At 39.8% G+C, this 144,179-nt stretch overlaps 5 protein-coding genes across 6 annotated transcripts; 2 read left to right on the top strand and 3 right to left on the bottom strand.

Moving 5' to 3' along the window:
* The first annotated feature begins 2,233 nt into the window (after positions 1-2,233).
* LOC140236890 (uncharacterized) lies at positions 2,234-19,346 on the top strand. The gene is made up of 8 exons (XM_072316861.1): positions 2,234-2,314; positions 2,785-2,874; positions 3,349-3,520; positions 4,405-4,526; positions 9,310-9,494; positions 11,199-11,305; positions 15,561-15,705; positions 16,428-19,346. The coding sequence occupies exons 1-8, from the start codon at positions 2,234-2,236 to the stop codon at positions 19,027-19,029; spliced, it is 3,504 nt and encodes a 1,167-aa protein (XP_072172962.1). The 3' UTR covers positions 19,030-19,346.
* An 8,555-nt stretch (positions 19,347-27,901) lies between these two features.
* On the bottom strand, positions 27,902-70,095 carry LOC140236138 (ATP-dependent RNA helicase TDRD9-like). Its single transcript, XM_072316112.1, has 35 exons — positions 69,779-70,095; positions 60,794-60,936; positions 59,457-59,602; positions 58,518-58,739; positions 57,402-57,524; positions 56,736-56,816; positions 55,229-55,387; positions 54,764-54,870; positions 54,313-54,426; positions 52,900-53,042; positions 51,891-51,995; positions 50,875-50,972; positions 50,134-50,265; positions 49,209-49,371; positions 48,693-48,756; positions 48,219-48,330; positions 47,435-47,488; positions 46,492-46,611; positions 45,646-45,753; positions 44,634-44,734; positions 43,877-43,951; positions 43,150-43,254; positions 42,281-42,368; positions 41,792-41,899; positions 40,724-40,849; positions 40,085-40,189; positions 39,148-39,267; positions 37,682-37,972; positions 36,724-36,794; positions 35,899-36,105; positions 35,345-35,483; positions 34,600-34,715; positions 33,732-33,798; positions 31,652-31,830; positions 27,902-30,640 (listed from the first exon to the last, which is right to left on the bottom strand). Exons 1-35 carry the CDS (start codon positions 69,955-69,957, stop codon positions 30,499-30,501), a joined length of 4,413 nt encoding a protein of 1,470 aa, XP_072172213.1. The 5' UTR covers positions 69,958-70,095; the 3' UTR covers positions 27,902-30,498.
* Positions 70,096-76,619: 6,524 nt separating this feature from the next.
* On the top strand, positions 76,620-107,461 carry LOC140230574 (RRP15-like protein). 2 transcript variants are annotated; one of them, XM_072310719.1, is made up of 7 exons: positions 76,620-76,867; positions 80,350-80,433; positions 80,645-80,695; positions 80,840-80,869; positions 81,605-81,655; positions 82,151-82,239; positions 82,725-83,243. In XM_072310719.1, the coding sequence occupies exons 1-7, from the start codon at positions 76,753-76,755 to the stop codon at positions 83,241-83,243; spliced, it is 939 nt and encodes a 312-aa protein (XP_072166820.1). In that variant the 5' UTR covers positions 76,620-76,752. The 2 variants fall into 2 exon arrangements, with proteins under 2 accessions (XP_072166820.1, XP_072166827.1); XM_072310726.1 differs by lacking the exons at positions 80,350-80,433; positions 80,645-80,695; positions 80,840-80,869; ... (1 more) ...; positions 82,151-82,239; positions 82,725-83,243 and adding exons at positions 100,359-100,636; positions 101,017-101,111; positions 105,444-105,651; positions 105,958-107,461.
* A 26,287-nt stretch (positions 107,462-133,748) lies between these two features.
* On the bottom strand, positions 133,749-135,807 carry LOC140236787 (uncharacterized). Its single transcript, XM_072316758.1, has 3 exons — positions 135,540-135,807; positions 134,603-134,937; positions 133,749-134,447 (listed from the first exon to the last, which is right to left on the bottom strand). Exons 1-3 carry the CDS (start codon positions 135,805-135,807, stop codon positions 134,412-134,414), a joined length of 639 nt encoding a protein of 212 aa, XP_072172859.1. The 3' UTR covers positions 133,749-134,411.
* Positions 135,808-142,534: 6,727 nt separating this feature from the next.
* On the bottom strand, positions 142,535-143,782 carry LOC140230564 (uncharacterized). The gene is made up of 3 exons (XM_072310709.1): positions 143,641-143,782; positions 143,054-143,388; positions 142,535-142,900 (listed from the first exon to the last, which is right to left on the bottom strand). The coding sequence occupies exons 1-3, from the start codon at positions 143,771-143,773 to the stop codon at positions 142,865-142,867; spliced, it is 504 nt and encodes a 167-aa protein (XP_072166810.1). The 5' UTR covers positions 143,774-143,782; the 3' UTR covers positions 142,535-142,864.
* Positions 143,783-144,179: the final 397 nt, after the last annotated feature.

Raw genomic sequence — 144,179 nt, 5'->3', positions numbered from 1 at the left:
CCCTCAAGCTGACATGAAAGACAGGTACCTTTGCTGTCCATTGTTTGTTTGTTTATTTGTTTGTTTGTATGACAGCAAGGTAATCTCTGCATAAGTATTTGTTTCGTCATTGTTTGACTTCACTTTAATGGCCTTGTGAGGGAGATTGAATGCAACAGTGACTGCTACATGCTCATGTACATTTCCAGCAAGTTTCTAGAATTCTTGAATCCCACCGCTGTATGTCGCCATCAGTGTGTCACTGCGTACAATGATGTTCCAAACCCCACTCTCCCGTGACAAAAGCTTTGGAATTTTTTGATCACGCACACGCATCTGTCTGTCAGATTCGTGATTTGGGCCTCGACATTCACTCGGGTGGTTCATTCGTGCGAAGACAACGAGAAGAGACAGAAATGCGTTCTCTCTATTGAAACCATCTGAATGGGAGCCCGTAGGTGTTAATGGCTATCCATGAAATGGCTTCCAGTATCACATACATGATAACTGCCAATTGCACTGAAATTTGTTAGGGAGAAGCTTATCCCCGATTTGGCTTTAATTGTTCTTTCTGGCCACTCCCTCCCTGCCTTCCTAATTGATTGCTTGTCACAACACCTTATTAGCATAATGTTCTATGAAAACTGGAGAGAGGGTATGAATGTTGCTCGTTAACATTCATTGTATTGTCTCATGAACCATAGAAACTTTATAATGCGTGTCAAACATGGAACACTTTTGACTATCGTCCATGTCACCTCAATAAAAATTGGGCTTTTGTACTTCTGTGTTTGTTTTCTGGTAAATTAATTTTAAAGTGTTTCCCTTAACAAATGCCCCAATGTTTGCATTCACACATTTTTTTTTTTAACGCAATGTCAACCTGTCCTTTTTATGTATTTTTCAGGTTAATACGTGATTTATTATTTCCCTAGAAAACTGAGTGACAGCTAAATGAAATGAGTAAAACAGGTTTATTCACTGTGACTGAATGTGTTTTGCAGCATGAAAGAATAATGTGAACATTTGAATGAATACATTTAAATTTTATGCTTACTTTTCCAGACTTTTCTTTTTTCTCCTTAATATCTAATTATATGCAAGTGATATAAACTCTTATTTGAGAACATTTAATAGAAAAAAAGTAAAATATTCAGATTTGTTGTTTTCGTTGTTGATGTATGGATCACAATTCCATGCATTATATTTCTAAAGTCTTGATTCAAAAGCCATGACTAGTGCTTCCATAAAAATGTTTGTTTGTTTGTTTGTTTGTTTTAATTTATGCATTCATACATTATGTATGAGTAAGGTTTGTATTTTACTCATACTTTTATAAGTTGGTAATTGCATAACATAGCATATTTGATCACAAAAAATTTTCCTCCTTCCTTTTCTTCTTTCAAGCAAATTATGGTTATGGGCACATTGTCAGCGGACCCATTGCCACTCACATGCACTACTAGTCTCACTTTATGCAAGATGTTAGCTCAGTTAAACTCTGGTCAAATACAAAATGGCAACACAATTGATGATTTGTTATGTTTTGTTTTTTTCTTTTCTTGTTTGCAGAAGGGACAGCTCTGCTGGATGAATTAAAGAAGAAGGCAATTACAGCTGGTCCGGAAAAAGACGCTCAGCAGCCACAGGTCAACGAAGGCGCTTTGATGCTTCAAGTGAGTGTGTGGTCCGCCACTTCTTCATATTTTCTCTTCTCCACAATCCCCTCCCCTCCCCCTATTTCATCTCAACTCCCCCTTTACCTACTACCCCCAGTGGTGGATTCAAAGGGGGCGTGCCCCTACTTTATTTTTTGTTAAACAAAAGAAACAAAAAGAAAAAAATGTGGGGGGGGGGCATGCGCCCCCTTTAATTTTGTAAAGGCACCACCCCTTTACGGAATTCCTGGATCCACCCCTGCACCCCTTCCTTGTCCTTCCCATTTTATTTCTGTATATGATGAGTTACTGCTATTCTTTTCTTCAGTGCAAGATGTCCTGAGTTGTTGTTTTTTTTTTAATCGGGTGATTTTTCAGCATGTTTACCTATGGGTGGAAATCACTGATTATGCAAGAGCCCGAAGAGCTTTTTCCCAGTGGTGGAGAGGAGAAAAATGTCTTTGGGAAGAGCAAGATCATCGGTGGAAAGTAGCTGCTTGGCGGAGGTCTGCACTCTCAGAATGCTTTTCTGGTTGATAAATATGTTGATGATATTGTTGATAAGTATGTTGGTGACAATGATGACATTCATAATAATGACTGATGGTCATGACGGTGATGTTGATGACTTCAGTGGTGCTGAAGTAGCCGATGATGACGTCTTTCAAACTGATGACGTAAGTATGATGACATCAGAGATATCGATTGTCAAATATCAAGTCTGGATCTTCAGGGGAAGCATAGCCAGTGTTTTCTCTTATAAAATGTGCAGTTCTTAGATGGGTGAAATGTAGTCAGTATTCATGAAGTGTAGCACATGAAAGATGCACCCTTTTGCTCTCTCCGTTGCATTGTTAGAAGCTCCACTACAAACATGCCCGAACACTTTATGGAGATGAATAACATTCCAACAAAGTATATTATCGTTGTGAAATTCTTTAGTGGCATTTGCAGAGAGTTCATGTTCCCTGGTTTCACCTTATGTGCCGCATCATTGTTGACAACTCCCAGGGGCATTCAATGTTCAAAAATTTGTCTCGTTGGGGTAACATTTACTTTGGAGGTTAGGAAATTGCAGCATGTCCAGACATGAAATGTTCTGATAGAATGTTAAAGTACGTGTTTTGTATATTTTCTGTCCTTTCAGGCGCTGAATGGATTCATCATCTTTGTTTCGAGGAAAGGCAACATTCTGTACGTAGCGGAGAATGTGGGGAAACAGATTGGAATTCATCAGGTAAAACGAAGGAGTCTTAAATAAGGCACCATGATGCTGGGATTTTCACACACAATTTTTGTCAAATTTCATATTTAAAAAAAAGAAGCATTTAAGATCAATGATTTTGAAGATAACTGAGGAAGATTCACCATGTTACATATCATCGGCAGTCATCTGAACTGCTTTGTCTATGCGAGTTTTGTGTCAGAATGATATTTCGAGATAATTGCATATGAAGTTAACCCATTTTTCAATCATGATTGCTGCACATTTGTTTCTGGCATTCCAGTTCTTTTTGTAATATGTCAGACTTTAATTCTTACTCTAACCATTGTATGTAGCATCATGTTTCACAGTGTAATGAATCATCATATGAGTGCATATCAATGGACCGACAGTCAAATTTTGGCACTTTCTAAATTCCATTTCACCTGTTGCCTCCTATGCTGTCCTCACACCCCCCCCCCCCACCCCACCCCTTCCTCCCTCCAGTACGACATGATCGGTCACAGCATCATGGACTTCATCCACCCGGATGACCAGAAGGAGCTGGCCAAGCAGTTTGTGGTCCAGTTTCCCGGTCACCAGACCTTCAAGGGCTACGGCATGGAGAAGCTGGACGACTCGCCCACGGCCATGAACATCAACTTCTTCGACGAAGCAAGTAAGGATTTTTTGGGGGAGTCCCAAGTTGATAGAGAATGAATATCTGTCTTTGCCTGTTTGATTGGCAAGTTGAGTTCTTCATGAGCCCTCTGCAACTGAGACCCTGTCCTTCCTTCTTATCCCCTTCTGTAGGCAGTAGTCTCTACTGCAGACTCTTGGCAGAGATTTAGTCTGCCTTAGATACCCTGTAATCTTTGGAATGAGTCCCCCCCCCCCCCAGTCCATTTCATGGAATCCAAATGAGCATTTTTTCAGAATGTGTTGTGAAGGTATAAGACTTCTCTTTGGATGTGTCATACTTCCTCGAAAATGATCCCTTAAACTCCGGGGATTGCGGTCCTCAACAAATCACCAACAAGGAGGGACCTGGAGAGTGCTTACCATTACATTGAATGTCAATATTTGATCCATCTCTACATTTTGATTATGGTCCAGTTATGACACAAAATGTCACATTTTTTGAGAACAAAGAAGTAACCCGCCTATAACATCATATTCCATTGCACATGCCGTGTTAAGTTGCATTAATTTTTGTTATATTATGTTTTGTTGTTTGGCTCTGTTTTTACATTGCACAATAATGTTGGTTGATGTTGGTATGTTGGTGTGTGTATTCTGGATATTATGGAAGTGTCTTTGTCTTAAAGCTAGTCTCTACTGCAGACACAATTTTGATAACATTGCCCTTCCATAGTCTTTACTCCAAAAGAGATTTCCATGTTGGTATTTCCGGAAGGAATGAGAATTTGTCACGCCATTTGAGCGTTTGATGAGATTAGATCCTAAACTCACTGCCATGACATGGCAACAAGTTTATTCATGGTTAATATTGAGAATTTAAGATCACAGACACTGTTTCGATGGAACTTCACTTTCTGACAGAAATTAAGGACGAGAGTCCGGGCGTCACTGATTATATCCAGGACCGAAACTTCTTCCTGCGTATGAAGTCTGTCGTGTCTCGAAGATCCATCGGCGGCAAAGGAAAAGTCATCGGTTACAGGGTACGTATAAATTTTGGTTTTCATGGGGGTGGGGTGGGGGGAGGAGGGGGGCAGATAAGCCTGCCAAGAAACTGTGAAGGAGGAAAGTAGGAATCAATTTATAGGTTGGTTTATCAATCTGTCCATTGAAAAGCCTCCTGGAGTAAACTGCTTCACATTATTGTTTTTATATTTTCATTATATGCGGTCATCTTTGGGAATATGATATTTGTGTTTCTGACAATTTGTTACCACAGAAATCACAGTTACAAAATAGTCAAGTGCGCTACCTGGAAACTTTAAATACAAAAACAGGTTGATATTTTCCTTTTCTTGCTGGAGTATGTGTACTTCTTACCTCATTTTCCTTTCCTCTCCTAGAAAGGTGTCTGCCAGGGATATGTAAAAATTAGGTAATGATCCTGATTCTTTGTTTGTTTATTTGGTTGAGCAGCATTCAAATTAATCTCATTTTCCTGAAATGTAGGAGGTATCAGTCTTTGGTAAGATAGGACAATATGCATAGTCCTTTAGACAATTTTAGGGTGGCAATGATTATCTTCATGGTAGCTGCCATTAAGTGTCACTCACAGGAGAACTTTTAGAGCATTTTTACTGTTTCCAAACTATCAGTTTGATGAGCAGTGTGGACAGTCTCCCCAGTGTTTGCCTTTATGCAAGCTCCATCACATTTCTTGTGTTTCCTGGCCACAATAACATCATAATCTGTAAATTGTCTTCCAGTGCATTCATTATATAAAGGCAAGAAGGAATGTAAGATATAAACACAGAAAATTGGTGATAGTCAGAAAAAAGACATTTGTTTCAAAGGGAAAGTTTTATGTTATATAGATACATAGATTAATAGCATGTGTTATGCTCTTGCTGTCACCATTCAGAGGTGAATTCTTGTGGGGAGTAGTCATGTTTAATGGTAATTATCAAAGCAGTGTCCATCAACACTCCTGCTGTTGCTGTTTTTTCTGACTACCCTCGTCAAGGAATTGCCAGTGGCTACTGGCTCATTGATTTGTCGGAGGAAATTATCACTTTCCACCGATGTGGATAGAGGGAGAGATAGAGATAGAAGTATATAAAAGTGAGGAGAGAGAGAGAGAGTTGATATATGCCTGGAAATACACACACACACACACACACACACACACACACACACACACACACACACACACACACACACTTACACGCACACTTACACACACACACAGAATTTATCGAACACAAACACATACTGACTTAGTGTGAGAGAGATATGTTGAAGATTATAAAAGAGGAGAAATATATTCATGTTCAGATAGCAAGAAATATATTTGTGGGTTTTTTTTGTGTATATATATATATATATATATATATATTCAGCGCATCAGCAGGGCAATTACCCCCGAGGACAGTTACTTACAGTTAAGGTTAGGTTTAAGGTTAGAGTTTGGGTTAGGGTTAGGATAAGGTTCAGGATTAGGATTAGGGCTGGGGTCAGGGGAAGGGTCTGGGGTAATTTCCCAGGGGGTAATTGCCCTAGACCCATATTCAGATATGAATATGTAGTTATATTTTCTGAAGAGCAGGACAAATTTATGAGAGAAAGCAAAAATATTAGAAATGTGGAGGGCTGGGCATTGAAACAAGGATTTCGGAGGAAGTGTATAGGGAATGATGTTTGAAGATCTATGTCATTCAAGAAACTCAAGAGTACTCCTTGATTGGCCTGTGGCCATTGAATGTGTCTGTGTTAGACATCAGCAAAATGATCGTTGATCAAGGCTCCCGCAATGCCAGCTGATCCTTGCGCTGGTTTTGCTCCCTCCTGGGCTCTGAAGTTGACCATTGACGAGTGACAGAATAGCAGAAAATATTTTCCTATGTCAGTTTTTCCCCATTAGTTTTTTATTTATTTTTTTATTTTTATTTTTCGGGTGGGGGGGGGGGTGGCATTTTTTTCACTCGTCAGTTGATAAGTATGCTCTTCATGGAAGCCAGTTCATGGAGATCTGAAGTTACGTCAACCAAAAGAGAAACTGATGAAAGTGAAGGTTCTGTTTACAACTGATGCTAGAAAGTGTTTAAAGGGATGGGATAATTAGGGACTTTTGATTGGCTAAGGTTGAACCCATCTAGCCCTATGGCAACAGTGATACACATGGAATCGTCTTCATCTGTCACCGTTCTCATTAGAATGAAGAATGAGATGTAAAAGAGAGAGATATGGAAAGATACTTTTTTGATGTTTTCATTAACACACATTTTTTTTTTTCAGAGAGATACTTGCATCGTTTGTAAAAACACATATTACATTCATGAGATATACCATCAGAAAAGTAAAACCTGTCCTATAGAGGAATAAAGAGGTGTGCACAAGTCCTGTAATCTGCAAAAATTCTTACCATTTGATTAGTATCAAAAGTTGACTCTTTTACACATATAGTATACAGATATCTCTTTTTGTTCTGATCTCTATCCCTCTTGTTATAATGCACACACACATATTTATATGTGTGCGTGTGTGTGTTTGAGTGAGAATATATATATATATATATATATACATACGTACATACATACATACGTGTATGCTTGTCTGTGTCAGTTTTGTTGCTTTAATAGACGTATATGCATATACTGCATATATTACTTAACCAGGTAGAAAAATTCTCTGCTATATGTCAACGTCAATTATGAGGGGGGTCAGGACTTGTTCATTCGGTTTCATTTGAGAGCTAAATTAAGGGTTTCCCCTCCATCCCACTGGAACTTGGTCTAATTACACCATAAATGAATGGTCGGGAATCGGGAAGCACCAGGGGTCATGCCATGCACTTTGGTAAAGCTCGTAACAAGAAGTTGCCAAGAGAGAGAGAGCGCGAGCTAGGGAGAGAGAGAAAGAATATAAAAGGGAGCGTAAGAGAAGAGAGAAAAGCACTGTATTGGAATGAAAAAAAAAAATGTGATCTATGATTTGTGCAGTGTTGTTGACGAGATTTTTAGACAAACAACAGGAAGACGAAAGGAAATAGGTCCTGCAGCCCCAATCAGGCTGGTTTCGTCGCTACCGACAGTATATACCTCCCCCTTCCTTCTAGCTCTGCAGCCCCATTTAGGATCGAATGCGCATATCCAAATGTGTGAAAGATTCGATTAGATTTTAGTCACCAGAAAAAGGCGTAAGCACCAGGTTGTCTTTGTGTTCTTTTGCCTCTGTTTAATCCCAGTTGCATGTATGACCAGGTTTCTCCTTGCCAACGAGCCAAAGGTCATGGTCATTTATTTAATGATAAACAAGGAAATATTTGTCTCACAAGCAGCAGTATGGAACTTTTGTGGTAAATTGTCATTATTGTGCCTCATGATCACACTCATTCATGTACAGAGTAATTTGTATATATTCTAAAAGACAGTGCTTTTAGAGTGCCATAAATTCCTTGTTGCAGGAATGGAATGCACATTTCAAAATCATGTGAATGTTTCAAAATAAAATTTGCAGACGTCAGAAGCAAAATGATGAATTGCAAACCATAGCATGTTACAAGAGGAATACTTTTGTCCGAGATACTTCCTTGTTCCCCATTTTTTTTCCTTCAAAATTTCTTCTTCAAACGCAGTATTAGATATTAAAACATGATGACATACTATCATGCCATCAACGTTTTGCTGTGTGCTGATGCTGGAAGCTGCTTTAAGATGAATATATTGGTTCTAAACAATCTTTGTAAAGATAAAATGAAACAGCTGATATTTAGGCATCTTTTTGTCATTTCCAGCTGCCAGGGCTCCCTGAATAAAAGTGAGGAAGCGCTGCTTTATCTTTATTTCTCCTCCCCCTCCCCCCCCCCCCCAAAAAAAAAAAAAAAATCAGGGCTGTTGCTAGGTGCTAACGTAAGTCTCATGCTCTTATCATTTTTTTCTCCTCTCAAAGATTCTACATTCTTGGTTGTCTTGGGACACTCTGTGTTTATTATTGGGCCAAGCATAAAAAGCATATAAAGTGGCCATCCTGCCCTGCTGAGAAATATATCACCTTGGTCATTATTTAACTTTTTTTCTCTCCCCCCCCCCCCCCACATTCTCAGGCCGATGGTAGCAGGAGTCGATCTAGAAATGCATACACAGTCGGGGGATTTAGGCGTATAGGTCATTTTATTGAAAGCATTGTGTGTGTATGCATGGGTGAATGTGTAACTGTGTGTGTGTGTCTGTGTGTGTTTGTGTGTGTACACTTTCCTTGCTGAGAGGGTTATCGCTGCAATGTGCTCACCGAAGATCCCTGTCAACTCATGGTCATGTTGCCAATTTGAGGCTTTTTGACAGATGGCTGGTTGTAGGCATGTGTTCACATTATGTGTGGGAGATTCTTCACCACATAATCGTTGACAAAAAAAGGGAAGTCAAAACATATATGAAAGGTCAACAAATAAGGTCTACATGTGGCTCACTCCCCTCTCAATTTAAGAAAAAAAAAGAGCGTAAAATTCCCTAGAGGAATATGTGTAATTTCTGGTAAGTTTGCAATGTAGTTCAGGTTGCAAGGATGAACGAATAATGAAAGGTGAAATTGTGGAAGTAGGAGTACACTTTGACTCATATGTGTTCATCATTGGAGCTATTTGAGGCAGCTTCTTTGGTGAGTTACTCATTCTAAAGTGAAGATTGCACTGACTCTATAGTTTGCGTGCTTTGTTTTGCATATTTTATGTATTGAGTATAGCCCCTCAAACAGCTGATTCTGAAGTTTGTTGTGGTTTCTCCCGTAATATCCTCCCTTCCCGCTTGATCAACGCTGTTGCGTCGAGAGCAGGTGGTGAACTTCACCGGTCGTCTCAAGCTGAAGGGATCGAACAACAGCAAGGGGTACTGCGTGGAGGGGCTGATCTGTCTCTGCCGACCCATCCAGCCGCAGCCCATCCTGGAGATCCGCATGGACGGCAACATGTTCATGAGCCGGCACGCTCTCGACATGAGCTTCACCTTCTGCGATCCAAGGTACCGCAAATCTCCCAAGAATGCCTCCTCTCTCCAGAGGACCCACGTACTCTGGCAGCCAGTAACCATGGCAACTTGCAGTGATAGCAGCATATCTGTGTAGCAGCTCATCAACCTATCAAAATCCATTGTGTTTGTCATTTCGTGGCTTAGCTGAACCAAGACAACCAATGTTGTGTTTTGCGTTGTGTAATTCTCAGTCCTTGGTTGTACAGGTGCACAAATTATCAATTGTGTCTTGAAGAAGTAGTACAAAGTCTTTTGGAAAAATCTCTTCATGGAATAAGAAACAAATTAACATTAAAATCAAAATCTCTTTCATTTAAATTTATTCATCATCATAATATGTTAAATCTAGATTACCAGTGTGTCGCTCCTCAAAACAGATACAATGTAATTCCACTGCCTGGCAAAGTAGGAAAAGAGTGTAAGGTCTTTATTTTCTCTTTGCATATATTAGATATAGGTAAAGATGTAATTTGCAAATGAATACAAAAATAAGAATATATATATATATATAATTTTTCGTTTACATGTACAACTATATCTTTACCTATAATTACTTTATTTCAAAGACATATACATTTATGTGCTTATTTACATCTACAACTTTATCTATATTATAAATTTACATTTATTTGTATATATGTATAATTATATATATATGTATATACCCGCACACACACACTTGCATGATTATACGCATGTGCGTGTATAATTGCCTTAAAACACACACATCAAATTGCGCATTGATTACAAATAGCAGTGGCCTTCCCACGGAAACTTTTCTCACCCCTAACTAACATGGACAGCCTGTGTAGCGCAGATTGAGATAACAGAGTGTTCTGACAGTTCCCTAAGCCTCTGATTTCGAGAAGCGCAATGACTCAGCTGCCCCAAAAATCATGTGGCCCATCGTGTGTGCGTGTTTATATGTGTTGTGTGGGTGGGGGGGTGGGGGAAGGAGTTTTTTAGGTACATCCTGATGTTCGGATTAAGTGACGGAAACACTAACAAGGGCTTGTTTCTATGCGCTCCACCACACTTGTGTCGTGGGATTAAAGCCAATCCACCACAATCAGGGGAAAAAAAGATGGCATGGAAAGTTGTTTTTTTTTTCCCCCTTGCTGTCAAAACCCTGTGGGAAAAGTGACTAACATCTTATGTAGATAGCAAATCCCTCTCCTAACCAACATCTTTTCTCCTGATCCCATGCATACCCACTACCTTTTCTTCCCTTAAGGTAGCCAAGCCAAGCCAGAATAAACGTAAGACAAACAGAAGCTAACATACAGTTGGCAGGCAGTGGTCCTTAGCACAAAACATGGAGGGTTTTTTTTTTTTTTTTTGGGGGGGGGGGGGCAGGGGAGAGGGAGACAGGCATCAAACGTAAATCAATCATTATATTGTAGAGATGGAGATGTCATGGGAAAAACTCATGAAAATATTATATATATGAAAATAAAATCCTGTGACAATCCTCATCACTGAGGGCCAGAAAGTCATTAACAATGCACAGAGTGTATGTCAATAGTGACCCTCTGGCTGTCAAGTGATAGAATGGCCTTATAAGTGCATTTATGCATAGTCTTGCCAGAATTCTCCTAATTTTCTGGTATTTCTTTATCTTTATGCAAAAAAAAAAAAAAATTGATGGAATGTTTGCAGCCAGCGCTAACCTTCATATTGAATCTTTTTGATCAGAATCATCACTCTAGTCGGCTACGAACCACACGAGGTGATTGGCAAGACAGCCTACCAATTCCACAACCCCATGGACGCCAGGAAAGTTAGCGACTGCCACAGCAAACGTGAGTATGAATTAATCCTCTTCAAGTGCAACTGCAGAAGTCGAGGCATCTTTCTGGCACTCAATAAATGTTATCTCTACTGTGCTAGGAGAACAGAGTGTCATCAGGTGACAGCAAGAAGGGCGTTTCTCACTGCTATGCCAAAAAAAAAAAATTGAAGTTATGCCTTTCTGCTCTTAAAGGGGGACACCTCCCCCACTTCTCTCCCAGCTTGTTTTCAATCTGTGCCAAGGACAAATTGGATACTAGACAATAGGTACGACGGAGTTGATGCATGTGGATCTGAATTGAGAAAGATGATATTTCGTAAGATCAACATGGGGGTGGTATAAAATCAGAATGTTTTGGATGAAATAGGATTTCAAAGAATGTGAATAGGGAATTAGATGGACGAAAGGGATCACCATGGAATGAAGTAGGAAAAACAAAAAATCACAATCTAAAAGGATAGAAATTTTGTGATTTTTTTTTTAAAGTGACTGCCATGATGCTGTTGGGTGGGAAAGAACTAGAGACTTGATCAAATGAAAGTAAATAAATTGACATCTTCCTCCAAGAATTTTTGAGACAATTTGAGTGAAGGTGGTATGCATAAATTTGCATTTCCTATTTGTAATATCCTGTGCACGGCAGGCTAAGTTTAGCCCGCCAGACCCCTTCATTTGTCCGCTAAAATTATCCTTCGGCGCACTCACAAAATGCGTCACCGATTTTGTGAGGATGTGATAGCACTACAATACTATAACAAGAGGAATTAATGTGCTACAATGCTACATTGTGTCTGTTTTTTTTTATATGATCCAACACCATACAAATTTTAGGAAAGTTTCTTGGAGCCCCCCCCCCCCCACTTGCTCATGTTAACTCTTTCACTGCCTGTTATCTCAAGTATTGGTATTTAAAGGGATGTACGGTACAGTCACTGGCATATGGCCATCATTATGACCTCATCATGAAGGCCTCATAAACCTTTATTCCCCCACTTTATAGGCTCATTTCTTTCAGTCAAGGCTAGGAAAGCAAAAGAAAAAAAAATAATAATGATAGATAAATAGATAAAGGGGGGGGGGGATTCTGTATGATGAGAAGTATAATCATCTAGTACTCAGTTGGAGTGGATATTAGCTCTGACTCGCAGCAGGCCCCATAGCAGCCGATTTCGATCTCCTGATGTAAACATGAATGGGAAAACAGTTCCTAAAAAAAAAAAAAAAAAAAAAAAAAATTACATCATCGCTCTGTTATACAGCCTTGCAACACACAGGTGATTCAGTTTATGACCTTCTTAAAGGGGGCAGTCTCAATGAGCTTTGTTACAATTGATTTTTCCAACTAATGCTATAGTCTTTCTTTTGCCTCAACACAGATCCTGAAAAAGGAGTAATTTGACTACCACAAGCTAAAAATTATTGTGGCTGAAAGCCTGAGAATAAAAGATTGTCAGTTTGTCACTCCGTTTTCAGGATTTGTCCCCATGAATTCACAAAAATGTAAGGGAGGAAAGAAAAAAGACCTTTTGATTAGGATACAGTGAAGATAGTCATGAGGAGAGGCAGGGGGAAGAGAATGATGGAGGAAACTGGCTGTGAGGTCTTCTGTGGAGCCCCAGTGGTCTCCTAGCAACCATGGGATATGTAAGATGTAGGAACATAGTCTTACAATTCTAGGTCCAAGTGTCATCGTTATGTAGACTGGGATTAGGGAAGAGAAGATGTTAGTCTGTGAGAGTGTACGTGGTTGACGCCGTGTGCTAGCTGGCTTGAATCGTGCAACAAAAGTCGTTAATTGGCTGTATGATGAGCAGGTAAAAAACATGATTGTGTTTTTCCTGCTACACGCCAAATGGGCTGGCTCGTTGGAAAGGGCGACCTTGCTCTTTAATAACGCTATCATCATTTACGTGCGTATCAAGCCTCTCCGCATTAGCATTACCCAAATATTTCGGCTCTGGAAATAGTTTGCGCTCATGCTGCATAAAGGTAGCATGCAACAGGGGACAATGTCCTTTTTCATAGAATATCACTTTGAAATGAAAAATGCAACCCTTTGTTGAAACAATGTACAGGAGTGGTTCATTCAGAAGTGGTAACTGTGGTGAAAGAGCAAGCAAGCTGCATTTATTTCGAGGTCACGCTGCACCCTTTCGCTTAGATAATAAAAAAAAAAATGAGAGAAATTTATTATTCTTACTGGGAAGGCACAGTCGGAAAAACCATATCCTCTTATGTTCCACGAAAATAAGAGGAAGATTGATGAGCATACTGTCATTACTTTGCTGCAGTGTTCAAAGAGGTAACACATGAATGTTTGGCATTGAGTGTGCTACTGCACAGAAATTGGTCAGGAAGCATCTTCCAGAGTCTTTAAAACAAGTGCATGGCGGTTTGGTTCTAAATTTGTTTTAAGTGGGTCAGGGCTGGCAGTGCAGGGGTGAATAATCATGTATCAAGTCTTCGGTATAGGAGCCAGGTGGGGGTTGTCACATACAAAATTGGGCAGCCTTGTGTCTTTTGATAGCTGGCACAATAAAAACACCATGAGGGGACAATGTCAGGAAAGCCACTTGATTATTCCACAGACTTTTGGGAGAAGGGGGGGGGGGGGGGGGAGGGGTGGGAGGTGAGGAAGAGATAGAAAATAATGATGCTACCTGTTTAGATATCAAGGTCGGTTTTTCCCTGCTACCGTGAATCATGTGGGAGACGAGTGGAGGATTGTTTCTCTGTCAAGTTTCTGCCTGTGTCTGTCAGATTTTCTCATAGGGGCGATCGTCGCTGAATGATTGATGACAATTGAGTGGGAAACGACCTAATCGCTTAATTGCCGCAGCCTGATCTTGATTGATCCTAACTGGCCTTGCCTTTGACCCCCCCTTCTCCCATTCAGTCACTGCCCCCTTCAATTCTCTCCCTCCCCACTCCCCCTCCCTCCGTCCTTCCCCCACACCTTATCCCTATCTTCAATCTCCTTCCACCACACCTCTTATGATAAACCTCTTATGAAATATGAAAGAACAAACAGTTTTGGAGGAATTCAAAGATGATTTGATGAGAAAGAGTGTATGAATTTAGTGCATTCAAATGTCTATGTTATTCATGAATTATACGAGGTGAGATTCAAATACTATGATGTAAGTGATTGCATAATGAGCTGCACAGCAGGGGTTCAGTGATGCAATGATTATTTGCTCTGAACACAAAAAGACCAAAAACTATGATTTTCCTCAAACAAAGCTGGATGATGACAGCAACTTTCTCTGTTCAGGATATGTTGTATGAAGAACAAAATACTCTTCATAAGACCTGAGCAGATTTAAAAAGAAAGTTTTCCCCCTTTTTTTTTCAGTAGAATGTGAAATTTGTAAGATTTTATGGGCAAACTACTAGAGATCAGGGTATGATAAAACGTGCCCACTTGAGCTCTCAAATAGTTACCCACCATCCATTCAGTGGTAATAATAATATCAGTATTTGCTCAGAATTTCATTTGCTATTTGCTGCCGTATGCCCATGCATTAATGAGTCTTGTCACAGAGATAAAAACTTATCACAAACTGAAGTTGTTTTAACAGCATGTTCTCTCATTAATTTGCCTGATTGATTTTTGGACTGCATATCCTATCTTGCTTTGTTTATTTTTTTTACCCATGTGTCAAGGGCACCAGATACATAATAGATCAATGCAAACAGGTTTTGTTCCGTATGTTATGCAAGTTTGAACAAAATGCCAGAGTAGGTATCTTGTAAGGGGATTTCCCCCAATGGACCAATGAAATTGGTTAACAGCTGCTCAGAGGAGTGTACAAATTACATACTGAAAAACAACTAGATAAAGTGTGAGACAAATTAAATTTTTTAAAAACATTTTCAAACCTAATCTATGACAATTAAAATCTCAATTTGTTAAAACTGTGGGACTATGTGAAGGAGTTGCATTTAATGATTTTGGTATATTGACAGATTTGGACACATTAATACCCAGGTATGGTTTTGTTTTTTGTTCATTTCACTCCAGATAGATGTCAAAGGAAATCGAGCAGATGATATTGATATATTCAGTGAAATCACTGTTGCTTTCTTCTCTTTGTGACTGTGACAATGGTAGTTTCATCTTTGTCAATGCAATGTTTATATTTTGCTCTTTATTGATTTTACATAGTTTGCCATGTTACATTTACACTCTGCTTTTTCATCAATGTTACAATTTTAACAATGTTTTCCTCTCTCCTTCCCATGCCCACCTTCTTTTGGAGCAGTGATTGTCAAGGGCAGTAGCATGAGCAAGTACTACCGCTTTCTTGGCAAACTGGGAGAGTGGGTGTGGATGCAAACCAAGGCCACCATCATCTACAACACCAACAATGTGGCGCAGTATGTCGTCTGCATGAACTACGTCATCGGGTAAGTCACAGTTTTAGCCCGCTTTGTGCTACTCCTGTGTCGATTGGCACAGAAAACCCCATAGCTTTGTACACACTGTCAAAAGTCTCCTGGCACAGAGAGGGTTAAAGGACGGTTGTGGGTGAGAAATGGTAGCACCAATAATCAGAGGAGCACTTCTCATTAACTGGCTATTAACTGTATGTATATCTTTGTTCTCCCTTCTGTAATTTGCTAGGTATGATGCCTCGGTATGAGATGATAGCAATGACTAGCAGGACAGCATAATCCATTGTTCAGCTTTCTTTCTTAACCATTTATGTAGCTTGACACTTACCTCAAGCTGCCAAGCATTTCCATCAGCATTCAATAAAAGATCCAGACTTGAGCTAGTTGTAGATTTGCAAGCCCACTTTTGTTTTTGTGTAGCAATGTGCCTTCAGTGCAACAGGCAGCCAAGGGATTGGGGGGGGGGGGTGGGCAGTCTCTATTCATTGATAGCTGTCTTCCAAGTATCTGTGCCAATCAGCAACCAAAGCACAGTAAGGGTTAACAGTCTTTGAAAAAAAAATTGAAAGGGGAGAATTCAAGCCATGGCAGACATATTTGACTTATACAAGGAGAATATGTTGCTTGTCCACTTGTTTACTCCCAATGACTGATTGTAAAGCTGATTATCTCATGTGATCACTGTGTTGAATTGCTCTAGTCTACAATGAGTTTTGATTCCTTCCCCTTTGTAGGAAGGATGAGGGAGAGAGGCACCTTCTGATGGAGCAGATGCAGCAGAGCTTTGAGGGATCCCTGAGCGACTCTGACTGCGGATCGCCCCACACACCAGGAACACCCAGCTCTTTGGGCATCGGATCCTGCTCGGATTCTGAGGATCTGTCCTCCCCCAAGATTGTGGAGCTGCGGGAGGAGGACCTGGCCAAGCTCGTGCCGCAGCCAGTGAGGGAGAACCAGGTGATCCTTAAGCCAGAGGATGAATCCAGCAAGGTCTCCTTCAAGGATCTTGTGCGCGAGTCAAAGGCGGCCAAGGAAAACAAGGAGGCCACTGTTCCCATGGATGTGTGCGTGAAAGCAGAGGGTGAGGAGGAGGAGAAGGAAAGCGAAATGCAGTGTGATGACAACATGGTGAATGTGGGGGCAAGTTGTTCGACAGCTGTTGACCACGGTGACCCGGTGCTTCCCCAGAATGTGCCATGCTCACAAGGGATGAAGGCTGACTCTCCCGCGAGCGACGTGGATTCCATGACAAGCAGCGGGTCGGGCTCTGTGTGCTCGCCGCCGTCACAGGATCGCAAAAGTGTCAGCAGCTTTGGGGAGGTGGAGGAGCGCGAGTTATTGAATTTGTTGGAGATCACTGGTGAAAAGGACTTGCCTTCAGCGGAGGAAGCAAATTTCAACATTTCGGCATTGTCATTTACTGTGCCTAGTCCGGACAATTTGAGCCAGATCTTGAACAGCCCTGGCACAACGTCTAGCTTATGTCCTGACGCGGAGGTGCATAGTCCCAATATGTCGTGGTTAGAGGATGACGTGTTTTGCCCCGACAAACTGAAAAGTCCCGCGAACAACATCCTCTTGAATTTGCTCAACGAGCCACCAATTACGGACAAGTTGTTAAAGCAGGAGAGCAATCAAACTATTAAACAATATTTGCTTTCATCAGTGGTAGGGTCAGACACAAGGACTGGTAGTGCTTTGCCAGCTGATCTGGCCGATTTCTCATTAGAGTATGCGTCACCAGCTGGCTGTCCACAGGCTGGTAAAAGTTCAGACACTCTTGGGGACATGTCCCTCTGTGATGGTGTACAAAGTCAGAACTCTGGAGGAGCAACCATTTGCGAGGTCGTGGGGCCTCAAGTGACGGCTGCCCTCAACAATGCTACCTTGAGCCCCTCCGTCTCAGCGGCCCAACCCACCGCCACTCCTCAGTATTCAGATGCGACTGCTGCGGCGCCCTCTTTTGTCACGCCCACATGCAATGGACAGTCTATCCCACCCGTCAGCAATGGTACTCAAGCACAGACGCAGCCCTGTGATTCACATGGGGTAACAGAGGGCATGTCCAAACTAGACATTCAGGACCTAGCCAATCAAAGCCAAAAGAGTATGCATTCAATGCTGAAGGCCCTCCTCACAGGGGCAGAGATCAACCCACTCTCGCTAAACCAGCTCTCCGCGATCCCAGATCAGTTACGCCTCCCGATCAGCAACGGTGTTGAAAACGTTTCTGACCTATTGGGACCAATCACACCGTCCACTAGAACCGCCGTCGAAACAGTAGAGTCACTGATGCAGGACCACATGGGTGTTGGCAGGGACTTGTCCATCAACAATAACCGCATCAACCATGACGACTTAACTCTCCTGCAACGGCAGCAGCAGCAAAAGAAGATTCTGCAGGAGGACTTCCTCCGGAAGCAGCAGCTTCTCCTTGAGAGCCACCGGCAGCAGCAGCAGATCTTGGAGGAGGAGCATCGGCGACAGCTCCTGCAACGCCACACCATGCAGCAACAGATGATTGCCAAAAAGCAGATGCAGCTCAAAATGGCAAATGGTGCCGTACAGCCCAATGGACTGCAGCAGAATGGCATGCCACATAATGGCCTGTCGCAGGGTGGCATCCTTCCGAATGGGATGGCTCAGAATGGTATGCAACAAAATGGACTGCAACAGCAGCAACAACAGAATGGGTCTGTGCTGCAGCCAAATGAGAACCATGTTGACATTGCCGACTTGGGAAACCTGGACTTTCAGCAGCAATTGAATGCTGTTATCGGCAATCCGCAGCAACAACAGCAGCAACATTTCCAAACCAACGGTGCATACAGTCCGCAGCAGAACTACCAGCATATCCCCACGCAGCATCAGAATGGGTTCTCCCGGCAACCGGCTCCCTTCCAGCAGGGCAGCCCACCGCTGGGGATGCCCCACGCGACTCAGCAGCAGAGCACCAACAGTTTTCCCACCCAAGCCGGCCAGAGCTCACTGCTGGCTGCGTGTCTGATGGGACAGACGACCACCGTAACTCCAGCCCAGCAACTGCAGCAGCAACAGCAGCAACAACAACAGCAGCAGCAGCAGGCACAACCCATCCAACAATCGCTTCCACCGTCCTTCCACCCCGCCGTGGCACCAATGCCTGGGTTCAGTCAGCAGTCCAACCCCATCTCCTGTACCAGTACCACACTCACGGCCTCCGACTGGCAGGCCGAGCAGTTCTCCTCACCCATGGGAGCCCCCGGGAGGGGCTTTGTCAATGGACAAACAGGCCCCATCACGGGCCTCAACAACTTTCCAGAAACTTGTGCACTCCAGCAGCCATTACAATTCTAGGAGGATCAAAGCACCTCCACCAGTCTCACTAGTGAAGAATTCTCAACAGAGACTAAGTAGTTGACATTCTTCCGCCTTTCTCTATATCATCTTTTTTTTTTAATACCCCATCACATTACTGCCATCAAAGATTACCCCTTGGGATTAAAAACAATCGAAAGTTGTTTGTCCAATAAGAAGTGAGGAGAGCTGTTTAATATGGGCTGCATGTTTCATTATTATGTGTTTTGTTTTTTTCCAAACAAATAAGCAAAGATGGTGTCAATGTTGACAGACTAAAGTGGCAAGGCTTGTAAATATTGTATACCATGTTCATAGAGCACCAATCAAGGTTATTTCCTTTCTTAAAAAAAAAAACACAAAACAAATAAACAATCGTAACAAATCAAGACAAAAGTGTGTCTGCAGATGCTTCGTTGGTAACAATCGATAAATACTCATGGTATGCTGTCTTGGATGTCCACCTGAGACAAAAAAACAAAACATCAATTGTGTCAAACACCTGTCATGTCTGCGAAGTTGCCCTTTTAAATGTGTCGAGCTGCACAGTTTTTGGTTGGTTTGTTTGTTTGTTTTTTTCTATTTGGACTGCCTGTTTGTCCATTCTGTGGAAATCCGCCAACTTCCAACAAACTAGCAGGGTAGGCTATGATGTCGTTTATGTTAAGTAGAACATAACAGAAGTTGCGTGTTGGAAACCAGTCAGATCATGCCAGGATTGCACACTCTTCTTCACATCAAATCAATTTGTGGGTGGGAAAAAAAAAGGATCAACATAGCAAAGCAACAAGAAAACAGCCTGTTCAAAGGTTCATTGTCATGTAAATGTATTACGACGTGAAGGTATGCTTTAAGTCCTTGATGAGTTTCTGTTTAGTGTCTTCAAGTTCATGGACATCTTGCCCCCGGTCTCTGTTTACAGCAAGCACATTCACCTCCAGTGATCTATGCAATGTTAAAGTCAGCAGAGAACGGCAAAGGGAGTCCATTGAATGTATGGCCAGGTGTGGCAACAGACTCGTGTCTTCTTTTGCTCCTCGTGGTATTTTTTTTTTTGGGGGGGGGGGGAGGGGGTCATGGCTGTGGTTTGACATCTTTTAGTAGTGGTTACTGCTGGAGCAGGAGATTAGGAATTAGTGAGTTGCAAAATGTGCATCGAATATGATGCCAACTGGTGGGTCATTGGGATTGTAAACTTTAACTGTGATTCAAGGACCTAAAAGGCATTCAAAGGACATATTGTGACAATACAACAAGTACATATGATTACAAATGATTATGTGCTTTCATACTATGATATTGTCTAATTTCCAGTTTTGCTGCATGTTAGGGGGAGAGAGAGAACTTGTTGATTTTGCTTGCAATTTGCTCATTTTAAGAAAGCCAAGATAAGACATGTTGTAGAACCATGGTGTAAGTGTGAAGTTTTTAAGATAAAGAGAATGTGTAGCTTATGTAATGCAGCTTCTGAGTACAGTGACCTTGTGATTCATATATTGCACAGGAATGAAACAAAATAAGGTTGGAGAATATGGAATCGCATAGGCTATTTGCAAAGAGATTACAAAGGCAACTGACTGACCATAAAGTACCAGTAATGCTAGAAAAAAATAAGAGGTGTCCAAATGCTGTAGAATCAGTGTGTCTTTCTTTTATTTATTTATTTTTTTGTTTTTCTTAGGAAGTACCGGTACTGAATATAAATTATTTTGCCCAAACATGTTTATATTCGGGTAAATCCATTCTGTTTGATTGTTGAGGTGTGAAAGCCATCTGGAATATCACTGGGGTCATTACCCACATCATATGTGGCAGTACCAATAGCGCATCATGTTGTACCCTGAACGTGCCATTCCGGTGTGTACTTGCGTCTCGTGTGCACTCGCGTGCCAAGTGCACGTTTTTCCACCACGCGCCCAACGTGCCAGGTTCGTAGTTGCTCGCTGTCTTGACAGATTGTGTTGTATGCATGACTGATTCTATTGCTTTAGGTATATTCTTGCAGCAATTCTTGGCAGTTGACCAAGCACAATAAGGGTGTAGATATTTCACAGTCAAGGTTTACTACGTAGACATTTTCCCACATCGACATTCATTTTGGCTGCAATGCCATACCAAGACAGTAGTGGTTTTATTTTTTTTTTCCTTCCATTGGTAAGACAATTTAATTATGTCACACTGCAAGCTTTACAATGAAATTTAAGCTGTAGAGACTGACTTAATATCACAGATTTAACTAGAAATTGAACATCATCTAGTGACAGAGAGACTACAAGAGTAACCAACATTACTGCAAATCAACAGATTTTGATACAAGAGTGATATGCATTTGTTTTTTTCAAAGGTTAGAAAATGAGAGTATGTTCTGAAGACAAGATTGTCCACAATTTGGGGTTTTGGACAGTTTCCTCAATCACATCGGGCCCTAGGTTTATGTCACGTCTTCTGCCATGTGATTATCAAAACAAAAGAAAACGCAGTGTTTCAATATGCAGGCAAATAATTGTTATATAGATTGACTGGATTGGTGTAAAAATGCTACAAAGTGTCATTTAATAGCATGCTGAGTGCATGGCACAACTTTGCATTCTTGTGTTTGGCTTTTATATTCTTAGTTCCATAAGATCACATAGAGTTAGAGTCGAGATACATGGTGCCCTCTCTCTCTGTTTCTAGATCTTATCTTTTCAGTGTGGATTTCTCTCATCCGAGTAAGGTTACAAGCCATCCTGGTTCGTGTTGATTAATTATGCTGCAGTTCATTTTGAAGAAAAAAAAAAGTGCCTTGTGCTACAGTATATGTGACATGGATAAATATACCTTTAAAAAGGCAAACTGTAAGTTAGTAGAAGTGCTTGCAGATGTAGCATTGCAAAATGTAAGGCAAAAACATTATTCAGTTCTGTTGTGATGTTTCAATATTTCTGAGCACTCTATACTATAGAAATCATGCCTCTTGCATTGCTTTTCTTTTCTTACAGATGATACAGAAGTGTGTAAAAAAGACAACAAACAGCTGGACGAATTGACAAATTGACAGCTTAGCACTCATTCAGCTACACAAATTATGATGCAGCTTTCTATGACTGTCTCCCAACAATATACATACATATATTCACAGAGAGATATATACTTTGTAGAAGTGTCTAATGCGCTTGCACCTGTTCTGTGCGTGTCTGTGGCCAAGTTGCCGAGCCTTATGCAGAAAACGTGTCGACGAAAAAAAAAACATACAAAGATAACACTACATAGGGCTGCAGTTGTAAAGTAGATAGATAGCGATTGCATTCACATCATTAGTTTCTACCACATTTGCAAAATGCAGGTGTGAACAGGGTCACTTATGTTGGGAGGGTAAGGGGGGAGGGAGAGGGAAGATAATGTATGGTAGACACCTTACTGCAGCTGCTGCCAAAGTTATCTCCTCTGTTGCCGGTTGAGAGCCAGGATTGAGAAAAAGATGACGATGATGAAGATGATAACTAGAGGCGTGTGTAGAAATTTCTTGAGCTAGATTGACCTATTGAGAACCCCCCAGAGGGTGGAGTAGAGTTTTATCTTTTAGAGCAGTAAATGTCATCATCAATGAGATCACCATTTGATGACAGTCAGTGTTATGTTTTTCCGTGGTACAGAAGATATTGAAAGGCAGTGTCATTTTTCTACAACGTGAATATGCACATCCTATTGATGAACTTCACTTCATCTAAAAAATGCAGCCCACACCTTTAAACATGATATGCACTTGATTTTATTATTTCTACTTGTACTCGCATACTGATGCAAGAGTGAATGATATTCTTGTTCTAAATCTTTTGTCTCTCCAGGAAAATTTTTTAGTTTGTCTCTTTGATAAACAAACGTAGTAGATCATGAGGGTATCATGAAATATTTGTTTATCATCTTCACGCCAGACAAAGACAGGAGTTGTACAAGAACAAATGAGCAATTTTGATTTTTCATAGGCCTTCAATACCGTGTTTGGAAGGGGAGCCCCTTAATTTTGCAATTTTCTTATGGTGAAATGAGTAAAAGCAAAATTTGGTATCAAATGGCTGAAATGGATATTCAATTCATGATACTCAATTCATGATACTCCTCAAGTGATCTGCATTGTGACAGACTTCCTTCAGAGTGAGATACAGGTGTAAACATAAAAATCAACAAAACATTCAGCCAATTAGTAGGTGCAGAAAGATTGTTGAAAAAAGGACATGAAAGGTTACTTAGGCAATAATGTGTGTTAGAATGGGAATGGCAAAGTACATGTATGTGGATATGTTTTTCTTCAATTTCATGTATATTTATAGTCATAAATGTTCATGGATTTTGAGACACAAGACTTGTTTGACCCCTTTCACACTGTGACTCCTCGTCTGTCCCGACTCCCTACTCTCTGACTTATGTGCATGTATGTTATTGGGAATCTGAGAACACACATGGCTTCCCCCCATCCTCATTTGCAGGAAAAATAGAAGAGGGGTTTTGTGAGATTATTATTTCTAATCCACAGCTTCTTGTTGCTGCAGGTGACACGATGCATGCACGTTTGCTGTGACACCATGCGATTTAGAGAGGATGGAAACTTTTCATTACTGGCTGGCGATCTGCCAGAGCTGACCATTCTGCAATGCGGCCATCTCTCCCTCCCCTCTACCCCTCCCCCCCATCCCATTACAAATTCTCCCTACCCCAACCAGCAAAAACCTTCATAACAACAAACAAACACAAAAAACCCCATAGAATTCAGTCCTGCCTTCGACCCTTTGTATTACCCCCAGTATGTAGTTGTCTCCTGCGATTCCTCACCCTCTGTGAATTCCATGTGGGTTTCTCGTCTTGAGAGCTTTGATAGCTAGATTCTCCCTGCTCTCTGGACAGTCTCATGTCTGTCTCAAAGACTTTTGTTAAAGACTTATTTCCCCCTCCTTTCTCTCTCTCTGTCTCCTCAATTGTTGCCGCATCACAGTCAAGAGCAAAATGAAAAAAAAAACCGAGTCAATGCAAAGATGTAAAATACGCAGTCGTACATCGCATCAGATACACAAACTAGATATTACAGAAAAGTTCTATATAAATAAATCTATATATATATAAATATATATATATTATAAGGTAAATGTGTATATGTTTCTATGTGAATAACTATTATAATCAACATAGATCTGTACAAGCCAATGTTATGTTCATAGTTTGTGTGAATTTTGGAGTGATGGGGAAAAATGTATTTTCCTTGTACTTTTTTTGTACAAACAACAGGAAATGCCGGATGGAAAAAAAAAAAGAACATGTATATGTTTACACGAAACAAGTATTCTTGCGCACAAATACAAAATGCACGGGGCTAATGGAAGTAAAGAAAGAAAAGAGTTGGTTATTTTGTGTACTTGACAATATACGATAAACAAGAAAAATGAAAGCATATAATAGTGTGATTATTGACTTTGTTATCAGTATGATCTTCATGCAGAAACCATGTAGTAGATACAATGGGACTTGAGTCTCTGTCTCAATATGAGGTCCAACGCAGCCCGTTTTGCACTCTTCCTATACAATGCCTGCCTGGTGTGTAACATGTCCCTTTAATTCTTTTCATCCCATGAGCTAAGACCTCGAGATGTACAATTTTCAAAGTCGTATCTTTGTGCTTTGCTGGCAAAAGTACTAATTTTTATTTTCTAGGTATTTGGTTCGCCGTGTGTGGGCCAGTGTACAGTTAATGTTTACCTCAAGTAGAAGTTAGAGTCATTGACAAAAAATAATGGAAAAAAAAAAGCAAAAAAAAAATGTTGAGTTTTAAATGTGATGTGTGTTCCTTCAAAAGCACAAAATTGATTGTAATTGTGATCCTACGGCCAAGTCCAGTGTATTATTTCTCTGTGTTCATGCTTAAATTATTTGCAATGTGTACAATATTTTTCCTTTTTTTTTAAAATGACGAAGACACCACCTTTTCCTTCCGATGTGTATACCATATCACTGATGAGAAGTTCCTTGTCGAAATACCCCTCTACACCCCAAAGTTCGCCAGACATCATATGGAAAATAAAAATTATATATAGTACTGTCAACTTCAGGCTTAATAGGCAAATACTTTGGTACGTGATACCAAGCATTAATTTGATTTGCAGCGGAAATATGGGGATCCTTTGTGATGTCATTCATAAGGTACTAACAACAGCAATGAAGATTGCATTCTTATATACTCTCTGTTCGGGCCCTTTTGTTGGTATTCATTGTCTTTTTCTTTATTCTTATCATTATTATTAATATTTTAACCAGATGTGGTTAGAAAATTACAATTTAAATGGGTCATACGTGTCTTTGGTTATCTCCTTTCATTGATATCACAACAAGTTCATGTATGTGAAGAAAAAGTATGCAACTTCTGGGCCTATTAAAGAATGCTTGTCAGTCTTGATAAAATCTCTGTGGTATTTCAACTGAAAGACCCCACCTTTTCAAATGCAAAGTTCCATCAACTTTCACTTCCCATAAAGAGGAGTGAAAGTAACTTCTAACACTCGTTTTTTTTAATGTTTACTTTTTTGTACAGTGCGTGCTGCATGATATTTTTAGTTGTCGTTGTTTTCACTCGTTGATTTTATAATAAATGTACAGAGCATTGAAAAAACAAAATATTGTGTTTATAATTATCCATACAAAATGTGTTGATAGTAATGCTTCTTTTTGTTGCATGTTATACAAGAAAAAAAAAAACTGTGTGTTTTTGCTTCTTCAATTTTTGTCTCTGCATTGTCTTTTTCCTGATCTTGTACAAGGTATATCCGTGTAAATAATGAGTTTGTATACATGCACACGAGATGGTTGAAATAAAATTGTGAGTATGAAATCAAGCTCTGTCGATTTCAAAGCATACCTTTGTTTGTCTCCCATTATGTCGCCCTTCTGTCAAAAAACCGTGGGACAGTGAGAATGTCCCCAGTCAATATCCAAGTATATGGCCCGAATTCACAAAGGTGGTACAATTGAATCACGGACAATTTGTACGGAGCGCCAAGTGTCGCATGGCCTATTTCATTACAAAATCAGTCATTTCGTTACAAAATGATCATTTCGTCGACGAAATGGCTGACTTTGTAATGAAATAGGCCATGCAACACTTTGCGCTCCATACAGATTGTCCATGGTTTAATCTATAGTTTCATTTGTCCATGGTTTAATCCATGGTTTCAATTGTACCACCTTCGTGAATTCGGGCATATGTGTCTGGTTATACTTGCCTGGCTACAAGGCTGCTAAGTACAGATGGAGACCCTGTTGTAACGAGGTCACTGGAACCAACTATTATACCTCATTACAACCAGTACCTCATTGTGAATGTACTAAAAAGAGCATGGCTAAATACAGTAATGGAAAATCAGGCCCGCCGAATTCACCTTGTTAAAAGTGGCACCTTGTTGTAAGCGAGCTTGTTTTAACATGGTTTACTTCCACATATGTTTTTACAATATCTCTTATGCTTTAGCTTCTTTCTGCACCAGTTAAAAGTTAGTCTGAAAACAAAAGAATAAGGTTCTACAAGCTCTGTCAGTGAAAATGCTATCAAAGTCATATTAATAGTAAAGAAGTTCTGAAATTCTAAAGACTTGCTCATTTTTCGCTTAACAGTTCTCAAACAGTTGATATGAATATGCAAATGAGTGAGCTGATGTCACTGCCTTACAATTTCCACTGATTGTGTTATTACAAAGAAAAAATCTTCTGCTATAAAAGTGTAATATATTTTCACTGACTGAATGACTTCAAAATAATGATCAGTTTTAAATAGCTATACAGTTCGACCTCGATTATCCGGCCATGTCGGGACCGGCACTCATCCGGATAAGCGAATTGGCTGGATATGGGAGACACAATGTTAATGTATATAGCTGCCGTCCAAGCTGCCGTCCCAGTGCACTAGCGGCTCATAGGCAGGTAGCGTACCCGGCAACGGTAGTGTAATCTATGCTAACCTGCGCAAAATTGTAGTCCCTTCTTCACAGAAATAAAGTATATCTTTATGTGAAAATCATACATGTTTTACCTCATTAGATATTGAGAAACCTATCATGCACATCTTATGAAGCTAGTGAAATAGATCCATGAAAGTCACTGTTTTTTCTCAATTTTTGGATGAAAAAAAAGTCCTTCACTGCGTGAACGCGTCCGGATAATAGAGATTTCCGGATAAAAGGAGGCCGGATAATCGAGGTCGAACTGTAGTAGTATTTGAAACTTGGGCATAATTGTGTTTGAATGCAAAAGTAGAAATTTAAACATTTCATATACAAACTATATGGCAAATTGTAAGGTGATGACATCATCAACTCACTATTTGCATCATATTGACTGTTCATGAACTATTTTGTGATAATTAGCAAAACTTTACAATATCACAACTTCCTATATTTTAGTCCTATTTTGATCAAATGTTCACTGTGGTGCTTGTAAAATTTCACTTTTTTTGTTGAAATGACTTTGAACTGATCTGTAATTCTCCTATAAGGAATACAATATGTTTACCAGGTGAAAAATGGAAAGTGTCTTTTTTTTCCCCTGAAACTAAATCTGGCATGCATAGTACGTGCATCAGCGTATTCTAAATCTACAGACATTAGCATTCCTGGTATTATATATTCCTGGTTGGACGCAGTGGCACCAGAACGTACCCAGGAGACAGTGCTAACCATATTGTAATCATCAAACCTCACAAGAGATTGATTTGCACAAGTCCTAATCTTTCTGGAGAGAAACAAATCACACTAAATAAACTCGGCGATCTTGCTGTAGCTATATCGTACAAATCAATGACATCTTGTGATTGGGGAAAAAAGAAGAAGAAATGACCAATGAAAAAGACGAAAGCGGCTTTGTAAATTTAAATGTAAAACAATATATTTCTGTACATCAACTTATTTGTGTTCTTTCTAACACAATTCACTATGAAGAAAAAAAAAATATGCCTAAGTACAAGTATCAAAAGTAACTTCAAAAGCATTTTGTTCTAGATGACTGTTCTACCTCCCTTGCATATACACATTTGCCTGTTAAATGTCTGTTAACATTGATATCCAACCTTGCAAGAAACGACTGCTTCTCTGATTGATAATGCCATGATTCAGATACGGAGAGCAGATGACAGAAATTATTTGACATTCAAGCATGCAAGTACGTAGTGGTTACTCCCTCGTGCACACCATATGGAAGATAGTAAAATTCAAAAAGTTTGCCACTTCTTTCTACATAAAGGAGCTGGCTCTTAACATGCCTTATGGCTTGCAAGAAAAAAAAAAGTTAACATTGGCTGCGTGCCTCAAATTTCTCGTTCAAACCCATTCTAAACACACTGCCAAGTGGCAACAACTTTGCACTAAACCAGCGAATTTACTAATCACACTTTAACATCCTACTAATCAGCTCCTGATTTTGGTCATCACCAGAATACAAATGAAAAGCTGATGCATTAGGCAGTGGCACAGGCTGTCACAAGGCAGCAGTGAGAATGCAATCCAGAGCATTTCCATAATTACGAACCTGTCGAGTCAACCACACCCAGACTTTAAGAGTGAACCACATATTGCGAACGGATAAAAACTATACTGTGTGAGAAGACCTGGACGGAATGGTGAATACGGCATCGTCAAAAGATGCGGACATCGCTGGTTTTCTACTCTCCATTAGTCTTGTTTGACATTGTTATTGTACAGAAGCTTTGTACAGTTTTCAATCATTAGGAATGGCAAGAAACACAAAAAAACAAATAGCACGTAATAATCCTCTATCAGGTTGGCTCGGAAAGTATTTTATCGCTAACTGGCCAGCTACAGACACAAACATTATAAAAGACTGACATAATTTATGCAGCAGTTATCGGGAAAGACTTCCTACAGAACAAGTTGCTTTGCTGCGCTTTTGATTTTTGGACATACACATGAAAAGGTTGGTGTACCCCTTAATCAAAATCTTGCAAAATGCCACAACATGGCATATGCTTTCCCTCCAGTTCAAACTCCAACTCATGTAAATACTGTATGAGCTGAAATTTTCGCGTACAGATATTTTCGCGAATTGCTACTTGGCGGACATTTTCGCGTGTTGTTAATTTCGCGGTTGCGAGGGTCTAACCGAACTTACTTATTTGCGCACTGTTATTTTCGCGTGTTGTTATTTTCGCGGTTCCAAGGCGATTCGCGAAATTCGCGAAAATAAAACCACTGCGAAAATTTCAGCTCGTACAGTACCAGATCTAATGGGCAATATTTATATGCCCCATCTGACAGAATCTTGTCCAATCAATGGCAATATTTTCCCTGTCTGATCAACAAGCAAATTTCTTACTGTCATGTTCCCTGACACTTAACATCTGATCAATTCTATTTTCAAACAAAACAAGGGAATGAAAATTCAATAGCGAAAGCAAAATCCGGTCTTCCCGACAAATGCCAAACCTCACAAAACATGGACGGTCCCTGATGGCCAGAAAGCGGCATATACGAAGGAGTGAAGAAAAAGATTGTCAGCCTACAATATGTACATGACATGTTTTTGTATATACACATATACAATCATCACAATGTTGTCCCAACTTCAGTATGAGAATCTCATCACAAATAGTAGAAAACTTTACCTCCTACCGGCCCTCCTTCTGTATAACTGGCGTGGACTTTTTTTGTTTTTCCTTTTTCTTCTTTTTTCCTGCTGGTTGATTCACCCTTCATGATCATTTCAAAGTGTAAAAGTAGAGTAAAAAAAAAAAATGCTTGTTTTTTTAGTTTTATTTTGTCAGCACCAAATTGGCCATGAATGTGACGATGGACCAATTCCTGCTTTCATCCTCCAAAGTTTACTTCCTCCTTGGCCGTTTGCTGCTCCTGACTCTTTCTCACTTAATCGCTTCCACATTCATGATAAACGAGCAAACAAAACAAAAACTGTTTAGTTTCTCTTTCTCCTCATTGAAGGAACAGAACGCAAGGAATGCGATAGTGAAATGTTTACCACAAGTCCACCACGGGGGAGCTCTCCTTTCTCTTCTCCTTCCTTGTCCCTATCTTCCTTGAAAATCTGCACCTCATCAATTCACTCAAACTTATATCCCTAAAAATGCTTGAGTTGTCAACATTGACTTTCTTTTTTTTTCCATTGTTTGTTCACACACATCAGAGAGAGGGACAGAGAGAGAAACAAATTTGATGTAGTGTTGCTCCTCTCGAGAAACAGTTTCTCCTAGAAGTCTCAATTTGCAGCATCTACCGTAAATGCAACTCTTGATGAACTCTTTCAAAGGACCTTGATGTTAAATTTATCTCTCGGTTACACCTCCTTTCTCATCTTGCCCCCACCCCAAGGCAGGGGAGTGGTACATCTTTGGTATAAAAGTCTCTGAAGGAAGTCCAAACATGATCAAGACCAGGACCTACACACATAGAGAGAGGTCCCCTGGTCTGGACTGGACTGGGCTTACGGTCAGACCAGCGGGGGCGGTTCCAGGTTCTGCTCCTCACTGATGTGCTTGGTGTTGCGGAGATGGTAGAAGAGGTCTCTGGGAGAGAAACACAGCACGTCACAGAGTAGACACTTCACCGGCTTCTCAAACTGGACGTTGGATCTGAAACAAAACACACAAAGATACAAAATAAAAACCATATCACGTACAGTGTAAACTCTGAAGAAGTCACTCCTCGGACTGTAAAATGTGCTCTAAGTTAAAGGATATTCCACTCAAATATAATACATATAGGAACTTGCTTCTTGGATATTCAACTAAAATGTTTATGCACAGGAGTGTGCTTAACCCTATTGTAACTACATTCTATTACACATACCCCACCTCCAGGACCACTATAAACTCATAAAAAGAAAATCATAAATGTGAGCTAAACCGATTGACCGGTTACACTGCCTGCAGAACCTGTAACATACACATACAAACAACAAGGAAAGTGCCCTGACATTGTGCAGAGCTCAATGTCAGTTTGCATTTGTGAAATAGGGAGACTCAGCCACTCGCCCCAATGGTTGTCTCTTAAATGCTGAGTATTGTATAGCTTCAATAGCTCCCTCTCTCATCACCATAATTTGGCGGCAAACATTATTCCAGAATGGATCCAGAAAATTTTGCCACGTCATTGATCACGAGTTGTGTGTTGATTTTTTTATGGGTGATGTGTTTGGTATCAAGTAATTAGCATGATCACTGGCGATGCTATCAAGCACTTGTAGCAAGAGTTTGCACACTTGTGGCAAGAGTTTGCACACTTGTGGCAAGAGTTTGCGCAATGTAATAGCAAGGGATGGCTAGCCATTTGTCAAGAATATCTGCCATGTGTTGGTCATTACTGGATGCATAATCAAATGAACTGATTTTGGGCAAACATTTGTCCATCACTCTATAAAACATATAATGCAGGTCTTTTTGTGCAACAGTATAAGTAGTGTATATGCAACAACTATGGAATCGAGTCTGAAGCCACACAAGTTGAAGCCAAGTGGGCTACCTTCCATAGTAACATTGTGCACATTGACACACTCGGACCTGTGCATCATTTGTATACTGTTGAACTATCCTCCTCCCATGTCACTGTGCATGGACTCTCTCAAGATGCGAGAGTCTACCAACCTGCTTGCCCTGTCGTAGAGCTCGGCGAGATGCTCCTTCAGTCTGGTGATGTTGTCCTCCTCCTCATTCGTGTCCTCGTCGACCTCTAGGAAGACGCCGTTGTGGAACTGGTACAGCATGGGGAAGTCGGATTCCGTCAGCTCTTCCCGCTGCGTGGACATGATGGTACCCTCCTCCAGCTGGGTGTGGTTAGGAGGAGAGGCGCATGGAAGGGGTAAAGGGGGTATAAAGGGATGGACAAAGGGTGGAGATGGGCAGGTCAGTGGACAGATGGGTGACCCAACAGGTTGATTACGGTAGAGCAAGGGGTATGGTAATAGGAGAGTGTGTGGTGGAATGGAATTCGGGAGGGGGTGTGCAACAGGTGAAAATGGGTGCGTTTGGATTGGATTGTGGGTGGAGAAGGGGTGGGCGTGGTGGTTAAAGGGGGTAGGACAGGAGGTGAGCACGAGTTGGGCGGGAAAAAGGCAAGATGCATAAAAGGGGCATAAAGGAATGGATTTGAAGTTGTGAGGAGAAGGCAGGAAGGGGTATGGGGGTGGGGTGGAGAAGTTGGAGCAGACACCAAAGGAATGGCAAGAGGATGATCACAGGATAGTGCAAGGAAACAGTGGAGGAAGGAAGAAAAGGAAAGTGTTGGATAACAAGGGAAAAGGCAAATGGAATCAATTTTGATTTTGGTTGTTGTTGCTGTTGTTGTTTCCACTTTTGGGTTTTACAATTTAACTTGCTCCTGAAATGGAGGTGTTTATATAAAATTATGCTTCTAGTATCTCAAGAGCTGCAGAGGTGCAATGTAGCATATGGAGCTGCACACATGTTTCTGTAACACATATGAGTGCTAAATGATATCTTCAAGAAATCATCCCTCTAAAAAGAAATGAATAAGAAAGTGTCCAAACACAGCTTCTTCCTAAAAATGTTCCATAAATACACTGCAAATAATTTTGTTCCACTGTTGACTGGTGCATCACGTATCAATTGTAGCACATAGGCAGAGGTAACTCTGGTGGTCGTAATGCACAAGACTGGCTCCACCTAGTATCATGGTGAGATAAATCAGTATGAGTAGCATGTGGCTGATGAGTATCAATGATTCCATGCTATACTGTCACTGACACCTGGGACTACAATCGGATCCCTCTGTTATCTGGATGTTGATTGGCTTATATTTTTTTTTTAAATAATGTCTTCATGATTTCTCAGTGCCAAATCTCAGTCAAACAAACACACATTCAACCACTATTGTGCACATGGACATATTCCAGTCAATGCAGCAGACTGTAACGTAATTCCGCTGCAACGCTGTAGCTGAAAGACTAGTATGATGATTGTTTGATTTTAGACCTACAAGGAAATGAAAAAGACCCAACGAAATGGACATAAAACAATCAACAATTTGCTTTTGAAGCAGAGATTGTTGAGATTTGTAGTTAACTGCTAGTATTTGAGACTCATTTATCAGCAGTATTATCATACATTTGGACAGCTGCTAGGTATCAAGCCAAATTGGTAATAACATGTGTATATCCCTCGCATGTTAGTGATGTATTTGAGCATGTTTCTCTTATCTGGCCAAATCACTTATCCACACGCCTACCGGTCCCAATGTGGCTGGTTAATCAGGGTCACACTGTATGTATGATTAGCAATCTACTGATGTTGTGGATTCACATGCCCTTACAACATTCTGTTTACTGCCTGAAAACAAAACAAAAGGAAACAAGCAAACACAGTTGCTGCTCCAAAGAAAAGAAATGAAGGACTCCCAGCTTCTTTTTTTCTTTTTCACCCAAGGTCCCAAAGTTCTATGTATGGCTTCAGGGATCATGACTTTACTTTTATGGCTGCAATCATGCACACATTCACCACCCAGAACGTCACGTTTATCATTTCTCACCGTGAACCAGTCAGAAAACCATGACAGGAAATAAGATTTATAGGGAAATCAAGTGACATGAATCTTTTGAAATTTTTCTTGTTTGTGGAGTTTTAATAAATGAATGAGATGCAAAACAATGTGCAGAAATCATTTAGAGATTTCAAATTGAACGCAAAGCACTGCCTTGGCGCAAATTACCTGGTCCCATTCGTATGGTGCCCGGGCAGTGACGACTTTCGTCTGTGGTCTCTTTGTGGTGAATAACCTGCCGAAACAAGCAGATGGCAAATGGCGTTGAAGATAAGGATTCGATGGAGCACAAGATATACAGTGGACTCCCGTTATAACGAAATTCTGGTTACAACGAAGAAAAAATTCAGGCCGCAACATTATCCGCTTCATATTTTTTATTGTTTATTTGTTCAGCTAAGACAAAACTTTGAAATAACGAAAGAAAACTGCCGGTCCCGAGGACTTCGTTATAATGGGAGTCCACTGTACTTTGACATTGCTATATCTTAAGCATCACTGTGTACCAGTCTCTATCGATTTTCATGCACTTGTTTTGATGCGCCTGGTTTATTTCATTAATCTCCCTGCTACTGGTGGCCAGTGACTACATAACTGAAATGTGTTTCACCTTGTCTTTCAGACACATGCATTCAGAGGCAGAAATTCTAAAACCTATTGATCAGTAGCACACCTAAATCTCAATGAATGGGAATAACTGGGAGAAAATATTGCTAAAATAAGAATTTCCAACTACCATGCTTGAAAGGCACCCTTCTCTTCTATGATGACACAACTCCAACTGATGGCATAGAGATTTCTTTTTGTACAATGAATCTAAAAGAAATATTCCTATTATACATCTCTGCTATTTAAGGACAATAATCCCACAACTTATTAGTACTTTTAATAGGTAAACTCCATTTAAATTATCTAGTGATTTGCAACACTAGTTCAGGCCAATGCGAAATGAGTACATTTCTCTCTTTTTTTTTTCAAACTCTACATCCTTAATTTCATGGTAAACTTCACTTTGAACCTCCTCAACAATTCTTACTCTATCAATGCTGCCCTCGCCTGACTCTGAATCTTGAAGGTCGCATTGGCCCCCCACGTTGCTATGTAGTCCTTGGAGGCCAGGGCGAGGTCAATGGCGTAGCGCAGACCATTGATCTGGAGGGGGAAAACAGAGAACGAAAGAATGATGGTGATTTATCACTTGGTCTACTCCCACTTTGTCTAATAGCCATTTAGTCTCAACCCACATGGTCTAATCCCGTTTCGTCTACAACCCTTTAGTCTAATGACCATTTACTCAGATTGCCACTTAGCCTCATTACCAGTGGGTCTACTTCCAGATGGGCCATGCCCATTTCATCTTATACCCACGGTTTATTAGGCAAAATGGAAAAAAAAATCCAAGGACTTAAAATTGCAATAAGACCACCTGGTCATTAGACAAAAACATAATTAGCCAAACTGGGCATTAGACCAAGTGAGGATTAGACCAAACGGACATAAAACAAAATTGGCAGCAGACCAAATGAATTTAGCCATAGTGGTGTTAGACAAACTGGGAAATAGACCATCTGATACTAGACCAAGTGGCAATAAACAAAATGATAACAGTCTCTCCCTCAATAAGATGCTGACATCCCTGCCATCAAATTGAAGAAATATATTTTCTAATTTTTGGAGACAAAATATACTTATACTGAATATTGTAGAAAAATAATAGACAGTAGGTCTGGATCTCTGGGTTTAGTTTCCATGCACATTCTGTGATTCACATGATGTCATACCTTTGAGATGTCTTGGTTCTTGATCTTGGTATGGAAGACAATTTCGATGTCGTTGTCAGGCAGCATGGGCATCCCCGCCTCCGGATCCCATCCCAGGCCACAGAGGGCGCCAGTGAGGCGAGTCAACTTGCGGTCAGTCCTGGGAGGGGGGTTGGGAATCAAGATAATGTTTAACAGCCTGTTGGCTTTTACCTTGCTATGGTGATGTAAGTATCTGAATGCTGATTGCACACATTCACAATCTTATACCATGATCTGCCTGCTGGTATGTTTGCACACTAGCACTTGTAAGCTACCCAGCGTACTTAGTGGGATAGGAGAGTTGCTTGGGTTAATCAAGGATTAATGTCAATAAGAGAGAACAGGACTAGCATTTCTACGATGGCGCTCTATCCCTTGAAGCAGTGAATTCCTTTTCATTTTGAAAAACAAACCACCAAGCAAATAAAAACACACACACACAAAAAAAAACCCAAATAAAAACTTAGTAAACATCTTTAAAAAAAAAAACACACACAACACAATAACAAAATTTGAAGCACCATGGAGCATACCGGAGTTCTATGGTGGGGGCAAAGAGCATGCACACCAGGGCAGGGAGGTCCTGGATGTTGGGCATCAGGGTCGTGTTCCGGGCCTGGAAGACGCTACCCGAGGGGTTGAGACCGACATGGGCTGCAATCATCATCTTGTCGTACTGGTCCTCCGGCTCCATGCTCAGGGCCACCGAGTTGACGCTGTTGCGGTCCACGCGAGATGCTCTTTAAAAGTAACGCCAAATAATAAATGGAAGTGGCGATTGGGTTAGAAGAACCAGTATAGAGTATGGAAGTGATGATGTTACAGTCTTTTGTTATAGCTTGGGTTGGAACCAGTTACGTGCATAAACACTCTGGCCAGGTGAGGTTATTTAGAACTAGTTTCCATGGTGATGAATGGCTATAACATCACACTTTGGTACTTAACTTCAACATTTGATTTCAGGGCGAATAGGATACCTCTGCTAAACATTACCTTGTGACTATCACAGCCCATTAAAGCCCATTTTAACATATCATGATGATGTCATTGCAATCCCAATAACACAGCTATAACACGGGCTGGACTCAAACCAATGACCTCTTGATTGCTAGACAGGCATTAGTCCACTACAGTACTAAGCTTCCCTTATTAGCCAGTCATGGTTCTAATCCCTTACAGCAGCTGGTACTCCATATTTACCCAAGTGGTTACTCAAACTCATTGGTACAGTAGTCTCCACTTAATTGGGTAATGTCAGGCAGTGCAATTTTTACCCGATTAAGAGGAGAACCTGATTATGTGGTACCCAATTATGCAGAGACTACTGTACTTAGATGCCGTTCTTACGATACACTCACTTGAGTCTGCCAATCTTGGTCATGCTGGCAAAGTTGATCTCATATGGACTGAATGGTCCACGGAGGTAAACCTACGAAAGAAGTGCATGCAAAATATTACCGAGTTGTTGAAAGGGAATATGAGACTGTGCCCACTAGTTTGTACATGCTGTTGAACTGAAAAAGTTCACATTAGACGGCAAGTAAAATTCAAGAATGAGAGTTTAAAGGTGTGCATGTAGGCATATAGAAGTGCCAATCAGAAACGCTTGGATCAGAATCAGCTCCCAATGTGATCATTGTTTTTACAGCATTAATTTTGTCTTGTATTTTATTCCATTTCCACACTGTAATTACGAAACATGCAAATATTTTGATCATAGTTACAACAAATTTATGATGCCTTGCTTGTGTAATATGCCCCCAACACAACTTACCAGAAAGTGTTGTGCTGGAGCATATCCTTGCTTATCCAGCAATATCACTCACATATCTGGAAGGTTGTATACTAGATAACAACGGTTAGGCTATGTATCATGTGTACATGTGCATACATCTTCTTTTTTTTCATAACTATATACTGTATATGCCGAATATTTCGTGAGGTTTTTATTTTTGTGAATTTCGCGAGTCTGGTGCTACTAGTGAATTTAGAAACACGCCAAAATATTAACTCTGAACATTTATCTGTTCATTACTGTACTCCACAGTCGCGAATTTAACCACTCGGAAAATTGTCGGGAAGTCCCAATTCGTGAAGAGGTTGACTCGCTGAAAATATGGCGTATATAAAGTATTTAACATTTGAATTAAACTATTGAATTGGACTGAATAATGCTCTGCTATATTTGGCCACTCAAGAAGCAGTGAATGCTTGTAAGCAAGCAACCACCGGAACACTGTTTTTACACGTATATAAATTATGCAAGTAGAAAAGAAACTGTGGAAGAGCTTTTCTTGTACATCATTACAATTGTACCTTTCCCGTCCTCCTCCTCCTATTGTCACCTTCTCCTCCTCCGCTACCCAGTCTTGTGCTCGACCACGCCTCCTGGTCTCCTGAGGCCCAGGTCGGCCCCGCAGTGAGCCCCCGGGTCCGCTTCTCCGTCTGGTGCATCTCCCGCTTCATGTGGTTGACCTTCGACTGGTACGGCTCTGCCGCCGCCTCTGCGATGTCCTCCTGGATCAACAGCTCCTGGATGTGGACCTCTGGCTCCACGCTGGTGTCGTAGAGGTCCACACGGACCACGCCCTCTACCACTGAGTAGATCTAGAGGGAGAGAGAAGGTGATAGGAAGAGAGAAAGATAAGGGAGATAGAGAGATACAGATGTAAAGGGTGGTGATTTGTCTCAATCGGTAAGCGCATCTGCCTCCCAATCCAAAAGACTCAGTTTGATTCCAGAGTCTAGCAGAGCAATGTTGGGTGCAATCATACCATCCCCTCTACTCAGAGGCAAAAACACCCTGTTCCTCGGATAGGACATTAAATGGAGGTCCTGTCATATAAGAGATCCCACTTCATTCATTCATCATACTGATCAGGGTGCTAACCTGGTATAGTGGCCCACCTACCTACCCACACAAGATCATCTTCATGATAAGATGCAGATATAGCCCTTGGAAGATTTAGAAAAGAAGAAGAAGTGGAAGAATAAAGGTATGAGTGAAGTGGAGAAGAAAGGAATAGAGTTTTGGAAAGAAGGAGTTATGGATGGAGAGATGGAGAGAGAGGGGGAGTGGTGCTGAGGGATAGTGGGAGAGTGACAGTATGAGTGAGAAGTGCATTACAATTTATTGTCAAACATCTTTTGAAGCAGAATGTCAAGGACATAATAGAAGCCTTTGTTTTGATTACCTCCCTGTGTTTAATCCCTTCAAAATAACTCCAGGGATAATCAGGCTAACAGCATGATAGAATCGAGTGTAAGGATTATTTCGAGTTCATCTTTGTGGTAATACACAAATAGCTCCAAAGTGACATGAACTGTCTTGCTGAAGGAAGACACACTATCATCGAAAGTCCTTGTTTGACAAGCTTACTACAAAAAAAGAAAGAGAGGAGAGAGCAGTAGGAAAAATGGGCAACACAGGCATATTCCATGCTCCTGGGGGAAGTTTCACAAAGAATTGAAGTCAATCTTAAAAGTTAAGATCAATTTAAGCTAATGACATATCACTGGTTTCCCTGTTTCCCTGTTTGGTTTTATTCAATGTTTTCAGAATCAACTTCACATTGTTATCAAAATTTACTGACAAATTCCATTATCACTTATCATATTTTGCATATGAATGGCTTTCACCAGAAAGCTACACTACCATTAAAGAAACACACTGCGTACCATTATTTTAAGTTTGATCATAAATTGTAAGACCACTTCAAAATTCTTTGTGAAACTTCCCACAGGTTTCCTCCATTCTGGTATGTCGAGGAAAGTTCATTTACCTTTGCCATGACCTGCTTGTTGAGAATCAGCTCCTCCAGGCGCTGCTTCGCCTTTGGCAGCCACTGGTTGTGGGGCAGCTTGTAGAAAGGCTTGATGTTGGCCAGCACGCACTCAAACGCCTTCAGGAGTGGAGGGGGAGAGGGGGAAGTTTGGGAGAATTGGGAAGGTCAAGACAGTCAGTAGTGACAGATACTCTTGATATACAATCATTTTGCAAATGCCTATATAAATACTGATCACACAACTGTGTATGTTCTTAGAAAATAAACCTGCATTCATGATTTCCTGCATATAAAGACCTCTTGTCTGTAAAGACCACTATCTTATGAGTTTCTTCAGAGTGGTCCATGGATGGATGGATGAACAGGTGCATGATGACTACTTGTCCACTTAAGGTCAGTGATGTCCCCTGCTCGTCCTTTCTAGATTGGGGCAATTATGTGTAAGTGTGTAAAAACTGCACACTGATGTGAAACTTCATTCCAAATCAGACTATGACTGTGTCACTGTAATTCAAAAGTTTGGATGCCAGTGTCTCAATTGGTTTGTCAGGATAAAAAAGAAAAAGTCTCACACTGACTTACTCACATGAGCAATGATATTATGATGATTTAACTATCATAGTCATCATAATCACACATTATCATATTCTACTCTATGTTTATCATGATACAAAATAATACAGTGCATTCCTATGTTAGAAAACTACATATCAAATGAAGGCACACGTACATAAACCACACACACAAGCTCACTTACTCCTAAATATACAGTACATATCATAATGTCACTAAATGCATTCCATGCTCCACAGGGTGAAATCTTTTAGATTAGTCTTGAAGGTGGAACCCTCCTCCAGCCCTTGCCTTTCTACTGTCCCCTAACAAATAATGGACTGGCCCATCCCTATTGCATAGTATCATAATACCCCCTCACCTGAAAGGGATGCTCCATTAGCTTCCTGGGGATGTACTTGAGGTGCTTGTCCGGGACGAGTGCCCTGTTGCCGTAGTCTACAAAGAACACCTCTACCTGAGATTCCTATATATAACAAAACAAGAACTTAAATGACTTACAGTGAACACAGTGAAATAAAATCATCATATCAGTGCATACTCAGCCAATGTATTTTCTTTGCTGTTATCCATCAACATCACTGGAAGGCATGTTGCATGAAGACTGGAGGGAAAATAGCTTCAAATCTTGCCACTGAAGTATTGTAAATAACCCTTTCAATACTTTGAGTGCCGACGGGTACAGAAAAGCCATGGTGCTGTACACACTGTCCAGACTCCATGGCACAAAAAGGGTTAACTACAGGGCTAATACTGTAAAAGCAGAAATTAGCAGAAAAGCATACCACTTTTTATGAAATCAGCTTGCATTAAAGATTATATTGGTTTCAAGACTTCATAAGAAAAAACAAAGCAAAACAAAAACAGCAGGAACTGACACAACATCTATGCAAAAAGACCTATATTACAAATCATACCAAAGAAGCATCAAGATGAGACTGATTATATATTAAGCTTTCAAACCAACTTGAATGAATGAGGAAGTTGGAGCAAGACTTACGTGCATCGAGGGTCGTTTGGTGTTGATGAAGCGGAGGATGCGAGCCCGGTACAGGAGGGTGTCGTAGCCGTCGTAGTAGGGGGCCAAGACAACGTCTCCCTCTCGCACCTCACTGGGCTTGATGGACTATCATTCAAGGAGGGGAAAGGGGGGGGGGGGGAAGGAACTGAATCATGGCATGTTATCCATATTTCGACCACTATAAGTGGCTGTAACAGCATTCATACAACAGCCAACACACTCTCTAACTTCACTATGTGTAACAGACTGCGGGGAATGGGAAGAAACAAATTCATGCCATGAAATCTAATCTCCTGACTGGTAAAAGTGTATTCTATAATTGCTCCTACTTCTCTCACTTTGCGAGTTTACCAGAAATTGTGGGGGAAATTTATGTCATGGAGTCCAGTTTTTGCCAAGAACAAAGAAAAACCCATAACTGTCCTTCTGCAGCTCACCTACTATCTATCTCTCACACTGGGCTGAAGGTTGATGGACTGTTTTGGGAGCAAAAACTTTACTAGTGGCATAGAAGTTCTCTACTTGATCCGTTAAACTTTCACCCTGGTCTCCGTTCATCCATATTCAAACCTGACCTATATCTTCCAGAGATCCATTTGCAGTGTAAAGTTGGCGATCTTATCCAATAGCTGTAAAAAGCTATTTGTCTTTGAGGCAAGTTCAACTGACCTTACAACCTTTGACCTTAGTCCCATACTACCTCCCAAAGCATAAACTGAACAATATTTGCCGAGAACCATGCCCAGTATATTGAACATTAGAAATGTAAAAATGCAGCAGTGGTGGCAGTGTAATTCTGCAGAATCTGCAAAGCAAAATTGTCATACCTATGTATAAAATGACAATATCAGCAGGGATGCCAGTAAGAATGAAAGTCAGGGTCTGAAGTACATCTACACCTGTACATGAAGATACTTTGTACACGAAAGGGCCTGAACTTTAATACTATCAGGGCCCAAATTCAGGCTTTTGCTCAAAACTGGCATTCCTGTTTTAAGTGTTGTCATCAACCTCATCATTATCTTTGCTGTCACCCTAATCATTTACCTCTACTTCCCTGATTCCGACATCATTGGCGCCCTCCATGATTTCTCTCAGCGTGTCCTGCAATTCCCTGGAGAAGTGGCGGGCCCAAAATCGGTTGCCATCGATGATCTGACGTGCAGAAATGGTAAATGAATTAGCTCAACACAAACTGTCTTAGTCGGTCTTCGTAGTATATCTTTTACAACAATTTCATACAGTGAAGGCCTTTTGTGGCACTCGCACATGGGAATTCAAATTTGTACATCCAGAGGATATAATTCCAGACTTGTGACCGCCTCATTTCAGAGTTGGGTCTAAATTTTTGTCATGCTATCATGACGTCAATCTTCACAACTTACAGTTCAAACTTTGTGAGCATTAGGAACAAGGGTTCTCACTAGTAGTTACTACTTACATATTGTAATACTAGCTACAGAAAGGAAAATGTAAGTACATGTATATACAGTACATAAGCCATATCTATATGTATGCAAATGTCAATATATATACCTCAGTTGGAACAATACAAATCCAGTCATCCATCAAACCTGGCAGTGGAACTTGCTGTGGCTGACTGGAGTCCATGCTCACAGATTTCCTGTTAGATTAAGAAAGACAGAAAAAGAGAAAGGAAGATGACACAAATTGAGCAACACAGAACACAATTAGTGCAGCCGTGATTTAAAATACCAACAACACAGATAAGCGGCATTGCATTTGTAACATTTAAAGGGGATGGCTAGTAACTGATAAGTGGGAATCAGTGGGAATGCTGGAGGATGATTGTTCCAATCCTTGTGGGATTCATTTAAGAGTACATTATATATCTATTGTTGTGTGAAAATTATTTGCTTCAGAATGATCTCATATTCAAGTAATGGGCAGTTTAATGTTTCCAGGTTAGCCTGCCTGGTCAGTGACAGGGCATTAATCTGCACATTACTTGAATATGAGACCATTCTGAAGCAAATAATTTTCACACAACAGTAGATATATAATGTACTCTTAAATGAATCCCACAAGGATTGGAACAATCATCCCTCAGCATTCCCACTGATTCCCACTGATCAGTTACAAGCCATCCCCTTTAAAACAGGGACTGGATGAAAACAAAAAACTTATTTACCATGAATTAAACTGAATGCAACATTACTTTTTGCAAATAACTATGTAGAAATACACACTGTGATTTTTGTAGCTTTCATCCCAGTTCAATTTTACCCAAAAACAGTTACACAAACACTATGTAGAAATAGACATGAACATCCTACGATACTTTTTGTGCCCTTTGCAACAAAATGGAAATCCTGAGAGCTTTCTTGGCTGTTGCCATGGTATCTGGTGAGTCTCCAGACCGTGTTACCCAGCAAATGACCAACCTGGAGGTCCTTAGCCTCTGGTCACTTCGGTCTGAATCAGCGGTCTCCTGGGAGGTACTGTGATCAATCTCATAGACGTCTAGCTCTAGCTTCATCTTTAGATGTCTGTCAACAGCAACCACATGGTCAATGAATAAATTAATAAACAAATACAAATATGCAGTACCATGGACAAATAAAACCTACACAAACATCTGAAAGACCAAGAAAAAAATTAACATGGAAAAAAGTGTACAGTGATATATCATGCAGAATACATTAATCAAGATAAATACATTACACATAGATTAAAAATATAGACATTGATCACATATCAATTAATCAAACATACCTATCAATACTAGAAACATTATCCAAATGTAACAAAGGGAATAATATCGCCCTCTTCACTCATACAAGGCCTGCTTACTCAAGGCAGCTCACAACGATTAAAAACATTGCAGTAACAACAATATTTTGTGTGGTAGAATTAAAAGCTGATAGGGTGCATCATTATGTTAAAAATGCCCACATCTGCATATCAAAACAAATATATGCAAATGTGAGAATGCCATATCATAACTTCCCACAGAAATAACACCTTCAAGTCAAGTCTGCATGTAGCAAGCCCCTGTAACTCTTTTGATTATTTATTTAAAAAAAAATACATATATCAATTGTGTGAAATATGCAAATAGAGTATAGTTCTCTTTCTCTAACACTACTTTCTCTCTCTTTTTAATCTTACCTCATCTTGACTGCATGGTATACAGCAGGAAGAATGGCACTCCTGTCGTCTTGCCGATCAAACTGGACAAACAGTCTGGGGAGGAGAGAAAAGCATCCATTTCATGTCGCACACTAAATATAGCTCTTGACATTTGCACAAGAAACTTCCTGGTGTCAACTACTGATTGCCAGTCAATTAAACAATACTGTCTTTAAAAAAAAAATCAAACTGATGTACAAAAACAAAAAGCAAAAATGATATAGAGCAAAAAAAAAATCTCAGGAGTGCAGAATCATATCTGGACTTAGCACAAGTAGAACAGCTTCTGAGCTTGTGGTTGACTAAACGCTCAAAGATATCATTTAATGCATTTCTTAACTTTCACTTCAAGTAGCTTGACTGAGCCAAACATTTGTTGGGACACAAAACTGGAGCAAGCACACAGTTGAAGCTCTGACCAGTGTGTCCTAGATGCAAGTACCATGATTTCAAAATACTTTTTTTTTCAATCCCATTTGGTTCTTCTTCCTTTAAATAGCAGCATTCCCTGTAATGATACTGAGCTGGAACAACTTTTCCATTATCATCACGAATGATCACAAACCAAAAAGCTCCATAAATGCACATATGCAATCTTCAAAATCACAGCAAGCCTGGTTCAGATTTCAAATTGAAATATGCATGGCTATACTTTTCCAAAAACCTCTTGTGATCAACCCTCACTATTAAATCACACAACATTCAAGCAGATTTTGTCAGCCAGCTCCACACTCACTTGGACTCCTCGAAGAACAGCTGCTTGCCCTTGCCACAGGGACCGAAGAGTTTGCCGATGTTGGAGGAGTACAGGTGGCCATGAGGGGGAACATTCTGGACCTGGACAAACAAATAGACCAAAAAAAAATGCTGACAGCCTCTTCTGTAACAGTGGACACCGTGGAAGAGGCTATGTCTACCTGAGTCACTTGAACAAGCAGAGGCCTGTTCACATGCATTCTACATATTAAATGGCTTTTCAAATTTGATTTTTCCAATGCAATGACATTAAATGTGTGGAGACATAAATCTGTTAAAGGGGATGGCTAGTAACTGATCAGTGGGAATCAGTGGGAATGCTGGAGGATGATTGTTCCAATCCGTGTGGGATTCATTTAAAAGTACATTATACATCTATTGTTGTGTGAAAATTATTTGCTTCAGAATGGTCTCATATTCAAGTAATGTGCAGTTTAATGTTTCCAGGTTAGCATGCCTGGTCAGTGACGGGGCATTAATCTGCACATTACTTGAATATGAGACCGTTCTGAAGCAAATTCTCACACAACAGTAGATATATAATGTACTCTTATGAATCCCACAAGGATTGGAACAATCATCCCCCAGCATTTCCACTGATTCCCACTGATCAGTTACTAGTCATCCCCTTTAACTCTTGCAATATGCATCGTGATGAAAAAATTGAACCAGCTTGACATCTTTTTTTTAAACTATAGCGATTATTTGACCTGCACGGTGTGTGTGAACAACACGCACACACACACACACACACACAATTATTTAATCCCACAACGCATCTTGCCACACTAGGGGCACACACTCATAATCAAAAGTCAGCGTGGCTATTCTAAGTGGGAAAGCATTACATCATATCTACCAAATGGTATTACAGACATATGCATGCTTTCTTTCGGTAGTAATTGTTTCCACTCGGGAGAAATGGTAGGACTAGGAGAAAGAGAAACAGAAGTGAAGAGAAAGTAGATGACAGAAAGATGGAGGAGACCCACCATAACAGTGGTGCACGGATCCTTTCCTGAGAGTATCTTGAATGATTCAGCCTCGTCTGACGGGACCCAGGTGAAGTAATTGGGATAGAAGGCTCCAGCAAGGACCACCTGGCAAAAAAAAAAATATATATAAGTATATATGAATAAATGATACAAAGAAAAATTTAATGAATGAATGAATGAATGAATGAATGAAAGGAAGGATGATTGGATGGATAAATGAATATTATGAATACATAAATATCTGACATGAAGACAAAACAATTTCCTAAATACTGAGGAGACCAAAATTTGTATCTCTCAAACACAAAAGGACAAGTGCTTTCTGTTCTATCCAGCATGTGTGTGTTGTCTTATTTCCATTTCATGCTGTTCATTAATTGTTTAAAAATTCATACAAAACCACTAACACTTGTACGCCTGGAAACTCTGCACTAATCCTGTTCTATCCCTGCCATTCATCACTGAGGACTGGGCGGTGAGGTGGCTCATTTGGTAGTATATCTACCTCTCAATCAAATGGCTCGGGTTCCGGTGCTGGTTTGGACGGAAGTGAGTACTACTGAGCAATGTTTTGCATCATCATGCTGTCACCTTTAGTGGAGACGATGCACTCTGTCTCTAGCATAGGACATAAAATGGAGGTCCCGGGTGTGTGAGAGTCACGACTCATGCATGTAAAAGATCCCGCTTCATTCATTCATCACAAAAAGCAGGGTTCATATCAAATTCAATGTAGTGGTCCGTCCACAGTACTCACAACAGCACCCCATGGAAGACCAGCTAGTGTAGCTGAATAATATCGGGCTATCCAGCCATCTTGTCAGGTGGAAAAAGAAAACACACCTTGAGGATGAGGAGGTTGTGGGTGTGGTCACTGCGGGGCTGGTTACAGGGATTCCCCTTGGGGAGATGGATGTTGTAGTTTGACAGCCTGTCTTCCAGCTCCTTCACCAGTTTGGAGACCTTCAGTAGTATGGACAGAAAATAGCATAAAACCATTCACTGAAATCCTACCGCACATTGGCAGGACACAAAATCTGGACTAGATGATTAAATTCTGCTTTGGAAAAAAAAAAAGAAAAAAAAAGAAGGATAATCATTGAATGTGTCAGCAAAATCAGATGAATTACAGGATTTGAGCATCTCTGAGGCTATAGTGTGGGAACCACAACAGAACTGTTCTCATCATGTAACTCTGGCATAGACTATGTCAAATCATCCATATATTTTGTGCATGATATCCTATTTGTATGTTTGTTTGTTTTTCTTGTCAACACATGTAATAAGGAGTGCCATACAAAATGATATTATGATCAATTGAGAAAAATGGCTTTTTTTAAGAGTCCATAGGCTGTTATGTTTCATGGATTTAATTAAGATATCCACAGGGTCAGAAACTTTTTTTCTTTTTTTTTTCAGTCTTATCTTAATGAAACAGCTCATTTGATATTACTCTACATGCAGAAGTTACATTGAACATGGTGACCAGAAGAACACATTCAGAGACCAGAAGAACACATTTCATTCAGGCATAAATGTGAAGCTGAATACAGGACAACATAATTTCACTCAAGCTTTTATAGTGACCAAATATAACAAGCTAATTTTCTGGTTTGTTGCTGACAAGTGATGAAAAGTACAACTACTTTTTGTCAAGGGCCAACAGCACCATACGCTAAGATGTTTCAGAAGCAGAGAGCTAAAATAAAAAAAAAAAAAAAAACACACACACAGGAACAGACTGACAAACAGGCAGAGAACACATAGGAGAATTAGATTCCCGTACCTCTCTGAGTGGGTTCAGCTGTATCATGTGTTCATCTGCCCAGTCTCTTTCTGCCTGTCATAGCAAGAGAAGACACGATGAAAACTCAGCAAAAGCAGAAACCGGAAGAACACATTTCATTCAGGTATAAATTTGAAGATGAATACAGGACAACATAATTTCAAAATGTAAGTTTTCACAAAGCCCAACTGAGCATCCCCCCCCCCCAAATGTTATTGAAAGGTAACAGCAGGCAAACTCTTGTTTTCTCATCACATCACTTGCTCTGTTAGTTCATACTACTTGTTTATTTATTTTGTTTGATTTCATTTTCCCAGATATGTCAAAATACTGTATAATCACAATATAGTAGGTTGTAACGCAAATATGCATGATATCAAATTCATTGTGGGGTGGACACCATTTCTTTCTTTTTTTGGGGGGGGGGGAGGAGGAGACGGCTGCAGATTTTCTCATTGTGACGTCTTCGTGTAAAAAATAAAACGAAACACTTCAATCCTTTAAAGACAGGATAAGCACCAATGGATGAAGTTACGAGTCAGGCACCTATTCATATTAGGAATGACATCTGAGAAACACGTGGTCACACTAAAAACAGTCAAAACAATCAATATGTAAACACTCTTCAAGCAGAACTTAGTGGAATACAAATACACCCCTTAGAGCATTTAAAAAGCACTGAAAGAGAAAAGTAAGAAAGAAAAAAAAAATGCACTGCATAAAATTACAAAAGAGAAGCTATTCATGACAGAGCACGGGGAGTGAGATCTGGCACAAGACATACCCTTCTGTGACGTGCAAAGTAGCCATTTTCCCGACACCGTTCCCACTCCCAGTAGGCATTCACAATGGCGATACAGTCACTGAAACTTCCCCTGTCCCACTTCAGTTTGGACCTAGGATGGGGATGGGGTGTAGGGAGGAACAGGAAAGACAGATCACGGCTAGATTTGATGATAACTTTACACAGAGACTTAATACATTTCTATGTAAGTTGATATGACTTCCTGTAAAAGTAGATATATTCACACCTTTTGTGCACCAAGCCTTTGTGCACATCTGTGTCATAAAACTGTGTTTTGAAACTATGAGATAAAAAAGCAAATAAATTTTAATTTTGTCTTTTGCATCAAATGAAAATACATGTAGAGTTGCACTTACTTTGCAATGATGAATTATCACGAAGAGGAACACACAAAACTATCAAAGAACACAGATCACAAAATAGCAACACTTTCACCTGAAGCTACACACTTACTTGTATGCATCCAGAGCCCTCTTGTATGGCTGTGAGAAGAAGCTCTTCAGGGAGAGACCAGCCCCTAGAGTGTCAAGATTGTAGGATGAAAGAAATGGTGTAGAGTGTGCAGAAAATATGAAGTAAGTAAGGAAAAAGGGTTCTTGACACAATAAATGACATGCAAAATTATAAAACTGGCTATGACAGGATTACGAGCATACTAAACTACCAAGACTATGCAACATCCTAAGAATTCTCTATTAAAATACATTGTAGTATCCATAAAGTATAGTAAATCACTAAATATTGACTTGTTCTTGGAAAATATTGACTATGGGACCCTTACAAAGCAGGTGGCACAAAAGGGTAACCTGCTCTTGAAGTCACATTTCCACACTAGCAACAACTAACCTGAAGCATTGTAGTTTTGATTTGTTACATATGTACCATCAACTGTGAAAAGCTTCTATGATTTGTACACAGGTAGCTTAAATAAAAGTGTGTGTGTGTACACCAGTGATTCTAAAAACTGACCGATGACAAGGCATTCCTTGAGGCAACCAAACACATGCCCCAGCATGAGCAGCTTGCCAATTCGGATGTCCACAGGAAGTGCTGCTAGGACACGGCCCACGAAGGTCAGGTCACCATCGTGGGGGTTCGCAACATTTGACCGCAACGTTGTCAACGCTCCAACCTGCAGAAGCAGGAACATACCAATTTGTAACAATGTTTGCGGCAAGGAATGAAACGAGAGCAGAGTCAAATAAAGAAGCTACGGCACTCTCTTCATCATAGGTACTAACCTTCTGGATGGCCCTGCTAGCAATTTCAGAATGCAGACATTGCTAGATACTCATTCTCGTACCTACGTCAGTAAGGACATTGGAGGTAAAAACATCTTGTCCAAATATGCTCATACCACTCAGGATTTGGAAAAGTCTTTGTGACCACTGAGAGTGGTCACGGAGTGAGAACGATGATGTCAGTGACAGTGTTTGCTTCCATGATAGCGAACACATAATCATAATGCTGTGCACGCTGGCTCCACAAGCTGACCATCCTGTTTCCAAGTGATATGAAATGGGTGAGGTTTTGGTATTAAAATATATGTATCTTACAATGTAATATCTAGCATATGTTCAGTATATAAAACAAATATTGGCTGTTTCTGTTTTGTTTTGTTTTGTTTTTATTCAGGTCATGATGCAAATCCTTGATTGCCGTTGATTCTGCCCTGACATAAACACATCTGATAGAATAAGCAATGGGTCAAGGATTCAAATTCAACATTCTATTAGTTAATACACATGTAAATTAGCTGGTTTACTTGATGAATATTTATCAATATATTAATGCATGACTTGCAGATTTGGCTTTTTTTTTTTTTGCAGTGCCTTGCAGAGTCTAGGCAGTGCATCTGAAAGATGGAACTGAAAATGTCCTCGTTCTGCCTCACCTCCTTCAGGAGTAGAATGGTCCTCTCAATGCTGTCAAGGTTGGGCGGTTCCAGTGCCAGGGCCAAGATTGCCTTGGGCTCTCCCAGGTTCAGGACCTTCACTTGCAGGACCAGCTGTTGCAGAGGGCAGCGCTGGTGAGGGCAAGAGACACAATTAAATATCATTGGCAACAATTGTCTACTGACCTGTAATGGTGTTGGTGTGGGAGATGAGGGAGGGGGAGGGGGGGGGGGGAAGGGAAAGAGGGAGGGGGAAAGGGGAGGAGAGGGGGGAAAGGGAAAGGGGAGAGATTATCTATAATACTTTCAGTGATGCAGGGCCACTGCAGATGGGTCAGGTCCCACTTATTTTTCCCCAAATGAGTTACAATACGGATTCAGTGATGGCAGACATTTTAGCCGGAAATATCAATGAGGTTTGAGGAAAATGGGACAATTTTCTCAAAAGTTACGATTTTTTACATTTTGGTTGAATCCGCAGGCAGCTGTGAGCTGGCAATATCAAAAGAAATACATTGAGAATTCAACACGTTTCTTTTTCTAGCATAATGAAAGTGCACTTGATTTACCTCATCAATAACAAGTGAAAGCAACATGCTCTTTTCATAAAAATTCAATTCTGTGAAAATGTCTCTATATTTTCAATATAAAATGTATCTTTGTCATACTGTGACAACACAAACTGTTGCAGTCTTCTTATCTAGTCATGGTGGCACCAAAACTCTGAAGATTTTTTTTTACCAGCATTTCTGGAATGGCAAAGTCCTGGATGTAGTCTTCAAAGAAGACCTTGTGTACAAGTCTGTACACTCTGCCAGACGAGACACGACCTGCACGACCTGTATACATAAACACAAAACATGACATGTATTGATGAAAACAAAGAAACTGTTATGGGATATCTTAGAAACTGATGCATATGGCTTACTGATGATCTCACCCTAAATCATACATTCTTTAGAAAAAAAAAGATAAAACAACAAACGGAAATGATTCAAGATCAACGACACAGTGCTCAAAATTGGTGGAAAGTGAGAGAGTGCCAAGTTTTAAGAAATGGTTTGCCTATGTTTTCTAAATTATTTGCCTCTGTCTTCTAAGCTACAAAAAAAGCAAAAAAAAAATTATTCTGCATAATTTCAAAACGTGATTTCACAGAATATATTTGATCGGAAGGAAACATGGATAGCACAAGAGTATGTGCTCCACTTTTAAATCACCCCAAGACAAGCAAGCACACACAACTTACATTACTCCACAAATATTCACATTACTGTATACGCTGTTATTTTCACAAATATTATGAATGGCTGTCGGAACTTTTGAATGTCTCATTGTCTTGAATTTAACAACACATAAAAATGTTGCCAAATGCTTGCCTAATAGTGCAATTACAATAGTCTAGTGTCAATTTGCAAAAACAACATCTCAAGAAAATTTCCATTACCTGCTCATCTGCGAAAATATCTGTACGCAAAAATAAAAGCTTATACAGTATCAAAAACATTTGTCTTCACAGTTATAGAGGCTCTGGGAAACAGAATCAAATTTATTTTTCTCAAAAATGTGTTTCCAAGACTACCCACCACATTGAATCCTATGACATCGCACAGACGTAAGATTGAAATCATGTACCATGTAAAAAACAAAACAAAACAAAACATAAAGGTCCAAAAATGGATGAATACAATAAGAGCTCTTTTCTTGAGGGGTTTAATTCGATATCTTGATGATGATGGCCAGATGGCCCCGCCCACCTCTTCGCTGCTGAGCGTTGGCCTTGGATGCCCAGTTAAGCTGGAGGCTTTGGTAGTTAGTGATGTCATCACATACCATACACTTTAGCAGCATGAAGTCAATTACTGCAGGGATGATAGATATGGTGTCAAGTTAGTTTCAATCTGAGTCATTACATCTTCAAGACAACCAGATAAAAAGACCCAATTTATTTTTCTTTTTTCCTTCTTTCTTTGTGTCTAGACAATTGCGCAGAACAGAATTATGAGTGTTGACAGTGGACGTTTTGTTGTTGTTGTTGTTGCCAATTTTTACTTTGTTTTTTTGAGGATATTGATTAAAAAAAATTACCCTCATTCACAAGAGGCACTGGCCGTATAGTCACATGCAGCAACAGGGGTATAAAAAGCAAATATACATCAGACCTTCACACACTCACAAATAAGAACAGCTACTATTCAACTGTAAAACTTTGAAAAATGTCTTCACACGGCAGAATTTTGAGGGTTCCGGGGTTGTCTTTGTTTTTGAGGGGCATTTTGTGTGTGTTGTTGTTGTTGTTGTTGTTGTTTTTTTTTTTGGGGGGGGGGAGGGGTTATTGGCTAGGATTTCAACTTCTTGTTTACAGAATTTTAACCTCTTGATTGTGTACTTTGGGAAACTGGGTAAAATCTATCACATTGACTGTTTTAGGTTAGATAATACTGCATATCATCAAGTCCTTCATAAATTACATAAATAAACAGTCATTTTTTCATGTACTCATATGTTAGCATTGTCTAGGGTAATGTCTTCTGAGACTGTGCTAGAATTCTGAAATTCATGCAAAACAGCAACTACCATTTGAAGCATACAATAAGCTTATTTGTTTCAAGTTACATTGATGAGCAAAATTTACATTCCCAAACCAGAAGAAAATTTACAGAGGCATGTTGCCATACCATGATTTTCATGCCATATTGACAAAAGGTGACATATTTTGTCTGGTACTACAAGATTTAGCTAACCAACAATACATCCAGGACCTACCGTATTTGATGTCAGGAACGGTGATGGAGCTCTCTGCGATGTTCGTGGAGAGGATGATCTTTCGGAAACCTTCCTCCGGCTTGATGAACGCCCTCGCTTGCTCCTGGGTCGTGATGGATGAGTGCAACGGAATGATGACCAATCTGCGGAATGAGTGATGACATCATCAGTTTTCAAAGGAAAAAAATACTTCTTGCCTAAATTTAGAAAGCTAAAAGCCTTCTTGCCAAACTATAGAAATATGATAATTACATAACAATCACATACATTTGAAGTAGAAAACATTACCAAAAAATAATAATAATAACAATAATCTAAAGAGCCTCACATCAATTCACTCTGACATGATCTGACATTCACTGTGTACAGCCACTTTCAAGCATGTTGGCCGAAAAATATCAGTGAAAACACTTGAAATCAGAATGTGTTGTGCATGCCTGGATATGCAAATAGCATGAAAGAAGTAAAATGAGTCTGCCCAAGTTTTACTGTATTTGTAATGGTGAAAATGCAACCGTTTCAAACAACAAATTCTGGCATGATAATATGGGTTATCATATGCACTCTAAATATCAAAAGACAATGCAATCATGTTTCTCTTATCAGAATAATGTAAGAAAAATATCAGTGAAAACACTTGAAATCAGAATGTGTTGTGCATGCCTGGATATGCAAATAGCATGAAAGAAGTAAAATGAGCCTGCCCAAGTTTTACTGTATTTGTAATGGTGAAAATGCAACCGTTTCAAACAACAAATTCTGGCATGATAATATGGGTTATCATATGCACTCTAAATATCAAAAGACAATGCAATCATGTTTCTCTTATCAGAATAATGTAAGAAAAATATCAGTGAAAACACTTGAAATCAGAATGTGTTGTGCATGCCTGGATATGCAAATAGCATGAAAGAAGTAAAATGAGCCTGCCCAAGTTTTACTGTATTTGTAACGGTGAAAACGCAACAGTTTCAAACAACAAATTCTGGCATGATAATATGGGTTATCATATGCACTCTAAACAGCAAAAGACAATGCAATCATGTTTCTCTTATCAGAATAATGTACACTATTATTATGAATACTGGCTACATTTGTTTGTGTGGGGTGGTTTTCTTTTCTTTTACTTTTTTTAACAATTCAATGCAGCCTCTGATGCATACAACTGCAGGAACCAAAACACAATCTAGTATCACGAAATACACAAAAGTGTTTCAGCTAGGTTTTATTCAGGAGGCCACAAGAACATAAAACAAATTCACAGATTGTACACCTGTCCATGAAAAACAACTGACGATAGACAACAAAAGTGGACGTTGGGAAGGGGTAACACTAGTGTTACAGCTTAGTGCCAAACATACTAAATAAACATCAGACCTCTTAAAAATAAATCATGCTGTGAGCAACATATACCTTTCCTTTGACCCTTGACCTGGAAGCAGCTTCTCAAACTCCTCGATCTCACCAATTCCCGGCAAGAATACAAGAACTGTGCCCCTCTGTTGAACCGTGGAGTTGGCTGGAAGCCTGTGAACGAGGAAGAAGAGGAGGAGTGTGTCTACAAGACCAGTGTTTAGCATTCACCAAATTTTGACACATTCATTAGGATGTGGGATCATCTCATCACGCAATAACGATGAGCCCATTTTTGACAACATTTTTGTTTACTGATTGTGTCAGATTTCATCAGCTCATCTGCAGATGGGAAAACCAGCAGACAGAAATTCACATTTTTTCCCTCTTTTTTTTTCTCAAGTTTAGATGTTTAAAACTACCCTAGTATGTACATTATCAGTTGCTACTAATGAAGCAAGCCATCAGTTTTCAACTTTCCTTTTCCTTGATTTCTTCACAGCAATCTCACCCTTGCTCCCGCTTCTCAATGTCATCGAAGCTGCAGACCAGTTGCTTGGCCAACTCGTAAGTCTCCTTGTAGATTGTTGGCATCATCTCCGGACGGTGCACCGGTACCTTACAGGTAAGGAATCGTAGAATGAGAAACCATTAACGGCACCACTACACCAATATGGTGCAATGGCACCCAATAGATCATGAACTGATGAAGAGGGGTAAATGAACATCATTGTTGCACTGAAATATGACAATGTATCGCTCAAATGCAATTGATAATTCATTACAAACAGCACATTTTCAAGAAACATTAGCAGTAGTAGTAGTAATGGTACCTGTCATAGGGATAGCAGTAGCAGTGTGGATTAGTAAACACCGTCAGTTGGAGAAGTAGAAGTACAAAGAGCAGTTTTTGTACAGGTCAAGTAAATAAGTGTTTAGAGCAGCATAAAAAATGACCACTTTGCAAAATTCTTACCAAGCCAAAGTTGGTCAGGTCGTCCAGGTAGAATTCTTCCACCTCGAACACTTTCCCCTCGACTGACACCACGGGAGGCATCTCCAGCGAGCCATGGACTGGGATGGCAAAGTACTCTCCAAAAAGGGATGTCTCGATAGTGGCTGACATCAGGATTACCTACAGTTAAATTGATTTAACTGATTAAACTGATTGATTAAAGTGACTGATTGGATTGACTGGAAGCATTAATTGCATTGATTGTACTGATGACATTGACTGCATTGATTGAATTGATTGAATTGATTGAATTGATTGAATTGATTGATTGAATGAATTGATTGAACTGATTGAATTGATTGATTGACTGAATTGATTGAATTGATTGAATTGATTGAATTGATTGAATTGATTGATTGACTGAATTGATTGAATTGATTGCACTGATTGCATTGACTGAATTGATTGATTTGAATGAATTGACTGAATTGACTGAATCAATTAGATTGACTGACTGAATGAATGAATGAATGACTGATCAACTGATTGATTGACAGATTGATTAATCAAGGGTTGATATAGTGACTGTGTAATAGATGAATTTATAAATGAATGATTTCATTTCTTTACATTTTGAACATATATTCTGAAAACTAAAAGACAAGCAAAAGGCAAATGAGTAAAACCTCACCTCGATGTGACAAGAAAATATTCTTTTCTGGGCCGATACATGATACAACATTCAAGCAACATAAAAACAGAGTAACCTCCTCTCAAAGATCATGACATATAAAAATGAAACATTAAAGGACAAGTTCACCTTCATAAACATAAGGATTGAGAGAATGTAGCAATATTAGTAGAACATATCATTGAAAGTTTGAGGAAAATCGGACAATCCGTTCAAAAGTTATGAATTTTTGAAGTTTTTGTGCAGTAACCGCTGGATGAGAAGACTACTGCAGTGTGTGAATAACATGGATGTCACATGCGTACAACAATATAAGGAAAATATAAAGAAAATTTCACAAAATTTCATCTTTTGAAAAAAGTACACATTCCCCCGACTCGTTACCGACAAATGTTATGGGTAATATTATTACCCCTGCCTTCAGAAAGAGGCAAGTCAAGTGCTCTTTTATTATGCGCAAAAAGTGAAAATATGTTGAATTTTCTTTACATTTTCTTTATACTGTTGTACGCATATGACTCACAAGCTGTAGTAGTCTCCTCATCCAGCGGTTCCAACACAAAAATTTTAAAAATTCATAACTTTTGCATCGATTGTCCAATTTTCCTCAAACTTTCACTGATGTGTTCTACTAATATTGTTGCATTCTCTAAATCCTTATGTTTATGAAGGTGAACTTGTCCTTTAAGTTCAAAGATGGTGCAGTAAATTTGTTATCCTGTCATCATAAAGGAAGTGCCTGTTTGTGAGTCTCCTAGAAGTGAAACATCAGATGTGACATTAAACATAATCGATAACCTTTTACCCCTTAGTTAGAAGAGGGCAGTGTGGCCGTACCTTGACATGTCTGGACCTGGTTCTCTGGAGCTTCCTGACTACCAGCATGGCAAAGTCTGTGTTCTGGTCTCTCTCATGGACCTAATGTGAGGAGGTTATAGTACAGATTGCAAAATGCAAGAAAAAATGTCTGGTTGTATAGCAGTAACCCATCAAAATCAACAATAAGATCTTGAAATATCAACAGTCACAATGACTATTGCCAAATGCACACAGGTTTTCTTGCAGTGTTTCACGACTGTGTTGTATAATTTTTAAGAAGAGTTACAAAAAAAAATTATTTAAAAAATTGTAATTATGTGCTGACTTTTGACAGCTGATGCTGATTGTTTGTCTCTGATTGCATTGAAATAGACTGATTTTAATAACTTATGCATTATGACTTAGGGTACTGGCATTTCAACTCTTATTCTTTGCCTTAACCAATAAATGGAGAACTGTGTTAAAAATTATATAAACCTTGGAGCCCTAACCTGCACTAAATTAAGTTCCTATTGTTGTAAGTTACAATGATGCCAAAGCATTCCTGTGTATCTAATCCAATGTCACATACCCTTCGATTCGTGTACCAAAAGAGTTATGACTGAGCATGACCCCAAACTCTTATGCCTGACATTTTTTCACATGAAATTTTTGAAGAAGCAAGTACATTTCGACATGAGATACCTCATCTAGGATGACGTGGGTGTATTCACTCATCTCCTTTGTGTTGATGAGTTTCTGAAGTAGCACTCCGGTGGTCATGAAGCACAATCTGGTGTCCTGTGACGTACACTTGTCCATCCCCACCTGCGAATCAAAATGTAATCACATTAAAATCAGTTGCAAACTATTATAACCACCCTCAAACTATCAAATAAAAGTGCTTTTGATTCTACGGATAAACCATATGTATCAGAGCTTCTTGAGGGAGGAGCCTTCTTTAGTGATTTCTCTAACTTTCCCCTTACTGATAAGCATTTGACTTCAGTTCAAGTTAGATATTGTGGATCAAACTTTCTTGTAATGCACTACAAAAAATTTGTTCATCATACATCAGTTTACTTGCTTTTGTGCCTTTGCTGCATATCTTTGCAAAATCGATATGCTTGATCCAAGTTGGATTTCTGATAGGGATGCTTCATTAGACTGGAAAAGCCTCCAACATGTAGAATTGTATGGATATTGAGAAGCACTTTAGAAGAGACATTAAAGGTAGGGAATCCCATTTGCATGCCTCAAATAAAGAGTTGTATAAATACAGTGGTATGTTGAAGAGAGTATCATTTTAGAAACTCCCATAAAGTATTGAAAGTGGAAGGTTATATTTAGTACATTTTTATTGACCGTTAGATTTTGAATTGAATTTTTTTCGGGGCTCACCGTAAATTCCAGTACATTACTAGGCTACCTTTGCAGACCCATGCACTGCATGTGTGTCCATCATGTATATTTTGTGAAGAAAGTTCATTAAAACTTACAAACATTTCTATAAACATTCTTGCCACACACTCTATATGTTATTACATCAGCTCTTATACTTTTAGATTTGTGTTTATAGATAAAAAATACAGAAGACTGCAACAAAAAGGCTTAAAAATGTGGCTGACACACAGAACTACTGAGTAGTTGAGTTTTGTGCATTATTCAAATTGTAGATAACTGTTGACTTCCAAATTTCTCAGCAGTGGCTTAAACAAGTCCCCTGAGGTTCATATTTAATGTTTTGCTGCATTTTGGGAGGTCTGTAAAAGGTATCCCCTACCTTTAAAGAAGATGGTACATCCCCACCAGTAAACTCACCCTGTACCCCACCAGGCTGCCGAGCTGCCAGTGTCGCTCCTCACACACTCGCCTCGCGATGCTGATGGCGGCAATCTTGCGCGGCTGGGTCACCACGATGTTGCAGTGCTTGCCCCTGGACACGTAGTCATCCAGGATGTACTGCGGCACCTGTGTGGTCTTCCCGCATCCCGTTGAGCCCTGGATGATGGTCACCTGGTTGGCCTCAATGGTGTTGAGGACCTGCAAACGGGAGATGAGAGTTTTCTTGACCACTGGTCAGCTGGCCTGAGATTCATGATGCACCAGTGATCCCTGCATTACTTATTTCTGACAAATATGTGAAGACCAGTCACACTTCAGTCCATTTTTAGCCCACCCCCTCCAAAAAAACCAATGAGCTCACAAATTTATAATGTGATATGGCAATTATGGGCCACCATGCACTCCTTTTGGGGTTCCATGACATTTACTCCTGCAACAATTGTTCCCATGAATTATCTGCACACTAGGCCAAACAATGGAATTCCACCCACAAACATAACCCTAATCCTAATCCTAATCCTCACACCACACTAAACCTGAAACTCTATCACAACCCCAACCCTGACCCTAAGACTTTGGAGAAAATAAGACCGGAGCAATTGTCTCGGAAGCAAATGTCACGTCACCCGTATTGGATCGTGTGCTGTCTGTACCTGGACTGCCACACTTTAATAGATTGGCCTGACTGGCTGGAAAGAATATCCATTTATTGCAAAGACTTCTTCCTGGTCCTTGCTTTTAAGTCGAGTAGTTCTAAAGGTACAAATGACTTTTAAAGTCACTGCTGGTGTATTACATAGACCAAAGCACCTGTGGTGGATGGTGAAATCAGGGTACTTCAGGGGCATAACTTTCACAAACCTAATTAAAGTTCTGTAAAAGCTTCCCAGTGTGGATGAATGCGGTGTACCTTACCTGGTCCTTGTGCCTGGTGATGGGCAGCTGCATGTTGTAGGTGTGGTCAAAGTTGTAGTTCTCGTAGGCCTGGACGGCCAGTTCGGGGGGAGTCATGTCCGACAACATGGCTTGAGCTCCTGACATGACACTCATGCTCTCGAGATCTATGTGGCAGAAAGAAACGATGTGCAAGAATGGCAGCAGTAATCCAAAGTGAAATTATGACTGCATGTCTTTTGTTGTGACAAACAAGAGAAAATGAAAACTTCTTTATGCTGGAAGGGAAAACCAACACTTTTATTTAAACTTTGAAGGAATTTATGCAGATCCCAAAGAAATTCCAACATTATTCTGGAACATATGTAGCCGAGAAAATCGAGTTTGAAGTCACATCATCAAAATTGGTCAAAACAATCAAATTTCTGTTTTGGCATAATTTTGTAGTCTAATGTTTTGTCCATCATCTGCCGAAATTTCGAAGCTAAATGAACAAAGGAAAGGCAAGATATTAGCGTTTTTCTGGGCCATGATTTTCCAACTTTCAATGTAAGAAAAACGTGTCCGAAGATTTGGATTTAGCGCCGCAGCTAGACTCCACCCCTAGCAACGAAGGAGCGATCTTATTGGTCAGTGCGTGGCATCCTGATTACCGATTGGTCGTGCGTAGACCGCTGGCGCCAAGCTTGACTGAACATGGCGGAGGTCGCTAAGAGCGTGCCTTCTATTGTCGGGCGGTGAAAGCTGTCTCGCCTCCCCATGACCATGATAGCGTCGGAAGGACAACTTTGAAACTTTTTTCTCGAAACTTTTTCTCGAAACTCTGATTTCCTCAACCACTTGACATGCGCTGATAAAATCATCGATATCTCCGCAACCGAGTACTTTTATGAGTTGTGCTATATATGAAATTAAAGTAGAAGAGTACGGAAATAATATCATGCCATTTTTGGAAAATTGTCCTCCCCCGACTTTCGGATCCTTTTGTTGTAGCGGGTCACATATTCTCTCAAGGCATGGGGCCAATCTGTCATCTTTTGTTTACAAACTCCAGGGGCGGATCCAGGAATTCTGTAAAGGGGGGGGGGGGCGTAACTAATATTTCTGGTGCCACTTCCGGGTTTCATTTCATTTTTTTCTTTTTATTTCTTTTGTTTTTAACGATAAATAAAGGGGGGTGCGCCTATTGCGCCCCCCTCTGGATCCGCCACTGAACTCTGAGGTGTATTTACTGTAAAATTTCATATGTATACAAGATGTTTGGAGACATTATTCTTCAACCATGCAAAATTTTGTGATGCCTGTTGGAGGGATCTATGACCTTGGTATATGATGCTTGAAGGCCTGTATGGACTCACCTGACATAGCACTGCTTGGTAATGGTCTGTCCTGCTCTGCCCTCGACTCTGGGAGCTCGTCTTCCAGCTGCTCATTCTCCCATTGCTGTCTGTAGGACTCCGCATAAGCCTTCTGGGCAGCAGACGACGAATGAGACGTGGCTCTGATGGATATATGGATAAAAATGGGCAGAAAAAAAGCAGCATAAATTTGTGATTTTTATTTTTTTTTTTAATGCAAGCATGGTATTTGGCAATCAAACTTTAGTTTGTGGCCATTACCCACTCAAGCATACCCTAAAAAAGTGGGTTCTTGGCACCAGTAATTTTTCACACTCAGTCTGGTAAGATGAATTTGTGCGTTTTTAATTCTGGAGAATCAAAACATAAAGTAGCAATGGCATAAGTACTGTAAAACTGGATATTTTCGTGCGACTAAATTTTCATGCTCAGCCGGCTAAGATAAGTTTTTCATGTTTTTACTTCCGCGGAATCAAGACATCAACCACTGGAATATATGGCAAGGAAAAGTATTCAAGTGCTTTTATTTTTGTGCTAGTTTCTGGTTGTGCGAAATGCGCGAAAATTTCAACACTGCAAAAATTTCCATGTTTATAGTAGTAGACTCTATACCAAGCAAAAATTTGTATGTTCTTATTCCAGTGCTAGTTTCATATTGCATGAAATGCCGAAAAATTTCCACTTTTGCAGTAGATACTGATTTGTTTTCCTAATGGTTTTGGATGGAATTAATTGTAAATCACATGATTTCAATATGCAACTGGTAATCGCACACACAGCAATTTGACCTTCAGTAGAATAGGGGATGACATTATTCAAGAAGATACCTTTATGGGATGGTATAGTATTGGTGGAGATGAGGATTGGGCTTTTAACTTTTTGTGAGATATCAATTAAGAAAACACTTGCGTAATAGTAGGGCCTACAGAGCATACCACTCTAGCTCTACTAAGAGCAATTCAATTTGTTTATTTGATGAAAATTGGATTTGCTTTGGAATGGCTGAGATATTCAAAACAAAGTAACGTTAAAACAAAGCGACCATAAAAGTTGGGTCTCACCTTTTATAAGGATTGCTCTGTTTTGGGTATCTCAGCCATTTCAAAACCGATTTTCATCAAATAAACATGAATTGATTTCCTCTTGGAATTACATCACAATACATGCTCTTTCAAGTTTCATATTTCATAAGACGTTTCTCATTATCTCACCCCAAAATGTTGATTGTCATTGTTTATAGGTTAGAAACCTTAATTAAGCTTAACTATACACAGCCCAGTCGCTGTACATGGTACGTCGCGACAGGTGTCACAAATGTACACACAAGTAGTTATGTACATGTACAATGTATCAAGGCTGTATGCATGGTTGTTTTAATGTGTATGTACACAGGTGAACCAGATTAATGGAGAACATTCTATATGATATTAGATATAGTACATACAGGCTGACCAGATCAGTGGAGAATTTTCTACATGGTATACAATGTAGCTACAGTACATGTATGCATGTGACAGGAAATACATTATAGCTCACTCAATCTAGAATGATTTAACCCATTCCAGAAAATTCTAGGAAGTGCTGGCTGAGTGAGGCACTGCCCTTGTAACCCAATGTGATTGGTAGTTAATTTTGGCAATGATGTTATGTACATATTAGGCAGTGAGTCATCCAGGATTCCTGGAATTTGGACTTGCTAGTATGTTCAGGTATGTAGCCCCAGGTTGGAGAAAATTACAGAATGTACTAGAAAGGGGTGAATGAATATATAAGCTGGAGAAATTCTGAGGTAGGCAGAGTACCCAACACCTCTGCTCTGAGAGTTACGTCACTTCTGGCTCTGAAGCGACTTGTTATAGTCAGTCCTGTGTTACCTGCTGACCTGCTATACAAACTGTGTTTGTGGAGATAAGGCCTGGGAGACATTTTGCCTGCAGAGAATTAATTTGCCTACATTGGAGAGAGACTCCATATTTTAGTGTCAACGGACATTATTACGGCAAAGCTGTGACGGGCTGGATTCCTTGCTGGACATTATAAAGTGAATCATCATTCAACGCATCAACTGGACGTGGTCGTCATAACGTTTGGATTTTGCACGTTTCGCCGTGGACATACACCTTGTTTATCGTGGACTTTACCCTGGATTTATAAAGTGGATTATTGCAACCAGTGCCTTTGGAGTTACGTCGGAGGAACCATTCATCGGTGCGTCAAGGATCATTCATCGGTGCATCGAACATCGTATCTGGACACTGTCAAAGGATTACTTGCTTTCAAATTTGGCTGTAAGTGATTTTACTACCGATTTATAATTGTTTTATTGATCATTATTGTACTGATGTGAAAACCGATTACGAGTCTGTACCCACAATATCACTGTTAATAAACCGCCTGAACATTAGTTGATTGTTTTTTTTTGTGCGATCATTCTCAGAGTGATTTTGGTCGTAACACAGGGCTGTACGCGCGCGACCACCAATCACTAGGAGAGCGACGTAATCGTATCATGATAGCTTTGACTTTTGATACTTACGATCATTTTTGTCACCTCAAACTCATCGAGTATACTCTTCAATATTTACTCTACATCTGATGATTCAAATGTACGTAATGAAACTTACCAAAATTGATCATCATATCCAGCATGTCCACACCGTACACAATCTTTCACGCCAGGCCAAACTTAGATATCGGGTGGTCACGTGATGTGAATGCCCTTTCAAAAGGTCGCGCTGTCGACCGTGCTGCTACACTCAAGCAGCGTACGCACGGTTACTAGTATACAGCTATAAACTGTACTGGGCTTGGCGGCGGCTGGCGTCTGGTCGGGCGAGGAACATTGAGCTCCATACCACGGTTATTGTGTAGCAGACGCCAAGGTTTGTTCGACACTTTCAACGCACACGCGCTCGCTCTGGAGCACATCCGGTCATGCATGCGCATAAGTCAAGGCGCCATTTTGAATCCTGCAACGACGAAGCCCGACGGTCAGGAATTGCGCCAGAAAGTGTCATTTATTTGTTCCACGGACTTATCGCAAGTGGTCTCCATGGACCCAGTGTGGCGAACTATTCTTTTGTAATAGAAACATGCATTTAACGTGAGTAAACAGTAGGGGCGCTGGTCCGAGAATGCGGATCGTCCGCACAAACGAGGGTATCTTCGTAAACGCGGAAAAATTGCGTCCGCGAAAATCAGGATCGGTAGCTTTTTCGCGGACGATTTTTTTTCCTCGGGACTTTGCGGGCTTAGGGGTACCGAACCGCACGTTCTAGATGCGATAAACGGATTCCTCGTGTACAAATACCCCTAGTTCACCGTCTACTTTTGTGGGTTGTCCGTCTTCCCGTGGATTTATCGCGCGAAATGTGAAAGTCGCTGTGCTGTCATTGGCAATACACGCATCATGGAGCAACACACCTACGAAGTAACCAATGCACTTTGCAGTGGAATTATGGCAAATTTGAACGGTATGAATATTTCTGATCGATAAAATATTAATTCTAATTATTGTTAATTAATATTCCGATTTCCGATTGCCTGGTTTGGCGACTGTATGCCGGTACCTAAAATCCCGTTGTGAACACCGTTGTGTTGAATATGTCCGACTGCCCGTGCATGGCAGCTGCGTTCATGCCGACGCTAGTTTCCCATGTACGGTATAATGTATGCATGCACATGGACATTTAAATGATCACAAACAAAACAGAAAGTGCTTTAATATTCAAGGACCGGTTGAATAAAACTAACAACAAAACTTTAAGCAAAAAACAAAAAACAAGCACGAAAAAAAAAAACGTAATTATTTTGAAACAGTGGAAACGAAATTATCAAAGATACATTGTACTTCTTTCGATCGCATCTAACTTGTTAAATGATATTCCCATTTTTAAAATCCCAATAATAATTTATAAAATAAACGTGAAAATGGCTCCCGTAAGTGAGTACTGTAGCAATTTTAAAGACTGGTCTCACTACAGTTATAGAGTATGCAGTGCTGATAGTTTTAACCAAACTGTGTTTGATTTATTCCCGTGAATCATTTTATCTATGAGGGTGAGATCTCACCTGTAGGTCCGGTAGCACGCCCGTCATCGTGGAGTCAAATGAGGGGAGAGGCCAGTATTATTATGGTAAGAAAAGTTACCAGAACTTCTCACATGATGGCCCACACACATGCTTCATTAATCATAGTATTGTTTTATTGGTTATTGCATCATAAGCAGGAACAGATTATATGTACTTCTTTAGAAGTGTTATACGTGTGCCACATCTTAAATTATGTTTGAATCTACAGTAGATGCAAGTGTACTAACCAAACTACATCTGTTAATTTCATAAAGATGACCTCCAAGAACTGATGGATGTTCACATTGAGGAAATGAAGGAGTTGCGTAATGAAGGCCAAAACGAACCAGGTAAGCAACGTTACACATAAAAGTAACATTGATATATTGCTACTAATCTGATCACATTGCATATTTATATTTCTCTCCGTGAAACCGGAACATTTCTTGACAGTTTTTGTATTTTTCTTTCCTTGTCTTATGGCACAGATCCCAACAGCACAATCGAAGTTGAGCAAGGTAAGATCATACGATGTGTAGGATAATGGCAGCTGTGAAATAGGCCCTACACTCTTCCCTGAATCATTATTATTGCTCAACAATGCTTCTGCATGTTGCGTTGGCAAGTGGAGCTGATATGGTGCACTTGCGTTACTGCGACACGAACGACATATTGTTACAACGTCGAAGCACATGCAAAAATTCAGATTTAAAAATAAACATCATTGAGTCGCTCAAAACTAAAACGTTTAATAGCTAAATGATTTTTGATTGAACTAAGTAACTTCCGGGCGACATTGAAAAAGAAAAATGAAATTTATTCAATTAGACCCTATAACGAAATGCGGGACGCTTATGATATACAGTATAACTTCAGCATAAGAAAAATTTAGCGAGCGTCGCTTTGTTGAAGAAAGCATCACATTTTAGTGGGTTTAAATAGAAATCGCTCTGCGTTTCACGGAACTTGCATTAGGCCATATTATAAGATAATCCGAAATGCAATAACGATCGTTTTTCCGAAGGTTCGTACAATTCCAAAACACACAAATTCTGTTTGCAGTGTACCTAGATGTTCGTTGCAAATCCGAAATAAACTACTGTCCGTCATTGCGACATTGTTTGTGTGGCATTAGTTACTGCGAAGATTCGTTTTTCCTTGCGTTCAGTAATCCGAAAATGAAATAAGGTTCGCTATTACGAAGGTTCCTTAATCCAAAAATGTTAGGAATCTTTGTGTTTCAAGGTTCGTTAATCGGAAATGAAAATCGTTTGTTAATCTGAAAACGAAGAGGTGATTATAGGACTGCTAACAAAAACATACATCATCGTTTTTAGATCAACAAGTCTTCGGATAATGAACCGTTTTCATTTCAGGATGAACGGTCTTTTTCTATGAACAATAAACCTTATTTCCATTTTATGATAAACGAAACGTAATAACGAACATTTTCTCATTGACGGATGAACGAACCTTCGGAAAAACGAATGATACAATGTACTTCATTTCGGATTAATGGACTTTCAGAATAGCAAACCTTCTATTTCCTTTTCATATAAAAAGAACCTTTCATTAACGGATGAACGAACCTCCGGAAAATCGAATGATACTTCATTTCGGATTAATGGACTTTCAGAATAGCAAACCTTAAATTTCCTTTTCATATAAACAGAACCTTTCATTGACGGATGAACGAACCTCCGGAAAAATCGAATGATACTTCGTTTCGGATTAATGGACATTCAGAATAGCAAATCTTAAATTTCCTTTTCATATAAAAAGAACCTTTCATTGACGGATGAACGAACCTCCGGAAAAATCGAATGATACTTCATTTCGGATAAATGGACTTTCAAAATAGCAAACCTTAATTTCCTTTTCATATAAAAAAGAACCTTTGGAACAACCGTTACGAACCTTGGGAATAGCGAGCCGTAAAACCGACGACCCGTCGAAACGACGAACCTTATATAGTACAACGGACATTAGGAACAATGAACCTTTGGAATAGTACTCGAATCCTCAACTACTTTGATGTGATTTCAAACTAAGCATGAAGTACAAACAACTATCTCTATTAAATGTACATTATCAACGAAATTAGAGTGATAACATTGCATTTAATACATTGCTTTTTAGCGTATTATGGGTAGTCGATAATCGCATACCGGTAATATAAACGGAGCTTGAGTGTTGGGTTTTGTGTGTGTGTGTGTTGTTGTTGTTGTTGTACACAAAAAATTTGATACACAAAACTGCCGATCCCGAAGACTTTGTTCTATTAAACGTCAGTGCACTGTACTTCGGCAAGATATCTTTATCGTAAATGACTGTAGCTTGATTATGTCGGACATACAGTGTATTATATTTTACATCAAATAGTTTTATTTAAAAGAACAAAAATATGTCATGGAATGGGTTACCATGCATATAAAGAGAACCAGCTATGTTTAAGAGAGGTTATATAGATATATAATTTGAATGATGAACAACTAATTACATAATATAAGAGCTACAATGTACGCTCCTATCGTGTTTCATGTACAATTCTGCCACTACACTCAAAACTGCCGAGTTACTTTTGTTGTACAAATTAATTACAGTATTTGTTCTTCTCTTTGATTCAGTGAATGATCTTGGAGGACAGAACACGACAGCAGTTCTAGAAATTGATGTTGAAGGGCACATGTTCATGCAAGTTGGGCTACTCCCAATTCATGTTCGCATGTTCGGCTTGCTCCTCACGAATGTCGGCTTTCCCGGCGGCTCTCAGTACCAGTGTCACGGCGTCATGAAACATAGCTTGCACCTGTCGTCATGCAATTAACATCCAGAATTACTGCTCAACTTTCCTTCAGCTTGTTCTTGATGGAAATGACGCTGTAACCTTTCGAAACGGGGAAAACTTGTGTGATATCAAAGTATGCAGATCGTAAAGTGACTGTAGGCATAATGTTACAATATTGTGTACTTGACCAACGGTGCTGTATATAATGTTAGGGACATTCCTTCCTGATATGTTGCTGTGTACGAACAGCTATGTGCTTAGCAACTACCCATTCTGTTTGTAACTGAAAAAAAAAAGTCACCAAACTATCTTCTCCCGAGGACAAAAGATAAAAAGTCTTGACATCAGCTCCTACAATAAAGTCATACTTTTGTTTATGCCCTCCTCGGTAACTCCTAGGCCAAGATCTGTCTGTGCCAAACTGTTTGGTAACTGTTTAATAATAATCATTAAGTGCAATGTCACGTTCAACACTCACTAATCTTTTACAATTTACTAAGTTTATTATTATATCTGTTATACTTAAATTGTCAATTACCAGGTATCTATTTGTTTGTTTCTTCTTTTTTTTTTTTTTTTTTTTTGCTTTCCAGTTATCTTACTGCTGAATGTTTCATTATTCTAGGCATACAATGTAATTTAGTCTTTTTTTAAAGCATACTGCTTGTATCATAATTCTAGCTAGCATTAATATTATCAGCACAGAAAGGAAATGCATGCATCGTGTGCTGTGATACCTGTGCCTATATCTTTTTTTTTTATAGCATTGGCAATAAAAATGTGAAGATTTGTGTGTGTGTTTGTGATTAAATGGTACAAAAGTATGTACCTGATTTCTTGGCGCTTGTTTTGTTTGTTTGTTTTTTTCTTGATGTATGATAACAATTTCCTGGCATTTGGGTATACAGACTACTCTCAAACACCCACATTGCATACACATGCATACCCACACAAGACTTCTAATACATATAGGTTTCGTCAGCGCTACTGAATGGAAAATACTAATGTGTGTCGTTTTCAACTGAAAATTGTAGTAATTGAATGATAGACGTAAACAAACTTGAAACTCATCTGCCTTTCACATACAAATCAACATGCCACAATAGGCCGCTTGCAAGAATTATTCACAATTTACAGAATCCCGAGTGAAACGTCCATGTAATCCAAGCACATCTAGAGATCTACTTAGGTATGTTATGCCGATGGTCTATACAAACATCACAGTGATTAATAGTAGGACATCGATACTCACATTTAGGTTGAAGAGCATTTTGCTAATAAAACTCGATCCATATTGCTCCTAGAAACGCAAAATTTGCATGACTTGTAAATTGATGTCGCAATGCGCAGCATGCAGCGGAACGTATATTTTTATCACACGAAGCGAGGTAAACACAAATGTATGCATTTGTGTTTACCTCGCTTCGTGTGGTACGTTTACATTATAGAGATAGCCCTACATGTATTACATGTATGTCAGCTTCAACTTACAACAAAACATATGCATGGGCACACAGAAAACGAGGAAAGCAGTGATCTCTGTTTATTGCACATCGTCCTCATTTACGAGGGTCAAAGCAAGAAGCAATCAACAGTCGCGCTTTTGCGTCCTTACTTTTAGTTTTCTAAGGTTATATCGGTTTTTAAGGACGCATCCTCATTTATCGGGACGCCGTTCGCCGAGAAGTCGGCAGCTTGCGACGTAGTCACCGTATACGAAGACGACCCTCATATACAAATACGATCCTCATTCTCGGACCAGCGCCCCTACTGGTAAAGTATTCTGTTTAAAGGAGAAAAGTATACTTGTTCCTAAGTTTTGTAGTTGTGTTGAGGTTCCTCACTTCGAGGCTGCATGCCGTGCTCGTCAGACGCTGTTTTCGCATAGCGTAACAGTGTCTGGTCGGGCTAAATTAAGCTAAGTCTTAGCCATAGATCTAGACTGCACTGGTCTATACGATCCCTTTAAACGTTTAAATGTGAAAGACAACTACATGAGGGAAGCAGAGCTGTGACTTTATCATAACTGACCCCAAGGCAAGATCATGAGATGGTAAATAAACTACAAGTGCATAAGTGTACTCTCATCTCATGTCATGTGCTAGCCTACGCTACGGTACAAATACCTGCTGACTCCCCTTGCTTGCCTGGCCCGGTGCTCTTCGTATCGCCTAGTCCTCAGCTGGCCCAGTCCGTCTGTAGCGCTGCCCTGTATTCTGGCTGGAAAGGAGGGCTTAGCTTTGCCGATTTTAAACCAGTCATCTATATTCTCAAAAGTCGCCTCAGCTGTCAAATACCTCGCCATTGTGGATGAGCTGTCATATCATGTCTGCCTTGTGAGTAAAACGTCGATCGTGGCCGGCTACTCATGAACCTTGCTTCCGCAACATTTCATGTAAAGCAGCAGCCACAGCTATCATACTTGTGTACGCAGGGTTCCTACGTGTACTCTCTCTCGGTTCGAAAACGTGCACACCACCAGTTCACGATTCGAGACGATCCTACACAATCATAACAACGGCATGCATATAGCTGACATGAGCGCACAAACATCCATGGTGTATGGAGTCTCTACAACTCTGAAGGAGCGTCACAAATCAAAATACCGTATGCCTTTAGCATAGGCAACCTACTTCAAGTGCGAGTGGCAATAGACATGCCCCAACCCCCATGCGGATACTGTAGTGGCCCCACTGTAGTACGGTACCCAATTTTTACAACCAACCATGTTATAGAAATAAGGCAAGTTCAAGTTCAAGTTCAAGTTCAAATTCATTTATTAATATTTTGTCTCTCTTCAAGATATATCGACAAAGAATACACATATTCTTGCAAAAAGAAATCAATACACAGTACAGAAACTGTATCTTACACCTCTATAGATACAAATATACAAGAGAAAGGCCGGCGGAACGGGGGTGGGGGGGGGGGGGGGGGAGGAGGGGGCTCGGCCCCCTTTTTTGTGTAACCACTTTGCCCCCCCCCCCCCACTTTTTTGACCCCGGAAGTGACACCCGAAAACAAAAAAAAAAGTACATGCCGATTGGAAGTTGTAGCCTAGCTACTAGAGGCTTTTTTTTTTTTTTTTTTTTTTTTTTTGGGAGCGCTGGTATTTATTTCATAATTTTTATTTTTTTTTTTTTGCTTGTCAGCTGATGAAACCCTGAAGTGGCACCAGAAACTGCCCCAGCCCCAGCCCCCTCCCCCACTTTTGAAAACGTAGCGCCGGCAGTGAAGAGAACCAATTAAGTGCTCTTCACCTTCGTCTTTGAATGCGCAAAATATCCTGATTTTAATAATAAGATATCATTTACTTTCAACTAAACAGCTAGGCCTATACACTGTGTCACTATTATCAACACTATATACTTTTAACAACTTGACATTTTGTCTCTTTCTCATCTCATTAAAACAGAAATTTATTGCGTTCATAAAATTGATCCCGCGAAGTTCTTTAAGATTCAGTAGACCCCGATGCAGGGCTGGCGGAACTAGGAGGGGGTGCATGCCGGGAGGAAGCATGTAACCACTTTGCCCCCCCCCCCACCCCCATCCCCCCACCCCCATCCCCCCCACCCCCATCCTCCACCCCACACACACACAGAGAAGAAGAAAAAGAAGAGGAAGAAGAAGAAGAAGAAGAAGAGGAAGAAGAAGAAGAAGAAGAAGAAGAAGAAGAAGAAGTGGTAGTATTATGTAGCAGCACATTATTGTTTTGAAGCCACCATACAATATTCGTCTTCTTTACTTCGTTCCTATCTTCAGCGAGCTGTCGCACACACGTGTATGGCGCGCCGTTTCACCAATAATGCCGATAAACACTGTTTATCGCCGAAAAACACTGTTTATCGGCGATAAACAGTGTTTATCGAGCGATAAACATTGTTTATCAAGTGATAAACAGTGTTTATCGCGAAAAACTCTGTTTATCGACCGATAAACAGAGTTTTTCGTGATAAACACTTTAAAACAGTGTTTATCAACGATAAACAGTGTTTATCGCCGATAAACAGTGTTTATCGAGAAAAACTCTGTTTATCAGTTGATAAACAGAGTTTATCGCTCGATAAACAGTGTTTATCACGAAAAACTCTGTTTATCGGTCGATAAACTGAGTTTTTCTCGATAAACACTGTTTATCACTTGATAAACAGTGTTTTTCGCTCGATAAACACTGTTTATCGAAAAACACAGTTATTTGTTAGCCGTCGTAAGAGGCGCCGCGCAATGGCTCTGTTGGCTCTGGTACACGATCTGCTCGCTCGCCTGTATCAGTACATAGCACTGATCTCTATCAGTGAGCCCGCGGCCTGCCGTACACGTGTATGCTACGCACGAAATACTGTTACTGATATGATGATACTGACTGTCACAGTTGTGCAGGAGTGAATTATACCACGTGCGCAATTCAATGCAGCCGACCCCGGTCCGGACAAGACCCTGTCGAGCCGGGAAATGTGCAAACGCAGGGAATTGTGCAAACGTCTCGCCGGGAAATGTGCAAACGCCGGGAAATGTGCAAACGTCTTGCCAGGAAATGTGCAAACGCCGGGAAATGTGCAAACGTCTCGCCGGGAAATGTGCAAATTTCATCAACGGGAAATTTGCAAACATGACGCCGGGGAATGTGCAAAAGTTCAATTTTGCCGGGAAATGTGCAAAAATTCGCAGGAAAATGTGCAAATTATATACTTCAGCGATATTGTGTATACAGACAGTAGATAAACTCCATATCAAAACTGCCCATGAACTTCCACCTTTTATATTTTCTTAATGAAATCCTTGACAGATTTTCAACAAAAGTGGCAGGTAGGCCTAGCACGATTATGACAATGGGATCTCGATTTGTATAGCCACCCCCTCCCGAAAAAAAAGGGGGGCCTCAAATTCCAGAACTACGGTTTTATCGGAATTCTTCTTATATTCTCTAACCAAATAAGAATGAGCTAGGTTGGTTCTATAAAGACATTGATGACAGTAGTTCAAGTTTAATGGCAGATCCAGGGATGCAGGGCACCGGCCATAAGTAGGGAGGAGGCTTCAAATTGAAGCCTCAGAGTCCCTAAACTAGTGCTATGAAGACATTAATGACTGAAATTGCATGTTTGATTATGACGGATTCAGGGGTGCCCTAATCGCGGGGGGGGGGTGGCGATGGGGAGGAGAGGGATTTTCTACATTTTCAGTATCTTCTTGAAAAGTCAACGACAAATTGTCACCAAACTTGTCAGATAGCCTCATTACGGTGATTGGTCTTTAAAAGTTGAAATTAGCCCCCAAGTAATCCCCCCCCCCCACCCCGGTCGAATGGAGGGGGGGGGGGGGTGAAGCCTCAGAGTCCCTTAACTCTGGATTTTTAAATCTTCTTCTGTCGAACAAAAAAGATAAAGTGCCTTAAAGTTAGTGCCTTGAAGACATTAATGACTGAAATCTCATGTTTGATTATGGCGGATCCAGGGGTGCCCCGATTTTGAGGGGATGGGGAAGTGATGGAGAGGCGGGGGATTGTCCACATTTACTGCATCTTCTTGATAAAATCTCAAGAAGGATTTTCACCAAACTTGGCAGATAGCATCTTCTTGGTGATATGATCTTTATTAAATTTTGTTAAAATGAGCCCGACCCCCTCCCTCCGCCAGAGGGGGGGGGGGGGGAGGGGAGGAGTTGAAGCTTCAGGTCCCTAAACTCTGGAATTTGTAATCTTCTGTCGAACCGAAGAATATAGAACTACAATGTATGTTCTAGTTACTAAAATTTCAGGTTTGATTATGACTGGTCCAGGAGTGCCCTGATAAGGGGTGTGAAGGGGAGGAGGGGGATTTTCCACATTTTCTGCATAGTCTTGTAAAATCTATGTCGGATTTTCACCAAACTTGGCAGATAGTATATTTATGGTGATTCGATCTTAATTTGTTAAAATGACCCCCCCCCCTCACCGCCGAAGGGGGGGGGGGGTTGAACCCTCAGATTCCCTATACTCTTGATTTTTTTTTTTTTTTTAATTCTGTCGAACCAAAAAAGTTCGTGCGATAAAGACATTAATGACAGAAATATCATGTTTGATTATGGCGGGTCCAGGTTGAAGTCTCCCATTCGCTAAACTCTGGATTTTTCTGATCTGTCGAACCGAAAAAAAAGAAGATAGAGCTAAGTTAGTGTTGTGAAAACTTTCATGCCTAATTATGCCGGATCCAGGGGTGCCCTGATGGGGGCGGGGGGGGGGGGGGGCGGGGGGATGAGGGGTGAGACGAAGGCTCAAACCTAAGGGATTGAGAGTAAGTATATAAATATCTCTCTCACCATACGTAAGAGAAATATAAAGACAGTATCGCGCTTTTTTAGTAAGTACAGTTAATGCATGGAGTAGGTTCACTAAGGGATGCCCAAAAAAGGGAGGGGGTATTAAGGAGGCTTAATTTTCACATTTTCGTCTTTTTCTTGAAAACTCAAGACGCATCCCTCGGGTAATAAATTTCATTTAAGCTTTAAAAAAAGCCTTCTATACAAAAGTGATGGAGCTAATAGAGTGTTGTTAGAGTAAATTCATTGATTTATTTCAAGGGCAGGGGAGGCGGATTTTTCACATATTCAGCTTCTTCTTAAAACCTTTATATATTAGATATTCGCCAAGTTTGGCACGTAGCGTAGCGTATTTATCTGGTGATATGACCTCAATTTGTTTAAATGAGATCCGCCCCAACCCATAAGAAGGGAGGAGATGGAGACCCCCCCCCCCCACCATCTCTGCCCCTTGAACAAGACGAGGGGAGTGTGGTCGTTCGCATGGAATTCAGAATTTTCTGGGAAACCCTACATGTATCAAAATAGGAATACATACTTGAAGAAATTTTCTTTACAACCAAGAGTAATTGAACACAATTTTATCGCATTTTCAGAAGGTAGACCTATACTTTGATGAAATTTCACGTCTGCTTATGACGTGGGGGATACCTTGGTCTTATCCCCCGCTTTGGGGAAGGGTCCCAACAAATTGGACTTGTTGCTCCTTCGAACAGTCTATTACCCTTTATAGAGATGCTACCTCCCACGTTTGGTGAAAATCCGTCAAAGATTTCTCAAGAGGATGCAGAATATGTGAAAATCCCCCTCCCCCTCACTCACCCCTCCCCCCCCCCTTATAGGAACACCCCTCTATTCGTCACAATCAAACGTGAAATGAAATTTCATGGCATTAATGTCTTCATAGCACTAACTAAGCTCTATCTTTTCCGGTTTGACAGAAGAAGATAAAAATTCCAGAGTTTAAGGACTCTGAGGCTTCAACCCCCCCCCCCCCCCCACTTCGGCGGTGTGTGTGTGTGTGTGTGTATGTGAGGGGGCTCATTTTAACAAATTAAAAGCATATCACCATAAAGATGCAATTTGCCAAGTTTGGTCAAAATCCGTCGTAGCTATCTCAGGGAGATGCTAAAAAAGTGGAATAGCCCCTTCACCCCTCCCCCCCCCCCCCCCCCCGATCTGGGCACCCCTTGGTCCGCCATGATGAAACATGAAATCTCATTCATAAATGTATTAATTGCACTAACTTAGCTCTATCTTTTTTGGTTTGACAAAAGAATTCAGATAAAAAAAAAAAATCAGGATTTTAGGGACGCTGAGGCTTTAACCCCCCCCCCCCACGGCCACCCCCCCCCCCCCCCCATTCGGCGATGGGGGGGGGGGCTCATTCTAACAAATCAAGATCATGTCATTACGATAAATGTGATTGTATCTGCCAAGTTGGGTGAAAGTCCTTCCTAGATTTTTCGAGAATATGCTGAAAATGTGGAAAATCCCTTCCCCCTCACCCCCGATCAGGGCACCCCTGGGTCCGCCATAATCAAACATGAAATTTCAGTCATTTATGTCTTCATAGCACTAACTTAACTCTATCTTTTTTCGGTTCGACATATGAAGAAAAAAACATTTCCAGGCGTTTGCACATTTCCCGCCGAGACGTTTGCACATTTCCCGGCTCCACAGACCCTCCGATCGACGGCACGGCGGTCAGAGTTGTTAGATATATACACTGTACCTCTGTACGGCTCTGCCTATACGCAGAGTCGTAGCGCCACTAACGACGGCTGACAAATAACTCTGTTTTTCGATAAACAGTGTTTATCGAGAAAAACTCTGTTTATCGAGCGAAAAACGCTGTTTATCGAGTGATAAACAGAGTTTTTTCTCGATAAACTCTGTTTATCAACTGATAAACAGAGTTTTTCTCGATAAACACTGTTTATTGGCGATAAACAGTGTTTATCGCGAAAAACTCTGTTTATCGGTCGATAAACAGAGTTTTTCTCGATAAACACTGTTTATCACTTGATAAACAGTGTTTTTCGCTCGATAAACACTGTTTATCGCCGATAAACAGTGTTTTTCGGCGATAAACAGTGTTTATCGGCATTATTGGTGAAACGGCGCGCCATAGGCGATAAACAGTGTTTATCTAGCGATAAACTCTGTTTATCAAGTGATAAACAGTGTTTATCAAGATGAAACTCTGTTTATCAACTGATAAACAGAGTTTATCGGCGATAAACAGTGTTTATCGAGCGATAAACAGTGTTTATCGTTGATAAACAGTGTTTATCAAGATGAAACTCTGTTTATCAACTGATAAACAGAGTTTTTCTCGATAAACACTGTTTATCGGCGATAAACAGTGTTTATCGTTGATAAACAGTGTTTATCACGAAAAACTCTGTTTATCGGTCGATAAACAGAGTTTTTTTCGATAAACACTGTTTATCACTTGATAAACAGTGTTTTTCGCTCGATAAACACTGTTTATCGCCGATAAACAGAGTTTTTCGGCGATAAACAGTGTTTATCGGCATTATTGGTGAAACGGCGCGCCATACACGTGTATGGACTAGACTCTACAGGGACACTCTTGATACAAACTATCCACATCCACATGCACATCGCACACACGTACCCACTGCCTGTATGGCACATGGACATGGTATCGCATCGCGCACGTGAAAGAACCTTCTTCACTCCAGCTAGCTAGCTAGCCTAGATTCGATTCTTCGCCGAATCGCAAGAAGTGTTGCGTGGAAACATCTTAATAACACAAAGACAACCTTGTAAAATGTCTCTGGTCAGGCCAAATCAAAGGAGAGAAGCCGTCGTGAAGATATCGTATGACTCGGGCAGTGATGATGATGGAGACGTAGAGAGTGGCTGTGAGGACGAATCAGCAAGAGGTAGGCCTATGGCCGGGGCCTGAAATTTACTCATACCTATCATTCATGATGTAGAGCTAAGTGTTAAAAGTAGAGGGAATAATCAGTAATAATGACAGTATGATCCCCCGGTAAATTTTATGCATGCAGAATCAGAAGTAGGGTATCTGTTCTAAACTTCTAGATGTAGGCCTGTGATATAAACCTACAACATTGTAACTGCGACCAGCCCCAACGCAACGGCAACGCTACGCTCCCACAGCACAGTAAAATTTATAACTGTGTCCAAGCAAGGCAAGGACGGGGAGCGCCCCGGCCCGGGGTTAGATATTATCCATGATGTAGGGCTTATTAGATCTGCCTTATTCACCACTACCACTCTACCAGTTCACTTATTGTTAGGTTATTAACTTGATCTAAATTTATTGAATATTGTTCACACGTCTACAGTTGCATACTTGCCAACATTTTCATTTGAGAAAGCGGTAGAATCCAGGAATGCAGGATGTCTATGTGAGCAGCACTAGCTTGAATGCTAATGAAATCTTTCAAAAGTGGTAGTCTACCGCCAAATGCGGTAGAGTTGGCAAGTATGCAGTTGTGCAGTCTCTTTTTTTTTTTGGGGGGGGGGGGGGCAATGAAAGTCTCTGGTCACTCTGCTGGACTCTGGAGTAGAATGTAAGTTTAACTAGGGATCTTATGTTAGATATCGCAGCTGTTGCTGTGCAAGACTGGTTGGAAGGGCTAAATCTAACTTTAGATCAAAATGTTAGAGTCAAATTTAATGCAAAGGTCTAATTTACAGAATATGCAATGGGTTGGCCAATTACTAAGTGCACCAGCGACGTGCAATCCCAACACGTAAATTACATGTCGCCCCGGGGTTAGGCGATTACCACTGCACCAGTCAGCAATTGTGAAGTTGAATTACGATCTATGTTAATTGTTATGGACAGTGTGAAGCACTTTGAGTAGTAGAACCCAAGTAATTGTGAATTGAGATTGGGGAAGAACATTCTTGGCTGTTCCTAACAGAATATTTTCATGCAGGGTGCCTAGTTTACCACACTCCACAGCCCATGCCAGGGGTGGGGCCCAAGGTAATCTATAGGCTATGACCAATTTGAATACTCGACTTGAGAATATTCAACAGTAGGGGCACTGGTCTGAGAACAAGGATTGTCCGCATAAGCAAAGATATCCTCGAAAATGTGGACAAATCGCATCCTAAAAAATGAGGATCCTCTGCATTTTTGGAGATAATATCTTATTTTTTCTTAGACCCTCTGTGGCTTTACGGTTACATACTGATCTGCGCCTTCATGTACAATAAAAGTACTAAAACAGATCTTCGTTCAAAAAATGCCCATTTGTTCACCATCTACCGTACTTCAGCAAGTTGTCCGTCTTCCCGAGGATTTATCGCGCGTAATGTGAAAGTCACTGTGCTGCCAATAGCAATACACGCATCGTGGACTCGGAGCAGACAGAGGAACTTGCCAATGCAATTTTCAGTGGCATTGTAGCAAATTTGAACGGTATGATTATTTCTGATGGATATTTCCTGATAAGATTTATGAAAATTGTTGTGATTATGACATATTTTTTCCGATTGACTCTTTTGGCGACCATGTACAGTACCTTTTATTATGTTATTCATAAGTAAAAAAATTGAGCAAAGAAAATGGGATTCCATCGGGATTTGAACCTGAGACCTCCAGATTGCTAGCCCAGTGCTCTACTGAGTGAGCTATAGAAAGCCCTGGTGGTACATGACTACACTAGCTTTTGACCACACAAGCATTGAGAATTAAGGGTTTCTTGGACGAACATTGCACTGGGGCTTTCTTGAAGCTCAGGTGGTGGAGTGCCAGGCTTGCAATCCGGAAGTCTCGTTTTCGAATCCGGATGGAAACTCATTTTCTTTGCTCAATTTTTTTACTTATGAATTACGTACATTTCTGATCAGTTTCCCTGTGTTTGCGTGTATTTCTTCTTAAACTAAGCGATTCCGTTATGTACACGTGTACACATTGTTGAGCATGTGTGACTGCTCAATAATGCATATGTACGGGGTGCGTCAGAAAAGTTCCAGAACTGGTATCGTAGAAGATTTATTTCAAACCCAAACTTCAAACTAAGAGGTCTCACATTCAAAGTAATCTATCTGGAGTATGTAACTGTGATCTTGGCTCTCTGTAGCCATTAGATTTTTTTCTACATAATTTTATACACATATCATCCTCTGTTTCAGCAATGAGCACGGAGCAACGAACAAACTTGAAGTTTCTGGAAGGGTTTGAAAACTCTATCAGAAGCGCTGAAAGTGCTGCAGCAAGTCTACGGAGGTGAAATGAAGTCATGCACACATGGTTTTAAGTGTTGCAAGAGGTTTAAAGAAGGATTACAAGATGTGGAAGATGACCCCATAGGAGCAGAAGGCCCTCAACGACCAGAATTGAGGTCAACATTGAGCGCATCAGGCAGATGGTGCATGGCAATAGTTGGCTGACTGTTCGAATGATGGCAAATGAGCTGGGCATGAATCGGGACAGCGTCTGGAAGATTCTCACTGGAGATCTAGACATGTGGAAAATCTGCACAAAGATGGTGTCAAAACTCCTGAATAATGACCATAAGAATCAATGCATGCAACTTTGCCAGGACATCATCGAGTGCCTTGAAACTTGAAACCAAACCAGACTTGCTAGAGAGAGTCATTGCTCAGTCCTAGTCGTTGAGGGCCCTCTGCTGCCAGGGTCATCTTCCACATCCTCTCATCCTTCTTTAAACCTCTTGCAACACTTAAAAACATGTGTGCATGACTTCATATCACCTCCATAGACTTGCTGCAGCACTTTCAGCGCTTCTGACAGAGTTTCCCAACCCTACCAGAAACTTCAAGTTTGTTCGTTGCTCCGTGCTCATTGCTGAAACAGAGGATGATATGTGTATAAAATTATGTAGAAAAAAATCTAATGGCTGCAGAGAGCCAAGATCACAGTTGCATACTCCAGATAGATTACTTTGAATGTGAAACCTATTAGTTTGAAGTTTGGGTTTGAAATAAATCTTCTACGATACCAGTTCTGGAACTTTTCTGACACACCTCGTATATATATATATGCGGTTTGGCAGCTGCCTACGCTAGGTTAAAATGCACAATATATGCAGGCATATACTTGTACATTTAAGTGCTTTTATATGAACAGTTGAATGAAATTAAAAGCGAATAGAAAACATTGAAAACTTTTAATCAAATATACTGGTTTTGATTATATCTAATGCCCAATGATCTATAAAACTTGAAATATGGGTCTAGCGGTAAAAATATCAAATGTGATTGAATAAGATCTATACGAATATATCATTAGCAATTGTAAAGGTAACAGTCTTAGAGTATGCAGTGCTGAGAGTTTAACCAAACTGTGTTCTTATTTATTCCATGAATCATTGTATCTACATACCGGTAATCAATATACCGGTATTTTATGTTGTTTAAGGTGACCTGGAGCTCTCACCTTTTGGTCCGCTGGCAACTCCCGAGCTCGTCATTGTGGACTCAAGTGAGGGGAGAGGCCAGTATGGTAAGAATAGTTCCAAAATTTCTCTTCGTGATCGATGTTGAAGCATACATGCTTTATTGATCTGTGAATATGTTTTACAGACTATTACATCAGGAACAGATTATTCGTTAAAAGTGCAATATACCACATTTTTAAAGTTCTGTTTGAATCTAGTTACAAACAAAACTATGTCTTCTCTTCTTTTTTTTTTTTTATTTCATGGACCTCAAAGAACTGGTGGATGAAAATCAAGAGCTGAACAATGAAGGACCAAATGAACCTGGTGAGAAACATTACATGTGCATTGATATGAAAAGCTCCCATTCTGATTTTGCGTTGATACAGTGCATATTTGCAGTTCTTTCCATGAAGCTGGAACATTCTTATTGGTTTGTAATATATTTTTTGTTCTTACCTTATGACACAGATCTCAACAGCATAATGGAAGTTGAGCAAGGTAAGATTCTACGATATATAAGATAAATGACAATTCTGGAGTACTGTCTTTTCTGAATCTTGATTAAGGCTCAATGATATGCAATGCATGTTGCATAGACAAACAAAAACTATGTGTGATACTTCAGCAAGAAATGTTACTCAGAAGTGGCTATAGCTTAATTATGTCGAGCATATAATTTTACATCAAACAATCTTGTAAAAATGCCACAAAATAGATGTATATACCTATAAAGAGCACCAGGTATGTTTTAGGGGGTAAATGTTTGCACCTTGAGCATTCATTTATTAAATGGAGTTGGCACCCTATAAGTCACATGCATTATTATTAATATTAATATTAATATTATTATTATTATTGTTTAATTATTATTATTATTATTATTGTTTAATTATTATTATTATTATTATTATTATTATTATTATTATTATTATTATTATTATTGTTGTTATTATTATCATTATGAAATAACATTGAATGATGAACAGCTAATTAAATGTTAATTGAAGCTATGCTCCTATCATGTTGCTTATACATGTATCAATTCGTAACTACACTCAACACTTGAGTTTAAAGGGATCATATAGTTTCGGTTGTGACCTAACTTCGAGTTTCCAAGATTTTTGAATGAGATAATGAGAAACCTCTTATGAAATATGAAAGAGCATGTAATTTCAAGAGGAATTTGATTTATTATTTCTGCTCTTCTCTTTGATTCATTGAATATTCTTGAAGGACTGGAGAACACGACCGAAATTCCAGAAATTGATGTCGATGAGCAAGAAGGTATGACAATATTATGCCGAGAGTCATTTTGCTCAAGAGAAAAAAAAAATAAAGGAATATGCTGATGTCCTATATAATGAAACCTTAAGAACTGAAAAGCCAGGAAATATCAATACCGTAGACTCCCGTTATAACAAAGTCCTCGGGACCGGCAATTTCTTTCTTTATATCAATATTTTGTTATAACCTAAAAAATAAACAATAAAAATACATAGAGTGGATAATGCTGCAGCCTGAATTTTTACTTCTTGTAACCGAATTTTGCTATAACGGGAATTTTGCTATTTTATAAACGGAATTTTGTTATAACCGGAATTTCATTATAACCATATGTTCGTTATAACGGGAGTGCAATGTATATCAGATATTCTTAGATATATGTTGAGATCATGGTATTTCCTTAAAGCAGATGTGCCTAGGCAGGAATACAAGTAACCATTGGTTAATATAACTTGGAAGCATTATCAGCATTAAGATGTCTTTTTGTGTTTACAGGAGTACAAGTTCGACCACTGGGATATATCAAGGACCCAGCAACTCGAAGAAAAAGATTTTGCGCCAGGAAAAAAACTCTGTTGGAGAAGGTATGCATAACAGTCATATCGCATGGATACCTGCCATGCATAGATGAATTTTAAAATTAACATGCATTAATCAAGTATGCATGGTCCATGTTATGCCCAAGCACATAAATGAATGGGAAGAATTCAACCTGCTAAACATTCTTAAATCACATGTGTATTGTATGTTTGTATTGTCACTCGTCTCTGTCACTGTCATCATTCTCCTGAAAATCTCCATCCTCTCAATCAACTGCACATTGCTCTTCCAACACTTGGTAGTAAAATTCAATGTGCTTCACCTTGAGTCCAGATTTTACTATCTTATGATGTATTTCTCACAGCCTTTTGGTGTTCTGGTTCTGTGCTGGAGGCTTGCTCACAAGTTTGAGGTACAGGTTTAGTTTCCTTGAGAGCTGATAAATATAAAACAAGAGAAAATTGAATTTTTTAATTTTTGTTTTTACTGTTCTCTTTGTTTGCATTTTCTGAAATTGTTACTCGCACAGGCCAAAGAAATACACATCATGTGTGGAGCAACGGTAACACTGGAGTTGAAGGCAGAGACTGGGAGAGTATACACATATCATTCCCACCCTGTTATGAAGAGAAGCGTTAAATTTCAGGTAGGAACTTGCCAGCTGCCATCAAGAGAGTCACAACGGCCAGCGCATCACACACCGACCAAGAATAGCAGGCTTCTGCCAGGCGGCAAGGCCGGCCCATCTCCTACTCCATCTGGTACAGCGAGATCTCCTGATGTGCAGGAGCTGCCAGCGAAAAAGAAAAGAGCAAAGAGCAAAAAGGCAAAGGAGAGGCCTTCCCGAAATAAGTGTCGGGTGTGTAAAACGACCTACAAGAGTAAGAAGGACAAGAATCTGAAGGAAAAGAAAGGAAAGCAGGCGTCGTGGCTAGGGTGTGACATTCCGGCCTGCAACTACTGGGCTCATGCGTGTTGCTTGAACATAAAACTGGGACCAAAACAGACTGCAAGAAAGATACCATTTAAGTGCTCTGAACACAAGTAAATCCTTACGTTTTCCATAGAGCTCTCTGTTTTCGTTCTGTTTTGTTTTGTTTTGTCTTTGTCTTTCTAGCCTGATCATCTAAAGAGGAATATCTCTTCACTATGTCTTGCAGGTTCCTTTGCTGTGGTATTACAAATTAAAGCATTGTGTGTAAACTTGCCAAAACAATTAATTTGTAATGTACTGGATAAGTTGATTTCTTCTTATTGTATTCCTTAGATAAAGTATGACATTACCTATTTAAAGGGGAAGTCCAGACAGTTGTCATAATTTCATATCATGTACATAAATTGACAGCTCCAAGTAAAGATTTTCGAGTTCATTCTGGTCCTTTAGCAGAGAAACCAATACTCTGAAAAACCCCAAACAAATTACACTGAACAAAGATGGTGATGTAAGAGGCTCACGTATTTCAGAAATGTACTGCTCAATGTAATTTTGTTACAATACCACTTGCTTAACAAATTCACCTGTTAAGAATTCATGCATGCTTCCTCCTTTTGTTCTGCTTCCTTGAGCTCCCAATCATGCATTCGTATGATGAAGCTGCCATGCCATCACCCTTGTTCATTTTGATTTGTTATAAATTTTGAAAGCACCCTTGTTCGTCATCCCAGTCACTATAAATTCTGTTGTTCAAATGTAAACGTCTGAAAATTATCTGGAGGTCTCCTTTAAGATTTTTTTTTCTTTTTTTGTCATTCATGGAGTGATATCAGTGTTGAGCAGTTTTAACAGTGTAAACCGGTACTTTTATTACATGCATTGTATGTATATATTACCAATGCTAGTGTTGTCAAATTTACAAACGATCATTGAACAGTAGAAATTTTCACACTTTTGAGCTTTAAGTTGAGAAGTAGAAGGCTGCTAATGCCACAAAGTTTGTACTGCAATAGCAACCTTGTATCATGCAGGACATGTACTGACTACTTTACTGCCCTATCAGATTTCCATGAATGTCAGTTGTGGAGCTTGAAAACACATTCAACCTGTGAAGTAACTCTTGCTCGAGATTTTGTTGATGTTATGAAGATGTGTTCTACATTTACACTCAAGCCATATAAGTCTTTACCTTGAATATATCACCAAAAATATGAGAAACATGAAAACTATTGGAGAGCGGAAAAAGCACCCGTTCACACAATCACTTGGGTTTCGTCACACTCATAATTATAATATCGCAATGCTCGGGTGCATCTGATACAGAGTTCGCGTTGTGAGTACTGAGTACATGATGTCTCTCCCCCCACAGTTGATTTATTCCCGTTAAAAATAAAATTATATAATCGGTCCACATAAGACGCTTATGAAATGTGGGTGAACATTCAATCACCAAGACATTCATATACTGTTCATATTTCATAACTGCGAGTCCAAAAAGAGTCTAAATTCCTTTAGTGTCCAAAAATGAATAAGTCCATCATGATGATAATTGCTTAATGATGAGTTAAACTGAACTATTTCACCAGTCCAAAATGTCCAATTATCAGTCCTTTATTCACTATGTTGAGATGAACTTATTTTGATATTTTGCTTTTTGTATGTGTGTTGTATCAATCGGTGGGATTTATGAAAATCCATAGTCCTGAGGCTTTCTGTTTCGAGTTGGATACTGCTTCCTTGTACTCTGTTGTTGTGGTGGATCTCCAGTGTTTTCTTTTTTGGTGTTACCGGTGTCGTTATCGTTTTCATCGTTTCAGTCATCGCTGTCGTTCCCCTCCGGCTGTGGAAGGAAAACATCACGTTTGTCGAGCCGATCGGTAGACGATGGAGGCTCCACATGACTTTGTAGGTGGTCTACGTGACATTTCCATTGAACAAGACACTTTCAAAGTTGACCTTGACTTCGAACCTTGACTTCTGCACACAACCAGATAACCATGCATCGCCTGGACCGAAGTTATTCACGAAAACCATATCATCTTCCTGTAAGCTGCAACTTGATGACTCGTGTTTCGTTGCCTCCTGGCTGATAATTTTGGCGTTCATCTTTTGATTCATGTCGGAACAAATAGTGTCGAGATGAGTGTGGAGGCTTCATGACATGAGCAATTCCGCTGGCACTACATTTGCAGTAGCATGTGGTGTTGTGCAATATATCAGTAGAAAGCAAGATAGTCGAATCTGCAGACTTCCTTTCGTGATTTTCTGCAGTCCTTCTTTTACTGTTTGCACAGCTTGCTCCGCAAACCCATTCGTGAATGGGTGGTAGGGTACACTTTGTATGTGCCTGTGCTTTTATGAATTCAGCGAATTCTGTGCTTGTTAATGCACTGCCATTGTCTGACACAAGCACTCTGGGTAGTCCATTAGTTGTCCATCAGATCTTTCAGCATGTCCTCCAATGACTTGCCATACTATTTGCAGTGCTCGACAAGATGGCGGAGTTCTGCCACGTATTCAGCAATGGACTACCCAACTTTCCTGACTCTACTGTTGACCTTGTAACGTTCAACAGGGCCTTGGATTCTTGTGCTCTGAAGCCAGTTTGAGAAGAGGATCCAGTGCACAATCTACCAGTTTCTTTGGAGAAACCAGACTTCAGAGAAATTTGTATGTCTATGCCCCACACACACTCGGGGAAAATTGAAAGTTGCTTGTTCTTACTTGTCACATCGTTGGCTTTGAAGTAATGTCGCATATGGTCGACAGTGTGTTGCCATTCCTCTTCACCATCACTGTATTCTCCTAGAACTCCAGAAGTCAACATTTTCTCCGTGGAAAGTCGATCCACTTGACAGGAAAATCCTTGTTGCCAATAATGATATGTCTTATCCTCGACTATATCACCCCAAATACTGTAAAAGTGGAAATTTTCGCGGTGTTGAAATTTTCGCGCATTTCGCGCATCCACAAACTAATGCGAAAATAAAAGCACGCGAATATTTTTGCTTGCCATGATGTTCCTGTGCGTGATGTCTTGATTCCGCGGAATTAAAAACACGCGAAACTCTTCTTACCCGGCCAAGCCCGAAAAATTAGTCGCGCGAAAATATCCACTTATACAGTATGAGAAATAAGAGAACTGTTGGAGAGCGGAAAGAGCACACGTTCATACTGTCACTAGGGTTTTGTCAAACTCACATAATATCCCAAGTGTGCAGACGCAGCTTTCAGAGTTTGCGTTGTGAGTACTGAGTACATCGCACCATAAATTGTGCAATGTGGTCTCTCTGTCCCCCTCTCACTTTGTCAAGTTTCACCAGGTTCCTGAAGACATGCTTCCATGTATTATTGTTAGGCACACCTCTTCCTAACTTCAGCTATGACTTGGCTTGTTTTTTAATGTCTTCAAGGCTACAATCTCCTCCCTGATAATGGCCACTCTGCCCTGTCCTGATCACAGTCACAGTAAAAGACCTTCCTACGGTGTCACTAACATCTCGAGGCATTAGGACCTGCTTGAAATTACACATATTGGAAAGAGAAGATCTAAACAAAATGCTAAAAGAATTTTGCAATTGCACTAGTTTATGGCAAGCTCATACAAACAAGTGTTTGGATCTTTATACATGTACTGTATGTCATTTATTGTCCATGTTGATTCAAATTTAGCTACATGTACCAGTATGTGGCAAAAAAAAAAAAAAAAAAATGGATTAAATGCTTTCCGGTGGGGATTTTTTGGCTGTAATTACGTTTATTATTTGATCATACATGCATATTATGTGCCATTATTCATGATCAAGTAAGAATGCTTACCATACCATACCAGGCCTTGCATGTTATGACACAGGATGTCCTGGTGTTTGGGATGATTCCCAGAATGCATTAGATGGAGCAGTTTTGTCTTTACTGCCGAGATTGTTTCCACATTGGTTTTTCGTACTCCAGTGTGTAGCATCATGAAGGTAGATAACACGCCATTCGTTGCATGTTGTATATGTACATGTAGCTCGGATCTATAACGTCACTGTCACTCCACTTCCAGTACCTTTCCACAGATGCTTCCTTGTTACTACGTGGGGTTAACAAAATAGGGTTCTCCAGATACAACTTTGGCTGAATTCTCTCTGACGTCTATGTCGTCAAAAGCAATGCAAAGGTCACGATGTGGTCCATCATGTTCAAAGCTGAAAAGCCAACTGCTGTGGGTTTTTGGTCTCCTTGAACGGATCCTTTAGGAACTGCGCTCCACTCTCGTCTTAGCGAAATGTTGTTGGGACACAAATACGCTCCGTCATCTTGATCTGTAGGCAAGCACTCTCCTGATTGGTCTGTGGTTTATCAAATTCGCTACATCTTGTAGTCATGTGAACAGCTCAGTTGGGGTATGCTGCTGATCTCTGATGGCTTTCTTCAGCGCTTTCTTGTAGCTCTTCACCAGTGCTTCTGCTGTACCATTATGATGCCATTCTCATGGCGTGATGAATTTCCATTTGGTTCTTCTTTCAGTGCACTCTTGATACATTCTTTGACATATTGATGCACAAGTTCTTTAAAGCAAGGTACAATTATTTCGAGTAATTTCCAGGTTTTGTGGTGATCACTGCCCTTCTTTATGTATTATTGGGCTTTGTCCGATCTGAACCTGAGAGTTCGAGCCAGAGTGGAAGTTAAAAATATCCTAATTCGGGGACATGAAACTTCTTGCTATATTTAGTTCCAGGTGGAATAGTCCAACCACTGGTACAATCCAAGCGAATTCCCTAGTCCTAGTGCCCTTTCAAGACTGTGGCACATGAGGTTCTCTGTTGTTCTTGACCATAGTATGACAGTTGACGAGAACACCACCACACATTGTCAATGATATCCTTTGTGATCTTGTATGGAAGTCCATTACATTCTATATACACGTGTATAACCAATGTCGATCCTTTCCACCATATTGCACTATGCCTGCGTGACATCCAATATTTCAAAGAACTTCTACATTTGTTGCTTTCCGGTGGGCATTTTTTAGTCTGTAATTACGTTTATTATTTGATCATACATGCATATAATGTGCCATTATTCATGATCAAGTAAGAATGTTTACCATACCATACCAGGCCTTGCATGTCATGACACAGGATATCCTGGTGTTTGGGATGATTCCCAGAATGCATAAGATGGAGCAGTTTTGTCTTTACTGCCGAGATTGTTTCCACATTGGTCTTTCATACTCCAGTGTGTAGCATCATGAAGGTAGATAACACGCCATTCGTTGCATGTTGTATATGTACAGGTAGCTCGGATCTATAACGTGACTGTCACTCCACTTCCAGTACCTTTCCACAGATGCTTCTTTGTTACTCTTGAGACATTCTTTGACATATTGATGCACAAGTTCTTAGATCAAGGTACAATATTTCAAGAAAGTTCCATGTTTTGTGGTGATCACTGCCCTTCTTTATGTACTATTGGGCCTTGTCCGATCTGAACCCGAGAGTTCGAGCCAGAGTGGAAATAAAAATATCCTAATTCGGGGACATGAAACTTCTTGCTATATTCAGTTCCAGGTGGAATAGTCCAACCACTGGTACAATCCAAGCAAACTCCCTAGTCCTAGTGCCCTTTCAAGACTGTGGCACATGAGGTTCTCAGTTGTTCTTGACCATAGTAGGACAGTTGACGAGAACACCACCACACATTGTCAATGATATCCTTTGTGATCTTGTATGGAAGTCCATTGCATTCTATATACACGTGTATAACCAATGTCGATCCTTTCTACCATTTGCACTATGCCTGCGTGACAGCCAATATTTCGAAGAACTTCTACATTTGTTGCATAAGTGGTGGGGTTAACAAAATAGGGTTCTCCAGATACAACTTTGGCTGAATTCTCTCTGACGTCTATGTCGTCAAAAGCAATGCAAAAGTCACGATGTGGTCCATCATGTTCAAAGCTGAAAAGCCAACAGCTGTGGGTTTTTGGTCTCCTTGAACGGATCCTTTAGGAACTGCGCTCCACTCTCGTCTTAGCGAAATGTTGTTGGGACACAAATACGCTCCGTCGTCTTGATCGGTAGGCAAGCTCTCTCCTGATTGGTCTGTGGTTTATCAAATTCGCTACATCTTGTAGTCATGTGAACAGCTCAGTTGGGGTAAGCTGCTGATCTCTGATGGCTTTCTTCAGTGCTTTCTTGTAGCTCTTCACCAGTGCTTAAGCTGTACCATTATGATGCCATTCTAATGGCGTGATGAATTTCCATTTGGTTCTTCTTTCAGTGCACTCTTGATACATTCTTTGACATATTGATGCACAAGTTCTTTAAAGCAAGGTACAATTATTTCGAGTAATTTCCAGGTTTTGTGGTGATCACTGCCCTTCTTTATGTATTATTGGGCCTTGTCCGATCTGAACCTGAGAGTTTGAGCCAGAGTGGAAATAAAAATATCCTAATTCGGGGACATGAAACTTCTTGCTATATTTAGTTCCAGGTGGAATAGTCCAACCACTGGTACAATCCAAGCGAACTCCCTAGTCCTAGTGCCCTTTCAAGACTGTGGCACATGAGGTTCTCAGTTGTTCTTGACCATAGTAGGACAGTTGACGAGAACACCACCACACATTGTCAATGATATCCTTTGTGATCTTGTATGGAAGTCCATTACATTCTATATACACGTGTATAACCAATGTCGATCCTTTCCACCATATTGCACTATGCCTGCGTGACAGCCAATATTTCGAAGAACTTCTACATTTGTTGCTTTCCGGTGGGCATTTTTTAGTCTGTAATTACGTTTATTATTTGATCATACATGCATATAATGTGCCATTATTCATGATCAAGTAAGAATGCTTACCATACCATACCAGGCCTTGTATGGTATGGTATCTCCATACTCTCTGCTCTCCACCTTCTCTCCACCTTCATACTGCTCTCCACCTTCATACTGCTCTCCACCTTCATACCAGGCCTTGCATGTCCTGGTGTTTGGGATGATTCCCAGAATGTATCAGATGGAGCAGTTTTGTCTTTACTGCCGAGATTGTTTCCACATTGGTCTTTCGTACTCCAGTGTGTAGCATCATGAAGGTAGATAACACGCCATTCGTTGCATGTTGTATATGTACAGGTAGCTCGGATCTATAACGTGACTGTCACTCCACTTCCAGTACCTTTCCACAGATGCTTCCTTGTTACTCTTGAGACATTCTTTGACATATTGATGCACAAGTTCTTAGATCAAGGTACAATATTTCAAGTAAGTTCCATGTTTTGTGGTGATCACTGCCCTTCCTTATGTACTATTGGGCCTTGTCCGATCTGAACCTGAGAGTTCGAGCCAGAGTGGAAATAAAAATATCCTAATTCGGGGACATGAAACTTCTTGCTATATTCAGTTCCAGGTGGAATAGTCCAACCACTGGTACAATCCAAGCGAACTCCCTAGTCCTAGTGCCCTTTCAAGACTGTGGCACATGAGGTTCTCAGTTTTTCTTGACCATAGTAGGACAGTTGACGAGAACACCACCACACATTGTCAGTGATATCCTTTGTGATCTTGTATGGAAGTCCATTACATTCTATATACACGTGTATAACCAATGTCGATCCTTTCCACCATTTGCACTATGCCTGCGTGACAGCAAATATTTCAAAGAACTTCTACATTTGTTGCATAAGTGGTGGGGTTAACAAAATAGGGTTCTCCAGATACAACTTTGGCTGAATTCTCTCTGACGTCTATGTCGTCAAAAGCAATGCAAAGGTCACGATGTGGTCCATCCTGTACCACCAACACTGCTCTCCACCTTCAATGGCCTGCTGGACATCCATCCTTTCACATGGGAGCCTCCTTCAGCTATCATATACTCTGTCCATTTCCTCTGTTAGTTTTCATGCTTCTCTTGCTTCAACTGAAGCAAAAATATCATTTGCATATATATGTTCTCCTTTAGCACCTAAGCTGCTTGAGGATACACATTCTGCTTTCCCCGCTAGTGCAATTTGTGCCATGGCGGGAGCAGGTCTATCTCCAAATGTCAGCTCTGTCTTGATGTACACACCTGGCCTCTGACTGAAATTTATATCTCTCCAGAGATTATGGTGAGCTGTTAAGGTCCATTTCTGGGATTAGGACTCAATGGCACCTTTTGGAAATGTCACCACAAACATTGTACTAAAACTGGATGTTCCTGGAACCTCAGTAGGACATCAAAGAGTGAATCAAGCAAATCAAGTCCCTTGTGCAAGTAGTCATTCAAGGTATGACCAAGGAAGCAGGATAACAAATTGAACACTATACATACTAGAGTGCTTTTCTTTTTCTGGTCTGACTACTGCATGGTGTGAAATATAGTTTATGGGGCCAGCAAACTCTATGTTCTTGTCATCAGATAGTTTCTGTGCTAAACCATCATTTGACCATCTCCTTCATATGCACTTGGTATGCTGCAGCATGCTCAGAATTCTTTGTTAGCCTCCCTCCTGTGGCCTCAAGCATATTTCAGCTTGCCACCGGTTATGTGGATAGTCTGCTGGATTTCTTTTCCTTGGATAAGAGATTTATCTCTGTTTATCCACACATTTGGCAGACTGGTTAATGATGTCAAATTCCTCCTTGTCAGTCTTTGACATTCCAAATGGTCTGCACTGGCACTCTGCACTTCTGACTCCCATAGACTCTGTGCTCCAGAACTCTGTTAATCAATTTCCTGGGCAATCTGCACATGCATATTCATTGTCGTGTGTATTCTAGAGGAGTATGACGTTCTGTGTAATTGTTATACTCTCTCATTTCACCTCAATGAAGCTTTGAATAGTCTATTCCAATCAGAATGTCAACAGCCCCACCATTTCTGTTGAGTTCTTCTTTGAATCCAAGGTGACGTCCCACAGATCCTACTGCACCTCAGAAATATTGTCGTTAATGCACAGCCAACAGCAGACACTTGAATGGACTGGAGTTCCTTTTCAGACAGCTTTGATGGGCACTTTGTGCATTTTCGTCTGGAAGACTTCCTCTTCTCCACCCAGCTTGGTAATGGAAATAGATACATTGTATGTCCTTCCCTTTCAACTGCATCTCATCAGTGAGACTAATGAGTGTAATCTGAGCTCCAGTGTCAAACAGGATATGGCACTATTTCATTGTTATTTCCTTGGCCTAGAACTTTTGCGGTAAGAACTGATAGAATGGCTTCCTTCCAAATGGGGAATGCAACATCCACTGTTTGCTGCTTGTGTATGAATACAGTAGTATGTTCTCTCTTAGGGACAATGGAAGCAAAATGTGCATGTTTTCAGGTGATAAATATGTTCCACAACCCTTGCAAAGCTGTCCTCTTTGTCGTCTCGCTGACACTAGAGCCGATTCAATTACCATTCCATCAGGGAGATGTTGCTGGTCAAGGGGTTCAAACAGTGCAGTGGTTTGGTCATCGATGAGGGTAGATATCATGCATGGTATGGACACAGGGGATAATATGGTTCCTCCTCTCAACAGAGACACGGCCGAGCTCTGAAGGATACTCCCCATGGATAATGTTGGTTAGTGTATGAGCTTCTCCTTTCCTCAGATCTGGGAAGGCTGTCCTCACAAGATGAGTAGGATCACAGTGGTCAGTGTTGCCATGGACTAGTTGTTTATTGTTCAATTGCATTGTATCCAGTGATGGGTATTTCATGGATGGCGTCAGTGACAAGCACTGGTACAGGGATTTTGTTTTGGGGGTCAGTGGTAAGTTGGAAGTCCACTTCGAGCCAGCCATCGAAGGGGATTTTGGATCCATTTGCTGCAGAGAGAGTGAGGTCATTAGATCCTAATAGTTCGCTTAGGGGCCTGATACTTGGTAGATGGGCTGACTTCCAGCTTCATGGATCCGGGGAGACTTGATCACCAATGTCCCACAGAGCTTTAGTCCTAACTCCACCAATCATGCAGTTCACGATGCATTTCTTCCCAACGAAACGTGTGATGCATGCTTGCTGAGTGGGAAAAATGCACTGAAGGTGGGACTTCCGTACCTGTGGTGTGGAGGTTACTGCTCGTCCCTTGGCAGCAACCTCTCTCCATTTCCCACCTGGTTTTGGGTGTACCGCTACCGGCATCCCCGGGCAAAATGTTCTGCTGAGCCACACCCGACACAATGGTCACAGCTATCCCTGGTATCGTTGTGCTCGCAGTTCCTGCAAGCATGTCATATTCCTCTTGTTGGTCGGCTGTCACTGCATGTGGTCTGGTCATTCCTGATGGTGTCCCATATTTCAGATAGCTGCTGCTTAATAAGGGCAACATCAGCCATTCTTCCCCTCAGCTCTGCTATTTCTGACATAAGTGGCTGGCTGAGTCTCATTAGGCGCCTCTTCATTTATACTACGGCTGCCTTACGGGAGGGCATACCCAACTTTTGCTGTCATTCTGTCTCACATCCGGCAGCTCTGTTCAGTTTCTCAAAGAGTTCCTCATCTGTTGTTCCTTGGTCAGTCAAGAGGGGGCGGACCTCGTTCCTCACTGCTTCGCTTCGCAGCCCTGTGAGTACAGCATGAAGGAACATGCTTTGAACCAGGGACTGGTCATATTTTAGCTCCAACCCTGCCTCTTTGCTCACGAAAATTACCCTTTGACTTAAGTCAAGGGCACAGACAAGGAAAGATTGCGTCGACTCTTTATACTCCTGCATGAGTGCAGATGACCGATGGTAGAGGTCGGTTGCTCCCTTTTCTTGGAAGTGGGCCCTGAGCATCCGTCTCAGCACCCGGGAGAGAGGCCGTCTAGGTAACTCCGTAGGGCTGATCCGGGTGCCACCACACATATGACCACCTCCACAATGTCCTCATCTGCTTGTCCTTTTTTTACTCTGCTCTCTATCTGGTGGATCAAACTAGAGAAGGATAGTCAGTCTTTATGTCCAGGTTCGCCAATCTGGCCTGATATTTTAAAGTCGCTTTTGGTGACATGGACAAATTGACCTATTGTATCTGGCTTCAGGGGGCTGATGGAGGATGCACTTGGCTTTGTTTCGGGTTTACTTTCTGACTCATCCCACTCCTCGGCCTGCCTCTTAAGAGGGTTACGATGTTTGCGTAAATACGTTTCCCCTGATCGTCCTCTTTTTCTATATCCTCACTGTTCAGAAACCTTTGTATTTTGCGGAGGAGCCCCATCTTCCTCTCCTTCCATCCCATGATCTTGTCGTAACCCGCGAACTTAAGGCATTGACACACCATGAGAAGTGCATCAGGGCTGGCATCATTTAGAAGGTTGATAGCCTCTTGGTAGCTCTCCATCTTTTGCTTGACCATGGCGTAAGTCATTCCATATTGGTGGCTCTATGGTTCCCGTACTCCCTTGGGTCAACGAATCCCACTCGCTTGCCCCAAACCTGACTCTACCCACAACCCTTACCCTCAGGACCTACCAACCAACTATCTGCCACCTACCTGAATGTGCCCATCAACATTTGCCCATCAGTGGAGGATGCGTATTACTGGTCTGGTGATGTCGCCCATCTGGATTGAAGTTAGTCAGCGCGAACACACCAGTCCCTTTGTGGTCACCAATTTGTAAGGCCCCGTCCCAGGAGGAGGGGTGGTTGTGATCACACTCGTACGCTGAGCTGAAACCATGAAGAGAGAAGGAAAACAGTTGTTGGTGTGTGAAGCATCATAGTGGAATGTGATGCCTTGCATAGTCAGTGGTTCCGCAAACTCTCTCCAGCTCTGGCTGAAACCACTCTTGTATAGAAGGAATGGATTGAAATCTTGTGGAGGGACTATATGAGTGTGTGACTATTAATTAGGAGGGACCGGGAGCCTGTTTTCTGTACTCTTGTAGGTCTCACAATTATAATACCTTTATTCCCATTTCAGTTGTTTTCATTGCATGAATTATTTGTTGTATTTGTGTTGAATGGAAAATAACTACCACCAATACCAACATCAATGTGTCCCTCACACAGCTTTGAAGCTTGAGCACGCTCAACATGCAGTCACCGCATGAAATATGGTCTAACAGCATCACCTTGATTAATACAAAGCATCACCTCAAACACTGTATCAATAGTGCACCAACAGCACCAAGAAACAATAGCTTCTAGAGTCTAAAACTGCAACGGGACATTGCACTGGCTACTGCATATGGGCCTTTAATTTTCTTTACCGGCCTTGGCTGTAGGCCTTACACCACATACAACACATAGATTTTAGCAGGTCTCGGTTGGACCTCCAAAATTGTCACATAGTGACCTATCACCTTGTCACTCTGTGGTTTTATTTTATTTTTTTTTAGACCTGCTAGTTCGTCTACCGGTACTAACAATTACCATTATCGCTACGATGGGTTTGTCCAAGGGTTTTAGAGCCTTGAGTTGGCGCACAATCCATCTAGTTGCACACTTGAATGCGTCAAATACTTTCTCGGACTCTGCTATGGTACCAGATGTGACTCGCCAATTCTTATAGTACATGCTTGCGTTGTCCCAAAAGACCATGCACTCTAGGACCTGTGCAATTGAAGAATGGTCCATATCTAGGATCTCTGATGCATACTGGAGGAAAAAGAAGGGTCCAACTCTGTAAAAGGCCGTTACCCCAAGCTACAATCAAAGTTACTTGGCACGTGGCAGCTGAACTCTATATCATGGTGAGCCGATTTGGCTTCTGATGTCATAGAAGACGTCCTCAGTTTTTCAGTAGCATATTTACATGCGTGGAATGCAGCGCATACGGAGTCACCTTCCCCAAGCAGCTTAACTGTAGTGCACATGGCTGTGATGACACGGGCACCGTGCGAACACGCAGCAGTCCCTGCAGACGCGCAGTCTCTGGCCAGTCCTGCGGCGACCTGGTCATTGGCCAATCTTTTGTTACTGATTGTACATATGGTATCCTGCCCGATGTACCTCTCAACAAATTTGAACATGGCCTCATCAGCAGTCAATATGGTCATGTCACTCTAGCTGCAAGACATCTCCTTAATGATGGAACTCACTGCAGTGTAGGCTATGAGGCTCAGGTGTTTTGAGAATTCACTAGACTTGTACAGTAGCCTTCCTCGTAATATGCTTGTTTAAGCAGGCTTACGTCCTCTCCAATATCCTCTTCTAGGTCTTGATCGTAGAGCGCCGAGATTTCTGTGTCACACAGGCCTGCTCTCAATGCGTCACCCGCTGTCAAAAAAACGTCCACTGTGTGCTTGTTGAGGATTTTTCTGCACTCAACTTCAATGTCATGGTGTGCATCCTTGGATACAGTGATCAAGTGATCAGTTGGATACAGTGATCAATTTGTTACAGGTTTGATCCTTATATCTGGGGATATCATGCACTTTTGCCATCGGGATAACAACAGAACTAATATCAATTGCAGGATTAAAAAAAGAGAAGTATAGATTCGATTATGACACGCGGTTCTATGCAATATCTAAAAAAAGGACGGGTCAGCACCGTGGAATTGTCTACGTCTGGATAATTATCGCTACACTGCCACACTTAGGCCCATGATGTAGACACAATTAAATTCATATTCACACAAATCAATGTTTGATTAACCATTCAACACCACCTTGTTTATTTACCCATGTGTAGTGTAGATTCTGCACCAGGATACTCCGGGTTCGTTACAATAATGATAGTCTTGTGAAGGAGCTTTAGACTCTATACAATCGCATACCAAACTTCAAAGGTATATGGACTGACTAGTGAGTATGAAATTCTCATTATACAGTGTGAGCACTCAACTTAGATAGTTGACGCCTGTATTATTTGGCTGTACGCTGTAATAACCCACAGCCACACGTCCAATACACCACTGCTTGCACTGCTGACATGCTGTGTTCGCAAAATGTCTCGAGCTCGTCCATCATCCCCAGCCGGATCCAGATCATCGACCTCCACTGCTAAGCCCTGAGCACAACGAGCGTCATGGTCACTGTCCTTGATAAGAGCTGGCCTGCCTGTCGTGATCGTCCATGCCTCCTTTTCATGCTCTCCTAGCTACACTTTATGTTACGCACCTCATTCCTTGCTGGACTATGTACTAATCTATCCTATCGTACACCCTCAAAACAGTCCCTACGCACATCTCACATGTCTACTGATCCCTACTACATAGGCCCCCGTACCTAATGTACTACGTCTATGCTGACCGCGGCGCGCGGAGCGTGGTTGTGTGTCAGCTGTTTACCTATGGTCTAATAATTTGCATAAGATAAATAAACAACTATGCAAATTTCCAAGCCCACCATATCTTGCCGAATGCTCCACTGATGTAAATAATATACTGTTCTACTGTAACAAAAGATACAACTGCTGTGATCTACCATAAAGCACATTCGATACATATTTCTGTAAACCTAAGGAAATACATTTTCCATCCTGACAGTATACATTATTACAATAATACATTTCCAGCTATTGTGTGTAATATCTCCAATTGTATTTTAGTTATGGTTTTAACATGAAATATTGTATGTGATTTATATGTTATATATTTGTTTTTTTGTTTGTTTTTTTTTAAGATGTGAAATAAACCTGAAACAAGATTTTACATTGTAATACTCACATTTGTGTAGAAGAGTATTTTGTTAACCAAACTTGACCAGTATTGCCTCTAGAAACGCAAGATTTACGCACACGGACATGTACTGCTGTGCAGCAGCAGTACGTGTCCATGTACTCTTCTAAGTATACATGAATGGGTACACAGAAAGCGATTGACTGTGGTGTACTAGGAATACAGAGCTGTTCCCTACAAATGAAGAAAATGACCAGAGTTGATCTACAGTAAAACATGCATCTCAGTATTTACAGACAATCAATGTAAGTAGAGATGATTATATAATATTGACTGGCCTTGAGGGAGATACCAGAAAATATTGGTCAAACTGAAAGAATATTGCTGGAGTCAAAGACAAGGGCAATATTTTTTCATTGTGGGCAATATTTTCTGGTATCTCCCTCAAGGCCAGTCAATATCATAATTATTACCTATCCCCTAGGTAAATTAGGAAGATATGTGAATATGGCTATACACTATGATAGAGATCAAGCCACATTTGACTTACCTGTAGATGATCACCAACATGTCAAATAATTGCAAAATTGTTCATCAATGTACATCATTCAACTCCAACTTCCAAGATACATAATCGTAGATGTAACAGGGGAACTTCAATAATCTGAACGTATTTACACTTTGTTTTTGCTTCTGTTTAAATTTGGAGAGTTGTAATATTAAAGTGATGGTCACTGTGCAGTTATTGAGCATAAATGGACTCGTCATTGTTTGACGCATAGTGCTGCTCGAAGTAGTCGACCTTGTATGAGTTGATTTATCGGCGTTTTTCAGCAGTGCGTGTGTCCAAGATTTGTGAATGTCTCCTCTTTGTGATTGACTGAAATGTTAACATGTAAAGTGAATGGCGAGACCTGGATGAAGGGTGATACGCACTAATATCGCCCGCTGACCTTGACGACCAACCAAAATACCTACTACAATTGCCCTGCAAAACTACCTCATATAGGTAATAATCTACGTTATTGCACATTATCCTCTTGTACAAAGATCAAAGCCAGAAATAACTGACAGCCACACTTTGTGCGTCTTTTCTTTTGTTGGAGACAGTCTGCGTTTTTCAAACCTATCTTGTACCCCTTTCATATTGGGCAAAAATACGGCACATCCTCCGGAGGACGTGCCGTGTTCATCCCAGACCACTGTCAATATAAAAGCTCGACTCGGCGTGAACACAGCACGAACAGCGGATGAACACGGCGTGAAGTTCGTGCTAGACCGTCTAGCACAAACACGGCACGTGCGTCCTCCGGAGGACGTGACGTGTTTGTGCTAGACGCTGCCAATATGAACGGACACGGCATACAACGGGAACCGGAAATCTCGCATAAACACAATTGTGAGCGCGCGCTACTATCACAGTTACACGTGTGTGCTTTGTCAACATACAATGATCGTGTATTTATCGTATATTATATGCCATGGCAAATTGTTCGCCGACTTGCAGAGGTATCAAATTTGTAAGAACAACAAATGATTAAATAATGAAAAAAAAAAATGTTTTGACTACATAATGATATAGTTCATGTTTTATTCATGTCTAAACAATTTTTACACTCATTTCACATGTAAAATTGCACGGCAATTAGGTGTACCTGCTTAGAATTGGGTCAGTCTCATAGAGCTGTATTCTAAATACAGCTCTATGGTCAGTCTGCGCTAGTAATCAACATGAATACTGATGACTGCCATCAGTGGCTATACATACACTGTACTGATTGCTGTCAGCTGTAAAATGTATGTATTGTTGTAATGCATTTGAAGAAATTGGTGGATTCAGCATTTTGGTGGACTGCCAGACTGTCGCTTTCATGAAAAAAAAGCGCGGGAAGCTGGCCGCCAGTAATCACGGGACCGTGTCCCGAGCGGGTTGCCATGGGAACGTGTGCCGAGTTCATGCCGTGTTCGAGATCAATATGACAGGGTACCACGGGCTTTACCTCGTGTTTACATAAGGATTTGGGAGGCCAGTCACGTCGTGTTCATCCCAGACTCGAGTCTGGCATGACATCCAAGGATGCCAATATGAAAGGGATATTGGTTTTGAAAGGATGTGTCTTCATTTATCATTATGCCACTCACCGAGAAGTGGGCAGCTTGCGACGTAGTCCTCATTTAATGGGAAGATCCTCTTGTACAAAGACGATCCTCGTATTCAGAGACGATCCTCATTCTCGGACCTGTGCCCCTACTGATAATGGGAATAGAAGACCACTTCATGTGCAGTGTACTCTGTACCTCCTAAAGCAAGGGGAATGATTTACCTTCACATATGTTAGTAACAAGTTGAGGGAATGTGTACTTTTCATATTGAAGAATGACATTATGTTGTACCGTATTCTTTCTTTTTATATTTTTTTTTTTTACATCATTCTATATTGGTTTCCATATGATGTCACAAAATATTGTAATTGTGGTCGTCTCATCCAGCGGTGGTTACACCAAAATTTATAACAATTCATAACTTTTCAATAGATGAATAGATTGCCTGATTTTCCTCAAACTTTCACTAATGTGTTCTTCAAATACTTTTGCAATCACTCAGTTCAATTGTATGTTTGGTTTTATTCCTCTCTAAACATTTGTTTTATATTTTGAAAGCATATAAACATCAACAATTAATTGACAAATCAAACTGAATCTATTCTCCTTTTCCCTTCAGAAGATGAGCCTGCAAAGGAACCATCTCTTCAAGTTCCACCAAAAAAGAAGACACAAGCTAAACGGATGAGGGGAAGTGATGGAGAAGATGAAATGTCAGATGGAGAGGATGAAGATGATTCAGAAGTTATGCCGGGAGGAGGAGGATGGGCTGATGCCATGGCCAGTATTCTGCGGAAAGAAGCACCAGAAGGAAGCTCGGCTGTGCTTGCCAAGTCCAAGGACTATGCCAAAGCCAAAGAACAGGAGCGTAAAGAATTCATGGAGAGATTAAAAGAGGTAAACTTAAGATATATGTTGATTTGAATATTAAAACATGTTTGATGTGTGCAATTTTTTCAGTTTCAACCAAAATGAGTTTTGCCTATTTTTTTTTTTAAATTCTAGACCAGTGTATTTTACAATCTGCAGAAATTGGCAAACCCTTGTGTACTCTACTTATCTTTACATGGCAGTAGTAGTAAATATTAATATCTATTGCAATATCATATTTGTAGATGGCATGTTATCACAAGACTCTGAGAGCAATATTTGTTGCACGCACTGGCCTTGTTGTTCGTACCTGTTTTTAAGATTCCACATTTGTTTTGGTGTTTGTTTTTTTGAAAGCAGTTTGTGATGTCATTTGAGTTATGTGCTTGTTTCATTTCTCCTTACAGAAACAAAGCAAGAAGAAGTGGGAAAACATGGCTAGGACAATACCAAAAGTGACGGACAGGGAGAGAGAGAGGGCTCTTCAAAGAATCGCAACAAAGTGAGTCCCCCCCCCCCCCCCCCCCCGATCTCTATAGGAGATAATATGCTGGATACTGTATATATTTCGCGAGTCCAAATTCTTGTGAATCGGGACTTCCCGACAATTTCGCAAGTGGTTAAATTCACGATTGTGGAGTCCTGTACTGAACTGAGAAATGTATACGCGTACGTCACAGTCATATCGGCATTACTGTCAACATTTTCGTGTGTTTTTAATTTTGTGAATAGCAGCTGACTCGCGAAATTTGTGAAAATAAAAACCTCACGAAATATTCAGCGTATACAGTATCTCATTGGCCCATTCATGCGGTGCAAACAAGTGAAGTCGCTGGGTCGCTGTCTTACCGCACACACTCAATGTGAATTTGCACACATTTTTAAACAGAGATCGTCACGTAGATCACGTGTTGTGAGATAGTAGTGTGGTGCGTTCAAAGCGATTGGCCTATGAGATATGCAGATACCTCCTTTTGACATCAGTGGTTCCCCTATCTTTCTTTTTGATTTCATCCAAATGAATTCCCTTCCTCTTGACAGAGTGAACTGCACATCAAATAGAATGTAAAGGCACAAATGGATGATGGAGGCATTTTATATGAAATGTATCTCATTGTTTTGTTAAACGCACAGCGACAGGGTTCAGTTTTGGTCCACAGAGTAGTGAGTGGGTGAGAGACGAACCGTGCAGTGTGCTTCAACTGTTTCATGCAGCATGAAAACCGATATATCGGACTGCATATTGCTTACGCTATGGATTTTACATGGGTCACAAATGACAGTGATCTCGATTTTTTTTTTCCGACATAACCTTGCAACAGATATTACAAACAAAAGAGATACAGTGAAACCCCGTTATAACGAGTTCGGTTATAACGAGGAACCGCTTATAACGAGGTGATCGCGTCGGTCCCGTTTTCCTTTGCGTGTAAACCTATGGCAGAACGAATCGGTTATAACGAGTTCGGTTATAACGAGATTCCGGTTATAACGAGGACAATTTCGGTAAATCATGATAAAGAAAAACATAAGCAATTTGATCGGATATAACGAGGTTCCATTCCTTGACTAAATTGCCACTTTCAAACATGCGACAAACGAAAAATTGAAAACCGAATTCACGCTATCCACGTCTTTTCCCGTCTTGCAGAGAACCGTTCCTTCCATGTTTTCTTCTAATTCACGCAATAAGACACAGGAATGCCTTCCGATGTTCCTACTAAATCATTAAACATCATTCGATTTTCTTTTTCGCGAGAAACGCGTGCGTGATATTAGGTCAGACCACAGCTCAACGAGAAAAAAAAGTAGATAACGCATTCAAAAACTCTTCATGTCGTGGCCAAAAATTGATAATTAAAATATGTGTGCAACTCATCATATCCTTTCCAATTTTAGTTCCGACTTCCAGTTCTTTTGCTGGTTAGCAAATATGAGTTTGGATGATTAAAGCCGAAATAATGAAATCATCGCGATCTCGCCGGGTGACAGTAGCGTTAAAATAGTTGAATGACGCATGTTACCCTACTTAATCGGTGTTCAGAAAAAGAAACAAACGTATTCATTAATTTGAATAGATCTGGATTTGTTCATTATCACTCAACAAATGATAATTTTAATATGAGTGTGTATGATTAAAGCAGAAATAATTAGGGAAATCATCGCGATTCCGCCGGGTGATAGTAGCGCAAAAATAGTTGAATAACCCATTTTAACCTACTTAATCGGTGTTCAGAAAAAGAAACAAACCCATTTATTAGTTTGAATAGATCTGGGTTTGCTCATTATCATTCAACAAATGATGATCTAAATATGAGTGTGTATGATAAAAGCCAAAATAATTAATGAAATCATCGCGATCTCGCCAGGTGACAGTAGCGTAAAAATACACATATGTAGTTGAATAATGCATGTTAACCTACTGAATCGGTGTTCGGAAACAGAAACAAACGCATTCAACAGTTCACGAACGGATGTAATAACGCGAAGAGATTTTCGGAAGAAAGTAAAGAAAGCATTTTTAATCCCTTCGGGCGCAACGATCATACATTGTATAAAATTACAGCCGAAATGATTCATGAAATTATTGAATTCCCGCTCGGCACCAACAGCGTAAAATACCTCGCAAATTAACGGTAAACAACGCATGTATGTTACTCGGAAATCATCGCGATCTCGCCAGGTAACAGTAGCGTAAAAAAAGTTGAATGACGCATGTTAACCTAAATCAGAAAAAGAAACAAACGCATTTAGTAGTTTGAATAGATCTGGGTTTGTTCATTATCACAAGTTTAACACTGCATTTCACAATGAAGATTTTTCTTTCTTTCAGAATGGTCTACCAGGTACAGATTTGCGTAAAAAGGAAGGCAACCTTCCACATTCAATCCTGTCGCATATTTTTCAAGAACGGTTGTACAAAACGAGAAGAGATTTTCGGAAGAAAATAAAGAACGCATTTTTAATCCATTCGGGCGCAACGAGCATACTTTGTACAAGATTACAACCGAAATGACTCATGAAATCATCGCATTCTCGCTGGGCACCAACAGCGTAAAAATACGTCGCAAGTTACGGCAAACAACGCCTGTATGTTATTCTATTTGCGCTGGTGTTTAGAAAAAACTTAACAAACAAGAATTACAATAAAGAATTAACTCATTTCAGCCCCTATTTTTTCGCCTAATTCACAAATAATTTCCCTTTATTCTCTCAATAATAATGATCCATAATTGTATAATAACAATGCAAAGGATGTTCTTAATTTTCATTCATGGGTATATGACGTCGTGCTTATGTTTTTCCTTGTTTTTGATGCGTACGGTTATAACGAGGTACCGGTTATAACGAGGTAATATCGCCGGTCCCACGGACCTCGTTATAACGGGGTTTCACTGTATTAGGATCATAGAATGGACACACTATCACAAGTCAAATACTGAAGTTTGGGGTTTTTTTGACAATAAAGAAAAATGTGACAAAATAAGTCATTTTTAGAGACCAAATTTTCTTTTTGGAAGCTAAGTTTCAATGTTATTTTCACAGGCTTATCCGCGATAAAACACAAAATAACTAACATTGCAAGTTAGATATAGTTTTTCTTGCAATTTGCTGTATAGATTTTATCATTTGATGACTTCTAAGGCAAGTTATTGCGATTGTCCTGCAACACTTCCTCAGCGGTTTGCATAAACATGTTGTTAACTTTATGCAAATTAGGCAGCGAGGTCAAAAGCTTTTGGCGAGATAATTGCACCATATCGCCGAGCCTGTTAAGTTCCTGCCCAAGAGACTTAACCCTAACTAGGCCGGGCTATTTAGGTAGATCATAGAGCCGGGGGGGGGGGGGCCTCCCAGGCCCCCCCTCCAGATCTCGGCCGTCGACCGCGCGATCGCGACAAAAATTGGCACACACATTGCCTATGATGTAATGTAAAGTACTACGAAGTTAGATTTTTTAAAAATTGTCATTTATGCTAAATTATGCTAATTTATGCATAATGATGCATGAAATCAGACAATTTGGTATAAATCACTAAATAAAGCCCGAAATGGGCACATTTTTTTGTGTAAATATTCTTTTTAGTGTCCTAAGCAAATATAAGAGAAAAAAAATTGAGCCATCCAAAAAAATTTCTTAAGTATTTTATTGTTTTTTGAATTTCTTATGTATTTCCTTGTTTTTTCAACTTTATGTTTTTCATTGTTTTTTCAATGAAACTTGTCCGCGACATTGTTCTGAACAAGAAAATATGTTATTAGTTGATTTTAATCAATAAAACCCCCAAATAATCATGCTTTTATGAAATTTGACTGTAAGCACAGTTTCCATTGAAATTGTACACGAATTCACGTTTTTGAGCAATTTTTGGTCTGACATGCATGTACATATTTATGCGAAACTTCGGAACCATGCGCCCGGGCATCGCAAATTTGGTGTCAAAAGATGCGGGAGACTCGACAGAAAAAAGTCATGAAACGCCGCGGCGATAGCTTTTCGCGTTAGCGATACATCGCGCGGAACGTCGAGGGGGGGGGCCTCGGAGGCCCCCCCCCCCCCCCCCCCCGGCCTAGTTAGGGTTAATTTGAGGGAACAGGTGAATGAAATGGTTTGTTATTGGGGTGTAGCAAAACAAACAGCCATGAATGAATTTCAGTACATTAAAGAAAAGGTTTATTGAGTTTTTTGGCAGAAATTCACTGAGCATACAATATACATCAATTATTGTAGGGCAAGCCTCTGGTAAGCTGTGTGAACAAAGCTTGCATAGAATTTGAAGACATCACAGACACAAGTCTATTACTCAAAATGCTTTTGGTCTCCACTCACTAGGGGTGTGGTGCAGTTATTCAATGCTGTGAGAAAGCAGCAGAAGACCAGGGAGGAGAAATTGAAAGAGGTCGGCGGGTCCCAGAGAAAACGGGCCAAAGTTGAGGCCTCCCTCACCAAGGGAGATTTCTTGGACATGCTGAGGGGAACACCAGCTCCATCAAAGACAGACTCAAACCCAAAGAATGGGACAGGACTTAGCTTATCACAGGTTTGTAGTGCATAATTTCTTGTGTAAGTGCAGAGATGCCAACTGTCAAAGCAAGCTGCCCATGATTGGACTATGACCATGTCCTGCATGTAGAAATCTATGCTTTTCATATTTCATAAGAAGTTTCTCATTATCTCACTGAAAAATGTTAGAAACCTGAAATTAGGTCTCAACCAAAACTATACAATCCCTTTAATCTCAAGCAAGTGATAGAAGACACAAAACAATGCTGAGATACAAGTTTTTTATATTTGCGTGTTCTTAAGGGTATGATCTATGTATTTTTCTTCGCATTATGCCCAGAAGCCTGCAACAAAGGAGAATCCATCGTGGGGGGTCCTTCGAGATGACTTCATGCTTGGTGCCAAGATGAAGGACTGGGACAAGGACGACAGTAGCGATGAAAGTGACCTCGACGACGACAACGACCGGAAGTCAGATGAGGAGAACAGCGGGTTTTCGTCGGACTCGGACTGATGGGAGAGATTTTGATCAACACTGACAATTTCGCTGTTATGGGCTTTTCAAGCAAGCTCTTTGCTCTGCAGGTCAGAGGCCTTTCTGGAAGTAACCCCAGGAAGTGTGTATTGAGGAGCATCGACCGTCTTTGCTCTTGACTCGTAGATGCATCATCATTCCCCGTCTGTGCCAGTAGCAGGAGAGCTGCTAAGTTTTTATGCCTTCCTGATATTTTCATGTCTACCTTCCCAAAACTTCCAGGAGGTGTCCTGTGGAGGCTTTGCATTCTGATTTCACCTTCAATTGCAAAGGCAGGTGTCCATTACTGGCATGGTAGAGTCACAACATTTTTAGTTCTGCTGTTGTTGAACGTGAATACCAAAACACTCTAAAGAAGAATATCACTGCAGTAGAGAACTACATCAATAATATAAACTACATCAATAATATTAACTAAATCAATATAAATTATATTGATCCCAGGGCTGATGTATGTCCTTATGTGGCCAACCTTTGGGACCCCCATGAGCTACTGAGTGCAAATTTGTAGATGTAAGGCTAGATGGAAAGCAAACCTTTTGGATGAAGAGTAAGATTACAGTGCTGATTCCTAACCTTTATACTCTTTCCTGTTCAACCATCCGATTCTGTATGATAGTAGTATTAAGATCATAAAATATTGGGTGTTAATTCATCAAATGACTGAGTGGGATGCACATTAACAATGAAATTGAGATGATGTCTGTTGAAAGCCGTGTTCTGTTGAAAGCTTTGTCCTGCATTTTTTGATTTGTAACCTAGGTTTATAGTTTGTTTATTTATTTTCCCTTTCACTTTAAACCCCCCCCCCCCACAAAAAAAGAAATTATCAGAGAATTCAAATGGATGGTTTGCCCTTTTTAGATTCATCATTAGAATGATTCTGTTATTCCATGGGGTTCAATAGACATAAATATTGAAAATTAAAATACATATGTAAAATATATATTCAAACATAGACATAAACACAGAATGAGATACACTGTGTTCCCTTTTCAGGAGAAAAGGTTAGTGCTTTCCCTCCCGTGATCAAATGCCTGTCATAGTTACATAGTATCACCATTTAGAGGCCATCATTGTAGACAAGGCAATCTTGGAAGTCACAACAGATTATCTTTCCTGTAACATTACTGCTACAACTTTTTTTTGCAAGTATCCAAATAAATCCTGTACTTTCTGGTACTTTTAATGAGGAATAGACCTTTGTACTCTCAGACTTTGATGTCAAAACATGGACTCGGACAATTGCAACCATTCTGATACATGTTGTATTTGTTTGCTGCAACTGCTCGTCAGGTGAATGGAACTAGAGGTGATATATTTGTGTGTGTTTCCATGCAAACTTCTTGGCGCTAGTTGCCAAAGGCCAGTCTGATTTTTTTACCTTGTGCATAGCAGTCAGTTTAAGTTCTGTTGTAATTGCTGGCAACGCATTCATGTACAATGTCAATGGCATTTTGTGGTGCTGGTACTGAAAGGTCTTTATACGTGCCTGCCAAGGGCAAGCTATGATATATCAATATAACAGTTGTTATTAACTAGACATTTATAATTTTGACCAAGACCAGTTTTATTCCCATTACCAGACACAAATGACAGAAGTAAAAAAGGTAAAGAGAAGCTAAGATACTGGTTCTCTAAAGCTTAATTGATATTAAACTTTCCAGAAAATAATTAACTTAAAAAAATATATATATAAACTTTTAATTGAATAAATTATAATTTTCAATCATAATTCCATTCTTGACACTTTCCTTCGACTCTCCACCTGATCATCAGGATTCATCCCATTTTCAAGACTTTGATATCTACTATTCTGTCATTTCAAAAACTTAAAATGATTGTACAGGTGTAATGATTTAAATAATCAGTGATCATGAGGAAAATAATGGCAAAATACTGTATGTACACTGTCTGGGCAAAAAGGTATGTAGGTTTTTTTTTTTTTTTTTTTTTTTTTTTTTTTTTTTTTTTTTTTAAAGACTAGAACAGCTAGAGAGTAACAATGTAGATATTTCACTAATAATAATAATTTTAAAAAACTCACCTGGTTGGCACATGTTTCAAGATTCTCCTCACTTCCTGGCCATGCTGTTTCTGGAGATCAATTATACGCTTGTGTCGTAATTGACTTTTGTCTATGTAATACCAGATTTCTACCAGCAAATTGTCCAACTGGTAGTTGAGGCTCTTGTATGCTTTTTTTGCAGCCAGGTGAATTAAATGACAAGCACAACCGACCACAAAAACGTTTGGGGTTTTTTCTAGGATCCGAGTTGCTACACCTTGATGTCTGCCCATCATCACCGAAGCGTTGTCAGTTGCGAAACTAACACAATTGCTCCATGGTATGTTCCTTTTTTGGAGTTCATTGTCCAGTATGTGAAATATGTTTTCTCCAGGTGACTGCTCTGTGCATTCTTTCATGGCTAAGATTTGACATACTATTTCACCGTACTCACCCACTGAATTGTCAAACATCTTGACCACAACAGAATAAAGTTTTATACTGTCCATGTCAGTGCTCCCGTCGGTAGCTAGGCTGAATGGTTGCTTTCTCAGTTTTTCTGCAAGCTCATCACTGTCAGTGTTAGCAAGACACTTGATTATGTGATTTGTTTTGGTTCTGAGCTACATCATCTAGGATAAATAAGGAATCTTGCTTAAGTGTGCAGCTGCTCACAAATGGTAAGTGGAAGCTATACACATTATCTTTTAATTATATTATTTCGATAACGCTTACTGCCCGCAATTCTCGGCGCCTCTGATCAGGGTAGGAGAGCAACAGAAATGAAATAATGAGTATCCAGGAGGGCATAAATCAAAAGCTTCAGTGGAAATCCACACCAGTATGTTCATCGAAGTGCTTACATGCTCGTCAAACTGTTCTTGGCTAGATGTGGCCGTAGCTTGACCAGATCCCTCAACTTCATTGGGCTTCTGACTCTGGGCGCTTGCACTGCTATTACTTGTTTCAAGACGATACTCCTGCAGGACTGTAGGATGTTGCTTACCACACGCTTCACACTTGTGTCTATTTCTGCAGTCCTTGGAGAAACGATTCTTCCTCAAGCATCCAAAGTAGATCTGCTTCGTTTGAATGAACTTTTTGCGGTCGACCATGGATTTAGCTGCAAAATCTGGGCATAACTCCAGCCGATATTCAGTAGCTGAGCAGAGACTGCATTTCTTCTGGGAAATTTCCTTGAATTGACCCTGCACACTGAGCTGGGTTTGCTCCGACCTGTTGCATTTTCCTTGTGCCCTTTGATGGGGACTCCAGGATACTTTGTTTTGCTCTTTTCCTTGCCCTTGGTGGCAAAGGTGGAGCCCTTACTTCTGGGGACACTCTCCTTTCTCTTTGAATCTCCTCTCTCAAGCACCTCCTTCTCAAGGCTCCAAAATGGGCTTCATGGCTTCGGATATTTTTGTGGCATCCACGCAACCACGTTCAAAGAGCTGAATGACATGCTCCTCCTTAATCCCTTGCCACAGGTTATGGTATGTGTTCATACCGTGGCAGAGTTGAATCACTGATTGGTATGGCCTGTACACAGTTAACAGCATTTCCCAAGCTTGCAAGTACCTCTTGTGCATTCTCCTTAGTGACGTTCTATCTAAAAGATAAATTGTGGTGATAGGGCATGGTCCTTGATTAGTACATCAAATCAGGATAATCTGATACTATCCTTCACCTTCATTTCTGTATTGATTTTAAGAACCTATTTTTAGGAGCCAGCCCCCAACACAGTGCTCCATGGGTTCATTTAAGTGAATCATAGAGGTCTAACCTATAATAGCAGTTCACATCTTTCTTTACGCAATCCCTACTATCCATGGGTTGCACTATCCAAGGGCTTTCTTGGGCAGGGTTATAGATATCCATCTGTGCTGAGTTATGTTTATAATTTTAAAGTTAACAATATCTCCTTTCAGAATTTGTCCTCACTTAAAAAGCCATGTTTGACACCTTTTTTGATGGTTTTGTGATGCAGGGTCATATTTCTTATGTAATCTGGTAGGAAGGATTAAAATCTACCAAAAGAAACCATGAAATTGAAGTCTTGGGTTAAAGGTCACTATTTAGATATAGACTTATCACAAACACTTTCTATATAGCCATGATTTCACTTTCTAAGTATCTAAGTATCTAAGTATGAATTGTTAGATACCTTTGATACATTTGAATAATTAGCAGATCTACTGACATGCCTGGATTTTCCTTATCACAGATTGTTGTTTGATAGATCACATTTAATTGAAATCTTTCAACACTGACAATAAGGAAAATAAGATCCTGCTTCATATTGAAAATGTGTACATGTGGACAAATCTTGATCTGATTTGGAATTTGTGTGCATAGTAATGAAGGACATTGAATATACATACACTGTATGTATATTTTTCATGCCTTTTTTAAACTCAACGAACAAATTTTGTTCCAAAAGTGTTCTAGTTATTACATACTAGGGATCTAGGCTACCTTTTGTGGGTCAACAAAAAGTGAAATCTGCACATACACAGTGGTCTTTTCTCATGAGTGAGCAATACCCGAGCATAATGTTCTCTCAATTTTCAGACAACAAGTGCTGTCTCTCTTCCCCAAAAGGGTCGAGAGAAAGTCTGTGTGGGCTGTGTGGCTAGGGCACGATGGGCCACGGCTGCTGAGCCTGCTGCTTTATGGAGGTTGTCAATAGCCTTGTTCGATAACCCCGATGATTGGCGTTGAAGTTGTCAGAAAGCTTAGACGTCGTTGAGTCAAACATGCACTGCACCACAAAATTGGAGTACTGAGGACCCCCAAGATCTTGAGCTGGTCTTCAGTCTCTGCACCCTGGAGAAGAGCCTTTATTGTGTGTCTTTCTGCCTCATTCAGCATGTCAATGAATGAGGACAATGCAAGGTCTTGTGAAACTGTAGCTGTCAATGCTGCAGCAATAGTTGCCCAATTCATCTGGATTAGCCAGAATCCATACAGGACATATGCATGTGCAATTATGCGCCTAATAGTGCGATACAGATCAGTTGAATGGTACCTATAACAAGTATAAAAATAAAGTTAAGAAACTATAAGTATCAAATTTCCAGAAAAGCATGTAAAATACAATGGTTAATTGATACATGAGACTATGTAGGTCTACTTATAACGATGTGTATCATCATAAAATAATCCTTAAATTCAACAATATCCTTGAAAAAAGAATTTTTAACACATAAAGACAGACACATACACACCTAGCACAGACTGAAAAAGAGCAAAAAATACTTGGATTCTGTGAAAGGGAAAGTCTACGAAAAAGCAAAAGTCTGCAGAGAAGACATATTGGCACCTTTCTCATTGCCATTGCGAGAAATGTGCAATGTGTAGATGGATGTGCCTGGCCGCAGGTGGGGATGGTCTGCAGCTATAGTACATGCATGACATGGGATGGAGAAGAGCCTGCATTATGCAATGTGTGCTAATGAGTGCACTTTGACCGGCTATTTAAAGCGCCTGCACGATCGAATACCGGTATACATCTCCACTATTCTACTGTGGACATAATATTCCATTCTGTCGTCAGCTTTTCTTTAGTTGTCCACATTGTCCGATATAACATTTTATAATGTTGGCGTATTTGATTGGCCCCTCATTAATGGAAAACTCAGCAATTGTGAATCAAATTGTCTTCTTTTGATATAATATGACAGTAATTTACTCCTCTCATGTTCTAAATCAAAACGAACTTTCATTAGCCAATATAACTCGGGAAATATCACATCTTTAGGTTTGCTAAAGGGATAGACCACCTTCCAGTGATTTTATACCATTGTCTGCAGTTTATATTAGAAGTTACATTTACTTGATAGCCTTTACTTACATTCAATTACTAAAAACATATTGGGTGAACAATAAGCTAATTTTGGATTGACTTCATTTAATGCTTCCCCTCAAAAAAGATAAAACCATCATATATTTCAAAAAAAACATGTACCTGTGATCATTATTCAGCACTTTTTCGTGGTTTCCAGACAAGAACTTCTTTGCAATCCCAGAAAAGCAGAACTGGAACATTTCCCTAGTAACACCATCCAAGTCCTTAGCTATTTCATTCTATGCATCCAGAACTGTGTTATTAAGGATGTCCTCTCTGTTGATGGTGATTTTTTTTTTTTTTTTTGTTGCCACCTAGATAAGCGTTAGCTTGAAGCCTCCTCCTCTCAAGCTCAGCCATGTCTGTAATAATGAAACAACAATAACATTGAACATTGATGCTGGAATTTGCTTCATGTTGTCCCCAGTGAATATAGGTTTGACGGACGAATGACTGCTCGCAGACGTTGCAGTATGTTCACTAATAGCCTTTAATTTTCCCGAGCTTTCAACCGAGTTACCAGTCTTTTTCAAGGGCTTGGGACGTAAACAAAAAAGCAAAAATGCAACCAATTTGCATGCATTTGAACAGAATAAGGCAAAAAACAAGGCAAAATAAAAAAAAAGTCAAAATAAAATAAAAAAGAAAATAGACAGCAACATGACGTTCACTACAACGGAGTGGCAATATTATGACATGCACTGCCAGTGAAAATAATGGAAGAGTAGTAGCAGTATAGTATAAATAAGCAATAACAGAGGTAATGATTGCAATGTAATCATTGGAAATACGTAAACCAACAAAATAGGCGGAACTGTATAACATAAAACACACTAGTTACCTTTTAAGGCATTGGGGGTATGCCTACTGTGTGTGGTGTCAGTGGGATGAGTGTGAGGGGTTTGCAAATGTAAAAGGATTTCACCTTATATATATATATATATATATATATATATATATATATATATATATATATATATATATGAAGTGTTTGTTCGCAAAAACTGATAAGTCCATATTTGCCAAATGGAGATATTTGCGATTAAAGGTCAAGAAAAATAAAGAAAATAATAAGAAATTTTTTGCTTCCTTTGACCATAACTTCAAAAATGTACCTTTATAATACTGTAGTGACCAATATATCATTCAAAAGGTATTATTTTGTACTTTATGACAGAGACCATACTTCAAAATCTTCAAGAATGGACTTATCGGTTTTTGCGAACAAACTCTTCATATATATATGTATATATATATATGTTTATATATATATATATGTTTATATATGTATATATTATATATGTTTATATATGTGTATATATATATATATATATATATATATATATATATATATATATATATATATATAGTTGAAAGAAATTGGACTGAGGCGGGACGTTGCTCTCGATCTTAGTCTCCCTTTTATTTGTCAAGCTTTCGGCCCGTCATTGGGCCTTCGTCAGGACCTACCAACAGAACGATTATTATATGAATAACCTTATGTGTCATATAATAATACCATTTCACATATTACAAATCTTTTAAATCATTTCCTTTATATACACAAATCAATCATTCAATTCAATACAAATATCCAATCTAACCTCAAATCATCATCAGAATAACATCATATGTCCAAAAATATATATAAATAAATTCTTATATCATAATGCTGCCATATAATAATCATATTGTCTTATAATTCTTAACATGATGATCACAAACAGAATCATTATACATATATATCATATTCATATGTCTATTTGCATTGCGTATATGTATACATCCGCATACGCACACAAAAATAAATTCTTATATCATAATGCTGCCATATAATAATCATATTGTCTTATAATTCTTAACATGATGATCACAAACAGAATCATTATACATATATATCATATTCATATGTCTATTTGCATTGCATATATGTATACATCCGCATACGCACACAAAAATAAATTCTTATATCATAATGCTGCCATATAATAATCATATTGTCTTATAATTCTTAACATGATGATCACAAACAGAATCATTATACATATATATCATATTCATATGTCTATTTGCATTGCATATATGTATACATCTGCATACGCACACACACACACCCACATACATACGCACATATATACATATTCACATACACACACACAAGCAAACACACACGCACTCACATACGCACACACACACACAACTCCGGTTGATATAATACTATCTAAATCAACATATCCTATTTTATTTCGTATATTACCAAAATATAATAGCGTCAACCCTGCCAAAAATATATCAACTCTTAGATCAAATGTGTAAACAACAACAATTTCTGTAAATTACCTGCGTGGGACTCGTGTGGTTATAGTGCATCCCAGCACCGTGTGCTCATATTCTGTTCAAAAATACAATAATTACCATTCAATCATTCATAATGCCTCTTATTTTGCAGATATAATCAAACATAATCATATTAAAACATCACAAGATCATATTCACAAATCCATCATACACTATTTTCCATATCATTCTTATCCATGCAGTCAGATCAACTCGTGACGCTCAACAGTAATCAGAATCGTGTGATCATACAATATATATCAACAGAATTTCACAATAATAGTATTCTATGATGAGTTGAGGTTAGATTGGATATTTGTATTGAATTGAATGATTGATTTGTGTATATAAAGGAAATGATTTAAAAGATTGGTAATATGTGAAATGGTATTATTATATGACACATCAGGTTATTCATGTAATAATCGTTCTGTTGGTAGGTCCTGACGAAGGCCCAATGACGGGCCGAAAGCTTGACAAATAAAAGGGAGACTAAGATCGAGAGCAACGTCCCGCCTCAGTCCAATTTCTTTCAACTATATGCATCCAACAATGCGGCACCGCGTACGTTCAGGACCCAGGGAACTATTTCTCACATTATATATATATATATATATATATATATATATATATATATATATATATATATATATATATATATATATATATATATATATATATATATATATATATATATAATATGTATATATATGTATATGTATATATATATATATATATATATATATATATATATATATACATATATGTATATGTATTTTCGTCACTGGGGCGACAAGACCTCGTATCTGCAAAATGTCAAATGTTCAGGAGAGCCAAAAAACATGGCGGCCAAAGCATTATAGCGAATGGGAAAGCCTTTCCTTTGACATGCTGTGGTGGCTTCATTTTTGAAGTAAGACACTTGGGATTTGGACAGGACATCACTTATCCCATTATTTGACCATTAATTAAAAAAAGTCATTTTCACCAAAATTGCAGATACAAGGTCTTGTCACCCCAGCGGCGATATATATATATATATATATATATATCCCTAGTTGGCACCTTAGGGAGACATATTGGGGGGAAGTGTCTTCATTAGGGAGACAACTGGTCATTAAGGAGACAATTTTCGTGTCTCCATTGCGTAAACTGCCATTGAACGTGTAATAATAAATTTGCATATAAAACAAATGGAAATGTCTCCCAAATGACCCATCTAGGAGTATATATATATATATATATATATATATATATATATATGTATTGTATATATTTATATATACATATATGTTAGGCCTTTAATATGTTATTAGCGTCTCTTATCTGGAGTAAAACTGGAGCATACACCCTCTTACTCTCTTACTTGAAGATTGATTTACCAATTCAATTGAAACGTCTGACCATACAGAAATATTGCTATGAATATCACATTCAACAGATATATGTTCTTCTGGCGGGGCCTTTCAGCTCGGTGTGGATGTGGGAACACTTTTCAGTTGAACTCCTAGATACATTGCTTTTGAAAGTTTTAGATTACTTCCACTCAAATTTGCAAAATGTTTTTCAATATAAGTTCATTTGACCCTTTGACAATGTTGGTCTTCATTAGCACGATTTGACCTGCATCTTTACGTGATGTATATTGTACCTGTGGTGTGAGTTCCACAATAGCTCAAAGATGTGATATTTTGTAGAGCACACCACATTATTGCAAGAACACTTGTATAATGCTTATTAGAGAAAGTTCATTGACCTTTGACCTTGGCAGACTTCACCTCTAGAGCACATGTATATAGCTGTGATGTTTGACCTGTTCAATTGACTTCAAACTTGACCCATATTCAAGGGAAATATATCTATACATGCAGTTATCGAGCAAGTAATTGAGCAATGCTTCATGCCCCCTCCCCACCACCACAACCCCCTCTCCTGTACTTGAATTGCCAAACTTGATTTTGACTTTCCACATAAAAGGGTGGATACTAGTTTCTTTACATGGAAAGAAAGATACAAGTAAGTCATGACTTCTTACCTTTGAGCATGCAGCAGTAGATTGGATATTTATATTTGTTTTGACAATATTATTACAAATGTAGGGTCATTATTTGCATTCTGTTCAGCCATAACTCTACTTTTGCTGTATATATACTCAAATTATATATATGCCTATTTACATGTTGCAAGGATACTGTGATATTACTTATATGAATGTGACTCCTTTGGCTTGTAAATAAACCATTCTTTTGTTACATTTGAGTATATCTCGTGTATATATCTCTGGTCATTTTATGTCATCAGCTTTGTAGATTGTTGACAGCCAGAAGTTGTGATAAATTGATAATCCCAACTGAATGTGTACAGTATGTGAAATACGTGAAGAGTTTAATTGCAAAAGGAGTTAACTCCATCCTTGCTAATGTGATATATTATTTGTGGTCAGAGGTGCTAAAAACAAAGAAAGTAAAAATAAAATGTAGGATATTTGTCATAATTTCAAGGATATTTCTTATGCACCAAGTGAGGTGTCCCTGGAAAGGTTTTATTTGGCTTTATCTGTGTCTCTTGTACTTAAAGTATTTAATAATGAAGCTTAACCTGCTTTGCAATCAAATTCTTCACATGTATATCATTACATTATAGATGCACGAGACATGACTTAAAGACTGGATGGCATAGCGAGGTTTGTGGTGCTTGTAGTATGTGTGTGCATTGTGTGAGCACCATTGAAATATCTGCAAGGAATGAAATTATGATATTCCAGCTTCGACAACTAGCTACGCAATACTTAGAGTCAGTTAGAGAAGCTTTGTTTTGATAGAAATAATGTCCATCAGATTAGGATCCATCATTTTTCTGCTTGAGAGATGTGTAGGTACAGTGTCTTCAATGTAATTATAGTAGGAACATTGGAAATTCCAACGATATTTGCAGCAGTTTTTTTTACTCCCTCGGAAGGGATAATAATGTCTGCACACTTTAGATTCAAATTTGCGATGTCATGAGGAGTGTTTCCCAAGAACTATAAAAGTCAAAGCTGTGCAGCATTAAAGGGACATCTTGAGCTTTTATTTAATCCAATAACTGAAAAAAAAAAACCCAAAGAAACAAACAAAAACATTCCGTAACATGCATTAGCCAGTAACTTATTCCGAAAGATTTAACAATTAAGTACTAAATGTGATGAACAAAATTTTGCATGAATGTATGCAAGATGGTTAAATGTTAACCTTTCATACAATACTTTTTTTTTTCAATCCTAGATACTGATAACAAGAAGATTTGAAGAAAAACTTCAAGGATTTGTTCCATATCATATTACCAAAAAGTTCCATACGTAGCTCAGAATCTCAACATTCCTCTGAAATACAGCTTAAAATTGTAAGAATCAAAAACCTCTCCTTTGGTCTCCATATCAAATCTCTATGGAATTAAAGAGCAGCTTGAAGCATGGAACATCATAAAGCCAGTGGAATACTAAAGTATTCAGTTGTCATGCCATAAACCTAAGCATAAATTTGCACAAATTGGGAAGATATCCACTCCTTGTCTCTCACACCTCCCTGCTCCATCTATATAAACACCCAGATAATACCTCCCTGTCCTGCACTGTATAAATGGTATGCTCAATATTGTCAAACGAAAAACACTAGTCCATTCCATAACAATCCATTCCAATGGGACATTGGTTATAATAAGGGCCATTGACACAAAATAGCAGTGATCCGCCGTTATTCTCCTTAGACACTTTCCCCTTGATCGTTAAGTGTTCGATCATAGACAAAACAAACAAACAAACATGCTGTGTCCATGATAACTGCTCATGTCAGCATCTTCCTTTGATGCAACAGTTCACGTAAAGCTGAGAGAAGTGAAGCAGAATGTTTTATGCTCATAGATGAAATGTCTCCCTCTGTGGCTGATGGTTGTATAAAACATGAATGAACTGACGGGTTTGTCATTTATGAGTAACAACGAAGTAACAACAATTATTTACAACAAGAAAAAAAAAAGGAAAATAACTTGCGTGACAGTGTGGAATGCACGCTATGAAAATGACAAAGTCGGCGCGTGTGGTGTTTGATAATAAAGGCACTGATTGATTGACTTCTTGACAGGTATTTGGAATGTGTTATTCTTTTCTTCGGCTTTCTGAATAACATGCTGCTACTACCCACCCTCCAGACTGTGACTAACAGCGCGTGGGCGGATCCGGTCTGCCTGTCTCGTCCGTCAGTGCGTACAGATTTTTGGGGGATACCCGCTGAATGGGTCGTCTCCAGACCGTTTCTGGTTTTGTTTTTGTTTTTGTTTTTGTATCTTAAATCTCGTATTACGTTGAAATAAAAGCTTCCGCTGTATGCCTGAGAGCCTCATACTTTTGGAATGACTTCACTTCATGCATGACTTTCTTTTCTCTCGAAACGCATGGATCAGGTGTCTTGACATAACCCATAATCCTTTTGAGTGTGTGTATATGCGTATGTTTGCGTGTGCTTCTGCTTTTATTTCGGCACTGATTCATTGTTTGCAAACACTCATCCCTGAACTTTTTTTTCCTCCCTTAAGGCGATGGCTGGAGGTCAGGTGAAAGGTAGATTAGATTGTTATTGTCATGAGGGTCCTTTGTATCGCCACTTACACATATCGCAGTGTCATACAGGACCTGATTACACTGGGCGAACTTTGCATTCATTGTTGATACCACGATACACTTAAGGAAACGTTTAGCATGTAGACTTGGCCAGAGAGTTAATATCTCGCCAACAATAATTTCTTATGTTTTTGCGCATGCAGTCAAAACGTTTATCAGTGGTCGTTTTGAAGAATGCTCTCCGATAATTATACAAGTCCACGTTCGGGGTAGCAATTAGAAATTAATATGTATTATAGGGGGACATATGTATGTATATATATGTATGTATGTATAGTATGTATGTGTGTATGTATATATGTATTTATGTATAGTATGTATGTGTATATGTATGTATATGTATGTATTTATGTTTTATGTTACGATTATACATAAGTTACAGCTGCTCAATTTGGTTGGGCATTGTGTTTTGTTTGTTGAACACGATTTTGCTTGGATTTATATCACTGATTTCCTATACGGTTTTGATAATTGTCTTGAAATAATCATACTCCGACATTGTTAGATTGAGACGGCAGCAAAGAAAAAGAGAGGTATAGACACAAATGAATTATGTTATAACGAACCAAAGAGGAACGAACAATGTGTTAATAATATGAAGAGGTGCGTCAAGATAAGCATTGTATTTTTGTGGAAAAGAAAAGAAAAACACTTCTTATGAAGCTATATGTGAGTAATTTGTAATTCAAGGTAATTACACTTGCAACTTTTGTTGCCTTTATAATCGCAAGCTTCACCCATCCCACGAAATGTCCTTGTCACATTAGCCGGAAACTGTCATAGTCTGATTAATTATCCAGTAACTCACCTATTTCTAGCTTCTTTTTTTTTTTTTTAATTCAAACTGAAAATTCGCTCCGCTATTGTTAACCCATGCAGATATACATAGTTTGTGTTTGCTTTCCCTGGTGGCACCCACGCATAACCTGTCGCGTTTGTTTGTTTGCTTATTTGTTTATTTTCGGTGGTCTCGCATTAAGTTGTAATTATCTCCAAATCCAATGACATACCAGAAATAGATATGTGCTTTTTACCACGGAGAATAATGATCATAAAGGAAATGCGGGGTTCCCATACAAGGTCACGTCCGGAATCGAATTTGTAAGCGTATCCTGGAACACAGCGTAGTGATCCGACTTGACTCCGGTTGGGTGTAGTTTCCTTTCACGTCCAGTATAGGCCTACGAACTAGCACACACAGAAACAACTTATTTATCTTTATTCCATGTCGTTGAAAACAAACCACACACTACCACACACACACACACACACACACACACACACACACACACACACACACACACACACACACACACACACACGCACACACACACACACACACACACACACACATACATACACACACACAAATGACTTTTAATAGTGTACAGTGTGCAAACCTCAAAGAGAAGCCTTTGATTCAACATACGCCGTAGAAGGTGCTTTGTAAACTAGCTTTAGCATATGATTATGCAACTGATTGAGAAATTTGCCCTACATTGATGTAAGTGAGCACTTGATTGATCAGTGTTTTAGTAGAAACCATGACAAAAGAAATCATGGGCATACATAATAGCATATACTCGAGCAGGATTCGAACCTGCGACCCGCTGCCATGATCATCGAATAAGCGTGTCATCCACTAGATCACCTAGCTTCCACCCAGGGCTTCCACCCGACAGCCAGTGCTGGTTCCAACCCTTATAGTATTATATGCAGCGGTTACTCAAGCAGGATTCGAACCTACGGTCTCCTGATCTCCGGACGGGTGTCATCTCCACTAGACCATAGAGCTTACGCCCAAGAGCCAGTGCTGGTTCTAATCCTAATAGCATGCGGCGGGTACTGTGTAACTATTCAAAGTGATGAAATTCCTCCGATATTTTTTTTTCTTCAACCGATTGACAAATTGCCCTACATCGACGCACATAAGCACCGAATTGATCAGTGTTTAAGTAGTAGCCATGATAAAAGACATTATTGGCCATACAGTCATGCTCGAGCAGGTTTTAGGGCAATCTTTAATTGTCAGTCAGTTGCAATGAAAGCAACTGGACGGTCCAGAATTTCATCGTAACATGAAGAGAATGAAGGCAGGAAATATCTTGTGTGTTAATGTGTGCATTTTGTTCATTTACAAGAATGAAAATTGTCCACTGCCGATTTAATTTTGCTATATCGTAGGTGAGCAGTGCAAATTAACCTCATGAACAAGAACAACAAAACAACAACAAATGCGCATGAAGAACTGCTGCTGAATATGCTGCGTCATGAGACGTCACGTGATCTTCCGTATCCCAACCATAAATGGCAAGAACTTGGCAGTGATGTTACTATATACGTATGATTCCTACGACGTCTTTTTCTTTTCTTTTGTTTACATGAAGCGGCATTCACTCTTGGCAGCCTAATTTCGTGTGGACGTCATTCAATTACTCATTTTTATCTTATTTTTTAATCAATACATACTATTATTCTGAACGTCGTTACTCGGTAGTTAGTCGATGGGTGACGTAAAGGTGAGAAACATTAGAGTGAGGATAAGTTATAAGTTCCTATTTTCTTCTGTAACCATATCAATCGCCTGTCTGTAAATATTCTCATTTGATATCATCATTATTGCTATAGTAAATCTGTGCAAGTGCCATTCTTATTATCATTATTGTTATCATCATCATCAATCATAATTATTATAATTATAATTGATATAATTGAATCATGCCTATAAGTGGTATCATCATCATCATTATCATCATAGTAATTTTTATAATTTTTGTAAATTAGACGGAACAAAAGTTCTCACAAAAAAGAGAGGAATGAATCAGAAACAAAACGAGAGGTAAGATAAAAGATGTGATTCACTGCTCAGGTTGTCCAACTGTTCCGTAGATAATCGTGGCGTGACAAAAGGAGTCCGGATTTTGCTTCCCCCGATATGCACCGATACGCATGGCCACTGAAACGCGCGACTGCGGATGTGTACAACGCTGTAGCGGTGACTCATCGATAGTGCGCCATACTATCCCATCTCGCTTGTATACATGACAGCTAGCTCCGTTATGGATTCATCATGTCAGTTTACGTCACAATAAAAATTCTGTATGTTTCATATAATCAGCAAACAGGGCCCTGTTTTATGAAGAGTTACAATTGATTATGTAGTTGATTTTTATCATTAAGTCTATGGCGGCCTGTGTATAAAGAAATTTATAATCGATTATAATTTTACCTTTTAATCAAATGGGGCCCAGAAATGGCAGATACGAGATCAGAATGAGTCATATCAGTCGCTGTAAGAAACTAAACTGGTGGCCTTCCCAAATTTATTGGATTGCTTTCTTTTAAAGAAAATGTTATGTCAAATGAACTTCTTCATATTCGCTTGTCACAACATAAAGACAACCCAATATTGTCTCGGTGTATATTGCTTTATATATTGATTACAAGAATAGCACTAGGTATATAGTGAAAATTCGAAATAGCAGTATTTAGATTTATGTTCAAGCACAGAAATATACTCTCTAAATCATTTTATGTAATGGTAGGGGCCTATACAGGTCGAGGTGCATGCTTTAAGGCAGATTTGCTGATAAGGACATCCTCCCCATGCACCCCGAAATACAAAATATAACAATGTTGATAATATATCTTATGATAATCAGGTAAAAGTATAAGATAATTTTGAAAATACATGTAAGTTTAAAAATTTTGTTACCTACGCATGACAATAAGCAGGACGATAAGAAGAGTTATGCTCGGGAACAATGAATTATGCCTACTTGAATCAGGTGGCCATTTATACCCTCGAGATCTTCTTATAAGTCACCTACTCTGTCTAATTGCTTAAAAATGTTCGCGAATAAAGAGAAATGATAATAATAATAAAAAAAAAAAAGATGCGTAAATAGCCCTTCATAATGGAGGCACTGGGACACCAGTCCTGCTCGCCCTCATAAAAAAAAAAAAAAAAAAAAAAAAAATCCCACGCACACATTCTCGACATTTTTCCTTGGTAAATGTTTATATATCCTTTGTTGCCTCTTCATAAACCCATTTCAGTAATTGGTGGCAAAAGATATCTTTCAAAAGTTTATCTGACTAACCTTGTGAGTCATTTGTTCAGGTGTCTGGGATTAAAGGGTATCTCCCTCATTGATTACACATCATTGCGCTAAAACTAACAGCACATCTCAAGTTACATTGATGAATGTCTTTGTGCTAAGAATGCAAACATTTTTCAGTGCCCGCGGTGCTCTTCATAATATTATTCGTGCGCGGAGTACAACACCAATTTCGGATCAACACACCAACATGAATTTGTGAACTTTCACACATTGGTATAAGGAACTGGCAGGTGGGTGTGTGCATGTGTGTTTGGGGGGGGGGGGGGGGGGCTTTTATTTTGCACAACGGATCCTTCGCGACCTACTGCCCCTTGGTCCCACAAAAGCAAAACAGAAGCACCTAACGCATCACCATATAATTTCAATGCATTTCATGCAGAAAAGAGACAGTAGAATCAAACTCGCTCATAATAAATCATATTTTTATGCCCTTATCCAACTTATTACTTCCCCTCTGACCTGTCATGACATTGATATCGGACCAAGAAAATGTGGAACATCATCTTTTCCCATTTCCCTACAAGCTTCTTTCAATTGTGAAAAAGATGCACCTTTGTTGTTTCTAATTTCATGATCAATAAGGAGGGTGAGAAGATGGGCTTCTCTTTCGATTTCGTTTACCTCTTCGCTTAGTCACAGGAAGTGATTAAGTTTCGGTACACGCGGTATGTTCATTTTTAATGACTTCGTGGCACTTTTCGTTCATGGAAATGTTTACGACAAAAAAAAGGGGGGGGGGGTTCTGGCGCCAACTGTGAAATATTGGTCCAACATGTCATTTTTTTTTAATCAAAAGAGAAAATGGTTATGCTATGTTTAAAGCTGACCTATACAAAACCGCACGCAATTCCTTTATTGAGTACCTTTGCGTGGCAAAACAGTTGATTAGATGACAGTATATTGGACCTTGTTCTGTGATGTAGCACAATAAAAGTCCAGAGTTTCATGTCAAACGTGGCAGATTCACAAACGATGCATGCGATTTTTTTTTTTAATGTGTGTTTAGGATAAATTGCGTGATAGCATTTCTGGCGGCAAGAACGACATAAATATAGCATCGGACAACACACCACCGGGTGATTTTTAGAACATTAAAGGAACAATATCCCCATACACGTGGATAAAGCGAGTGCAAAAGGCTGGAAGAAAATCGGATAATCCGTTCTAAAATTATACATTCTTTTAGTTTTGGTTGATTCCACACTCGTATTCTATATAGAGATGGAAACTTTACAACGGTTTTTATGACGTCACGGTATCAGAAGGGTTGTTTTGTGCGATTTTCTCCAAACTTTCGCAAGTGTTTTCGCTGATCTTTCCGCATTCACTGAATCTCATGTCATAATCTTACGTTTGTGGGGAAATTCTTCTTAAATCTTTAGTACAGTTTCACTAGCATTCTTGCCGGAATGAAAACTTTATAACAATCCATGCTTTTTTTCACGAGGGTGCATATCAATAATATTATAAACATTAAGCTCCATGCTTTCACAAAATAGCCATGTAAGTGTTCCACATAATAGAATATACAAGTATACATGCAGTGATTTATAATGAAAAATCCCACAAGGTGCATAGTCCCGGTGTTTTAGTCAAATGCGTACGCGGCGCACGGCTCAAGTTTCCTATAGAGACCTACGCTATCGACTCCTCTGTAGCGCTTACGCTTTGGCCCACTTCCCCGAGTCCGAAGAAGTCCGATCCACTGTAGTCAGTGGTCCGATCACAGTTCGGCTCATGATTCGGCTGAGGGGGATGACAGCTTTAGCAAACTTCTTTTGTGATATCATAATAACAAGCACATATGCACGCACCGTGGCATTACTACAGACTGCGCGATGCGCAGAGGAGACAACGAAAGCAACGTTTAGCAACACCTACGCACTTTACTCTTGATGACAGCTCAACTTCGGTAATCTTCGTATCAATGCTAACGGTGATCGGCAGTATCATCAACAGCGCCCTCTACACTACCGGGACTATGCCTCTTTAATATAAATCATATGAGAATAGTGACCGTGCACGGAATTCGTTTTGACAGATACACCTCACATGAACATAATATCACAGTTATTTTCATCTTAAAAATGACATGATTATAATCCACATATACATATTTGGATTTCATTTCCCTTAAAGGATTAGTAGTGGTGATCGACAGTAAAAATGTACAGTGTACCTTAAAATAATATAGCAGTATTTATGGTAAAGTTGCTACCTTTATCATATAACAATACACTTACAGATGTAAATGTTTCAAGTATTTTGTATTCGTTACCATGTCGTATTTGTGATTGTATACAATTTGGTCGGAAAAGAAAAGTACATGAAGTAAATTGATACTACATGTATATGAATGTAAATAGTTGTGGTAATAGCAGTATAGTAGCAGTGGTATTAGTAGCAATAGTAGTAGTAGCAGTAGTAATAGTAATATACATTTTATAATACAGTATAAAGTATCAAGGGAGATATAATGGTGATACAGTGGGTTACAGCTCGTTATTCCGAAGGTTCGTTATTCCGAAGGCTCTTTTGTCCGAAGATTCGTTATTCCAAAGGTTCGTTATTCCGAATTTCATTTTCGGATCAACGAATCTCCGGAATAACGAACCTTCGGAATAACGCCACAAATGTTCGGATTAACGAACCCTTTTTCATTTTCGGATTAACGAACCTCTAGGTATAGGGAATTTGCGTGTTTCGGATTTACGAACCTTCGGAATAACGAACCTTCGGAATAGCGAACCTTCGGAAAAACGAACAGCACCCATACAACTCCAAACGACCCAAAAGGATGTGACGTCTTCACTACTACAATTACTTTTGTTCGCATGTTTGGAATTCAAGATGAGGAATGATTTCGGGGAAATAAACACACACACACACAACACACACACACACACACACACGCACACACGTACACAATAATCGTATACATACAAATATGCACTCAGTATCGAGCACAGCATACATATTAAGTGACACCACACTGTTTATTCGTGTCACCTTTCCCTTCAGATTTCACGAAAATCTATGCGCGTTAGCGAGAAGTATACAAGGTCGTTACGGTCGATTGTGTATATGCCTGGATATGAATACATGTATACATGGACTTTCTTTTTTGCATAGTTTCTAATGAAAGGAGCTAGAATTTTTTGACAATCCACAGACTTTGGGGCACATAACACACGCACACACACACACACACACACACCCACACACACACACCTACACACAACAAAAAGATGAAGAGAGTAAGGGGAGAAAATGAGTGTGCCCGGGGCTTCCACGAGGTTTATCCCCGATCCAGACGATGGTCGCGGACAGCAAGTTGCTCACCCCCGCAGGAGGGCTATCTATTTCTGGTCCCTCCTGGTTGGAATTTGGATCCCAGTATTGGTTATTCTGGTCTACCGCAAGTTCGCCTCATGTGGCAATGCCGCTTTCTATCCTCTGTATGAAATAGCGGAGGAAAAGTGTAAATTATGTACCGGGCTCTGCTCGTATTCCGTCACTGACGTTAAACCACAAAAGAAAAAAAAAAGAGAGCAGCGGACTTCGGTTGAAATTTTAGTCAGCCGAAAAACCCAAAGAATGTTCATGATGCCACGTTTAAAGAAAGAAAATTAAAAGGCCAATGACAAAGGAGAAACGGTCGTGTTTTTCAGAATTAATGACAGATTGATACAACACACGTGCAACATATTTGTGGGTTTGACATTCTGTACAGGAAAAATGATAAATCTGCAGTTACAGAAAGCCAAAAATATTTCAACTTTATTCGGCTTCCTTTTGTAGGCCACCAGGCTTCACCGACTCTAGCCATTCATAACGCTACAGAAAACATTTTTCATCGCCACAATTAAGATAAAATCCAGATATCACACCAGGTAAGATATATGGCTGCAATTTCAAGGCCAACTGAGCAGAGATGCCAAGTTCAAAAAACTTTTATGAGTGAGATTTTTATGACTCGGCGTCTCGGCGTTCGCGCGCATGCGCACGCGAACGAGGAGGGTGTCCCCCTCCCATGGTAGGGAGCTTTTTTTAAATTATTAGCTCTTAATGATGCGATCTGGTGCATACTTAAGTGACTATTTTTTACTAATTTTGAAAGGCAAAAGGGAAATATACCTTCAATTGCAACTATCATTTTAATCCTTTGAGCTATGCTCCTTATTTTTGGCCCAAATTGCAGACTTCACAAGATGCGTGAGAAAAATGGGTGCCATGCGTGAGATCGTGAGACAGACCCTAAATGCTTGAGTCTCACGCAGAATGCGTGAGACTTGGTAGCTCTGATTGAGTCACCATTTCGTAATGCTTGCGGATGAGGTAAGGGCTTGCAGTTCTTTATGTATGTATATTCCTGTATTTCTGATGCATAGACATGTACTTAAGTCTTTCACCAAGCACTGGTCCTCTCTGGGTCCCATGCCGGAAACAAAAAGAAGTATACCCCTATATGGAAATAATCATACACGGTGAAAGTAATTCTAAATCATATACCCAAGTTATATACGCAATGATTATGTAAATTAAGGTGGATTAGGTAAATCTTATCAACTCCAGGCAATATTTCCTTCCACATATTATATGCACTTGAACGACAGAAGTGAATGACCAGGTGCATTATAATATGCATTATGATTAGATGCATTATTTCACCAGAATGCAACCTTTTAATTATCACGATACGGTCTTTTCAGTCATTTTCGAGGGCTTGCCATTCTGCACGTGTGCGTGTATACATTACTACAAAAACAAACAAAAAACAATAAAAGAAAGCGCATTTCCTATACGACAAAGGAAGGATATAATATAATCAAAAAAGGAAAACCTCCTCTTTTGCACTCTTGATGAGAGAATACGACAGAAACTATAAACCTGTAGGCATCACCTGCCAATTATCTTGCATAACTATAAGACAGTCATTATAACAAGTTAAAACCATAAATGAAATATGATTTTTCGTATAGTATAACGAGCCAAGGACCACATACGATGATAGGTACCTAACGTCGCCATCCTAGACTAAACTACTTCTCCTTTTAACGCAGCTGAAAAGAACACATCACTTTGTTGAGTCAGGATGATTTCACTATAAACAAAGGCCATCGCAGTTAGATCGTCACGAAAACAAACTTCGACTTTGCGGGGCTTCCGCGTGGAGCGATTTTCAACAAAGAAAAGATGAGAGCGTTGTGGGGTTTTTTTTTTTTTTTTTTTTGGGAGATAAAAATAACCATCGGGCTTGCTCCTCCAACACCTATGACTCAAACCTCATGTCAACAAGGATTACACTTAAGGGGTCAAAACAACGCTCGAGTATATTCGGTACTTGAGGAGAGCTCGGGCTCCTTGCGAGATAAAAGTTTCGTTTTTGCTACCGAGAATAACAGACTGATGTGAGGGTGCATTTCTGTGTTTAGGTAAAATCCCCTAACATTTTTGCGAAATGTTCGACTTTTGAAAAAATCCAAAAGTTGACTTACTCATACACAAACAATTACTTGATCTTCGACTCCGGAAGGAATTATGCTGGAAACTAGAACTCGAGCTGGTCTGGAAGAGCTGTCATTTTCCGCAGTTTGCTCTGTCCTCTTTCCCTCACCTCCTCCTCCTCCCCTTCTATTTCCATGTTTACATTCTTCTCTTATCTGCCTTTTTCTAACCTCGCTGTCATTTTGTCAATGTTGCGGTTATCTCATTAGCAATAACATGATATAATCTAATGATAAAAAATATTGGTAATGAAAACAACAACAATGGTAATAATGATAACGATGATGATGATGATGATGATGATGATGATGATAATAATAATAATAATAATAATAATAATAATAATAATAATAATAATAATAATAATAATAACAATAATAATAATGGTAATTATAACAACGTAACAGAAATTATAGACTATGACTGTACTGTCATAATATTGTTATCCCTGTAACAAAACTGGCGATATCAATACAGTCATGTATCATAATCCTCATAACATTGTCGCGACTACCTTGAACAATCTGGTAGTTATAAACCTGCTACCTTCTATACATAAAGTTTTAATCAGTTTTTAGATATTTGGGCCCTTTTGAGTGAGTCGGCGTGTTCCATCGCCATCGTAAGATCGTGACCCCCGCTATATGTAAATTTGTTCAAAGCATCGAAGTTTTTTCTATCTCCGTGTTCAAAGTAAGCGCGGCGAGCATCATGCCATATTATGACTCAACCGCGGGGTTTCCCTCTTCACCTCTCCGAACATAAATCTCACGCCATTGTCCCCGCAGACGAACAAAGATAACCCGCTTTGTTTGGACCATGATCCCTGGAAAATCCTATACCGGAAGCGAATTCATGTCATTGGCAAATATTTAGTGTTTTTTTTTTTTCCTCCAGACTTGTTAAACATGTCCTGTGTCTGGCTTCGATGATTCTTTGTTTTTTCCCCTATTCGTTTTTCTGATTTTGGTCGTACGACACTGGCATACCAGGGTTTCATCGGGTCAAATTCTTCGGTTGCATTTTTTCGGAGCGATGCAATCGGCTGATACTTTTATGGATGAGCCCCAACCCCGCCTACCTTGGCATGGATTCGCGTGGAGGAATGAGAGGTGGATTTTTGTTTACCACCTATTTTCGCGGTCATTTGCCGTATGTCCATATTTGGATATTAACTTTCGTCTCAAAATATGTTTCTGAGTGTATGCCATTCGTCTGATAGATATTAACATGCAACATGAAACGATTTGAAAGATGCCGACACGAATTGTTCCGAGGTAAACAATGTCTGGCTCTTTTATGACAGCGTTTCCTCTTCAAAAAGTAATCAGCCGTATGTGACTTTCTGCTGTTTGAAGAGCGGATGTAAATGTGACGACTGGGAATATGGACTCTTTTCTATATAACGTTGCTCTCCTTCTATTGTTCATATGGCATCTGCCAGTCGGTTTTAGATGAAGGTATCATATTTAATGAGGATATCACACTATTGTTTCTACCTTTCTAAGTTGTTTAATGATTGATTTCCTGATCGTGAGTCTGTAACGAGCAAACACACACACACACACACACATACATCACACACACACACACACACACACACACACATACATCACACACACACACACGCACACACACACGCACAGCCTATTTGCTCCAAAAATATTCAGAGTCACCCTCCCCCCCCCCCGAAAAAAAACAAGGACAAAGTATCATAACATCCAACTCGCCAGCGCGTAAACACCTCCCTTGAAGAACAATTCCTCCCTATGCTTATGTTAAATAAATTGGTACAATATAACAATAAGAATTGTAGCCGTTTCATCAAAGTGAGACACAGTATCAGTTCGACTTTTGAACGACTTTGATTTATTCATTGGAATCAACTTTAGCATGAAATAGAATTCTGTAAGTGTCGCTGTCTTGTTCCATTCCAACGGAAATGTTTTTATCACTGCGTCTGGATCTTGGCTTGGATCATCGCCAAGCATAAACCGATCACCGTCTTTGTTTCCATCCCTTTTTTTTTGATCATATATGACCTTACATTCACAATAACATTCGTGTCCTAACAACTTTTCACCATTTTCTTTTTTTTTTCCGGGGGGGGGGGTATTTGTTTGTTTATTTAGTACCCATTTGACATTGAAAATACAAAGAACGGTAAAAGTATAATGTTTTTGGTTTAATCTTCGAAATGGCATTTTGACCAGAAATTGATTGCTAAGCGTATTACGTTTGTTCCAACTTTTTTCAAATGGAAATGAGACGTGCAGTAAAAACAAAAATAAAAGAATAAAAGAATGGAAATTTGAGCATGAAGAAGGTAAACCTTTTCAATGCGTTTGTATTTCACATTTTCTGGTTTAACATTGGACATTGTTGGTAGGCTTACAGCGTCGTTGAAGTCAAAGATTACATTGAACTGCAGTGTCTTATTTTTCATGATGTTTCACAATGAACTTGGCGCAGGATAAAAAAAAAAAAATGTGTTGTAGCGGATTAAAATACGTTGTATTATTAGTTCTTTGCACCTTGCATGCTATTACTGTTATTATTATTTATTCGACTTTCAGTCACAAATATCATATTACATTATTCAAAATCAAAACACAAAATGGAGAGTTATGGGTGCACCAGGTTGGGCAGCCCGGGTCTTGAAAGAGCCAACTAAAATGATGCGAAAGTGACATTAAATTTCCTGCATGTGGTATTAAATGTAAAAATACAAGGCTACGCGACTGTGCATGTGTTGCATGATTCGATACCCGGTGTATAACCAAACTATAATAGGCCTAATATCATTTAGAAACGTATTAAGTTTTGATCTTGCTATCCTACGTCTATTTTGGTGTTTTCTAAGCTGTTTCGTAAAATCATCTTTAATTCTACTGCCCTCTTGCTTACGATGACGTGGAACAGTGATTTTTACGTAGGAGTAGATGATTTTGCGATAGAAGCATCGACGCTTTAACATGACCTCTGTACGAGTGCATTTGTCATTCACCCACCACCAATGCAACTTTCCATTTCTGAGAGACAAGTCAAGCCTTGGGTATTTCGCTCAGGAAAAACAACAACAAAAACAAACAACAATGCGTCGGCGCATTTTTCGTGTGAAAATATTTTTTCAAAAACAGGAAATTGAATGTAGGATAAGATATACTGTGCATCCAACAAAGATTTGGCAAGCTGACAAATCTGATGGGAATCTTTCAATTATTGTGAACTTTGTTAAAATCATTTGGACATGGTAAATTTTAGATTTGAAGAAGAACCGTTGGTGGACATAATGCTACTATCATTCGACAATAGTATTGCTACCTGTCAATCTCTTTTCTTCTCATCAAATAAACGTTGAATCCCTCTTGGAATTGCATGCTCTTTTATATTTCATGAGAGGTTTCTCATTATCTCACCAAAAATATTTGAAACCTGAAGTTCGGTCTCAACTAAAACAATATACGCTCCCTTTAAGCGAGTTCCGACCTTATAATTTCGTGCCTTGTCTTGTTCTAATAAAGTGTAATTTGATAATCATGTTTTAATCTGTCCCCTTTTGTATGTTTCATAGTTTGCCTTAAAAGAAGTCAGGGACAATGACGTTATTCTTAAAGTAAAGAATTGTTTATCGTTCAGCACGATTCCCTGTGAATTCTCAGGCGCTTTACTTGTTTTCAGCGTATAGATGAATGAAAAAAAAATAACACGTGCATCTTAAATTCTTGATAAATCTTTCTTTAGAGTAAACTGTGAGGGGAGTTCGAGTAGAAGAACCTCCTTACAAATCTCATGATTGAAGTGAAACAAGTTCGTTTACTCGGGACTCAAAAACGAAAGATACTTAATCTTTCTGTTATTTTGCCGAATTTTTGCGAATGTATACTTTCCGCACTCGTCTCTGTCTAGAATAGATTTATACGAGTGTGAGATCTGTTGATACTGGTGGAACGTCGGTCGCGGACAAGACACGGCGCCTTCGAGTGGGGGGCCGGTCCTATAATTAACATATGAGATACACGAAAAGCGCGCGGAGTCTTGAATCTTTCACCCCCATGCGCAGGCGATGGGTGACGGCACTTCTTGATGCACGCGATAACCCCCTTCACGAACATCGACCCACGGCAAACTGGATGTGGCGGTGGCGCGGGGAACCATGGTGGTGACCGCCAGGGCCGAAGGCGCCGTAATCCAACGCTATCGTCGAAGACATGATTCTATGGATCTTACGTAGGCCTATTTCCTTGAGGTTGGTAGCTGACACGCAAGGAAAACTTTGTACTTGTTTGTTGATTCCATAAATCAATTGTTAAAATATAAAAATAACTGTTCCGCGCGTTGTTACGAATCATGTTCCGGTGTCATGTTTTTATCAGTGCATGATATATTTTTGGACGACATTACAAAGCTGACGTTATCTTTGTTTTACAACGTTCACGTTGTAACAATGTGCTCATCAGTTTTCTCCTCATCAGTTTTCTGCTGAAGTATTTCGAAAACATAAAGTGGTATATAAATTCGAGAATATGGGTTAAGGTTCCGTATAAGAAATGTTTCATTAATTTTATACATCAACCATCCTTATCGGTTTGAATAATCGCATTGACAAATGCTATGCTCTTGGGTTGCAATTGTTAAAGCCAGTGCCATTACTTGATCAAAATTCAATTAAAATGCGAACAAACCAGTTAAATTAAATCACACACACGCACGCACACCCGAAACAAAACAAGCATTTACCTTACTAATAACTATTCGTAGTTCATAGTATTACATAAGTTCAAAAATTGTTGCTTTTGCGTTTGCCAAGACTATACCATAATTTTTGTTATGTCCTCAAAAGTCACCTTCACATGTAGTGATTGATTAAGAAATTGAAAATAAGTTATTATCAAACTTTTCACTGTAAATACACACAGTGACTTAATTACACACAACTACACAAACACAAACATGACAACAGGGACTTGTAAAACACGCACACACACACACACACACACACACACACACACAGGGAGAGAACATACTTCAGCAGTTGATTCACGATTTTTGTGAAAACAAAACAAAGATGTTTGAATCCTCCCTGCATATTTCAATTTATTGAAGTTTATTGCACTCCCCAATCACTTGTCTTTGCAGTCTTTCTAGTCTACTTTCGTTTGCATTTTGACAGACACTCTTCAAGAAGCTGAGGAGCGCTCGCAAATTCTCGCATAACTTTTTGTGCTCTTGCCCTTCTTTCCGTAGTCCATCTTCAAGTTCTTGTTCCCTTTTCCTCCAATTGTCTTCCTTCTTTCTTCTCATTGCATGTGTGCGATCCATTCTCTTTCTATTCATAGGACCTATGTATCCTGCCTCATAGCATGTATCATCTTCATCCAAGACCAGTGTCCTCAAAGGGCTGAGAAGCGCACGAAAAATAATTTTTTCTTTTGTTCTCTCGCTCTTCTTTCCATCAGCCATCTTCAATCAGTTCCTGTTCCTTTTTCATCATTATGTTCTTTTTTTTTTTGTTTTCTTTTTAACAGCGCGTGTGCGATCCATTCTCTTTCTCATCTTAGGTCCTCGCTATCCCGGGGCCCTATATATTATCCTGCCTCACAGCACTGTCATCGTCATCCAAGACCAGGAGTGTTCTGTGCCTTCAAATCTTCCCGGTCTGATCATCAAGCGACTCAAGTGCTGTTCTCGTATCCTCTTTGCAGAATCCTTTTTCTTAACTCTTTCCGTCATCTTTCACGCAGGGACGGCTAAGGGCGACACTCCATCCTTTTGAATCTTGTTTCAAAAGAGTTTTCTCCTGGTCGCCCATCTTTCCCCCTGTACATAGCAAAGAGAACAAGCGAAGACTTGGTCACACAAATACAATGTATGTCATGTTTGTTTTCATAAGTACACCTTAATTAAAAAGTCTTCAGCAAAGACAATTGATTTCAATATTTCTGAAGGTAATATCACCTGCAACGATATCTCACCTTTTTGTCTTCCTGAGTCTGTCCTGGTGAGTTGGCGGTGAATTTCATCACGTCGCAATGCTTATTCTGCGTCTGGCATCCTCCATTTCTTAGGACGGAAGCGGGGCTATGGCTTTTCGTCATATCCCCGACCTTCTCTGGATAGTTGAAAGAACGCCATCGGACTCTGGGTTTGGGTGGAGGTCCAGTTGTCCTGACGCGAGAAGGGTAGAATGGCTCAACAGGTGTATGTACATCATCGACAGGGCTGACCACGGTTCCCGGGATGTCAGGGATGGGGTTCGCTCGGTAAGTAGTGGTGACACCGGTTCCTGAGTGGTCAAATGTCAACACGTCTGCCAACAACAAAAGAATCAAAAGAATGTTCAAGTTGAATATCAGATGCCAAGGAATATACTCCAAGCAGCTTATAGATCTTGCCAAAGACATACACCTCATCATTATACAATACCTTTATTTTGAAAGTATTCATTAGACACTAAAACAGCTTTCTGTCATACATATTGTTTGATATGCTAAATTCTCAATGCTCGAATGGTCAGAAGCTATAGCAGTGTGTTTGTGTGTGACACACACGTACACACTTGAACCTGGCATAACCCCGAAGGATAATTCAACTTGGGGATAAATGCGAGGGATCACCGAAGTGATGCAGGTTTTTGAGTAAGTAACAAACACAAACAGAAAAAAAAAGCTGACCAGAAATGAATTTTATTTATCAGTGAAAAATTGAGCAAAGAAAATGGGATTCCATCGGGATGGAGTCCCATTTTCTTTGCTCAATTTTCCACGTATGAATAATGTTCATTTCTGGTTAGTTTTTCTGTTTGCGCTTGTCATAATATATTGTTTGAGTAACACGAGCGAAACTGTATTTATCCGTGAGATAAGATTTTCATACATCGAAGTTTGATCTCCTTGGAAAATGACTATTTACCTGTTGAAACATGGGTCAAGATTCGCTCGATGGCATCGTCTACATCTCTCTGGGAGTACTTCTTCTGTATGATGCCGGCACGTCCAGTAAGGCCAACGGAAGAACATCCTCCGACCCTCGAGGATTCCTCCATCCGTGCATCCACACTCTCAACCCACTCACAGACATGCGCAGCAGGCTTGGCGGAGCTGCCAAGGTAGGGGGATGGTGATGACATGCCGCGTGAGGGGGATGCGCGTGGTTGAGGCACGTTAGATGGTGACGTCATGATGGCTTCAGATTCATCCTGAATGAGATGAATCGGTTTCACCTGAGAAACGAGAGAAAATATTGAAACCAAAGAGAAATCACATGTATTGTTCATATTCCTCGAATTGACTTTGATTGTCGATATACGCGTAGTATGTTTTTTTTTTTGTCGTTAATAATTTCATAAGTCAAATACCCCCAAATAATATGGGAGAGTCACATAAAACAATGTCACTAGACCTACCATATTTCGATTAGTGAATGGCAAACGCCCCGACCACAGACGACGTTTTCGTCGTCGTTGTTGTTTGCCATCTCGATGTCCAGATGGTGATGGAAATAGGGCAGTCTTTGATAGATGACAACCCATTTCGAATATTCGAAATGCAAAATAGTCGATAGAACTAGTTTTACCGAAAGGCAATAAGCGCGCTAGGAAAGTCCAGCATGAGAAGTCGCACGAAAATCGATAGACTAATGTTTACATTGCAACGGTGCTCCATTTATAGCGCGAGATAGTAAACGCGCACTACGCGCTTGTGTGACGAAACAATGATACCTGACAGGCTCGTTTCTGCCTTTTCCCCAAAAATAGGGTTTATCAAAATCTGTATGCTTTCTAATCATCATGCTGAATATTAAGTAAATGTTGGAGTCATTAGTTGCTTATTTTCTTCAAGACTAATACTAGTTCCTTTTCTTTTTCTGTTGGTTATTTACTTCAAGACTAATACTAGTTCCTTTTCTTTTTCTCAGGAAAGACCTCGAGAGCACCTCAAAAATGCACATTTCGGAATTGTGACGTAGTTCCCACCTCGCGTTGTCTCTAAGCGTATCAGACGCTACAAACCACTTTCGTTGCCAGTGAGTACAGTTGCCATGGTGTGCATGCAAATAGGTGTGTACTGTATTAGAATAAGGCCTTTAGAGTATTATAAACAATAGGGATTAAGATGAAATAAATGTGTTAATGTTTTTAAATTATGTAAATATGAACATAAAAATGCTGCAATAAAGTGAATAAACAATCAATAAGATCAAATGTCTTTTTTTTTTTTTTTTTTTTTTTAGATGGGTTCCGATCCTCTCCTGTAGCGCAATATTAAGCAATAATTATATTTGAATTAAATAAGCTACATAATAATTCGATTATCAGAACATCTTCCATCAATTCATTGAAAGATTGTTTATACAAAGTTTTTGTCCCCGCCGAACGAGTTCGAGCAGGGGACTATGAAACGGGCTCCGTACGTGTGTGTGTCCGTGTGTCCGTCCGTCCGTCCGTCCGTCCGTCCGTCCGTCCGTCCGTCCGTGTGTCCGTCCGTCCGTCCGTGTGTCCGTCCGTCCGTCCGTGTGTCCGTGTGTGCGTCCGTGTGTGATCAAAATCTTCAATTTGCTACTTCTCTGTCATTTATGAGCCAATTTTGATTCTGTTTGCTTTATATGATAGCACTACATGGGAGCTTTGAAACTTCTACACAGAATTTCAGTCGTGACCTTTGACCTTGACCTTTGACCTATATTGTACATTTTGCTACAAAATGCTACTCCTTCGCCATTTCTAACCCGATTTCGATTCCGTTTGCTTTATGTGATGGCACTAGGTGAGGGCTTCAAAACTTCTACACAGAATTTTGACCTTTGACTTCTTTGACCTTTGACCTTGATTTTTTGACCTATATTGTACATTTTTGCTACAAAATGCTACTCCTTCGCCATTTCTAACCCGATTTCGATTCCGTTTGCTTTATGTGATGGCACTAGGTGAGGGCTTCAAAACTTCTACACAGAATTTTGACCTTTGACTTCTTTGACCTTTGACCTTGATTTTTGACCTATATTGCACATTTTGCTACGAAATGCTACTCCTTCGCCATTTTTAACCCGATTTCAATTCTGTTTGCTTTATATGATGGCACTAGTTGAGGGCTTCAAAACTTCTACACAGAATTTTGACCTTTGACTTCTATGACCTTTGACCTTGATTTTTGACCTATATTGTGCATTTTGCTACAGAATGCTACTCCTTCGCCATTTCTAACCCGATTTCGATTCCGTTTGCTTTATGTGATAGCACTAGGTGAGGGCTTCAAAACTTCTACACAGAATTTTGACCTTTGTCTTCTTTGACCTTTGATCTTGATTTTTGACCCATATTGTACATTGGCTACAAAATGCTACTCCTTCGCCATTTCTAACCCGATTTCGATTCCGTTTGCTTTATGTGATGGCACTAGGTGAGGGCTTCAAAACTTCTACACAGAATTTTGACCTTTGACTTCTTTGACCTTTGACCTTGATTTTTTGACCTATATTGCACATTTTGTTACAAAATGCTACTTCCGGCGGGGACATATGTTACGCACCGCGTAATTTCTACTTTTCCTTGTTCTGCAGGTTGTGGTGATATTTTTCCAATTCTGGAACAGAGATGGTGATTGCGCGTAGAACAGTCTTTCATACAGTATTACGCAAATTCAGCCAATGGCTATGCCCCTGCCACACTTTGCCGGATAAGGCAAATGCATGGGAACCGAAGGTCGATTTTTTGCATCCGTTGATATCCGTTAAAATGCGTTTCATGTCCTCTTTATCCTTTGGATATACATTTGTCTTCCGGCGATGTTCGTCAGAGCGGCCAGAAAACTCTGTTCATGCACAAAGTTTTTCCTCGCCAAAAAACGGATAGCGCGATCCGACCCTTATCCTATATCACAGTTGGACGTTTTCTCCTGTATCTTTACTGTACTTTGTCGCTTTCCTCGCGTTTCGATCCGCTAGGCCTCCTGTAAAGTCCGTTGCTGCAAAATGCCAACATGACCCTCCAAAAGTATATTGCCGCCTGGAGGAGGAAAGCAAGCAATAGAGAAGGCAGATGAGGTCCAAGAAGTGGCAAATTGGTTCTGAGAGACACAGACAATTTGGTTTGAATGACCAATTGTCATAGACACAAGGGCGAAACAAATTCGAACTACTTTGCTAAGTTCTCCCGACTTGCAATGCAAATGTTGTGTTTCCGGTGAAAAGGTGAGAGGCACATCAAAACGAAAGCAAAATGCATCATGTGTTTCAAAGTCGGAAAGACTACCATCTTGGGGGGGGGGGGGGACTTCTCACCCCTCTGTGACAGGACAACAAGTCTTTCGGAAAAGCAAGATTTTCAGTCAGTTTACTATCATGGCTGTTGTAAGATTGTTGTAAATACTGAGGAACTGCAGTGATCTGAACAAAATTTATGGAAGCATGCATAATCAATACACTAGTTGTAGGTTTTACCAGCAAAAAGGGCAGCCTTGATCAGATTCGCTATCATGGGGCAATGAAGTATATTCGATATGACTGGGCATCGACTGAGATAAACTGTTGGATTTTCACAGGTTAAAAGTTATGAGTTGAAAATGAGACAATGAGTAGAAGCCATCAAAATGAAAACCCATAAATTTAAGGTTCGAATAGCTTTAGGAAATCTAAGATGAGCCATATTAGTGTCATGTGACTGTGATGCATTTGATTTGATGTATCACAGAAACTGTTTGAGGAGAAAATAGAGACTGCTTCAAACCTTGAGTCAATGTCCAAACTTGAAAAATGTATCGCTGGCACTGATATTCTGAATGCAGTCAAAATAGTGTTTTATGACTTCAGGATCTTCAAATACAATGGATGAGTTCAATGAAGAATAATTATGTGCCTTTACTTGAGAAAATCAACGTTCATCCGGCTGTTAATCATTATAAAAAAAAAATCTGCAAAAAATAATCAGAAACAAAAATAGAGAAGGTTAAATTTGTAAAGTAACATCGGGCATAAATGAAAGTGACTTTGTGTAAAGTAGAAACTTTTGGGTAAATCTGCATGTCAGTGATATTTAGGACCAAAATGAAGAAAGTGGTGTCAAAGGTCCAGCAACAAGTAGCCAACATATTGAGAAGGAGGCTAAGTCTTGGCCTTCGATCCCTTGGCATATTGACGGGAGCTGATATGAGATGTGAAGTGAAGTGTACAGGTAGTAGAAGCAGAACTGGCCGAGTGGTGGACGCTCCAAGATGATGTAATAAATGTATAGCCCGATAGCCGTAACGTCAATGGATCTCTGACGTTCGATGTACGTCTCATGCGTCACCTATTTGTTCCTCGTGCGTTTTGTCCTGTGGGCAAGCAGTTCATATTCGTTTCTCATTCGTTTGCGCACGTTTCACTGTCCTCTACACAATCGCCCCATGTTCGTTGTTTCTTCGTTTGATTCGGCCCCTATACCGTGCACATACGCTCCTCTAAAACGGAAACTTTGCACTTTGTCCACCGGATTGGCGATTTGAACAACGGATGAGCAAAATATCGCTCGTTTTTTGTACGGTGGGCCTATCCGGCAAAGTGTGACAGGGACTTAAAGGCGTAGGCATTGGGTCAATTCTTGTACCATCCGTTACAAAATGAAATAACAATGAAGAGCAAAAAGTTAAAACCGCTAGAGACCGATTGTTTTTTTTTTTTTGTGTGTGTACCATCCGTTACAAAATGAAATAACAATGAAGAGCAAAAAGTTAAAACCGCTAGAGACCGATTGTTGTTGTTGTTTTTTGTTTTTGTTTTTGTTTTTGTTTTTTTTTTGGGGGGGGGGGGTAATGTTATCATGACCTCAGCAATTCAATGGAAGATGATGCATTTTGCTGTTCTCATGTAATCTGTATCTTCCTGTTTCAGTTTTCAGGTGATTGTTTTTTCTTTTACGCCTCCTCCACGAAGTGTGGCCGCAGGCATTATGTTTTCGGGTTGTCCGTCCGTCCGTCCGTCCGTAATAAATTTTGTGGACAGTGAACTGAAAAACCGTTTGAGGTATCGTAATGAAACTTGTAATATGTGTATAATGGGGGGTGTGTCGATCAAATTTTGGGCGCACATGCTCAGGTCAAATGCTCAAAATTTCACTATTTCCCCAATGTACATGTAGGGCCTATATGAGGGTAAATTTTCTTAAACCTTAGTGTATACATGTACACATGTACTACCCAATAAAGATTATCTAGAGAGAGTTTTGAGTCATGAGGTCAAAGTTCAAAGGTGAAGTGAAAATGTTTAAATTTCACTTTTTTCTCCAAATCTCGGAAATGGTTCAAGGTATTTTCATGTAACCTAGTACATATGCATGTAATGACTAGCAGTGATTATCTCGGGAATTTGGGGTCAGAGGTCAAAAGGTCAAGGTCAACTCCTCGAATTTTTTCTATTTCCCTCATATTTATGCAATGTCTGCAGGACCTTTCGTGAAACAGAGTGTATCCATGTATTACCAAATAGAGATTCTCTGGGAAGATTTTTTTCCCCCAAAAGATCAAAGGTCAAAAAGTCAATGGTCAAGTGAAAGTGCTAAATTTTACTTCTTGCTCTACATCTCGGAAGTGGCTTAAGATACAGTCTTATCACTAAACTTTGTACATATCTATGCATGCACTGCCTGTAGGTGTTTCTCTTTCGATAAGGAATTTTAGCGCCATAGGGTCAAAGTTCAAAGGCCAGTTTAAAATACTAGAATTTTTTCTTTGATATTGAAATTACCCTTTTCTATATACCTTGAAAATGAGTAAATGCGTAAATTTATGAAAGGGTCAAAAGTCAAGTAAATATCCGCAAATCCCAAATTCCCCAAATACCTGCTGTCTTAGACAAAACAGCCATTTATCCAATTAAGCAAGCAAGGAACTATCAACGTATTTGTGACAAACATTTCATTTTGATATTTTGCCAATTATGTGAAACTGTCATCACACATTGTCAAGACGTACTGTAGACCTATTAGGAGAACCGTGCATTATGGCGGAGGCACACCAGCTGTCTTAGCGATATTTCTAGTTTTTGTATAAAATCAGTAGAATATTATTTGGTAAATAAATTTGCCATGGCAGTAGCTATTTCTTGCACAATATTCAAATGTGCGACCACTTTGTAAACAAGTTGGATTGTGGGAGAGCTTGTATGAGAAAGCGGGAGGGAGAGAGAAAGAAACAAAAAATGGTGTGTTTGTGTGTGCGCGTGTTTGTAGGTGTGTTTTTGTGTGTTTGTCAATCTTCATGTGAACTTTGTAATCTGTTGAAATGATTTATTCTAGGAAAGTATATGTTAAAAAAACATTACACACAGCGACTTAATTACACACACAACACAAACAAAAACATGACTACACCGACTTGTAAAACACACACACACACACACACAGAACGAGAGAGAGAGAGAGAGAGAGAGATAGAGAGGAATGGAAATGAGAGTTTGGCTTCAGAATAAAAATCATACATTATCTTCAGCAGTTGATGCACGATTTTTGTGACAACAAAACAAAGATGTTTGAATCGTCTCTGCATAAGAATTTGATTCAAGTTTATTGCATCTCCCAACCACTTTGTAGCTTTCTTTATAGTCTACTCTCATTTGCATGTGACAGACGTTCTTAAAGGAGTTCAGGAGCGCACGAAAATTCTCGCATAACTTTTTTCGGCCCTTGCCCTTCAGGATCTTTCCGTAGACGATCTTCAAGTTCTTGTTCCCTTTTCTTCAATGTAATTGTCTTCCTCCTTTCTTCTCAATGCATGTGTGCGATCCATTTTCTTTCTATTCGTAGGACCTATGTATCCTGCCTCATAGCACTGTCATCTCCATCCAAGACCAGTGTCCTCAAAGAGCTGAGGAGCGCACGAAATATATATATATATATATATATATATATATATATATGTATATATATTTCTCTTGCCCTTCTTTTCATCGGTCATCTTCAATCAGTTCCTGTTCCCTTTTCATCAAATTTTCTTCTTTTTTTTTAGTCTTTCTAATAGCGCGTGTGCAATCCATTCTCTTTCTCATCTTAGGCCCTATATAGTGTCCTGCCTCACAGCACTGACATCGCCATCAAAGACCAGGAGTGTTCTGTGCCTTCAAATCTTCCCAGTCTGCTACAGCTCATCGCCTCAGGTTCTGTTCTCGTAGGCTCTATCCTCTACGCAGAATCGTTTTCTTAACTCTCTCCGACATCTTTCAATCTCAGGGACGGCTAAGGGCGACACTCCATCCTTTTGAATCTTGTTTCAAAAGGGTTTTCTCCTGGTCGCCCATCTTTCCCCCTGTACATGGCAAAGAGAGCAAACGAAGACATGGTTACACAAGTACAATGTATGTCATACTGGTTTTCATAATATAGGTAGGCCTATACTTAAATTCGAAAATATTCAGCAAAGACAATCGATTCCATATGTCTGAAGTAAATGTCATCTCACCTTTTTGTGTTCCTGAGCCTGCCTTGTTTGTTTGGCGGTGAACTTCATCACGTCGCAATGCATATTCTGCGTCTGGCATCCTCCATTTCTTAGGACGGAAGTAGGGCCATAGTTTTTCGCCATATCCCCGACCTTCTCTGGACAGTGGAAAGAACGCCATCGGACTCTGGGTTTGGGTGGAGGTCCAGTTGTCCTGACGCGAGAAGGGTAGAATGGCTCGATAGGTGGATGTACATCATCGACAGGGCTGACCACGGTACCAGGAATGTCAGGGATGGGGTTTGTTCGGTAAGTAGTGGTGACACCGGTTCCTGAGTGGTCAAATGTCAACACGTCTGCCAACAACAAAAGAATCAGTTTAAGAATGTTCAAATCAAATATCAAATACCAAGGAATATACTCCAAGTATAGCTCTTGCCAAGGACCTGTACCTTATCATTGTACAATATCTTTACTTTGAAAGTATTCATTAGACACTAAACACCTTTCTCCCAATTGTTTGAGCAACATGAGCGAAACTGTATTTATCTGTGAGACTGACATTGTCATACATCAAAGTTTAATCTCCTTGGAAAATGACCATTTACCTGTTGAAACATGGGTCAAGATTCGCTCAATGGCAATGTCTACATCCCTCTGGGAGTACTTCTTCTCAACGGTGCCGGCACGTCCAGTAAGGCCAACGGAAGAACATCCTCCGACCCTCGAGAACTCCTTCATCCGTGCATCCACACTCTCAACCCACTCACAGATATGCGCAGCAGGCTTGGTGAAGCTGCCCAAGAGCACGGGGATCACGGGGGATGGTGATGAGGGGGATGCGCGTGGTTGAGGCACGTTAGATGGTGACGTCATAATGGCTTCAGATTCATCCTGAATGAGATGAATCGGTTTCACCTGAGAAACGAGAGAAAATATTGAAACCAAAGGGAAATCACATGTATTGTTCATATTCCTCGAATTGACTTTACTTGTCGATATACGCGTAGTTTGTATTTTTTTTTTTTGTCGTTAATAATTTCATAAGTCAAATACCCCCAAATATGCTAGACCTACCATATTTCGATTGGTGAATGGCAAACGCCCCGACCACAGACGACGTCTTCGTCGTCGTTGTTGTTTGCCA

Source organism: Diadema setosum, chromosome 1 (genome assembly GCF_964275005.1).
Source record: "Diadema setosum chromosome 1, eeDiaSeto1, whole genome shotgun sequence".
NCBI lineage: Eukaryota > Metazoa > Echinodermata > Echinoidea > Diadematoida > Diadematidae > Diadema > Diadema setosum.
The sequence above is the reverse complement of the archived record's forward strand: the minus strand, read 5'-3'. Positions and strand labels throughout refer to the sequence as shown.

What these genes read in the sequence shown, in the direction of transcription:
- LOC140236890 (XM_072316861.1), top strand. Translation starts at nt 2,234, where the DNA reads ATGACTGATGGTCATGACGGTGATGTTGATGACTTCAGTGGTGCTGAA. An exon ending in AACAGATTGGAATTCATCAG is followed by an intron (nt 2,875 to 3,348) that starts GTAAAACGAAGG and finishes TCCTCCCTCCAG; the next exon opens with TACGACATGATCGGTCACAG. An exon ending in TTCACCTTCTGCGATCCAAG is followed by an intron (nt 9,495 to 11,198) that starts GTACCGCAAATC and finishes CTTTTTGATCAG; the next exon opens with AATCATCACTCTAGTCGGCT.
- LOC140236138 (XM_072316112.1), bottom strand. Translation starts at nt 69,957, where the DNA reads ATGGCGAGGTATTTGACAGCTGAGGCGACTTTTGAGAATATAGATGAC. An exon ending in AGCTGAACCCACTCAGAGAG is followed by an intron (nt 46,612 to 47,434) that starts GTACGGGAATCT and finishes ATACTACTGAAG; the next exon opens with GTCTCCAAACTGGTGAAGGA. An exon ending in CTGTTCTTCGAGGAGTCCAA is followed by an intron (nt 43,952 to 44,633) that starts GTGAGTGTGGAG and finishes TCTCCTCCCCAG; the next exon opens with ACTGTTTGTCCAGTTTGATC.
- LOC140230574 (XM_072310719.1), top strand. Translation starts at nt 76,753, where the DNA reads ATGTCTCTGGTCAGGCCAAATCAAAGGAGAGAAGCCGTCGTGAAGATA. An exon ending in TGAAGGACCAAATGAACCTG is followed by an intron (nt 80,696 to 80,839) that starts GTGAGAAACATT and finishes CTTATGACACAG; the next exon opens with ATCTCAACAGCATAATGGAA. An exon ending in CATAATGGAAGTTGAGCAAG is followed by an intron (nt 80,870 to 81,604) that starts GTAAGATTCTAC and finishes ATATTCTTGAAG; the next exon opens with GACTGGAGAACACGACCGAA.
- LOC140236787 (XM_072316758.1), bottom strand. Translation starts at nt 135,807, where the DNA reads ATGACGTCACCATCTAACGTGCCTCAACCACGCGCATCCCCCTCACGC. An exon ending in CTTGACCCATGTTTCAACAG is followed by an intron (nt 134,938 to 135,539) that starts GTAAATAGTCAT and finishes TGTTGTTGGCAG; the next exon opens with ACGTGTTGACATTTGACCAC. An exon ending in AGACTCAGGAAGACAAAAAG is followed by an intron (nt 134,448 to 134,602) that starts GTGAGATATCGT and finishes TGCTATGTACAG; the next exon opens with GGGGAAAGATGGGCGACCAG.
- LOC140230564 (XM_072310709.1), bottom strand. Translation starts at nt 143,773, where the DNA reads ATGAAGGAGTTCTCGAGGGTCGGAGGATGTTCTTCCGTTGGCCTTACT. An exon ending in CTTGACCCATGTTTCAACAG is followed by an intron (nt 143,389 to 143,640) that starts GTAAATGGTCAT and finishes TGTTGTTGGCAG; the next exon opens with ACGTGTTGACATTTGACCAC. An exon ending in AGGCTCAGGAACACAAAAAG is followed by an intron (nt 142,901 to 143,053) that starts GTGAGATGACAT and finishes TGCCATGTACAG; the next exon opens with GGGGAAAGATGGGCGACCAG.